Source organism: Gopherus evgoodei, chromosome 18 (genome assembly GCF_007399415.2).
Source record: "Gopherus evgoodei ecotype Sinaloan lineage chromosome 18, rGopEvg1_v1.p, whole genome shotgun sequence".
NCBI lineage: Eukaryota > Metazoa > Chordata > Testudines > Testudinidae > Gopherus > Gopherus evgoodei.
This window is the reverse complement of record NC_044339.1, coordinates 68,851-213,029: the sequence shown is the minus strand read 5'-3', so window position 1 is coordinate 213,029 and position 144,179 is coordinate 68,851. Positions and strand designations below refer to the sequence as shown.

Genomic DNA, 144,179 nt, shown 5'->3' with positions numbered 1-144,179 from the left:
TGCCTAAAAATAAGGATGGAAAGAAATAGGATCTGTTTGGAAGAAAAGTTTATTTGACAGCCAGTCTCCCACTGCAGGTGTCAAACCACCAGGCACTCTTGGGTAGATATAATTTTAGTTTGTGGGACTCCCTGAATAAATTTAAGGTCTCTCCCTCAGGACCTCGGTTCTGAGTTCGTGGCTAGCTAGGAGGAGGGCAACGTGGTGGCAAGGGGCTCCCTCCAGATGGCTTGAGATGCAGTGGACTCATCAGTCAGGGTCATAGCCTCTGAGGTGGCCATGAGGCACAGTTAGTGGCTGCAGTCCTTGGAGCTCTCTCAAGAGATCATAGAATCATACATCAGAGGGGTAGCCGTGTTAGTCTGGATCTGTAAAAGCAGCAAAGAATCCTGTGGCACCTTATAGACTAACAGACGTTTTGGAGCATGAGCTTTCGTGGGTGAATACCCACTTCCTCAGATGCATAGAATCATAGACTATCAGGGTTGGAAGGGACCTCAGGAGGTCATCTAGTCCAACCCCTGCTCAAAGCAGGATCAATCCCCAACTAAATAATCTCAGCCAGGGCTTTGTCAAGCCTGATCTTAAAAACCTCTAAGGAAGGAGATTCCACCACCTCCCTAGGGAACCCATTCCAGTGCTTCACCACCCTCCTAGTTAAAAAGTTTTTCCTAATATCCAACCTAAACCTCCCCCACTGCAACTTGAGACCATTACTCCTTGTTCTGTCATCAGGTACCACTGAGAACAGTCTAGATCCATCCTCTTTGGAACCCCCTTTCAGGTAGTTGAAAGCAGCTATCAAATCCCCCCTCATTCTTCTCTTCTGCAGACTAAACAATCCCAGTTCCCTCAGCCTCTCCTCATAAATCATGTGCTTCAGCCCCCTAATCATTTTTGTTGCCCTCTGCTGGACTCTTTCCAATTTTTCCACATCCTTCTTGTAGTGTGGGGCCCAAAACTGGACACAGTAGTCCAGATGAGGCCTCACCGATGCCAAATAGAGGGGAATGATCACATCCCTCGATCTGCTGGCAATGCTCCTACTTATACAGCCCAAAATGCCGTTAACAGCGTGTCCTTGTTGCCAAGACGGCTGACTCACATCTAGCTTCGCATCCACTGTGACCCCAAGTTCTTTTCTGCAGAACTGCTGCCTAGTCACTCGGTCCATAGTCTTGTAGTGATGCATGGGGTTCTTCTGTCCTCTGGATAGAAGACTGTTCTCTCGGGATGGACTTCACCTGAGTAAGGAGGGAAATAGACTTCTAGGATGGAGGCTCGCCCAACTGATTAAGAGAGCTTTAAACTAGGAATTTGGGGGAGATGGTTGGGAGATGTCCAGGTGATCTCCATGCTGGAATTTAACCTTGAGAGGGAAGAAAACAAAGTAAGAGGGGATACAGCCGTGGACAGAAGAATTGACATAAGGAGGAAGGGTAGTGTAGATACCAGTCTAACAGGTGATGCTGGTGGTAGAATGTCTGTGCCTAACCAGGTAAAGAATGTCAGTGAAGCCAAGCAACAAAAATTAAGATGTCTGTACACTAATGCGAGGAGCCTAGGTAACAAAATGGAGGAACTAGGGCTACTGGTGCAGGAACTGAAACCGGATATTATAGGGATAACAGAAACATGGTGGAATAGTAGTCATGACTGGAGTACAGGTATTGAAGGCTATGTGCTGTTTAGGAAAGACAGAAATAAAGGCAAAGGTGGTGGAGTAGCATTGTATGTCAATGATGAGATTAACTGTAAAGAAATAAGTGATGGAATGGACAAGACAGAGTCTGTCTGGGCAAAAATCACACTGGGAAAGAAAGCTACTAGAGCCTCCCCTGAGATAGTGCTTGGGGTGTGCTACAGACTGCTGGGATCTGATTTGGATATGGATAGAGACTTCTTTAATGTTTTTAATGAAGTAAACACTAATGGGAATTGTGTGATCGTGGGAGACTTTAACTTCTCAGATATAGACTGGAGGACAAGTGCTAGTAAGAATAATAGGGCTCAGATTTTTCTGGATGTGATAACAGATGGATTTCTTCACCAAGTAGTTGAAGAACCAACAAGAGGGGATGCCATTTTAGATTTGGTTTTGGTGAGTAGTGAGGACCTCATAGAAGAAATGGTTATAGGGGACAACCTTGGTTCGAGTGATCATGAGCTAATTCAGTTCAAACTAGATGGAAGGATAAAAATAGATCTGGGACTAGAGTTTTTTACTTCAAAAGGGCTAACTTTAAAGAATTAAGGAAATTAGTTAGGGAAGTGGATTAGACTGAAGAACTTGTGGATCTAAATGCGGAGGAGACCTGGAATTACTTTAAGTCGAAGCTGCAGAAACTATCAGAAGCCTGCATCCCAAGAAAGGGGAAAAATACCATAGGCAGGAGTTGTAGACCAAGCTGGATGAACAAGCATCTCAGAGAGGTGATTAAAAAAAAGCAGAAAGCCTACAAGGAGTGGAAGAAGGGTGGGATTAGCAAGGAAAGCTACCTTAGTGAGGTCAGAACATGTAGGGATAAAGTGAGAAAGGCTAAAAGCCATGTACAGTTGGACTTTGCAAAGGGAATTAAAACCAATAGTAAAAGGTTCTATAGCCATATAAATAAGAAGAAAACAAAGAAAGAAGAAGTGGGACCGCTAAACACTGAGGATGGAATGGAGGTTAAGGATAACCTAGGCATGGCCCAATATCTAAATAAGTACTTTGCCTCTGTCTTTAATAAGGCTAATGAGGAGCTTAGGGATAATGGAAGGATGACAAAGGGGAATGAGGATATGGAGGTGGATTTTACCACATCTGAGGTAGAAGCCATACTTGAACAGCTTAATGGGACAAAATCGGAGGGCCCAGACAATCTTCATCCGAGAATATTAAAGGAACTGGCACATGAAATTGCAAGCCCATTAGCAATAATTTTTAATGAATCTGTAAACTCGGGTTGTACCGTACGACTGGAGAATTGCTAACATAGTTCCTATCTTTAAGAAAGTGAAAAAAGGTGATCTGAGTAACTATAGGCCTGTTAGTTTGACATCTGTAGTATGTAAGGTGTTGGAAAAAATTTTGAAGGAGAAAGTAGTTAAGGACATTGAGGTCAATGGTAATTGGGACAAATTACAACATGGTTTTACAAAAGGTAGATCGTGCCAAGCCAACTGGTCGCCTTCTTTGAGAAAGTGACAGATTATTTAGACAAAGGAAATGCAGTAGATCTAATTTATCTCAATTTCAGTAAGGCATTTGACACGGTTCCACATGGGGATTTATTAGTTAAATCGGAAAATATGGGGATCAATATGAAAATTGAAAGGTGGATAAGGAACTGATTAAAGGGGAGACTACAGCGGGTCGTACTGAAGGGTGAACTGTCAGGTTGGAAGGAGGTTACTAATGGAGTTCCTCAAGGATCAGTTTTGGGACCAATTTTATTTGACCTTTTTATTACTGACCATGGCACAAAAAGCGGAAATGTGTTAATAAAGTTTCCGGATGACACAAAGCTGGGAGGTATTGCTAACACAGAGAAGGACCGGGATATCATACAGGAAGATCTGGATGACCTTGTAAACTGGAGTAATAGTAATAGGATGAAATTTAATAGTGAAAAGTGCAAGGTCATGCATTTAGGGATTAATAACAAGAATTTTAGTTATAAATTGGGGACACATCAGTTGGAAGCAACAGAGGAGGAGAAGGACCTTGGAGTATTGGTTGATCACAGGATGACTATGAGCTGCAAATGTGATATGGCCGTTAAAAAAGCTAATGCAGTTTTAGGATGCATCAGGCAAGGTATTTCCAGCAAAGATAAGGAGGTGTTAGTACCATTATATAGGGCACTGGTGAGACCTCATCTGGAATACTGTGTGCAGTTCTGGTCTCCCATGTTTAAGGAAGGATGAATTCAAACTGGAAGAGGTTCAGAGATGGGCTACTAGGATGATCCGAGGAATGGAACCTGTCTTATGAAAGGAGACTCAAAGAGCTTGGCTTGTTTAGCCTAACCAAAAGAAGGTTGAGGGGGGATATGCTTGTTCTTTATAAATATATCAGAGGGATTAATATTAGGGAGGGAGAGGAATTATTTAAGCTTAGTACCAATGTCGACACAAGAACAAATGGGTATAAACTGGACACTAGGAAGTTTAGACTTGAACTTAGATGAAGGTTTCTAACCATTAGAGGAGTGAAGTTCTGGAACAGCCTTCCAAGGGGAGTAGTAGGGGCAAAAGACATATCTGGCTTTAAGACTAAGCTTGATAAGTTTATGGAAGGGATGGTATGATGAGATAGCTTAATTTTGGCAACTGACCTTTCATAGGCGTTCGACACGGTTCCACATGGGGAACTGTTAGTTAAATTGGAAAAGATGGGGATGAATATGAAAGTTGTAAGGTGGATAAGGAACTGGTTAAAGGGGAGACTCCAGCGGGTCGTATTGAAAGGTGAACTGTCAGGCTGGAAGGAGGTCACTAGTGGAGTCCCTCAAGGATCGGTTTTGGGACCGATCTTATTTAACCTTTTTATTACTGACCTTGGCACAAAGAGCGGGAATGTGCTAATAAAGTTTGCGGATGACACAAAGCTGGGGGGTATTGCTAACACGGAGAAGGACAGGGATACTATTCAGGAAAATCTGAACCACCTTGTAAACTGGAGTAATAGAAATAGGATGAAATACAATAGTGAAAAGTGCAAGGTCATGCACTTAGGAATTAATAATAAGAATTTTGGATATACATTGGGGGCGCATCAGTTGGAAGCGACGGAGGAGGAGAAGGACCTTGGGGTACTGGTTGATAGCAGGATGACTATGAGTCGCCAATGTGATACGGCTGTTAAAAAAGCAAATGCGATTTTGGGATGCATCAGGCGGGGTATTTCCTGCAAGGATAAGGAGGTGTTAGTACCGTTATATAAGGCGTTGATGAGACCCCATCTGGAATACTGTGTGCAGTTCTGGTGTCCCATGTTCAAGAAGGATGAATTCAAACTGGAACAGGTTCAGAGACGGGCTACAAGGATGATCCGAGGAATGGAAAAACTGCCTTATGAAAGGAGACTCAAAGAGCTTGGCTTGTTTCGCCTGGCCAAAAGAAGGCTGCGGGGGGATATGCTTGCTCTATATAAATATATCAGGGGGGTTAACGTTAGGGAGGGAGAGGAATTATTTAAGTTTAGTACTAATGTAGGCATGAGGACGAGTGGGTATAAATTGGATATTAGGAAGTTTAGACTTGAAATTAGACGAAGGTTTCTAACCATTAGGGGCGTGAAGTTCTGGAACAGCCTTCCGAGGGAAGTAGTAGGGGCAAAAGACTTTTCTGGCTTTAAGACAAAGCTTGATAAGTATATGGAGGGGATGTTATGATAGGATTGTTAATTTGGGCAATTGATCTTGGATTACCACCAGATAGGTCTGCTCAATGGTCTGCGGGGAGATGTTGGATGGGATGGGAACTGAGTTACTGCAGAGAATTCCTTCTTGGGTGCTGGCTGGTGAGTCTTGCCCACATGCTCAGGGTTTAGCTGACTGCCATATTTGGGGTCGGGAAGGAATTTTACTACAGGGCGGATTGTCAGGGGCACTGGAGGTTTTTTGCCTTCCCCTGCAGCGTGGGGCACGGGTCGCTTGCTGGTGGATTCTCTGCAGCTTGAGGTCTTCAAACCAATTTTGAGGATTTCAATAACTCGGTCCTGGATTAGGGGTTGTTATAAAATTGGATGGGTGGGGTTCTGTGGCCTGCCTTGTGCAGGAGGTCAGACTAGATGATCATATTGGTCCCTTCTGACCTATGAGTCTATGATTATCACCAGGTAAGTATGCCCAGTGGTCTGTGATGGGATGTTAGATGGGATGGGATCTGAGTTACTGCAGAGAATTCTTTCTTGAGTGCTGGCTGGTGAGTCTTGCCCACATGCTCAGGGTTTAGCTGATCGCCATATTTGGGGTCGGGAAGGAATTTTCCTCCGGAGCAGATTGGCAGAGGCCCTGGAGGTTTTTTCGCCTTCCTCTGCAGCGTGGGGCATGGGTCACTTGCTGGTGGATTCTCTGCAGCTTGAGGTCTTCAAACCACAATTTGAAGACTTCAGTAACTTGGGCATAGGTTAGGGGTTTGTTATAGAAGTGGATGGGTAGGGTTCTGTGGCCTGCTTTGTGCAGGAGGTCAGACTAGATGATCATATTGGTCCCTTCTGACCCTAAAGTCTATGAGTCTATAAGTGCAGGACTCTGCACTTCTCCCTTTTGAACCTCATCAGATTTCTTTTGGCCCAATCCTCTAATTTGTCTAGGTCCCTCTGTATCCTATCCCTACCCTCCAGCATATCTACCACTCCTCCCAGTTTAGTGTCATCTGCAAACTTGCTGAGGGTGCAATCCACACCATCCTCCAGATCATTAATGAAGATCTTGAACAAAACTGGCCCCAGGACCGACCCTTGGGGCACTCCGCTTGATAGAGGCTGCCAACTAGACATGTAGCCATTGATCACTACCCGTTGAGCCTGATGATCAGCAATCTTTCTATCCACCTTATAGTCCATTCATCCAGCCCATACTTCTTTAACTTGCTGGCAAGAATACTGTGGGAGACCATATCAAAAGCTTTGCTAAAGTCAAGGAATAACACGTCCATTGCTTTCCCCTCATCCACAGAGCTAGTTATCTCGTCATAGAAGGTTAGTCAGGCATGCAACTGTCCATCCAGGACCTCTTGTTTGAGAAAAAATGCTCTCTTAGAACAGACTGATGCAAGGTTGCCTGGACTAAAGGACCATTGGGCCATGCTACACTCGCTAGGCCATTACACCCTGCAAGCTGCTAGGAAGCAGATGTGGCTGTCCCTGCTGCCCATATCCTGGGGACCATCATGGCAGAGTGCCTATAGAAATAAGAATCGAGGCAGAGGTTTAAACGCCATTGCCCTGCCTCCTCTCCCTCTCCATTTCAGTCGGGCCCTGCATGACATCAAGGGGGTCCTTGGTAGCCATTTTGAGTATGCCCTTCAGGACAGCACCCCAGTCAAACTGCTGGATCCATCCCCCCATTTGTTCTCAAACCATTTGTGTCCCTTCCTAGTTGCATGGGCCCGAGTACCATCAGACCACTAGGTGCTGAACGCTGTAGCACTGGGCAATACCCTGCAGTTCTCCAGCATCTCCTCCTCCCACCCACCCTTCCCTGTCCTCTTCAGAGACCCTTCTCACGAGCAACTCCTCGTGCAGGAGATGGGAACCCTCCTATGCCTGGGGGGCAGTAGAGGAGGTCCCTCAAGACATGAGTAATGGAGTAATAGTAATAGGATGAAATTTAACAGTGAAAAGTGCAAAGTCATGCATTTAGGCATTAACAACAAGAATTTTAGATATACATTGGGGAGACATCAGTTGGAAGCAACAGAGGAGGAGAAGGACCTTGGAGTATTGGTTGATCACAGGATGACTATGAGCCACCAATGTGATATGGCCGTTAAAAAAACTAATGCAGTTTTAGGATGCATCAGGCAAGGTATTTCCAGCAAAGATAAGGAGGCCTTAGTACCATTATATAAGGCACTGGTGAGACCTCATCTGGAATACTGTGTGCAGTTCTGGTCTCCCATGTTTAAGAAGGATGAATTCAAACTGGAACAGGTTCAGAGACGGGCTACTAGGATGACCCGAGGAATGGAAAACCTGCCTTATGAAAGGAGACTCAAAGAGCTTGGCTTATTTAGCCTAGCCAAAAGAAGGCTGAGGGGGGATATGCTTTCTCTTTATAAATATATCAGAGGGGTTAATATTAGGGAGGGAGAGGAATTATTTAAGCTTAGTACCAATGTCGACACAAGAACAAATGGGTATAAACTGGACACTAGGAAGTTTAGACTTGAACTTAGATGAAGGTTTCTAACCATTAGAGTGAAGTTCTGGAACAGCCTTCCAAGGGGAGTAGTGGGGACAAAAGACATATCTGGCTTTAAGACTAAGCTTGATAAGTTTATGGAAGGGATAGTATGATGGGAGAGCTTAATTTTGGCAATTGATCTTTGATTATCTGCAGATAAGTATGCCCAGTGGTCTGTGATGGGATGTTGGATGGGATGGGATCTGAGTTACTGCAGAGAATTCTTTCCTGAGTGCTGGCTGGTGAGTTTTGCCCACATGCTCAGGGTTTAGCTGATCGCCATATTTGGGGTTGGGAAGGAATTTTCCTCCGGGGCAGATTGGCAGAGACCCTGGAGGTTTTTCGCCTTCCTCTGCAGCGTGGGACATGGGTCACTTGCTGGTGGATTCTCTGCAGCTTGAAGTCTTCAAACCACAATTTGAAGACTTCAGTAACTCGGACGTAGGTTATGGGGTTTGTTATAGAAGTGGATGGGTAGGGTTCTGTGGCCTGCTTTGTGCAGGAGGTCAGACTAGATGATCATATTGGTCCCTTCTGACCCTAAAGTCTATGAGTCTATGAGGGGAAAGGGTTCTATTCCTGCTATTTCCCAGTCCCAAAGGCAAAAGGGGGCCTAAGACCCATTTTGGACCTCTGTCACCTCAACAAATATCTTAAGAAGTTGAAGTTTTCCATGGTCTCTCTAGTCGCCATCGTTCTCTACTTAGATCAAGGACACTGATACGTTGCCCTCAACTTTCATATTTCCATTTTCCAGGGCACAGGCGTTTTCTCCGCTTCATAGTGGGCCGGTAAAATTTCCAATTCATTGCGTTACCCTTTGGCCTCTCATCTTCCCTGAGAGTATTCACAAACTGCATGGCACCCGGGGCCGCTTACCTGAGGCTTTGAGGTGTACAGGTTTATCCATATCTCGACGACTGGCTCATCAGAGGAAGGTCTCAAGCCCAGGTGCAAAGCTGCCTCAGTCTGGTGCGCTCCATCTGTCACGATCTAGGTCTATTAATAAACTAAAATAAATCAACTCTTACCCCTGTTCCACATATAGAGTTCATAGGAGTAATACTCTACTCTATGCTGGCCAGAGTTTCTCCCGAAGGCCTATTTCCAGTCTGTCCTACCTGATCTCTCACATGAGGGCCCACCTTCGTACTACCAACTGCATGTGCCTCAAATTGTTAGGCTACATAGCAGCTTGTACTTATGTGGTACAGCACATACAGCTTCATCTCAGACCCCTGCAAGCATGCTTGGCATCGGTCTACGTCCCCAACAGACATGATGTGGATCACATTCGGTCATCTCTGGAGTGGTGGTTGGAGTAATCAGAGTTCCTTTTGCAGCCCCATCACCAACAGTGAATCTGGTCTCCGATACTTTGGACCTGGGTTCAGGAGCTCACCTTGGTGATCTCAGCACACAGGGTCTCTGGTTGTAAGACAATCGCTCTCTCCACATAAACGTCAGAGACTTCAGAGCTCTTTGGTTGTGGGACTTTTGTGTGCAGCATGCCATTCATCTCGTAGCCTTGCACCTTCTGAGGGCCAGGACCGTGTTAGCAGATTGCCTCAGCAGGACCTTCGCATCTCGCCACAAGTGGTCGCTCCATCCAGAATTGGTCAGCATGATCTTCCAAAGGTGTGGGACTCCCCAAGTGGACTTATTCGCATCCAGGCGAAACAGGAAGAGCCATGTCTTCTGCTTGATTCGCTGGATTGACAGAGGCTTTCTGTTCAATGCCTTCCTGTTCCTTTCGTCAAAGGAGCTCTGCTGTACGTCTTTCTGCCAGTACCATTAATTCATAGTGCCCTCATGAAGATCAAGCAGGACAAGGTGAAGGTAATCCTGATAGCTCCGGCTTGGCCTTGCCAGCACTGCTTTGGCATGCTGTGTAGCTCTCGGTGGCAGCTCCACTACAGCTACTGCTCTGGACAGGGGCGGCTCCAGGCCCCAGCACGCCAAGCGTGTGCTTGGGGCGGCATGCCGCGGGGGGGCACTCTGCCGGTTGCCAGGAGGGCGGCAGGCAGGCAGCCTTCAGCGGCATGCCTGCGGAGGGTCCACTGGTCCCACGGCTTCAGTGGACCTCCAGGGACCAGTGGACCCTCCGCAGGCACGCCTGCAGGAGGTCCACCGGAGCCACAGGACCGGCGACCAGCAGAGCGCCTCCCGCGGCATGCCGCCGTGCTTGGAGTGGCGAAATGTCTAGAGCCGCCCTTGGCTCTAGACAGACTTGTCTTCCCAGAACCACAGCCAGCTACTGAACCTGAATCTACCAGGTCTGCACCTGATGGCTTGGCTGCTGCATGGTTGAATGTGGAAGAGCAGGCATGCTCAGCCTGCATTCAATGGGTCCTGATGGGTAGCAGAAAAGCCTCCACCAGGGTTACCTACCTGGCCAAGTGGAAGTGGTTTACATATTGGGCCTCAGACCAAAATCTTCGGCCCAAACAGGCCTCGCTCCAGTTGATTACTGCATTACCTTCTTCACCTCAAGCTCCAGGGCCTGTCTCTTTTGTCAAAGTCCACTTGGTAGCTATTTCAGCCTTCCACCCTCCAATTCAGGGCTGATCAGTCTTTGCTCATGACATGACGGTCTAGTTTCTAAAAAGTCTGGAGCGGCCCTATCCTCAAGTCCTTGACACTGGCCCACTTGCGACCTGAACCTTGTGCCGTCCAGGCTCACAGGTCCCCTCTTCGAGCCGTTAGCTTCTTGCTCCCTTCTGCTGCTCTCATGGAAGGTCTCCTTTCTGGTGGCGATAACATCAGCCCGTAGGGTGTTTGAAATTAGAGCACTAACCTGGGAGCCGCCCTACACAGTGTTGTATAAGGACAAGATTCAACTGTGGCCACATCTGGCTTTTCTGTCCAAGGTAGTTTTGCAGTTTCATACTAACCAGGATATAGTCTTACCAATCTTCTTCCCCAAACCCCGTAAGTCAGACTAGGAGCATAGACTACATCTCTGAACATCAGGAGAGCGCTAGCATTTTTATATTGAAAGGGCTAAGCTATTCCATAAGTAGATGCAGCTCTTCATCGTGGTGGTGGACAGAATGAATGGCCTACCTGTGTCTGCCCAGATAATCCATGGATCACCACCTGCATCCGATTTTGCTATGAACAGGCAAAGGTACCACCGCCGGTGACTGTAATTGCCCATTCAACCAGAGTGCAAGCCTCGTCAGCAGCCTTCCTGGCTCAGGTGCCAATTCAAGATATCTGCAGGGTTGCTACCTGGTCATCCATCCATATGTTCATGTTCATGATCATGTGTGATCACCAAGCAGGCCCAGGATGATGGTGGCTTTGGTAAAGCAATACTGCAAATTGCACAGCCGTGAACCCTGAGCCGACCTCCAGGGATACTGCTTGTGAGTCACCTAGAATGGAATCAACATGAGCGAGCACTTGAAAAATAAAAAATGTGTTGCTCATGTCCATTCCATTACGCACTCTCCTACTCCTTTGTGGGATTTACCGGCAAGAAGTAACGAAGAGGATATGGAGCCGGTTGCACTTCATATATCGGCATGTGAGCATGGGGCTCTAGAGGGTGCCAGAGCCAGCTCTATGGATACTGCTAAGGCTAAAAAAATCCAATAATGGTGCACATGGGCACATACACAGCTAGAATGGAATGGACATGAGCCACACATCTCAAAGAACAGTAGTTACAAAAGGTAGGTAAGTGTTTTGTTTTCCCCGAGCTACTTCCTATCACAGTCTGGTCGGGCTTGGTAATCAAAATTCCTCTATCTCACAGGGATACTCAGAAGCCAGCAATCCTAACAGCTCCTCAGGATACTTGTCTGATGGCAGTCCCAGCAGCACCTCAGGGTCCTCCTCTGGGGGAAGGGGTTGACATTGCTCAGTTTGTGCTGGAGGCCAGTGGCAAGGCAGAGGTGTCTGACTCCTCAGGCTCTGCCCCACCTGAGCTAGAGGCCTCTTATACTTCCTGTCTTGCCTCTCAGCTTATGGCATGAGGGGTGGGCTTGGCCTGGCTCTGCGCCCCAAGGGACAGAGAACAGTCCCTCTCTGGCTCAGAGGGAGGCCACTCCGCCTCACTACAGTCTCGCTGCCATCACAATGAATTCATGCGGTTCCACTGGACTGAGTCTAAGCCAACCACATCATTGGCTTAGATGCTGGTAGTGTGTGTGTATTTTCAACAGAGAGTACTTATGGAGTGGGCGGTTGAAGGACAAACTGCTGAATTACAGGTGTGTTATCTTATTTGGCAAAGTTTCACCTTTTGGAGATGCCTTCCTTGTTTACATTTGTTGGCACCATCACATGCCTGGCAATAATGCACTCTACAGGCTGTCATGCTGCCCAGACTCCCAGTGAGACAATCCAAGCTAATTCCAGTAGAGGTAGCCCTATGGCAGCCACCTCTGGACCAGATGTGTAACAAAACCTCCCAGGCATGATTATTCAGGGAAGAGGAAGGAAAAAACGTGGCAGCCCTGCTTTCCCTGTGTTAAACAGTTGAAAATACACAGTGGCAGCCTCCTAACGGCCATCCTGTCACTATGTGAAATACTCCCCTTGGCTTGGTCCTTTGTGTTCATGTTTCTCAGCACTGCTTCGTACTTATACAAATCAACAGCAACTGAGCACAAAGCACAGAGCTTTCAACTCCTCTTGTCCTTCATCATCTGCGATTGACACTAGTCATGTCCACATCGAATTGTGATATCACCAAGAGTTACCAGGGCAAGCTCAGAGCAAGTCACTCATGTAGTGGTTTATGTCATTGGGAGCTGCTGAAATCTCCCTTCAAACTATGCATCTGCTGAACTCATGTACTATCTGGGCTGATCCCTGGTATGCCTCCTAATCCGCAAATAATAAACTCTTCCTATTACACGTTTCCTCTGTAGATCTCAAAGCACTCTGCAAAGGAGGATCTGCTTTCTGCCCGAAGCTCCCAAACAAAGGGCTTCTGCCAGACCATATCCTTTTTCCAGGCACCTTTCTTGTAGGAAGATTTCCATGCAGGGAAGATGTCCTTCTTCTGCTCCCAGACTGACTCTACCTACTGAATTTCAGCCAACCCCACCGCCAACTGTTCTAGTGGGAAGGTCACTGAAATCAGCCATAAAGGCTGGGGCAGTTCTGGGTATTCCACATCAAATTCCTTCCTGCACCTTGGCCCTTAGGCTTCCAGCTGACAGCCTGGCTATCAGGAACAGACCAATTCCCAGAGGTAAAAATCCCAGGTTAGCTGACCACAAAGGTCATCTGTTTTGTTTTCACACACCACCACTCAGACAGCAGAGCTGGGGATTTAATTCTGGTACTTCCTGGTCCACAAATGAACATGGGGCTTTCACCTGAACCTAGACCAGGGATAAGCAACCTATAGAACATGTGCCAAAGGCAGCATGCAAGCTGATTTTCAATGACACTCACACTACCCGGGTTCTGGCCACTGGTCCAGGGGGCTCTGCATTTTAATTTAATTTTAAATTAAGCTTAAACATTTTAAAAACCTTATTTACTTTACATACAACAATAGTTTAGTTATAGACTTACAAAAAGAGACCACCTAAAAACATTAAAATATATTACTGGCGTGCTAAACCTTAAATTAGAGTGAATAAATGAAGACTTAGCACACCACTTCTGAAAGGTTGCCGACCCCTGACCTAGACCATTGCATCCTCAACATGCAGATCTGCTGCAGAAAGTTTTGCCGCACCACCCATTCATCCTTCAGGCTACCTTATGGGAAATCAGATTGCCTCTGTGGACCTGAAGAATGTGTATGATCACATCCCCATCCTCCCAGCCCACTGGTAGCAGCTCCACTTTGCTTGGGGCAACTTACACTTCTTCTGCCTCTGTTTAGGCCTACTCTTATTGTCCTCATAGATAATTTACATCAGCAGGGTATTCACATTAACCTCTCATTGATTCAAGCCTCTTCAGCCCAACCTAGATTCAGTCTAAGGACAGTAGCCTATTGTACTGTTGGTTCCACATCAACTAAGAGAAGTCATTTCCTTTCCTCCCAGATTATCATACATTTAGGCATTAGGATGGAATCTTGTCAGCCTGGTCCTTCCTCTTAGAGGACAAAAACTAGTGTCTTCCAAGATCACATCCTCTTCCATACCTTGGTCAGACACATTCTGAAGCTGCTGGGTTGCTTTGCAGCCTGTCTGGACCTGGACTCATGGGCTGGTTTTCACTGGCACATCTTACACCACTTTCTGCTTGAGAGATAGCACTCTACCCTCCATGGAGGATCTCTTCCTTATCTCCATTGTGGCAGCACTTCCCCCTCCACAATGATATAGGCCTGAGCATCTCAACACTATTAGCATGACCACAGTTGCCAAGCTTGAGTAATCTGTCAATCTAGGTAGGGGGTTGCCCTCCCACCCTTTGTCACCAAACTTGAATGTCAGTGCTCCAGAGCTCCTCCGCGTCCTTCTTCCAGTGATGGTCTCTATCTGTATTCCACCTGTGGATGTACAGATTTGTCACCTACAAAAGCCGGCTCAGATTTGGGAATCTCCCTAACATCCTCAGCCGTGAAGACTGAAGCAAAGAATCCATTTAGTTTCTCCGCAATGACTTTATCATCTGTAAGTGCTCCTTTGTTACTCGATCATCAAAGGGTGTTGTTTAGCAGGCTTTCTGCTTCTGATGTACTTAAAAAACATTTTGTTATTACCTTTGGAGTTTTTGGCTAGCCATTCTTCAAACTCCTCTTTGGCTTTTCTTATTACATTCTTATACTTAATTTGGAGGAAGGATAACTCAGTGGTTGGAGCATTGGCCTGCTAAACCTAGGGTTGTGAGTTCAATCCTTGATGGGACCACTTAGGGATCTGGGGCAAAAATCAGTACTTGGTCTTGCTAGGGAAAGCAGGGGGCTGGACTCAATGACCTTTCAAGGTCCCCTCCAGAGATAGGTATATCTCCAATTATCCTATCCTGGCAAAGTTTATGCTCCTTTCTATTTGCCTCACTAGGAGTTGACTTCCACTTTTAAAAAAAATTTCTCTCTCACTGCTTCTTTTACATGGTGGTTAAGCCACCGTGATGCTTTCTTAGTTCTTTTCCTGTGTTTCTTAATTTGGGGTATACATTGAAGTTGGGCCTCTATTATGGTGTCTTTAAAAAGTGCCCATGCAGCTTGCAGGGATTTCATTAGTCACTGTACCTTTTAACTTCTGTTTAACTAACCCCCTCATTTTTGCATAGTTCCTCCTTTTAAAATTAAATGTCACAGTGTTGGGCTGTTGAGATGTTCTTCCCACCACAGGGATGGTGAATGCTATTGTATTATGGTAACTATTTCCAAGCGGTCCTGTTATAGCTACCTCTTGGACCGGCTCCTGTGCTCCACTCAGGACTGAATCTAGAGCTGCCTCTCCCGTTGTGGGTTCCCATACCAGCTGCTCCATGATGCAGTCATTTAAAGTATTGAGAAATTTTATCTCTGCGTTTCATCCTGAAGTGAAATGTTCCCAGTCAATATGGGGATAATTGAAATCCCCCACTATTATTGGGTTCTTAATTTTGATAGCCTCTCCGATTTCCCATAGCATTTCATCATCACTATCACTGTCCTGGTCAGGTGGTCGATAATAGATCTCTAATGTTATATTCTTATTAGAGTATGAAATTTCTATCCATAGAGATTCTATGGAACATGTGGATTCAGATTTTTACATCATTTGATTGTATATTTTCTTTCACATGTAGTGCCACTCCCCCACCCTGCACAACCTGTTCTGTCCTTCCCATATATTTTGTATCCCGGAATGATTGTGTCCCATTGATTGCTCTCAGTCCACCAGGTTTCTGTGATGCCTATTATATCAATATCCTCCTTTATCACAAAGCACTCTAGTTCACTCATCTTATTATTTAGACTTCTATCATTTGTGTACAAGCACTTTAAAAACTTGTCACTGTTTATTTGTCTGCCATTTTCTGATGTGTCAGAATCTTTTTTATGTGAATGTTTATCATCTGATCTGGCCCTTACATTATCCTCTTCCATCCTCTGCTCCTGACTATAACCTGGAGATTCTCTCTAAGAGAAGTCTGTGTCCGATCCACATGCTCCTCTGCAGCAGTTGGCTTTCCTTCTCCTAGTTTAAAAACTGCTCTACAACCTTTTTAATGTTTAGTGCCAGCAGTCTGGTTCCACTTTGGTTTAGGTGGAGCCCATCTCTCCTGTATAATCATAGAATCATAGAATATCAGGGTTGGAAGGGACCTCAGGAGGTCATCTAGTCCAATTCCCTGCTCAAAGCAGGACCAATTCCCAACTAAATCATCCCAGCCAGGACTTTTTCAAGCCTGACCTTAAAAACCTCTAAGAAAGGAGATTCCACCACCTCCCTAGATAACCCATTTCAGTGTTTCACCACTCTCCGAGTGAAAAAGTTTTTTCTAATATCCAACCTAAACCTCCCCCACTGCAACTTGAGACCATTGCTCCTTGTTCTGTCGTCAGGTACCACTAAGAACAGACTAGATCCATCCTCTTTGGAACCCCCTTTCAGGTAGTTGAAAGCAGCTATCAAATCTCCCCTCATTCTTCTCTTCTGCAGACTAAACAATCCCAGTTCCCTCAGCCTCTCCGCATAAGTCATGTGCTCCAGCCCCCTAATCATTTTTGTTACCCTCCGCTGATCTCTTTCCAATTTTTCCACATCCTTCTTGTAGTGTGGGGCCCAAAACTGGACACAGTAGTCCAGATGAGGCCTCACCAATGTCAAATAGAGGGGTATGATCACGTCCCTCGATCTGCTGGCAATGCCCCTACTTATACAGCCCAAAATGCCATTAGCCTTCTCGGCAACAAGGACACACTGTTGACTCATATCCAGCTTCCCATCCACTGTAACGCCTAGGTCCTTTTCTGCAGAACTGCTTCCTAGCCATTCGGTCCCTAGTCTGTAACAGTGAATGGGATTCTTCCGTCCTAAGTGCAGGACCCTGCACTTGTCCTTGTTGAACCTCATCAAGTTTCTTTTGGCCCAGTCCTCTAATTTGTCTAGGTCCCTCTGTATCCTATCCCTACCCTCCAGCGTATCTACCACTCCTCCAAGTTTAGTGTCATCTGGAAACTTGCTGAGAGTGCAGTCCACGTCATCCTCTAGATCATTAATGAAGATCTTGAACAAAACCAGCCCCAGGACAGACCCTTGGGGTACTCCACTTGAAACCGGCTGCCAACTAGACATGGAGCCGTTGATTGCTACCCATTGAGCCCGACGATCTAGCCAGCTTTCTTATCCACCTTATAGTCCAATCATCCAGCCCATACTTCTTTAACTTGCTGGCAAGAATACTGTGGGAGACTGTGTCAAAAGCTTTGCTAAAGTCAAGAAATAACACATCCACTGCTTTCCCCTCATCCACAGACCCAGTTATCTCCTCATAGAAGGCAATTAGGTTAGTCAGGCATGACTTGCCCTTGGTGAATCCATGCTGACTGTTCCTGATCACTTTCCTCTCCTCTAAGTGCTTCAGAATTGATTCCTTGAGGACCTGCTCCATGATTTTTCCAGGGACTGAGGTGAAGCTAACTGGCCTGTAGTTCCCCAGATCCTCCTTCTTCTCTTTTTTGAGGTTGGGCACTACAGTAGCCTTTTTCCAGTCCTCCAGGAACTCCCCTATTCGCGATGAGTTTTCAAAGATAATGGCAATGGCCCTGCAATCACATCGACCAACTCCTTTAGCACCCTCGGATGCAGTGCATCCAGCCCCATGGACTTGTGCTCGTCCAACTTTTCTAAACAGTCCTGAACCACTTCTTTCTCCACAGAGGGCTGGTTACCTCCTCCCCACACTGTGCTGCCAAGTGCAGCAGTCTGGGAGCTGACCTTGTTCGTGAAGACAGAGGCAAAAAAAGCATTGAGTACATTAGCTTTTTCCACATCCTCTGTCACTAGGTTGCCTCCCTCATTCAGTAAGGGGCCCACACTTTCCTTGAATTTCTTCTTGTTGCTAACGTACCTGAAGAAACCCTTCTTGTTACTCTTAACACCTCTTGCTAGCTGCAACTCCAAGTGTGATTTGGCCTTTCTGATTTCACTCCTCCCTGGTCATTTGTCCAAACTTCCACTTCTTGTAAGCTTCTTTTTTGTTTTAAAGATCAACAAGGATTTCACTGTTAAGCTGGTCGCCTTCCATATTTACTATTCTTCCTATACATCGGGATGTTTTTTTCCTGCAACCTCAATAAGAATTCTTTAAAATACAGCCAGCTCTCCTGGACTCCTTTCCCCCTCATGTTATTTTCCCAGGGGATCCTGCCCATCATTTCCCTGAGGGAATCAACATCTGCTTTTCTGAAGTCCAGGGTCCATATTCTGCTGCTCTCCTTTCTTCCTTATGTCAGGATCCTGAATTCGACCATCTCATGGTCACTGCCTCCCAGGTTCCCGTCTACTTTTGCTTCCCCTACTAACTTTTCTCTGTTTGTGAGCAGCAGGTCAAGAAGAGCTCTGCCCCTAGTTGGTTCCTCCAGCACTTGCACCAGGAAATTGTCCCCTACACTTTCCAAACATTTCCTGGATTGTCTGTGCACCGCTGTATTACTCTCCCAGCAGATATCAGGGTGATTAAAGTCTCCCATGAGAACCAGCACCTGCAATCTAGTAACTTCTGCTAGTTGCCAGAAGAAAGTCTCATCCACCTCATCCCCCTGGTTTGGTGGTCTATAGTAGACTCCCACCACGACATCACCCTTGTTGCTCACACTTCTAAACTTAATCCAGAGACTCTCAGGTTTTTCTGCAGTTTCATAACAGAGCTCTGAGCAGTCATACTGCTCTCTTACATACAGTGCAACTCCCCCACCTTTTGTGCCCTGCCTGTCCTTCCTGAACAGTTTATATCCATCCATAACAGTACTCCAGTCATGTGAGTTATCCCACCAAGTCTCTGTTATTCCAATCACATCATACTTCCTTGACTGTGCCAGGACTTCCAGTTCTCCCTGCTTGTTTCCCAGGCTTCTTGCATTTGTGTATAGGCACTTAAGATAACTTGCTGATTGTCCCGTTTTCTCGATCTGAGACAGGATTCCTCCGCTCTTGCACTCTCCTGCTCATGCTTCCTCACGGTATCCCACTTCCACACTTACCTCAGGGCTTTGGTGTCCTTCCCCCGGTGAACCTAGTTTAAAGCCCTCCTGTCATGGTATTAAACCCCCACTCTGAACCTTAGCGTCCAAAAGATGGGGTACCAGTATGAATTCCTCTAAGCTTAATTACCAGCTTAGAACCTGTAGCGCTGCCACCAACCAGAAATTCCAGTGCCTGGTACACTCTGGTCCCCCCAAAAAACCTTGCCCGGGGACCCCCAAGACCCAGACCCTCTGGATCTTAACACAAGGAAAGTAAACCCTTTCCCTCACTGTTGCCTCTCCCAGGCTTCCCCTCCCTGGGTTACCCTGGAAGATCACTGTGATTCAAACTCCTTGAATCACAAAACAGAGAGGACAATTCACCTTCCTCCTTCCTTCTCTTTCCCCCTCCCAGACCCTTCCTGAGAGAGAAAGTAATCCTGACACAGAGAGAAATTAACCTTTCTCTCCCCCTTCCCTCCTTTCTCCCCACCAATTCCCTGGTGGATCCAGACCCAGTCCCCTGGGGTCTCACCAAAATAAAAAAAAAATCAGGTTCTTAAACAAGAAAAGCTTTTAATTAAAGAGAGAAAAACAGTAAAAATTATCTTTGTAAATTTAAAATAGAATATGTACAGGGTCTTTCAGCTACAGACACTGGGAATACCCTTCCAGCCTAAGTATATCAGTACAAATTAAAATCCTTTCAGCAAAATACCAATTTGAACTCCTTTCAGCCAAATACACATTTGCAAATAAAGAAAACAAACATAAGCCTTACTCGCTTTATCTATCTAGTACTCACTATTCTGAATCTATAAGAACCTGTATCAGAGAGATTGGAGAGAAACCTGGTTGCCCGTCTGGTCCCTCTGAGCCCCCAGAGTGAACAACAACCAAACACTAACAGCACACACAAAAACTTCCCTCCTTCAAGATTTGAAAGTATCCTGTCCCCTGATTGGTCCTCTGGTCAGGTGACAGCCAGGCTCACTGTTCTTGTTAACCCTTTCCAGGCAAAGAGATATGAAGCATTTTTGTTCTATTAACTCTTACTTATCTGTTTATGACACCTCCTCACTAGGTTTGCCAGCCTACTTGCGAAGACGCTCTTCCCTCTCTTCGTTAAGTGGAGCCCGTCTCTGCCTACCACTCCTCCTTCTTGGAACACCATCCCAAGGTCAAAGAATCCAAAGCCTTCTCTCCGACACCACTTGCGTAGCCATTCGTTGACTTCCACAATTCGATGATCCCTACCCACGCCTTTTCCCTGCACAGGGAGGATGGATGAGAACACCACTTGCTCCCTCCATCCCAAAAGTTTCCCCAGTTCCTAATGAATGTAAGCCCCTCCTCTCTACACCATCGTCTCATTCACGCATTGAGGCTCTGGAGCTCTGCCTGCCTACGTGGCCCTGCGTGTGTAACTGGGAGCATTTCTGAGAATGCCACCATAGAAGTCCTGGATTTCAGTCTCTTCCCTCTCACCTTCCCTTCCCTATGTCATTGGTACCTACATGTATCATGACCACCAGCTCCTCCGCAGCTCTACACATCAGTCTGTCTAGATGCCTCGAGAGATCCGCAACCTTCGCATCAGGCAGGCAAGTCACCATATGGTTCTCCCGGTCACCACAAACCCACTTATCTACGTTTCTAATGATCGAATCTCCCATTACTAACACCTGCCTTTTCCTAGCAACTGGAGTTCCCTCCCCTGGAGAGGTAACCTCAGTGCAAGAGGCAACCTCAGCACCATCTGGAAGGAGGGTCCCAACTATGGGAAGGTTTCCCTCTGCTCCCGTTGACTGCCCGGATTCTCTGGGCCTTTCATCCTCCTCAGCAGCGCAGGGGCTGGCTGACCGGAGGTGGGACAATTCTACAGTGTCCTGGAAAGCCTCATCAACATACCTCTCTGCCTCTCTTAACTCCTCCAGTTCTGCCACCCTGGCCTCCAAAGTCCATACATGGTCTCTGAGGGCCAAGGGCTCATTGCACCGAATGCACACATACACCACCCACCCACAGGGCAAGTAATCATACATGCTACACTCAATGCAATACACTGGATAGCCCCCACTCCGTTGCTGGGCTTCTGCCTGCATTGTCTCCTAGTTAATGAAAGGGTTGTTTAAAGCAAGAAGTTTTTGAATGTAGTTTGGTTTATAGGTTTTATGGGGACTAAAGGGAAACAGATAGAACTTGCAAGGGACCTCCGGTTCCTTCCTGCTCCCTTTCCAGACTCCCTTGCGAAACTCCCTGTTAGCAGCTCCTGTTTGCAAATCACAGAAACCCCCTTGGGAGCTGCCACCTGATGTGCCAAGACTACCTCTGCTCCTGTTTTCCCTGCCAACTCAGGACTCCAGCACCTGTCCTGCTGAGCCAGTACTCTTGTCTGCTCCAACAAAGACCCAGGGTCTGAATTACTTGCCCCAAAGCTGCAGGTTTACCTGAAAGCAGCTAACAGAAATGTTCTTGTCTTTAACACCCAGATGCTCAACTCCCAATGAGGTCTAAACTCAAATAAATCCGTTTTACCCTGTACAAAGCTTATTCAGAGTAAACTCATAAATTGTTTGCCCTCTATAACACTGATAGAGAGAGATGCACAATTGTTTGCTCCCCCAAGTATTAATACATACTCTGAGTTAATTAATAAGTAAAAAGTGATTTTATTAAATACAGAAAGTAGGATTTAAGTGATTCCAAGTAGTAACAGACAGAACAAAGTAAGTCACCAAACAAAATAAAATAAAATGCGCAAATCTATGTCTAATCAAACTGAATACAGATAATCTCATCCTCAGAGATGCTTCAGTAATTTTTTTCCTCAGACTGGACACCTTCCAGGCCTGGGCAAAATTCTTGCCCCTGGTACAGCTCTTGTCCCAGCTTAGGTGGTAGCTAGGGGATTCTTCATGAGGGCTCCTCTCCCCTTGTTCTTTCCCACCCTTTTATATATCTTTTGCATAAGGCGAGAATCCTTTTGTCCCTCTCTGAGTTCCCACCTCCTCCTTCTCAATGGAAAGACAGCAGGTTAAAGATGGATTCCAGTTCAGGTGACATGATCACATCACTGCAAGACTTCTTTACCCACTCGCCAGCAAACACGTATAGAGGAAGACTTACAGGTAAAACACAGCCATTTGCAGACAATAGTTCTAGTTAATGGGAGTCATCAAGCTCCCAAACCACCATTAATGGCCCACACTTTACCTAATTACAATAGGCCCTCAGAGTTATATTTCATATTTCTAGTTTCAGATACAAGAGTGGTACATTTATAGAAATAGGATGATTACACTTAGTAGATTATAAGCTTTGTAATGATACCTTACAAGAGTCCTTTTGCATGAAGCATATTTCAGTTACATTATATTCACTTATTATTAAATTTTTATAAAACCATATAGACTGCACAACATCACAGAGTCTAACCTTTTTCAAGAAAAGACCGATGAGTCTCTACACTCCCTTAAAGACTCTAGTCTAGGACAACTTTCTTCCCCCTGGACATTTACTCCACTGCCCTGAAGAGGTGACATAAGCAGCAAATCTATAGACCCAGACTTCCCTCTCAGGCATTCTATCATCAGCACCCTTATGAACCCCAACCCCCTCTGCAAAAGCCTAAGGGTTCAAAAACCCAGATACGTGGCTTCTTCTACCACTACAATCAATGTCTGGCCTCACTCACTGTCCAAGGCATTCTTTTGATGGTACGCTTGATGACTGCATACCGATATTGATGGCATAACTTATTGCCCGCCCAAAAAACTTTGGTGGCTGCCTTACCCACTTTGCCACAACTGGAGGGCAATAACAACAGACAAGTGAGTACTAGACATCATGCACTAAGTCTACACCATTGAGTTTCTCACCTCCTCACCCCAAACCTCCTTCCTAGGGCCTTTCCAGGGACAAATCTTGCACAAAGATTTTTCATCTAGAAGTAAGTTCTCTACTACAGAATTGGGCCAGAGAACCCTCAGCACTAAAGAAAGGGGTCCTACTCCCCATATTTCTTAGTCTCCCAAAAATCCTGTGTACAGAGACCAAGTCTCGACCTATGCCAACTAAATGTATTCACCCAAAAATTAAAATTCACCATGGTCACATTGGCATTAAAAATTCCTCCCAATCTCCGCAGAAGATGGGAATGACTTGGCTGAGTCACTCCCATGTCTGCCCCGGCGCCCCGACTGACCTCACCCAGGTCGGCTAAAAAAGCACCCAGGAGTACGATGATGATGGCTAACAGTTGTAATGCACCGTCTGCTGCTAAAAGGCAATGAGCTGCTGCTGTGTAGCAATGCAGTCCCATATCTGCCAGCACCCAGGAGACTTACGGTGACAGTCCATGCTTGCAGTGGTATGGCGTCTGCACAGGTAACCCAGGAAAAAAGGCGCAAAACAATTGTCTGCCATTGCTTTCACGGAGGGAGCGGGGGGGCTGATGACATGTACCCAGAATCACCCGCGACACTGTTTTTGCCTCATCAGGCATTGGGATCTCAACCCAGAATTCCAATGGGCGGCAGAGACTGCAGGAACTGTGGGATAGCTACCCACAGCACAATGCTCCGGAAGTCAATGCTAGCCTCAGTACTGTGGATGCAGTCTTAATGCACTTAGAGCATTTTTTGGGGGGACACACACAATTGACTGTGTAAAAACGGATTTCTTAAAAACCGACTTCTATAAATTCGACCTAATTTCGTAGTGTAGACATTAAGTGAGCTATTATCAGCAGGAGAAAAAAAATTTGTAGTGATAATCAGGAAGGGTTTTTTTTAAATTACTTCAACAAAGAACTTCAAAAATAGACTCCGAGAAACTGCAGAATTGGGGAATTAATTTGCAAACTAGACACCATTAAATTAGGCTTGAATAAAGACTGGGAGTGGATGGGTCATTATACAAAATAAAAACTCTTTCCCCATGCTATTTTCCCCCTACTGTTACTCACTCCTTCTTGTCAACTGTTGGAAATGGGCCATCCTGATTATCACTGCAGTAGTTTTTTTTCTCCTGCTGATAATAGCTCTCCTTAATTAATTACTCCTGTTACAATTGGTATGGCAACACCCATTTTTTCATGTTCTCTGTCTACATAGATCTTCCTACTGTATTTTCCACTGCATGCATCCAATGAAGTGGGTTTTAGCCCACAAAAGCTTATGCTCAAATAAATTCGTTAGTCTCTGAGGTGCCACAAGTACTCTTTAAAAGCAGCAAAGAATCCTGTGGCACCTTGCAGACTAACAGACATTTTGGAGCATGAGCTTTCGTGGGTGAATACCCACTTCGTCAGATGCATGTAGTGGAAATTTCCAGGGGCAGGTATATATATATGCAAGCAAGCTAGAGATAATGAGGTTAGTTCAATCAGGGAGGATGAGCCCTTGTTCTAGTAGCTGAGGTGTGAAAATCAAGGGAGGAGAAACTGGTTTTGTTGTTGGCAAGCCATTCACAGTCTTTGTTTAATCCTGAGCTGATGGTGTCAAATTTGCAGATGAACTGCAAACCTCCCTTGGTTTTCACACCTCAACTGCTAGAATAGGGCCTCATCCTCCCTGATTGAACTAACCTTGTTATCTCTAGCTTGCTTGCATATATATACACCTGCCCCTGGAAATTTCCACTACATGCATCTGACCAAGTGGGTATTCACCCAAGGAAGCTCATGCTCCAAAACGTCTGTTAGTCTATAAGGTGCCATAGGATTTTTGCTGCTTTTACAGATCCAGACTAACACTGGTACCCCTCTGATACTTGACAAGTACTCCTTGTTCTTTTTGCTGATACAGACTAACACAGCTACCACTCTGAAAACTGTAGGCTGTAGGGCAGCTATCCCACAGCGGAGCTCTCTCAACAGATCTGGGGGGAGGGTGAGCTGAAGACATCCTGGGTCCCTGATCAGCACCTTGTGCTGCCCTACTTCCTTCTTGGCATTCTGTTTTAAATGTCCTGCTGTCTGGCTGCTTTCCCTGCCACATGTGCAAAGGGAGCGTCCCACTTCCCAGGGCTTACAAGGGGCGAGGCGGCTAGGACCAGCAGAGATGCTGGCCAGCGTGCTCGCTCTTTGAACGGTGGGCTATCCTCCGGCTGCCGAAAGCTGTTTACACTGGCAGAACGTGTCTTTGCGTTCACAGCAACGCACAAAGAACAGGGGAAGAGCTGTAGGCCTTTGGCAAGGGGGTTTTCTTTGCACAAAGTCATTAACCAGTGCAGCCCCTCCCCAGCTCTCAGTGTGACAAGGGACGTTCTGTGATTTAAACACCCCTGGCCGCCAGTTAACCCCAGGCGCTGGCTGAGCCTGGCCCGGCTCCCCCGCCCGGTCCTTGGGGTCGGCTGCCCCAGCCCGAGCAGGCGCTAAGCGCTGCCTCAGTCACCGTCTCTCTCGAGACAGCTGGGGGCGCGCGTGCTGCAGGGCTCGTGTCTCCTCTCGGGAGCGCGCGCGGGCGGCTGGCGCGCGCTGTCTCAGTGTCAGGCCCCGCGGGCAGCACTGAGGGAGCCGAGGCAGGGGACGCTCCCGGCCACCACTGCAGGCCGCCCCGCTCCGCGCGTTCCCGATTTGTTTTGTTTGGGGCTGCCCTGTGCGGCGCCGATTCCCGCCTCGCTGTGCGCCTGCGCTCTGTGCCTCGGCGCTGATTGGCCGTCAGCTCAGGGTGTTTCTGAGTGAAGGGCCGGGCTGGCTTTGGAACGGTGCTCGGGGGCTTCGATTGGCTACGGTGCGACTGTGCCCGCCCCCTCCCCTGTCTGCCCCGGGTTTCCCATCGCCGCCATTAGAGGGGTCGCTTTGTGTCCGCCGAGCCTGCCGGTGAGTAGCCCCCCCGCCCCCGCGGAGGGGGGGGAGCCGGGCCGCGCCGCTGTTGCTGGGAGGGTCGGACGAGCGCTTATCGGCTGCCTGGGGGGGGGCAGGCAGCGGCCCCCTGGTGCCTCGCGCCGCTGGCCTAGTGCCCGGAGCGGCCGGGCCGGGCCGGGCGGGAAGGGACCTGGAGCTGAGCAGGCTCCAGCCTGAGGCGGCGTGGGGCGTCCTGGCGCGGGCAGCAGCGCTCAGCTGTCACCGGGGCGACCGGGCGTTGGAGGAGCTGCGGAAAGCGAATGCAGCGCCCTGTTCCCGCCCGAGCTCGTCAGAGACCGCCCGCCCCCTCCTCCAGGTACTGCGCTTTGCAGCAGAGCAGCCTGCAGTGACAGAGGGGGTAGCAGCGGTGGGGGATCCGATGTGCTCTTCTGGGCTGGCTCAGCATGGAGAGCCGCCGCTACCCGCATATCCAGCTGCGGTGGGGGATCCGATGTGCCTCCAAGGCTGGGCTGGGCTGGGGACAGGCCTGCCCTCTAGAAGTGAAAGAGCCCCATTCCACCTCTCTGGATAAACTCCCTGACCGAGCAGCATGTTTCTGGGCTTGTCCCGGTTCAGTCCCACCCAGAGACAAGCCTTACAAGCACAAAAGCGGCAGAGTTGAGTGAAACGAGATGTAGAACGAAGCGCCGCCTGAATGCCACTGACAGCGCGGTTTGTAAGCCCTCACTACCTCTCTCATCTGTAGCATTTATGTATTGGGAGGGATAAAAGACTGCACCTGATGGTATCCGGTATTTGCGAGGCCTTTGAGAGGAAGTGATACATGATACTCCCTGATTGATTGCAGTGTTGTTCATGCTAGACACTAAAAATCATGGACTCAGTAAAGACACCGGGTTTATGGCTCACTACAACAAACTGTAACCTACCAGCCCTTCTTTGTCCTGCAATTACAGAAGTGTTAACTGCCTACTTCACCTTGAGCAGCCTCTGGAAAAATGTATCAAGTCCTTAAACTGAATGCTATTCCACTTTCTATTTAGCTGACACTCTGAGTACCTTTCCCAGACCGGAAGAAGAGTTCTGTGTAAATTTGAAAGCTTGTCTCCCTCTCAATGGTAGACGTTGGTCCAATAATATTATTTCATCCACCTTATTTCCCTAAGGTTGATGCTGTTCGATGTTGCTGACAGATTTAACAAAATCAGCATGGGCCCTGTGAAAGTGTAGTCGCTTGGGGTAGCACAACCACCAAAAATATCAGTAGCCTCTCTGTCATAAATCCTAAATAAAACTGATGAGGACTTAAGGAATTTCTTAACACCAGCTGCTTTAACACCATTTTCACCACTGTCTTTGCCAGTACAAGGAGATTTTAAATCCAGTGGTAGCTCTCTTAATTGCCACTGTTGGGATGGTTTCTTCAGCAGTGGCCCAACTCTTCACGGTGATTATGTTTCCAAAAGAAAAGCCGTCATCCATGTTGGAATGTGTTTAGAAACTGTTAGAAGCTATGGTTCAAATCCTAGAATAGAAGGCACCATTCCTTGTGCGTTCTCCATCTCATTGGAGAAAAAAACTTTTTCTTTGGTGACGTTTCAAAATCTAAACCTTTATCTTCTCTCCTCTCCCACCTAAAAAGTAGTGGAGGCTGTAAATTCTATAACCAGAGAAAATTGGACTGTTCCAAAGTGGAAGCATTCTGGATTTATTAGCCTGTCCACCCCTCTGGACTGTGTTCTTGGTTGAAACCTTATGTATGTTCTTGTAGACAAAAGAACAGAACAGTGAACACATTCTTAGCTGGTGCAAATTGGCATAGGTCCATTTAAATCAACAGAGCAGTGAGAGTTTACATCAGTTGGGAATCTACTGACTATGGCATTTTCCACATCTGCAGCTTGGGAACACAAACTCTGTCATAGTTGACCCTGCTCAGAACAAATTTCCTATGTGATAACTGCTCACTGGCAACAAATCTATAAGTCATGGAGACCTGCTTGTCATCAGGGAGGAGATGTTTAGCTAACACCCAACCACAAGCATCACATTTATTTCTGCTCTGTGACTCTCAGCTCACCTATATCAGCATTTCATGTGCAAGTTTGTGTAGTCAGGCATCTGACATAGCTGCTAACCTTCATTCTAGGTTAACAAGCATGTGAGTTGTCGCTCATAGCAGGCTTCTTAAACACACCCAATTTGCGTGTTTAAGAAGGCATGTAGTGTTTATTTTTACTAAAAATACACAATGTTTTCTTCGTTTTCCCTCTCTTCTAACAAAAAAAAATCCTTTGGCAAGCATATCTTTACTATATGGAAAAAGATACTTAAATATTGATGTTTTATAAATAGGGCCCTACCAAATTCATGGACATGAAAACATGTCATGGGCTGTGAAATCTGGTCTTGTGTGCTTTTACCATATACTATGTAGATTTCATGAAGGAGACCAATGTTTCTCAAATTGTGGGTCCTGACACAAAAGGGGGGGGCGTATCATGTCACAGTATTGCCATCCTTACTTCAGCACTGCCTTCAGAGCTGGGCAGCCAGAGAAGGCGGCTGTTGGCCAGATGCCCAGCTCTGTAGGCAATACCCAACCACCACCAGCAGTAGAGAAGTACGATACCTTGCCACCCTTACTTCTGTGCTGCTGCCTTTAGAGCTGGGTGGCTGGGGAGTGGCGACTGCTGACTGCCGGCTCAGCTCCACAGGCAGCAGTGCAGAAGTAAGGGTGGCTGGCTATTTATTTATTTACACACACTCACTCTCTCTCTCTCACTCTCACTAAGTTTTAAACAAACAATTTAATACTGTACACAGCAGTGATGATTGTGAAGCTTGGTTGAGGTGGTGAAGTTAGAGGGTGGAATAGAGTGGCATATTTCCCAGGGAATGCCTTACTGCTAAATGATGAGCTAGCATTTGGCTGAGACCTCAGGGGTTAACACGTTGTTAATGTAGCCTCATACTCTACAAGACAGCACGAATGGAGAGAGGGGAGACAGCATGGCAGACCGAGATGCACACCCTGTGTGTGGGAGAGAGAAAGAGATGTGCATTGCCCTTTTAAGTACACTGACACCACATTCTAAATACATTACCTTTAAAAGATCAGGAAGTTGAGACTGCAGCTGTCTTCTCCCTGCTCTGTATGGAGAAGGGGTAAGTGGGGGGAGGGGTACACCCTGACATTAGTTTCCCTCTCCTATGCAGGAAGCAGGAGGCTCTGGGGAACAGTTCCAAGGCAGAGGGCAGGAGATAGCTGAACTGCTGGCAGTTGGTAGCCTGCTGGGCAGCTGCTGCACAGGGAACTTAGGGGAGAAGGGAGCTGATGAGGATGCTGCCGATCTGCCCTGGTTCCAAGCCCCCACCAGCCAGCTGCAACAGGCTGCTCTTTCTGCAAGCAGTGGACAAAGCAGGCAGCTGCCAAACAATGTTATAAGGGAGCATTCTGCAACGAGCATATTCCCTAATCAGCAACGTAACAACGTTAACCAGGACGACTTTAATTGAGGCGTTACAGTACCATGCCATCCTTACTCCCTCAGCTGCCCAGCTTTAAAGCAGTGCCACCACCAGCAGCAGCGAAGAACTAAGAGAAGCAGTACCACAGTTTCCCCCCACTCCATGATAACCTTGTGATTTCCCCTCCTTCTCCCCAAACTCCTTTTTGAGTCAGGAGCCCTACAATTACAACACATGAAATTTCAGATGCCTTTTTTCTTTTTCTTTTTTTTGCTTGAGGCAGCAAAAATGGTAGAGCCAGCCCTGTGGCACAGCAGGGGGTGCATGCTCAAAATTTTTTTACTGATGGGATGCGTGATCAAAAAAGTTTGGAGACCACTGGTCTAGGGTTTAACAATCTCTTGCTCCTGAAGTTGTCATAAGTGTTATGCATCCAGGGAGCCGTGATGAGTTGGGGTTGGGTATTGCCATTACAGCACCTATTTTGATCTGTTTAACTTATCTTCACTCACTAATGAACTGTAAAGGGAGAGCCATCCAGTTCCCTTCCACCAGAAGGATGGCTGTTAGAAGATATGATCCAAGGGTATTGGAGAATAAAGTGGAAGGTCTCAGTAAATCAAGGATGCACAGGACATAAAACTCCTTTCCCACCCCACATTCTGTAGTTCCATGGAGAGAACCCAGTAAGAGTACACTGTAAATATATACTCTAGCTTTTACAATTTCTCATAATTATTCTTAAAAGTTATTCCTAAGTATATAACCACTAGTGCAATTCAGGAAAATGCAGAGTTAGTTTTTTTTTCATAATTTAGACAAATATGGGAGCTGTTTCAGTCTTTAGGGTATAATTTTTTTCACATTTTTCTTTTTGGTTGAAACTATGATGGCTGTTGCTGATGTCTTTTATTGTCTGTTTACAAGTGACCTAAGATGTCCTCTTATAACCTTTTGAGAGAGATAATATAAGTAAAAAATTTCTTTATATAAAAAAAATATATATATGAGTGTTAGTGGATTATGTCAAGAACACGCACACTTGTTAGTATTAAAAAAAAACCTGTATAAAATGTTATGCAGTTAGCATGAATTTAACAGTCCTATTTCTCACTTGTAAACATCTCTCCCTGATACATAGTATTAGTGATAAAAATCTCCCTTCAAGTGTCAGTAGTATATCAAATTTTGGGTGACGTCTGTATTCCAGTATCCATCTTTTGCCCATAACTTCAAGTGTTTCCATAACAAATTTTCCGTTATACTAGCTTTAAGCTTCTGACCCAAACATACAATAAACTTCAAGTTGAGACACTGACTTTTGAACTCAGGATATTGTGCCCTCCAAAAGTCTCCAGCCATAGCAAAGATTAGGATTCTAGTTCGTGAACTATAGCTAAAACTGTTTGAAAACAGTCCTCATATGGGTCAAGTGGTTTTGTGCTCCAATCCAGAGGACAAAAAATACCAGTGCTGTTTTTAAACAGCCATGGAAGCAGAAACTTCTGCTCTATGCTGATCCTTTAGAGTTCTAGAGCAGTTCCTCAGCATGGTTATAATATTACCTGTAACTTCCTGATGCAAGTGCTGGAGGAACCGACTAGGGGCCGTGCTCCTCTTGATCTGCTGCTTACAAACAGGGAAGAATTGTTAGAAGAAGTAAAAGTGGGTGACAACCTAGTCAGCAATGACCATGAGATGGTTGAGTTCAGGATCCTGAACAAAGGAGAGTAGCAAAATACAGACCTTGAACTTCAGAAAAGCAAACTTAGACTCCCTTGGGGAACTGATGGGCAGGATCCTCTGGGAGGCTAATATGAGGGGAGGAAAGAAGTCCAGCAGAGCTGGCTGTATTTTAACGAAGCCTTATTGAGGGCACAGGAACAAACCATCCCGAAGTGCAGAAAGAATAGTAAATTTGGCAGGCGACGTGCTTGATTTGGCTTAGCTTAGCTTGAAATCTTAAACTTAAAAAGGAAGCTTACGAGAAGTGGAAATTTGAGCAGATTACTAGGGAGGAGTATAAACATATTGCTAGAGCATGCAAAAGTGTAATCAGGATGGCCAGGCACAATTGGGGTTGCAGCTAGCAAGGGATGTGAAGGGGAACAAGAAGGGTTTCTACAGGTATGTTAGCAACAAGAAGGTGATCAGGGAAAGTGTGGGCCCTTTACTGAATGGGGGAGGCAACCTAGTGACCGAGGATGTGGAAAAAGCTAATGTACACAATGCTTTTTTTGTTGGCCACTGTCTTCACTAACAAGGTCAGCTCCCAGACTACTGCACTGGGCAGCCCAGTATGGGGAGAAGGTGACCGGCTGTCTGTGGAGAAAGAAGTGGTTCAGCACTATTTAGAAAAGCTGGATGAGTACAAGTCCTTGGGCCTGGATGTGCTGCATCCGAGGGTGCTAAAGGAATTGGTGGATATGATTGCAGAGCCATTGGCTGTTATCTTTGAAAACCCAATGGCCATCGGGGCAGATCCCGGATAATTGGAAAAAGGCTAATGTCGTGCCCATCTTTAAAAAAGGGGAAGAAATAGAACCTGGGGAACTACCATTCAGTCCCTGGCAAAATCAAGGAATCCATTTTGAAGCACTTGGAGGAGAGGAAGGTGATTAGGAACAGTCTGTGTGGATTCACCAAGGGCAGGTCATGCCTGACCAACCTAATTGCCTTCTATGATGAGATAACTGGTTCTGTGGATATGGGGAAAGGGATGGATGTGATATATCTTGACTTTACCAAAGCTTTTGATACAGTCTCTCACAGTATTCTTGCCAGCAAGTTATAGTAGTATGGATTGGATGAATGGACAATAAGGTAGATAGAAAGCTGGCCAGATTGTGAGGCTCAATAGGTAGTGATCAATGGCTCGATGTCTAGTTGGCAGCTGGTATCAAGCGGAGTGCCTCAAGGGTCAGTCCTGGAGCCAGTTTTGTTCAACATCTTTATTAATGATCTGGACGATGGGATTAATTGCACCCTCAGCAAGTTCGCAGATGACAGTAAGCTGTGGGGAGAACTTTATGTGCTGGAGTGAAGGTAGAGTCCAGAGTGACCTAGACAAACTGGAGGATTGGGCCAAAAGAAATCTGATGAGGTTCAACAAGGACAAGTGCAGAGTCCTGCACTTAGGAAGAAAGAATCCCATGCACCTGTACAGGCTGGGACTAACTGGCTAAGCAGCAGTTCTGCAGAAAAGGACCTGGGGATCACAGTGGACAAGAAGCTGGTTATGAGTCAGCAGTGTGCTCTCATTGCCAAGAAGGCCAGTGACATATTGGGCTGTATAAGTAGGAGCATTGCCAGCAAATCGAGGGAAGTGATTATTCCCCTGTATTTGACATTGGCGAGGCCACATCTGGAGTATTGCGTCCAGTTTTGGTCCCCATGTTACAAGAAGGATGTGGAAAAATTGGAAAGAGTCCAGCAGAGGGCAATAAAAATGATTAGAGGGCTGGGGCACACATGACTTACGAGGAGACGCTGAGGGAACTGGGATTATTTAGTTTGCAGAAAAGACGAATGAGGGGGGTTTTAATAGCAGCCTTCAACTACCTGAAGGGGGGTTCCAAAGAGGATGGAGCTAGGCTGTTCTCAGTAATAGAACAAGAAGCTATGGTCTCAAGTTGCAGTGGGGAAGGTCTAGGTTGGATATTATTAAACACTATTTCACTAGGAGGGTGGTGAAGCACTGGAATGGGTTCCCTAAGGAGCTGATGGAATCTCCATCCTTATAAGTTTTTAAGGCTTGGCTTGACAAAGCCTTGGCTGGGATAATTTAGTTGGTGTTGGTCCTGCTTTGAGCAGGGGATTGAACTAGATGACCTCCTGAGGTCTCTTCCAACCATAATATTCTATGTAACGGAATTGTACATAATGCTATAACCATGTTTAGATATTATTTTAATCACTGGCATCCCTAGCATGGAGAGGGCCAGAAAGGTTTAATGCTGCAGTACCTGGCTCTGGTCATCAAATTAGAAATAATGGATAACACCAATTAGGTTTTGATAAGTTATCTTCTCATCCAATAGAAGTGATCTGTAGAGTCCTGCAAACCTGTGTTTATCCGCCTTATATTCACGGATATCTGCATCCGTGGATGCAGTTATCTGTGGACTATGTTTGCGGATTGGATGCGGATACAGATTTTGTATCCATGTAGTGGCTCTAGTGATCTGTTGCTGAGCTGCTTCTCTAGAATTCAGAAGATTAGAGGATGGATGGAAATAGAGAAACTGGAGTTTATGGTGTTTTTTGCGGGGGTAGAGAGTGGAGGAGACAACGCTGAGAGAACTCGCTTGGACTCGGTGATCCAGGGAGGTCCTTTCTAGTCCTAAATTAAGATGTAAAAGCCTAGTAGAGACAAGGTATGGATAGTTATTTAGCTTCATAAAGCTAGTTGAGATTATCAGTGCCTTGTAAAAGCAGCAAAGAATCCTGTGGCACCTTATAGACTAACAGACGTTTTGGAGCATGAGCTTTCGTGGGTGAATACCCACTCGGTCAGATGCATGTAGTGGAAATTTGCAGGGGCAGGTATATATATGCAAGCAAACTAGAGATAATGAGGTTAGTTCAATCAGGGAGGATGAGGCCCTGTTCTAGCAGTTGAGGTGTGAAAACCAAGGGAGGAGAAACTGGTTTTGTAGTTGGCAAGCCATTCACAGTCTTTGTTTAATCCTGAGCTGATGGTGTCTAATTTGCAGATGAACTGAAGCTCAGCAGTTTCTCTTTGAAGTCTGGTCCTGAAGTTTTTTTTGTTTCAGGATGGCCACCTTAAGGTCTGCTATAGTGTGGCCAGGGAGGTTGAAGTGTTCTCCTACAGGTTTTTGTATATTGCCATTCCTAATATCTGATCTGTGTCCACTTCTCCTTTTCCCCAGAGGCTGTCCTGTTTGGCCGATATACATAGCAGAAGGGCATTGCTGGCATATAATGGCGTATATTACATTGGTGGACGTGCAGGTGAATGAACTGGTGATGGTGTGGCTGATCTGGTTAGGTCCTGTGGTGGTGTCGCTGGTGTAGATATGTGGGCAGAGTTGGCATCGAGGTTTGTTGCATGGATTGGTTCCTGAGCTAGAGTTACTATGGTGCGGTGTGCAGTTACTGGTGCGACTGTTTCAAGTTGGCAGGTCCTCTGTGGGCGAGGACTGGCCTGCCACCCAAGGCTTGTGAAAGTGTGGGATCATTGTCCAGGATGGGTTGTAGATGGAGGGGTTTTAGCTGGGAACTGTATGTGATGGCCAGTGGAGTCCTGTTGGTTTCTTTCTTGGGTTTGTCTTGCAGTAGGGGGCTTCTGGGTAAACGTCTGGCTCTGTTGATCTGTTTCCTTATTTCCTCGTTCGGGTATTGTAGTTTTGAGAATGCTTGGTGGAGATTTTGTAGGTGTTGGTCTCTGTCTGAGGGGTTAGAGCAGATGCAGTTGTAACTCAGTGCTTGGCTGTAGACAATGGATCGTGTGATGTGCCCAGGATGGAAGCTGGAGGCATGAAGGTAGGCATAGTGGTCGGTAGGTTTTCGGTACAAGATGGTGTTAATGTGACCATCATGTATTTGCACCGTGGTGTCTAGGAAGTGGACCTCCCATGTAGATTGTTCCAGGCTGAGGTTGATGGTGGGTGGAAGCTGTTGAAATCGTGGTGGAATTTTTCCAGAGTCTCCTTCCCATGGGTCCAGATGATGAAGATGTCATCAATGTAGCATAGGTAGAGAAGGGGCATGAGTGGATGAGAGCTGAGGAAGCGTTGCTCCAGGTCGGCCATAACAATATTGGCATATTGTGGGGCCATGCGGGTGCCCATAGCGGTGCCAATGATATGGAGATATATATTGTCATCAAATTTGAAGTAGTTGTGTGTGAGGATAAAGGCACAGAGCTCAGCAACCAGTTGTGCTGTGGCATCATCAGGGATACTGTTCCTGACAGCTTGTATTCCATCTGTGTGTGGGATGTTTGTCTACATCCATGGTGGCTAGGATAGTGTTTTCTGGAAGGTCACCAATGCATTGTAGTTTCCTCAGGAAATCAGTGGTGTTATGGAGATAGCTGGGAGTGCTAGTGGCATAGGCTCTGAGTAGAGAGTCCACATATCCAGACAGTCCTTCATTGAGAGTGCCAATGCCCGAGATGATGGGGCGTCCAGGATATCCAGGTTTGTGGATCTTGGGTAGTAGATAGAATAACCCTGCTCGGGGCTCTAAGGGTATGTTGATTTTTTCCGGTCTTAGTGTAGGGAGTGTCCTGAGTAGATGGTGCAGTTTCTTAGTGTATTCCTCAGTGGGATCTGAGGGAAGGGACTTGTAGAATTTGGTATTGGAGAGTTGTCTGGCGGCCTATTTTGGTAGTCAGACCTGTTCATGATGACAACAGCACCTCCTTTATCAACCTCTTTGATGGTAATGTCAGGGTGGTTTCTGAGGCTGTAGATGGCAATGCGTTCTGCACGACTTAGATTATGAGGCCTTGTGTCCAATATGAACTTACATCGAGAAAGCTTCCTTGAGTTAGCGATCTCAGTGTACACCGACAGGTTTTTTGCAGTGAAGATTAGCGTATGTGTAATCACAAATACAGCATTTAACCTGTATGTCCTGATTTTAGTTACTACTGCTGTTAATGCTATTGGGACTCAGATGTCCAAATTTTGGTTACGTTTGGTTACATTTTCATTTCAGTGCTGTATCGCTCAGATTTACAATGAAGCTCCCTCTGTAGTATTTTGTATCTTTCTTCAAGTGCTTACTCATGTCGATTCCATTCTAGGTGTGTGCACACTCACGTGTGTGGCCGCTGGAGATTTTTGCCTTAGTGGTACCTGTAGGGCCAGCTGTGGCACCCTCTAGAGTGCTGAACTCACGCCATGGTATGTCAGGCACCACTGGCCCTACGCCCCCTCAGTTCCTTCTTACTGCCCATGATGGTCAGTCGGAGCACCTCTCTTGCTTGACAAGAGCTAGCGGTTGTCTTCCATTTTGAGCGTCGGGCCTTAAGGCCATTGTGTATATAGTTCACTTGGTTGGTCTTAAGTAGACTGCTACCTCGATATAACGCCACCCGATATAACACAAATTTGGATATAACTCAGTAAAGCAGTGCTCCAGGATGGGCAGAGCTGTGCACTCCGGTGGATCAAAGCAAGTTCAATATAACATGGTTTCACTTATAACATGGTAAGATTTTTTTGGCTCCCAAGGACAGCATTCTATCAAGGTAGAGGTGTAGTTGGTAAGTAGTTAGTGTCCCAGTGGGACTTTGCCCCAGGAGGGGCATGCCCTGGTCAGAGTGCAGCAGGCTTATGCCTGTGAGTGACTGCCACAGCAGCTGCCCCAAGTGCCTGGGGAGTCACACGTTCACAAGCGGTGCCAGATCTGCAACAACTTTTGTCCCTGTGCCCAGAAGGAATGGGACATCTGCCTCAGGGCTCTCCTCATGGAGTCCACCTTCCGCCCGGCTTCTGAGCCGTCTGGGCAGGTCGCACCAAATGCCTTGGCCTCTGTGAAAAGCGCACCACCAGCACCTGACTCCTCCTGGCTCCATTCGCCATCGCTAGTGTTGAAGTAATAGTCCGGGAAGCGCTCCATGACACCGAGCAAGAAGACCCAGGGGTCATCTATCAAGGGACCTGGCCTGCCCACCAGACTGCTCCGGAGCCACGTGATTGTGCCTCCCCGGCTGGGTCACCCAGCCCCCTGAAAGGTTTGCCATAACTCTTGGGAGTGGTTTGGGACATGCATGCCTGCCTGCATCTTCAATCAGCCCAGGCTCCCATAGTACAGAGAGAGCACAGGTCTCCACCTGCTCTGACAATGACCCCAGTGCTGCAGGACCCGGCTAAGACTCCCAAAGAGGACAAGCTCGCCGTTAAGACTCTTAGGGAAGAGGGGGCCAACATCAGTCGCCAGACAGAAGGAGTCTATCTTCTCTGCTTCATCGGGTATCGTGGGGCAGATCCCCATCGTGACGTCAGTTGCCCAAGTGAGCTTCCGGTTTCCCATGGGGCTGACCCTCCCCTTACAATTCCTAGCACTGCTTACTGAATCAACTGTCGTCCTCTAGGCGTCGGTCCCGATCACCAGCATGATGAGAATGTTCCCCATCAAGTACCGTTCCCCTCGGCATCGGTACCACTCACCACACTGCAGTTACAGTTCAGTTATGCCTGGGCAATGGTCACCAGTAGACATTACCAGCAAACAAACTCAGGCATTGATGGTTCCTCCCTGGTCACCGGAAGGTGGCTCCTCCAGTATAGAGGTCCAGGTCAGCCCGTCGTTACGGTCTGATCGACCTTGTGGGGCACCAGAGCCCGCTCCCTCGTTGGCAGCACTACAATGGCAGCATGACCAGTGGCAAGTGCAGTGGCAGTATTGGAGAGCATGGGGTGTAGCAGTCGTGACGATGCCTCCATAGCACTCCTTGGTGGCCATGACAGAGCAGCAGCCCCACCGGCACCGGATCCAGTATTGGAAGTCTGTTCTGAGGATGGTGCAGAAGAACCTGTGCCCACCCCAAAGCCTCTTTCTCTGGCCATCAAGATCCCAGAACCCCCACCCGTGGTCCAGTCTTCCTCGTCGACCCCGTCGAGAACTGGTGCTCGAGGTGCAAGAGGTGTTGGAGTAGGAGGACACCCTCTTCAACGTCCTCTTGGCTTCTATGCATGGCCGAGTCACCCTGCCCATGCATGAGGGGGTCCTCACAATAGCCAAGGCTTTGTGGCCGACCTCCTCCTCCATTCGATCCACCTTTAAAAAGACCGAGAAAAAATACTTTGTGCTGGCCTTTATATGCACCAGCCGCCGGCTCACTGGTTATATCTGTAGCCAACAAAAAGAACAAGCAGGTCCCCACCTCCTTGACTCCCAAAAATAAGGACGCTGAAAAACTTGACTTATTTGGGAGAAAAATTTATTCTACTGCCAGCCTACCGTTTCGGGTGATGAATCATCAGGCCTTGCTGGGCTGCCGGCACAATTTTAATCTCTGAGATGGTCTCAGAAAGTTCCAGGAATCCCTTCCTCAGGGGTTGGCCCAAGAGTTTGGCACACTGGTGGAGGAGGGCATGGCAGCGGGCTCCCTGTAAATGGCATGGGACACGGCATATTTGGTGGCAATGGCTGTTGCATCCACAGTGGTCAAGCAACATAGTCCCTGGCTCCAGACTACAGGCGTCTCCCAAGAGATGCAGGGCTCGATCTAGGATTTCCCTTTGACGGAATTGGTCTGTTCTCAGACCAAATGGACGCCAGGCTGCATGGGTTGAAGGACACTAGAGCTACCTTTGCTTGTGGGGCATGCACACTCTTCAATCAGTCAGGAAACCCTTCAGACCTCTGCCACCGCTAACACCCTGACAGCCTTATCTGGGACCTATGAGGAGAAGGGATGGTAGTTTTGGTCATCGTTGCCCTTTGTCTTCACACTCGCCAGCCCAGCCTGGGGCAGCCAAACACTGAGGGGCTGACGGTGCCTAATATACAGCGCCATGAGTGCAGCACTTCAGAGAGCGCCACAGCCGGCCCTCCAGGTACTGCTAAGGCAAAAATCTCCTACGGCCATGCACATGAGCACGCGCACACCTAGAATGGAATCGACATGGGCAACATATCTTGAAGAACAACAGTTACTAAAGGCAGGTAAGTGGGTTTTTTTGTTTTGTTTTTGTTTTTTTCTTCATAATGTATACATCACATCCATCTATTCCAAAAAAGCCTGTGATGTATAAATTTTCTTTCTCTCTCTCCTAACTACTGATTAGAGATTAGTAATTAGGAAAATGTACTGGGACTGGAAGAATTTATATCTAGACAGACTTGTGTAGTGCTGGGGAGGAGCCGGTGGGCGTGGTACATGTAGGTTTTATAGACTCATAGACTCATAGGTCAGAAGGGACCAATCTGATCATCTAGTCTGACCTCCTGCACAAGGCAGGCCACAGAACCCCACCCATCCAATTTTATAACAACCCCTATCCCAGGACCGAGTTATTGAAATCCTCAAAAATGGTTTGAAGACCTCAAGCTGCAGGGAAACCACCAGCAAGTGACCCGTGCCCCACGCTGCAGGGGAAGGCGAAAAACCTCCAGGGCACCTGCCAATCCGCCCTGGAGGAAAATTCCTTCCCGACCCCAAATATGGCGATCAGCTAAACCCTGAGCATGTGGGCAAGAGTCACCAGCCAGCACCCAAGAAGGAATTCTCCGCAGCAACTCAGTACCCATCGCATCCAACATCTCCCCGCAGACCATTGAGCAGACCTGTCTGGTGGTAATTCAAGATCAATTGCCCAAATTAACAATCCTATCATAACATCCCCTCCATAATACTTATCAAGCTTTGTCTTAAAGCCAGGAAAGTCTTTTGCCCCTACTACTTCCCTCGGAAGGCTATTCCAGAACTTCACTCCCCTAATGGTCAGAAACCTTCGTCTGATTTCAAGTCTAAACTTCCTAATATCCAGTTTATACCCATTCGTCCTCGTGCCTACATTAGTACTAAACTTAAATAATTCCTCTCCCTCCCTAACGTTAACCCCCTTGATATATTTATATAGAGCGAGCATATCCCCCCGCAGCCTTCTTTTGGCCAGGCGAAACAAGCCAAGCTCTTTGAGTCTCCTTTCATAAGGCAGTTTTTCCATTCCTCGAATCATCCTTGTAGCCCGTCTCTGAACCTGTTCCAGTTTGAATTCATCCTTCTTGAACATGGGACACCAGAACTGCACACAGTATTCCAGATGGGGTCTCACCAACGCCTTATATAACGGTACTAACACCTCCTTATCCTTGCAGGAAATACCCCGCCTGATGCATCCCAAAATCGCATTTGCTTTTTTAACAGCTGTATCACATTGGTGACTCATAGTCATCCTTCTATCAACCAGTACCCCAAGGTCCTTCTCCTCCTCCGTCGCTTCCAACTGATGCGCCCCCAACGTATATCCAAAATTCTTATTATTAATTCCTAAATGCATGACCTTGCACTTTTCACTGTTGTATTTCATCCTATTTCTATTACTCCAGTTTACAAGGTGGTTCAGATCTTCTTGAATAGTATCCCTGTCCTTCTCCGTGTTAGCAATACCCCTCAGCTTCGTGTCATCCGCAAACTTTAGTAGCACATTCCCGCTCTTTGTGCCAAGGTCAGTAATAAAAAGGTTAAATAAGATCGGTCCCAAAACCGATCCTTGAGGGACTCCACTGGTGACCTCCTTCCAGCCCGACAGTTCACCTTTCAATACGACCCTCTGGAGTCTCCCCTTTAACCAGTTCCTTATCCACCTTACAACTTTCATATTCACTCCCATCTTTTCCAATTTAACTAACAGCTCCCTGTGCGGAACCGTGTCGAACCATGCCATTGTAGTTGGCAAGCCATTCACAGTCTTTGTTTAATCCTGAGCTGATGGTGTCAAACTTGCAGATGAACTGAAGCTCAGCAGTTTCTCTTTGAAGTCTGGTCCTGAAGTTTTTTTGCTGGAGGATGGCCACCTTAAGGTCTGCTATAGTGTGGCCAGGGAGGTTGAAGTGTTCTCCTACAGGTTTTTGTATATTGCCATTCCTAATATCTGATTTGTCTCCGTTTATCTTTTTCCGTAGTGACTGCCCAGTTTGGCCGATGTACATAGCAGAGGGGCATTGCTGCCATATGATGGCGTATATTACATTGGTCGATGTGCAGGTGAATGAACTGGTGATGGTGTGGCTGATCTGGTTAGGTCCTGTGATGGTATCGCTGATGTAGATATGTGGGCAGAGTTGGCATCGAGGTTTGTTGCATGGATTGGTTCTTGAGCTAGAGTTACTATGGTGCGGTGTGCAGTTACTGGTGAGAATATGTTTCAGGTTGGCAGGTTGCCTGTGGGCGAGGACCAGCCTGCCACGCAAGTCCCTGATGATGCGTTGGATAGGTTTTAGCTGGGGACTGTATGTGATGGCTAGTGGAGACCTGTTGGTTTCTTTCTTGGGTTTGTCTTGCAGTAGGAGGCTTCTGGGTACACGTCTGGCTCTGTTGATCTGTTTCCTTATTTCCTCGTGCAGGTATTGTAGTTTCGAGAATGCTTGGTGGAGATTTTGTAGGTGTTGGTCTCTGTCTGGGGGTTAGAGCAGATGCGGTTGTACCTCAGTGCTTGGCTGTAGACAATGGATCGTGTGATGTGTCCGGGATGGAAGCTGGAGGTACCAATGACATAGGGAAGGGTAGGAGAGTTGTCCTGGAAGCCAAATTTAGGCTGCTAGGGAGGAGAGTGAAATCCAGGACCTCTATGCTGTCGTTCTCAGAAATGCTCCCAGTTCCACGCGCAGGGCAAGGTTGGCAGGCAGAGCTTCAGAGTCTAATGTGTGGATGAGACGATGGTGTAGAGAGGAGGGGTTTACGTTCATTAGGAACTGGGGAAACTTTTGGGATCAGAGGAGCCTGTACAGGAGAGATGGGCTCCACCTAAACCAGAGTGGAACCAGACTGCTGGCACTAAACATTAAAAAGGTTGTAGAACAGTTTTTAAACTAGGAGATGGGGGAAAGCTGATTGTTGCAGAGGAGCATGTGGATCGGACACAGACTTCACTTGAGGGAGAGTCTAATGATAGAGATTCTCCAGGTTATAGTCAGGAGCAGAGGATGGAAGAGGATAATGTAAGGATAATATCAGATGATAAACAGTCACATAAAAAAGATTCTGACACATCAGAAAAGGGCACACAAATAAACAGGAACAAGTTTTTAAAGTACTTGTACACAAATGATAGAAGTCTAAATAATAAGATGGGTGAACTAGAGTGCCTTGTGATAAAGGAGGCTATTGATATAATAGGCATCACAGAAACTTGGTGGATGAGAGCAATCAATAGGACACAATCATTCCGGGGTACAAAATATATCGGAAGGACAGAACAGGTCGTGCGGGGAGGGAGTAGCACTATATGTGAATGAAAATGTAGATTCAAATGAAGTAACAATCTTAAGCGAATCCATATGTTCCATAGAATCTCTATGGATAGAAATTTCATACTCTAATAAGAATATAACGTTAGGATCTATTATCGACCACCTGACCAGGACAGTAATAGTGATGGTGAAATGCTGAGAGAAATTAGAGAGGCTATCAAAATTAAGAACCCAAGAATAGTGGGGGATTTCAGATATCCCCATATTGACTGCGAACATTTCAGGACAAAATGCAGAGATAAAATTTCTCAATACTTTAAATGACTGCTTCATGGAGCAGCTGGTATGGGACCCCACAAGGGGAGAGGCAACTCTAGATTTAATCCTGAGTGGAGCGCAGGAACTGGTCCATGATGTAACCATAGCAGGACCGCTTGGAAATAGTGACCATAATACAATAGCATTCACCATCCCTGTGGTGGGAAAAACATCTCAACAGCTCAGCACTGTGGCATTTAATTTCAAAAGGAGGAACTATGCAAAAATGAGGGGGTTAGTTAAACAGAAGTTAAAAGGTACAGTGACTAAGGTGAAGTTTCTGCAAGCTGCATGGGCGCTTTTTAAAGACATCATAATAGAGGCCCAACTTCAATGTATACCCAAAATTAAGAAACACAGTAGAAGAACTAAAAAAGCGCCACCGTGGCTTAACCACCATGTAAAAGAAGCAGTGAGAGATAAAGACTTCTTTTAAAAAGTGGAAGTCAAATCCTAGTGAGGAAATAGAAAGGAGCATAAACACTGCCAAATTAAGTGAAAGAGTATAATAAGAAAAGCCAAAGAGGAGTCTGAAGAACGGCTAGCCAATAATTCCAAAGGTGGTCATAAAATGTTTAAGTACATCAGAAGCAGAAAGCCTGCTTAACAACCATGTGGCCCTTTGATGATCAAGATACAAAAGGAGCACTTAAAGACAATAAAGTCCTTGCGGAGAAACTAAATGGATTCTTTGCTTCAGTCTTCACAGCTGAGGATGTTAGGGAGATTCCCAAACCTGAACCGGCTTTTGTAGGTGACAGATCTGAGGAACTGTCACAGATTGAAGTGTCACTAGAGGTGGTTTTGGAATTCATTGATAAACTTAACATTAACAAGTTACCGGGACCAGATGGCATTCACCCAAGAGTTCTGAAAGAACTCAAATATGAAGTTGCGAAACTATTAACTAAGATCTGTAACCTGTCCTTTAAATCGGCTTTGGTACCCAGTGACTGGAAGTTAGCTAATGTAACGCCAATATTTAAAAGGGGCTCTAGAGGTGATCCCGGCAATTACAGACCGGTAAGTCTAACGTCGGTACCGGGCAAATTAGTCGAAACAATAGTTAAGAATAAAATTGTCAGACACATAGAAAAGCATAAACTGTTGAGCAATAGTCAACATGGTTTTTGTAAAGGGAAATCGTGTCTTACTAATCTATTAGAGTTCTTTGAAGAGGTCAACGAACGTGGACAAGGGGGATCCAGTGGACATAATGTACTTAGATTTCCAGAAAGCCTTTCACAAGGTCCCTCACCAAAGGCGGTTACATAAATTAAGCTGTCATGGGTTAAAAGGGAAGGTCCTTTCATGAACTGAGAACTGATTAAAAGACATGGAACAAAGGGTAGGAATTAATGGTAAATTCTCAGAATGGAGAGCGGTAACTAGTGGCGTTCCCCAAGGGTCAGTCTAGGACCAATCCTATTCAATTTATTCATAAATGATCTGGAGAAAGGGATAAACAGTGAGGTGGCAAAGTTTGCAGATGATACTAAACTGCTCAGGATAGTTAAGACCAAAGCAGACTTTGACAAACATCAAAAAGATCTCACAAAACTAAATGGGCAACAAAATGGCAAATGAAATTTAATGTGGATAAATGTAAAGTGATGCACATTGGAAGAAAAAACCCCAACTATACATACAATAGGATGGGGGCTAATTTAGCTACAACAAGTCAGGAAAAAGATCTTGGAGTCATCGTGGATAGTTCTCTGAAAATGTCCACACAGTGCGCAGAGGCGGTCAAAAAAGCAAACAGGATGTTAGCAATCATTAAAAGGGGATAGAGAATAAGAGTGAGAATGTATTATTGCCCTTATATAAATCCATGGTATGCCCACATCTCGAATACTGTGTACGGATGTGGTCTCCTCACCTCAAAAAAGATATACTGGCACTAGAAAAGGTTCTGAAAAGGACAACTAAAATGATTAGGGGTTTGGAGAGGGTCCCATATGAGGAGAGATTAAAGAGGCTAGGACTCTTCAGCTTGGAAGAGAGGAGACTGGGGTAGAGATGATAGAGGTATATAAAATCATGAGTGATGCGGAGAAAGTAGATAGGGAAAAGTTATTTACTTATTCCCATAATACAAGAACTAGGGGTCACCAAATGAAATTAATAGGCAGAAGGTTTAAAACAAATACAAGGAAGTTCTTCTTCATGCAACGCACAGTCAACCTGTGGAACTCCTTACCTGAGGAGGTTGTGAAGGCTAGGACTATAACAGTGTTTAAAAGAGAACTGGATAAATTCATGGTGGTGAAGCCCATAAATGGCTATTAGCCAGGATGGGTAAGAAATGGTGTCCCTAGCCTCTGTTTGTCAGAGGATGGAGATGGATGGCAGGAGAGAGATCACTTGATCATTGCCTGTTAGGTCCACTCCCTTTGGGGCACATGGCATTGGCCACTGTCGGTAGACAGATACTGGGCTAGATGGACCTTTGGTCTGACCTGGTATGGCTGTTCTTATGTTCTTATGTACTCATGAGGCCAAATAACTTCTTTCTAGTCTGGCAGGTTGTGAGTTGTTAGATCTTCATATTGGACCGTTATTCTTTTTTTAATTGAAACAGGAACTGCTTATTATGCATGCATGGACTTGAATAGTCTGTAAGAGATTTCTGGGACGGGGAATCTCAAGGGAGTTACAGATATGGTCTTTGCCTCTTAATCAGGAGCTACTTAACTAGAAAGGGGATTGGTCCTGCTTGGAGCAGGGGGTTTGACTAGATGACCTGCTGAGGTCCCTTCCAACCCTGATATTCTGTGATTCTACGTCTGCTTAGGTAGGACACCTTCCAGGAAACCTGTACAGCATAAGGCTAGTCAATGGCAAAGTCTGCTGCTTAATTGGGACAAAATTAGCATAAAAGTTGCTTTATGGAGGTGACTGGTGGAGGAACCTATGGTGAAGTGGTGCTTAACCAGCTATTAAATAGAAATGAAATTCCGAGTTAGTTTTAATATAGACAGGTTTCAGAGTAGCAGCCATGCTAGTCTGTATCTGCAAAAAAGAACAGGAGTACCTGTGGCACCTTAGAGACTAACAAATTTATTTGAGCATAAACTTATGGGCCCACAAAAGCTTATGCTCAAATAAATTTGTTAGTCTCTAAAGTGCCACAAGTACTCTTGTTCGTTTTAATACAGAAACTACCAAATAAACACCTGATAGAACACAGAGAATAAGTGTGTGTTCTTCCTCTTTATTTAGTAAGGTGTTTTAGCCTCGTAATTTTTTTGGGCTGACTTGAATGGCTTTATTCTACTGGACCAGCTTCCTTATCAGGACAACAGGCTGTGCACCCTGTTCTCCAATTAAAGGTGAGCTGCAAAATAAAAATGGAAGCAGAGTGAAGATCAGTAATGATCACTGTGCCTCTCAGAATTTGGTTAGAAAGGCCTATTCAGCAAAGAAGTGAATTTTAACTGTTCCCTTTGTGAAACTTTTTTTTTTGGTACTGAAGGTATTACAGGATGCAGCATTCTGTGATGTGGCAGATATCCTGAGTTGCAGTCAGATGTCTTGTGTTTGTGAGTTGCGTTTTGTGACATCTTCAGTGAACCAGGAAATATCTAGAGGATTTCAGAGGGGCAGTAGTCTGTTGAAGACTAGTTTAAAACTTATTTCTGTGCTGGTTTTAAATTACTTAGTGGATAGCATGTAGCACATTTCTGTGCTACAATACTTAAAACTCAAATTTTCACTTTTGCTTTGCAGCGCATCTTGTTTGGAACTCTTGAGCAATATCTACCATTCAATAACCAAGTATTGGAAAATTATTTTACTAAAATAAAGTGATATCCATGGCTTGAAATCAATTCATTCTGATTATCTTGCTTTTTAATACTTTAGTTCTGATCATAGACTCTTGACTTCCTATGTACCCGGGAGGTGCTCGATGACCCCCCACACACACACACCTTTTTCCTCCCTCCCAGCACCTCCTGAATGCTGCAGAACAGCTGATCGTGGTGGCAGGGAGGGGGATGACTTGATCAGCATGGCTACCGGCAGGCAAGAGGTACCCGGGGGTGAGGAGGAAAGCTTGGCTGCAGGTGTTTTCCATGGTGCTACAGCCCTGGACCCATGTTGTTGGCACCTATGGTTCTTATATTTTTTTAAACAGTCGATACCTCTTGAACTGCTTTTTAGAGGTTGGTATTCTTTATATCCTCTAAAGCAGGACTTCTAATCCTTCAGATGTTATAAAACACTTGTGTCTAGCTTTATTGGTTTGAGTCTCAGAACGACTATGAAGATAGAATGTAAAAGTCTTCACTAACCAGTATATCTTTTAGTCACTGGTATTGTGTGTTGCATGATCGTAGTAAGTAGGTGTGCCTTCCTTGGCAGAACAAGACTGAATGCCATGCCCCCTACCTCACCCCACAGATTTTTTTTTTTCTGTTGCACATTTGGTTGCAGCAAACTTACCCTGTGTGCTTAAAGCTGCTTTAAAAAGTATTTCCTTATGTGTCAAGACATCTCTAAGTCAGCATTGTTGATAGCACAACCCTGAGAAGAGTTAACTTGTGCTGTAGAATCTGCTGAGGGAAGGTGAATGATACTTTACTCACCCATGTTGCCCTATTTAGTTGTTGTTTGCCTCAGACAAGAGTCCAAATTGCTACCCAGGGCAGTTGCAATTGCACATATCTACTAATAGTGTTTTTACTGGTAGCAGGGATTCTGTTATCCTTGTTTGAGACTGATTATTCTTTTACCCTTCTTACCTTATTTTATTATTTTTTCATGCTTTTCTTCTCTCTTCCTCCGCCTCCCTGCAAAATCCACACGTTCCTGATTCACAGCAGCTATCCTCAATGGAATTTTGTTTATGGATGTTAGGGGTAGCCCTGGCTGTGAGTTTGAACAGTTTTGGGTGTAGAGGGGAAACAAGGTGGCTCTGGACAGATTGCCTGACCAGAAATAAGGCTAATGGCAAAGTGTTAGTGATTTCCCTTTCAGAATTGTCTTGCCCGAAAAATTTATGTACAATAACTGAACTTCCTCCCTTTCTTGCCTCTTCTATCTGTCATCTTGCCAGCCTTTATTGGTTGTCAGTTTGGGGTCACTGCTTGAAACTGAAAGTCTCTTCCATGACTGATCAGTCCTTAAAGTCCTCTAATAATGCCTGCTATGTTTTCACCGGTGAAAATTACTGTTAAACCTGTTTTTTTTGTGAGCTCACTAGGGTTTGTGTAAGAAGAGCATACCTTCACTCCCTACTTTCTTTTCAAGCAGAGATGGAAATGTTTTAGTAAGGGGAGACTAGAGATATGGAAAGACTTCACTTAAGGATAGTGAAAAGACTTGCAAACACCTTTAGGTTAGAGAGGAATGGAATAAGAGGGCATGATAAATACATAAAATAAATGAAAAAGACAAATTGGGTACTATTATTTACACTTAAAAAACAAGGGGATATCAATGACATTGAAAGGCAAGATGTTTAAGATGTACAAAGAAATGCTTTTATACAGTGCATAATTAACCTATGAACTTTGGATTAAAAAACAGTTATAGGTTTGTGGATGTTCTCATCTACAACTAAGATACATATTTATTTTTGTGTGTATATAAAACACACACTCACATAGTATACAAACCCTCATGTTGCGTTCAGGACATAAGCAGACAACTAACTGACCAAAGTTAGGCAGGAACTTCTCTATAGGTAAAGTTTTCCACAACTTCACTATGGCTTCTTGTACCTTTCACTGAACAATCTGGTACTGATGTGTGAGAGAGAGAGGGGGAGAGAGAGAGAGATGAATGAATACTCGACTACATGGGCCACTGGGCTAAGCCATATATCATTTCTTATGGATAACTTAAATGAACAGTAGCTCTGTGTGTGTAAAAATTATATGCATTTCCAAAGCAATTTTTAGGACTCTCACTTAGTATCTGTTTTGTTGAATCATACTGGTATGTCTAGTAGGGATCTGAGGTTTTGATGGTAGTTGATCTGATTAACAAAAATTACCTTGTAACCATTTTGAATGGTGACCTGTGTTTCTTGTCCTAACCTACATCACTGGTTTTGTTAACATTCTCTTAAATATAAAAAAATTACTGCTTTCCAAATTACCCCTGCCATAAAAAGCAATGATAGGAATATCTTCTGTGTGTCACTGCAGCTTTTCTAAACACTCCTGACTGTTAAAGATCCCTTGGTACTCAGTGCAAGGAGTTTGGGTATCTTGGTCAAATTCAGTTTGGGTAACTTGCTTTTGCCTCTAAATCCACCTGCAATTTAATTGAAAACAGTATTCTTGTTCACTTCCAATCCTCAATTTCTGTGCAGAAGAGCTAAATTTCAGTACTGTATGAAGGTTTCTGTCTGTGGTCTGTAAAATGCTTTTGGATTAAAGGTTCTTTTAAAGTGTAAATTAATAAAAAGTTGGGGGAGTGTCTGCTTTCTTTTCAACTGGTCTGGCCTTGCATGAATTTTTGATAGAAATGTGGCTTTTGCTGAGACTTGTTACTTGCTTCAGTGCTTTTTGATAAACTGATTTTAGACAGTTTCATCAGCTGCCATCTCTCATGCTCAATCCAGAAAGTGATGTTTTGGTTGGTCCTTTCTCTCCTGGTGTAGAAATCAATCTTTAGCCTGATTCCTTGGGCAGGCAGATATATTCGTTAAGAGTGGGTTGTTTTTTCATATTTGAGTGGAAGGGGCCATCACATATAGTCTGATCTCCAGTATATCACTAGTCCATTAAATTACACCCACCCACATACCTTTTATATTAAGTCCAAAAACTTTATTTAGACCAAAGCATTTCAGTCCTTGGGAGACTAAATTGTGTGCTAGAGGGAGAGAGCAGAATAGACTAAGGTGCCACTAATGCCTAAGGCCCTACAGTAGCATGGAATTGATTAGGTAAGATATGCCCAGATGATTCCAGCTGGCAGACCTTGAACTTTGATTTGAGAGGACCAGAAGCACTTGTGACCTTGTCTCCCCTATCAGAGCTTTAAATTCAGCAGACCTCTATTCTTTCCATTCTCCCTGCATTTTGCATTTTTGTAGGAACATCTATATGAGAGGAGCAGAGTGAAATTGACATGACTGTCAGTTTCAATCTACCTTTCTTTGAACTGCCTGTTAAGTAATGAATGGTAACCAAAAGGATGTAGGAATTCTTTGATAGCCAAAGCTGATGGTAGTTTATAGTAATTAGATTAATAATTGAAAGACTCTCTGAAATAGATTCCAAAATGTCATTAGGTGTTCTCTCTCTCTCTCTTTCTCCCCCCCCCCTCTCTCCCGCCCCCCCCCTCCATTTGATGGGGCCTCCCATCCCAGACACAAATGAAATTAAAGTGCTGGACATAGGGCAAATGATTTAGTGTGTGTTGAAATTCCAGGAGAAGAGTGGAATGACACAGGAAAGTTCATTTTCCTTTGTTTGTAATGCAGCACTTTATGAACTTAGCTTTTTACCACTGCGGGGGGGCACGGGGGAACAAACCTAGTCTACTTCATTCACTTCCATTACTGTAAAGACCACAACACTTTTAAATGACACTTACATTTTTAAATAAAAATTGTCCTGAAGAGCATCAAAGGAGGTTTACATTGTAGAGGAAGTGGATAAATTGTATTTAATCATCAGAAACACCTGCCTTTTGCAGCTGCCTGCTAAAGAAATGTCTCAGGGTATGTCTCCTGTTGAAATGCTGCCTGCTTAGATTCATAGATTCTAGGGTCAGAAGGGACCAATGTGATCATCTAGTCCGACCCCATGCACAAAGCAGGCCACAGAACCCTACCCATCCACTTCTATAACAAACCCCTAACCTATGTCTGAGTTATTGGAGTCTTCAAATTGTGATTTGAAGACCTCAAGCTGCAGAGAATCCACCAGCAAGTGACCCATGCCCCACGCTGCAGGGGAAGGCGAAAAACCTCCAGGGCCTATGCTAATCTGCCCTGGAGGAAAATTCCCTCCTGACCCCAAATATGGCGATCAGCTAAACCCTGAGTATGTGGGCAAGACTCACCAGCCAGCACTCAGAAAAGAATTCGCTGCAGTAACTCAGATCCCATCCCATCCAACATCCCATCACCAACCACTGGGCATACTTATCTACAGATAATCAAAGATCAGTTGCCAAAATTAGGCTCTCCCATCATACCATCCTTTCCATAAACTTATCAAGCTTAATCTTAAAGCCAGATATGTCTTTTGACCCCACTACTCCCCTTGGAAGGCTGTTCCAGAACTTCACTCCTCTAATGGTTAGAAACCTTTGTCTAATTTCAAGTGTAAACTTCCTAGTGTCCAGTTTATACCCATTCGTTCTTGTATCTACATTGGTACTAAGCTTAAATAATTCCTCTCCCTCCCTAATATTAATCCCTCTGATATATTTATAAAGAGCAAGCATATCCCCCCTCAGCTTTCTTTTGTCTAGACTAAACAAGCCAAGCTCTTTGAGTCTCCTTTCATATGACAGGTTTTCCATTCCTCGGATCATCCTAGTAGCCCGTCTCTGAACCTGTTCCAGTCTGAATTCATCCTTCTTAAACATGGGAGACCAGAACTGCACACAGTATTCCAGATGAGGTCTCACCAGCACCTTATATAACGGTACTAACACCTCCTTATCTTTGCTGGAAATACCTCGCCTGATGCATCCTAAAACCGCATTAGCTTTTTTCACAGCCATATCACATTGGCGGCTCATAGTCATCCTGTGATCTACCAATACCCCAAGGTCCTTCTCCTCCTCTGTTGCTTCCAACTGATGCATCCCCAATCTATATCTAAAGTTCTTATTATTAATCCTTAAGTGCATGACCTTGCACTTTTCACTATTAAATTTCATCCTATTACTATTACTCCAGTTTACAAGGTCATCCAGATCTTCCTGTATGATATCCCGGTCCTTCTCCGTGTTAGCAATATCCCCCAGCTTTGTGTCATCCGCAAACTTTATTAGCACATTCCCGCTTTTTGTGCCAAGGTCGGTAATAAAAAAGTTAAATAAGATTGGTCCCAGAACCGATCCTTGAGGAACTCCACTAGTAACCTCCTTCCAGCCTGACAGTTCACCCTTCAGTACGACCCGTTGGAGTCTCCCCTTTAACCAGTTCCTTATCCACCTTTCAGTTCTCATATTGATCCCCATCTTTTCCAACTTGACTAATAATTCCGCATGTGGAACCGTGTCAAATGCCTTACTGAAATCGAGGTAAATTAGGTCTACCGCATTTCCTTCTTCTAAATAGTCTGTCACCTTCTCAAAGAAGGAGATCAGGTTGGTTTGGCACGATCTACCTTTAGTAAAACCATGTTGCACTTTGTCCCAATTACCATTGACCTCAATGTCCTTAACTACTTTCTCCTTCAAAATTTTTTCCAAGACCTTACATACTACAGATGTCAAACTAACAGGCCTATAGTTACTCGGATCACTCTTTCTCCCTTTCTTAAAGATAGGAACTACGTTAGCAATTCTCCAGTCGTACGGTACAACCCCTAAGTTTACTGATTCATTAAAAATTCTCGCTAACGGGCTTGCAATTTCATGCGCCAGTTCCTTTAATATTCTCGGATGAAGATTGTCCGGGCCCTCCGATTTTGTCCCATTAAGCTGTTCAAGTATGGCTTCTACCTCAGATGTGGTAATATCCACCTCCATATCCTCATTCCCATTTGTCATCCTTCCATTACCCCTAAGCTCCCCATTAGCCTTATTAAAGACTGAGGCAAAGTACTTATTTAGATATTGGGCCATGCCTAGGTTATCCTTAACCTCCTTTCCATCCTCAGTGTGTAGCAGTCCCACTTCTTCTTTCTTTGTTTTCTTCTCATTTATATGGCTATAGAACCTTTTACTATTGGTTTTAATTCCCTTTGCAAGGTTCAACTCTACTTGGCTTGGTTCATCTGGGAATAGTTCGTTATCTTACTACCTCCCTTTGGTTGGCCTAAGGTTGAATTGGAGATACTCTTAGCTTTGCACATTCCTAAATCAGCATTACACCCCCTTGTACTAGGGCTGAATTTGTTCCACCAAATTCTGAAGGGATGGTCATTTGTTTGTTAAACTTGAACCTAGTTGTCCGTATTTAGTCTTCAGGAATCATCATTTCCTAATATTACATGTTCCTCTCAAGTCCTCCCTCTTTCTCTCTCCTCACCCCTCAACTGTCACCAATTTTGTTTGTATGAATGTTGCTCATTTTGCTCTATGTATCTATTACTTCTGTGTGCGCAGAATTCATGTCCCCCACAGATTTCTTTGCTTCCCTGCAGAAAAATGATTTTCTGACAGGGAAGCTGCAAGAGCAGTTATGCACTACTCCCTAGCATAAGAACATAAGAATAGCCCTACTAGGTCAGACCAAAAGTCCATCTAGCCCAGTATAATGTCTTCCTACAGTGACCCATGCCAGGTGCCCCAGAGGGAATGAACAGAACGGGTAATCATCAACTGATCTATCCCCTGTCCCTCATTCCCAGCTTCTGGCAAACAGACACTAGGGACACCATTCCCGCTCATCCTGGCTAATAGTCATTGACGGACCTATCCTTCATGAACTTATCTAGTTCTCTTTTGAACCCTGTTATGATCTTGACCTTCACATTGTCCTCTGGCAAGGAATTCCAAAGGTTGACTGAATTGTGTGAAGAAATACTTCCTTTTATTTGTTTTAAACCTGCTGTCTATTAATTTAATTTGGTGACCCCTAGTTCTTGTGTTGTGTTGTGTTTACTACTTCTCATATTTACTTTCTCTATACCAGTCATGATTTTTTTTTAGACCTCAATCATATCGCCCTTTAACCGTCTTTTTTTTCCAAGCTGAAAAGTCCCAGTCTTATTAATCTCTCCTCGTACAGGAGCCATTCCATACCTTTAATAATTTTTGTTGCACTTTTCTAAACCTTTTTCAATTCCAATATGTCTTTTTTTTCTTTTTTTTGAGATGGGGCAACCACACGTGCACTTGGTATTCAAGATGTGGATGTAGCAATGCAGGTACATCATTTCAGGCAGCCGGCAGAGAGGCAAATCACTGTGGCTCCTATCCTGAGCTGGGATCAGCTGCTAGTTCTGGCTGGGCTGGAGGCAGAAGAAGATGGACTTCATCTTCTCCTGCAAGGAGTGGCTGGGGCTGTGTCAGACCCATCCCCAGAAGCCTCCCCCAGATGCAGGAAGCTTAGCATCCTCCCCTAGTTACTGCCGTTGTCACTCCTCAGCTGTGGGTGGAAGGGTCGCTGTATGGGGAGCTGCTCCCTCAGCCACTCAGCCCCTGTGCATTCGAACCTCCCGTACCCAGACACTTCTGCCAAGCCTCACCCAGTACATCCAGAACCCCACCTTATTGAACCTCAACCCCTGCATCTGGAGCTGCCCTGCATCATACCCCTTGCCTCTGAACCCCCATCCCTTCACTCCCACTGAGCTCTCAAACCCCCACCCAGGTGCCCTACCCTGAGCCCCCACATCTGGACCCCCATGCCACTGACCCTCAATTAACTGCACCCGCCTTCACCTGGAACACCCCCCCCCATATGAATCTCTGGGCATCCAGATCTCACCCACACCTAGACCCCCACTGAGCTGCCTGCACCCAGGTTGTCCCACACAGAATTCTCTCCCCTGGATCCCCCCAGACTGAGCCCCTCCACACTTGGATCCTGCCTGGTTGAGCCTGCCTGTCCCATATCTGGCACAGAGGAGCAGGGGCCCAGGATGTTTCTGAGGCAGGCCTAGGCCTTTTGCTGTGTTAGGGTTGGGTGCAGCCTCACCGATGAGTCCGTGTCATGGGCGTAGGGGGTGGGAAGCCTACAGGCTGATCTCCGATCTTCATCCAGCCAATGGCCTGTGCTTCCCACTGCCATGCTGGAGCCTCTTCATTTATTGACAAATAAAACTTGCAGAATTCTTACATTTTTTTTTTGTGCTGAATTTTTAATTTTTTGGCGTAGAATGCCCTCAGAAGTAACTTGTGTAGAAGACCCAGGTTGAGTTGCTTGGGAATGTGATGGAAACAGAACTTTGCTCTAGTGACAGAGAGAATCCTTTTAATTGTCTAGGGCAAACTACACCTGCGGGCCAGATCCGGCCTGTCAGGGCTTTCAGTCCGGCCCATGGGATAGAATATCAGGGTTGGAAGGGACCCAGAAAGTAAGCTAGTCCAACACCTTGCTCAAAACAGGACCAATCCCAAACTAACTAATCGCAGCCAAGGCTTTGTCAAGCCTGACCTTAAAAGCCTCTAAGGAAGGAGATTCCACCACCTCCCTAGGTAAGTAACCCATTCCAGTGCTTCACCACCCTCCTAGTGAAAAAGTTTTTCATAATATCCAAGCTAAACCTTCCCCTTTGCAACTTGAGACCATGGCTTCTTGTTCTGTCATCTGCTACTGTTGAGAACAGTCTCGTTCCATCCTCCCTACTCCCCAGGTAGTTGAAAGCAGCTATCAAATCCCCCCTCATTCTTCTCTTCTGCAGACTAAATAATCCCAGTTCCCCCAGCCTCTCCTCATAAATCATGTGCTCCAGCCCCCTAATCATTTTTTATTGCCCTCCTCTGGACTCTTTCCAATTTTTCCACATCCTTCTTGTAGTTTGGGGCCCAAAACTGGACACAGTACTCCAGATGAGGCCTCACCAATGCCAAATAGAGGGGAATGATCACGTCCTTCGATCTGCTGGCAATGCTTCCACTTATACAGCCCAAAATGCCGTTGGCCTTCTTGCAATAAGGGCACACTGTTGACTCATATCCAGCTTCTCGTCCACAGTGACCCCTAGGTCCTTTTCTGCAGAACTGCTGCCTAGCCACTCAGTCCGTAGTCTGTAGCAGTGCATGGGGTTCTTCCGTCCTAAGTGCAGGACTCTGCACTTGTCCTTGCTGAACCTTATCAGATTTCTTTTGGCCCAAACCTCTAATTTGTCTAGGTCCCTCTGTATCCTATCCCTACCCTCCAGGATATCTACCACTCCTCCCAGTTTAGTGTCATCTGCAAGCTTGCTGAGGGTGCAGTCCATGCCATCCTCCAGATCGGGGTGGGCATTCTTTTTGGACCAAGGGCCACATATGGGTGGGGAAATTATATGCAGGGCTGGAACAGGGGGTTGGGGTGCAGGAGGGAGTGCGGACTATGGGAGGGAGTGTGGTGTGCAACTCAGGGCAAGAGGGTTAGGGTGCAGGAGGGGTGCAGACTGCAGGAGGGGGCTCAGGGCAGGGGTTGAGGTGCAGGAGGAGTGCAGGTATATGAGGGAGCTCAGGACAGGGAGTTGGGGTGCAGGAGGGGTGCAAGATGCAGGCAGGGGGCTTAGGGCAGGGAGTTGGGGGGCGGGATGCAGGAGGAGTTCAAGCTCCAGCCTGGCGCCGCTTACCTAAAGTGGCTCTGGGGTGGCAGCGGTGTGCATCGGGGCCAGGGCCTGCTGCCTGCCTGCTCACTCGTCCTGTCCCCAGCTCTGTACCTCTCCAGGGAGCGCTGCAGCCTCTGGCCATGGAGGGCTTTGTGTATGCTGCCCTTGCCATACCTGCAGATACTTCCCCTGAAGCTCCCACTGGTCGCAGTTCCCGATTCCCGGACAATGGGAGCTGCAAGGGGGCAGTGCCTGGAGGCAACGGCAGTGCATGCAGAGTCCTCTGTGCCCCCGCCCAGGGACCGCTTCTGAGAATGGTGCCAGGCCTGCAGCGCCACAGGGGCAATCCTGTGGGCCAGATCCAAACCCCTGAGGGGCTGGATCCAGCCTGCAGGCCATAGTTTGCCCACTCCTGCTCCAGATCATTAATGAAGATATTGAACAAAACGGGCCCCAGGACTGACCCTTGGGGCACTCTGCTTGATACCGGCTGCCAACTAGACTTGGAGCCATTGATCACTATCTGTTGAGCCTCATGATCTAGCCAGCTTTCTATCCACCATTCATCCAACCCATACTTCTTTAACATGCTGGCAAGAATGCTGTGGGATTGCCAGCCCTGTGGTGCAGCGGGGCTAAGGCAGGCTTCCTGGCCCCGTGGCGCTCGCAGTGCAGAATCCCCTGAAGAATATGGGGTGCTGTGCAGGTGTGATGGTGGGACTGTGAGGAAGGTGGTGGGCAGTGGCAGAGGCACTGGGAAAGGGCATGCTGGCAGCACAGGGCTGGGCAGGGCAGTGTGTGTCTGGCAGCTGCAGGTTTGTAAACAGTGCGCTCCTGCTGGGCTGCGCAGAGGAGGACTGCTCCCGCCACGCTGTGCCTCATTGCCCCCAGCCTGCCCTTCACTCTGGAGACTGACCATCCCGCCCCCCTGCACCTTGCCCATGGGGGCTCACAAATAGTTAATCTGGTCCTGGATACCACTGGCTATTTCTCTGGACATGACGGGAGGACAGAGGCCTAAGTGTTACTGCTCCTTTAACAGTATATGAGGAAAGTGAAAGAGGTTCAGCCCTGGTTTTGTTGTTTGCTGGTTGAGTATTCTTAAAGGAGATGGTGGGGGAGGAAAGGGAATGGAGAAGTTAAAACAATTCCCTCTTAGTGGTGGGAGGGGAGTGAGGCTATCCATACCACAGAGGGAGAATGGGATCCTGTGGTGATGGGGAACTGATAATGAATGTGAGGTGTGTGAAATTAAGGAGATAATGAGTAAATACAAATGCGGAAAAGATGGAGGGTGTGGGAGAGACTATGGTCATTGGCTCTTAAACTTGGACGGATGTTCATTACACCTGCACATGGACGTTAGAGGGAATGCTGCTGCCAAGCATTAATTTATAGTGGGTGATAGCCACCAATAAATCAATGTATATTTTCTTCCCAGTAAGTTGAGTTGTTTGAAACTCTGTTTTATTCCTCCTAAATGTTAAGGAGTGTGGCTTAGGAAAGGTATAGTTTGGGTCACTGGTATATTTCTGCCTGTCTAATAGACTTCATTCTTGGGTTAGTACAGGGGTCGGCAACCTTTCAGAAGTGGTGTGCCGAGTCTTCATTTATTCACTCTGATTGAAGGTTTTGCGTGCCAGTAATACATTTTAACGTTTTTAGAAGGTCTCTTTCTATAAGTCTATAATATATATCTAAACTATTGGTGTATGTAAAGTAAATAAGGTTTTTAAAATGTTCAAGAAGCTTCATTTAAAAGTAAATTTAAAATGCAGAGCCTCCAGACTGGTGGCCAGGACCCGTGCAGTGTGAGTGCCACTGAAAATCAGCTCGTGTGCCGCCTTTGGCATGTGTGCCATAGGTTGCCTACCCCTGGGTTAGTAGGTACTGGGTAACTTTTTCAAGTCCTGCCCTAGCCCTGTTACCTTGAAGCTTTATCTTTAGCCATCTGGTGCTTTAGCAGGGTGGATTTGATTTAAATCACTAGTCAGGAAGACTCGATTGAATCATGGATTGCTACATAAAAGTGCATTCTTATTGATTGTTATAACCTTAATGCATATTCTTCACAACTCAGAGATAGATGTAGGTTTCATTTTTAAAACGTACACACAAATTTAAAAATGTGTAATTCTGAAAACTTTTCAGATTAGTTTTACAGCCATATCAGAAAATGAATGATTGTTTGGATATTTCATTTACCAAAGGTAATTGAAGCAGATATTTGTGAAGTAATTGGGAGGTGAACTATCTCCAATTCAACAGGTTAATCATTAATATTTGGAGGATTTTCTTGCCATGCGGTATTAGGAGGAGAACATCGCGAGACAGACATTTAAATTGTTTTATTTAACTTAAACAACGTTATGTATTCTGGATTTTTTTCTTCAAGAGCAAACATAAATTTTTTTAACAAAACAAACACATGGATTTTTGAATTTCATTAAACCTGAATTAAAAAACTTGGTTTGTTTTTGTTAAAATTGTTTAACTGAAATAGTTAAATGAAATATTAAAAAAAAATCAACTCTGTCAGCCAGGTCAGCACGAGAAACTTAAAATATTGGCTTCTAATATTAAAATGTTAGCTGCTAACTCAGTCGTCTTCACCTTCATTTTCCTGTTTGTTCCTAATCTGGAAAAGAAAAACAAGCTTTCTTGCTTTTTCAAGTCCCAAACCATTTTTCAGTTTGGAATGAATTAGTCCAAAGGAAAAAGATATTTTCTACACCAGCAGAAGAAGCTACTGCTGTTAAAAGTGAGATTATCACTTCAACGTTCTCTGAATCCAAGTGCTTAATTGACTTCCACCAGTTCACTGATGTGACTTTCTTTAAAACATCGTCAGCAAACATATATTTCTTGAATGGTTCTTATTCTCAAACTGGGTCTCTTTTACGGCCTGCTGCCATTACAGGTTTTCCCTTCTAGTGAGAGGATGGTATGGTAGATCTCAAATCAGTTTATTTATTTTAAAACAATTTTGCTGTTAACAAGCCTATTATCTCTGGAGACACAAATCCACAGTTTGAGAACTGCAAAATTAAGCATCTCTGATGGTATCTTCTATACTGAGCACCGAGTCCCATTGGCTAGATAGAAAGATTATTTAGGTTAATCTATTCAGCAGCCCCTGGAATCCCATAAGATTGGGTCTCTAATTCATGAACTATTGGAACTCATTTACAAAACTTTTCTTGAACATTATATGAATATATTGTCTCATACTATAGAATTAGAATTTGTAATCCTTATTCCATGATGATATATCTTTGAGCTATAATGTATCTTAATTAAAACTATATCTTTAGGTAGATTTTTTTCCTCAAAAAGCATTTTATAAAAAAAATGATTTAAACTAAATAATTGATTTTTATCTACCCTGTGCTTTAGGCATAGTGTATTGTGGTGATTCTATTTTTGAATGTTTCTTCCTTTGTGGTCTCCTTTTTCCCTCAGAAGATGCCTTTACAGAACAGACTGCTGCTATAGCTTCCGCCTTTGTCCTAGCTATGTGTAATAGTTTGTGTGTGTTGATGTTGTGGCATCTTTATCGAACATGAAGTCCGTACTGTCAGTCATGTTGATATAAACAGTAATTCATCCATTTTTTTTTAAATCTTTAGTTTAATAGAAGTAGTTTTTTTTTTTGTTTTTTGTTAATCATACCAGATCTCTTCTGTACTTTAGGTTGACTCCTCACTGCACTGTGAAAACCATTAGGAAAAAATCTTTGTGGTTAAAACCTGGGGCTCCACAGTGTTACCTGCACTTGGGGCTAGAAATTAATTTAAATGGCGACTGATCTGTCTGAAGCTGAACCCTTACATCATAAGGCGCTTCCATTGTTAACGGGAGCTCAGCTGATCCACACGGACAAGTTAAGTGAGGTAGGGTCTGACCCATTCTCCAAGCTCGCCCTTGGATCAGTCCTTGACTTCCAGCCCTGCTAAGGGTTATTTTATATTTTTCCTCCCCTGCTTGTAGGAAACTAGGTTGGGAGTCTGATTAAAACCCTGTAGGCATGCTTCCTCCCCTCCCCTGATTTCCATGAGATGTGTCTGGTTTGCCAGAATCCCCAAATGCTCTCCTCATTTAACTGAATTGAAATAAAAAGATTCTGTCTCATAAATTGTAAACTGAAATAAAAAACGTGAAACTCTTTTGTCTCCGAATGTGCTTCAGTGTAGCTGGTTTGGGTTTTACCTGTAGATTTAGAAAGCTGATTGCATCAGATCTTGCCTGGAAAATTTCTCCACACACTTCTTCCAGTAGCTTCTAATACTCTGCTTTAGGCCCATTTCAGGAACTTTCTCAGACTCTCTCATATTTGCTTGATTTTCTTATTCTGTTTCTTAAAGAAGGTTGAAGACGACACCATGCCGATCCGTCGTGCTGTGAATTCTTCTGCTCGGGAAACTCCTCCCAAAAGCAAACCTGCTGAAGGTGAGGAGGCCAAACCAGGTAAAATGAAATGATGATTGTATTCTGAGTTACCAAAAAAACCAGCAAAGAATCCTGTGGCACCTTATAGACTAACAGACGTTTTGGAGCATGAGCTTTCGTGGGTGAATATCCATTCGTCAGATGCATGTAGTGGAAATTTCCAGGGGCAGGTATATATAAGCAAGCAAGCTAGAGATAATGAGGTTAGTTCAATCAGGGAGGATGGGGTCCTGTTCTAGCAGTTGAGGTGTGAATACCAAGGGAGGAGAAACTGGTTTTGTAGTTGGCAAGCCATTCACAGTCTTTGTTTAATCCTGAGCTGATGGTGTGAAATTTGCAGATGAACTAAAGCTCAGCAGTTTCTCTTTGAAGTCTGGCCCTGAAATTTTTTTGCTGCAGGATGGCCACCTTAAAATCTGCTATTGTGTGTCCAGGGAGGTTGAAGTGTTCTCCTACAGGTTTTTGTATATTGCCATTTCTAATATCTGATTTGTGTCCATTTATCCTTTTCTGTAGAGACTGTCCAGTTTGGCTGATGTACATAGCAGAGGGGCATTCCCGGCATATGATGGCGTATATTACATTGGTAGACATGCAGGTGAATGAACCAGTGATGGTGTGGCTGATCTGGTTAGGTCCTGTGATGGTGTCGCTGGTGTAGATATGTGGGCAGAGTTGGCATCGAGGTTTGTTGCATGGATTGGTTTCTGAGCTAGAGTTACTATGGTGCGGTATGCAGTTACTGGTGAGAATGTTTCAGGTTGGCCAGTGGTCTGTGGGCGAGGACTGGCCTGCCACCCAAGGCCTGTGAAAGTGTGGGATCATTGTCCAGGATGGGTTGTAGATCCCTGATGATGTGTTTTAGGGGTTTTAGCTGGGAACTGTATGTGATGGCCAGTGGAGTCCTGTTGGTTTCTTTCTTGGTTTTGTCTTGCAGTAGGAGGCTTCTGGGTACACGTCTGGCTCTGTTGATCTGTATCCTTATAAATATAAATCCATGGTACGCCCAGATCTCGAATACTGTGTACAGATGTGGTCTCCTCACCTCAAAAAAGATATTATAGCACTAGAAAAGGTTCAGAAAAGGGCAACTAAAACGATTGGGGGTTTGGAGAGAGTCCCGTATGAGGAAAGATTAAAGAGGCTAGGCCTCTTCAGCTTGGAAAAGAGGAGACTAAGGGGGGATATGATACAGGTATATAAAATCATGAGTGATGTTGAGAAAGTGGATAAGGAAAAGTTATTTACTTATTCCCATAATACAAGAACTAGGGGTCACCAAATGAAATTAATAGGTAGCAGGTTTAAAACAAATAAAAGGAAGTACTTCTTCACACAGCGCACAGTCAACCTGTGGAACTTCTTACCTGAGGAGGTTGTGAAGGCTGGGACTATAACATTGTTTAAAAGGGAATTGGATAAATTCATGGTGGCTAAGTCCATAAATGGCTGTTAGCCAGGAAGGGTAAAGAATGGTGTCCCTAGCCTCTGTTCATCAGAGGATGGAGATGGATGGCGGGAGAGAGATCGCTTGATCATTGCCTGTTAAGTTCACTCCCTCTGGGGCACCTGGCATTGGCCACTGTCGGTAGACAGATACTGAGCTAGATGGACCTTTGGTCTGACCTAGTACGGCTGTTCTTATGTTCCTTATTTCCTCGTGCGGGTATTGTAGTTTTGAGAATGCTTGGTGGAGATTTTGTAGTAGGTGTTGGTCTCTGTCTGAGGGGTTAGAGCAGATGCGGTTGTACCTCAGTGCTTGGCTGTAGACAATGGATCGTGTGATGTGTCCAGGATGGAAGCTGGAGGCATGAAGGTAGGCATAGCGGTCGGTAGGTTTTCGGTATAGGGTGGTGTTAATGTGACCATCAAGTATTTGCACTGTGGTGTCTAGGAAGTGGACCTCCCATGTAGATTGGTCCAGGCTGAGGTTGATCGTGGGGTGGAAGCTGTTGAAATCGTGGTGGAATTTTTCCAGAGTCTCCTTCCCATGGGTCCAGATGATGAAGATGTCATCAATGTAGCATAGGTAGAGAAGGGGTGTGAGTGGAGGAGAGTTGAGGAAGCGTTGTTCCACGTCAGCCATATAAATATTGGCATATTGTGGGGCCATGCGGGTGCCCATAGCAGTGCCACTGATCTGGAGATATATATTGTCATCAGATTTGAAATAGTTGTTTGTGAGGATAAAGGCACAGAGCTCAGCAACCAATTGTGCTGTGGCATCATCAGGGATACTGTTCCTGACAGCTTGTTTTCCATCTGTGTGTGGGATGTTTGTGTAGAGAGCCCCTATGTCCATGGTGGCTAGAATGGTGTTTTCTGGAAGATCACCAATGCATTGTAGTTTCCTCAGGAAATCAGTGGTGTTATGGAGATAGCTGGGAGTGCTAGTGGCATAGGGTCTGAGTAGAGAGTCCACATAGCCAGACAGTCCTTCATTGAGAGTGCCAACGCCCGATATGATAGGGCGTCCAGGATTTCCAGGTTTGTGGATCTTAGGTAGTAGATGTGTACACCAACACAGACTTCTGTAATTCCTACATAGATATTACCGCCAAGGTTAGAGCAGTCACTGACAAAGAATTCCCATTCATATGCCTTTATTTTTTGGTAGTTTAAAAGTTTTTTGGCTTGCAGCCATCATTTGCAATCTGAAGCCATACCTCACTTACTTACATGCACCAGTACAAAACCACATAAACTAAATTTGTTTTATGATTAATATAGTTCTGAGTTTACTGCACTGCATGAACATATAACCAATAAGCATGGTCTCTTATGATTGCCTGTTGGTTGTTCAGGGTGAAAGTGGCTTTCACTGGTGGAAGGAAAGCAGTTTGAGATTGAGTAGGGGGGCTGATGAATGGAGTGTAGACAGGATGCTGAATGAGTTAGCTGCACGTTTTTCTGCTTTTTTCTGTTGTGTTGATGGGCTATTCAATTTAGCAAGGTGTAACGCGTTGTGCTCTGGGGACCCGCATCACTGCTGGACTACGGCGTCCTCTTCAGGGCATGGCCGTCCAGCTGTGCCCTAACTCCATAGTTTCCCTGGATGCAGGGAGACAGTCAGTCCTTTGCCTGGCCTCTCACCGCAGTAGCTAACTGCAGCCCATAGTCCTGCCCCTCACTCAGGGGCATACTGCAGTCCTTTAGCTGACCACTTCCCGAGGTCTGCCTGCTTCTTGGGGCCTCGATGCAGGGACCGTATAGCTGGCAGCCACTCACTCCTTCCCCTCTGCCACTACCTGCTTTCCCTCGGCCACTTCCCCATAGCCCCAGCACCTACTCGGCCCCTGTATCAAGGCTTCCGTCTGGGAGCCAGCCAGGCTGGAACTCCACTTACACCCCTGACCTTGCTCAGCACTGCTCTGTCCTAGGCACTTCTCTCTACAGGCAGCCAGTCCTTCTCCCTCAAGCTTCAGGGAGAGACTGAGCTCCTCTCTGCTCTGCAGTCCTTCTTATAGGGCCCAGCCTGGCCCTGATTGGCTGCGTCTAAGCCTTCCTCTGGTTGGCTGGGTTCTGCACAGCCATTCCAAGGTCAGCTATTAACCCTTTGCCAGCCAGTCAGGGGCAGCTGCCCCGTCATACTACCTCTTTGTAAGATTGATGTAAGTTGCATCTCTGATCATATCACTTCTGCTGAATTTCTTGGCAAAATGATTCTTGGATATCCTATTCAGTTAATCCCACTGATTCCTTTTACCCTCTTTCTTATGGGAAAAAAATGAAATTATGCAAAAATAGTTGTTAATGCATTTGAATTGATATTTTAAATTCACAAAATTTCAAAGAAAATTGTGTGCAGCCGAAAGTCACTTGAGCACACTTCTTAAAGGGAGAGAGAAGATGGCTTTCTATAGTGCACAGAGGAACTAGAGTAGATTAGGGACTCTCCATCCAAACAGGTAACGAATGGACAGTTGAAATGATGAATTTGCTAGTTTAATCATAGGACTGGAAGGGACCTCAAGAGGCCATCTAGTCCAGTCTCCTGCACTCATAGCGGACTAAATATTATCCTCTAGACCATTCCTGACAGGTGTTTGTCTAACCTGCTCTTAAAAATCTCCAATGATGGAGATTCCACCACCCTGACAGGAGGTTTTTCCTTATGTCCAACCTAAACCTCCTTTGCTGCAATTCTAAGCCCATTGCTTCTTGTCCTGTCCTAACAGCTTAAGAAGAACAATTTTTCTCCCTCTTCCTTGTAACAACTTTTTATTTACTTGAAAACTGTTATCACATCCCCTCTGTCTTCTCTTTTCCAGTCTAAACAAACTGAATTTTTTCAGTCTTCCCTCATAGGTCATACTTTCTAAACCTTGAATCATTTTTGTAGCTCTTGTCTGGAATTTCTCCAGTTTGTCCACATCTTTCCTGAAATGTGGTGCCCAGAACTGGACATGATAGTCTAGTTGAGGCCTAATCAGCACAGATTAGAGTGGAAGAATTACTTCTCGTGTCTTGCTTACAACGTTCCTGCTAATACATTCCAGAATGATGTTTGCTGTTTTTTGTAGCCATGTTACACTGAGTCATATTTAGCTTATGGTCCACTATGACCCCCAGATCTCTTTCTTCAGTACTCTTTCCTACAAAGTCATTTTCCATGTATACAACTGATTGTTTCTTCCTAAATGGAGTACTTTGCATATGTTCTTATTGAATTTCATCCTATTTATTCAGACTATTTCTCCAGTTTGTTCAGATCATTTTGAATTTTAATCCTATCCACCAAAGCACTTGCAACCCCTCACAGCTTGGTATTGTCTGCAAACTTTATAACTGTACTTTCTGCCATTATCCAAATCATTGATGAAGATGTTGAGCAGAACCGAACCCAGAAATGAAAACTCTAAGGCCCTGTCTAGAGCCATGCATGACTAGTGAACATTTAGATAACATGTTAACATATTTAAACACTACTGTTTAGTATAAACAAAGACTGTGATATTTTTAAAACAGTAGTTGGTCATGATCAAACCTGTTCTTGAAAACAAAAGAACTCATGGGTACGTTTATATTGATCACAAGTTGATCTCTAAATGTCAAATTTTAACTGGCAGTGTCTCTTCATTATTAAGGTGTGTAAGGATGCCAGAGATCATCTCAGTCTAGGCAAAAACCTTTCCACTTCATTTAGAGTTAGCACAAAACAGAGTTGATAGTGGCTTCTTCTGTGGCATCTCACTTGAGTGACCGCAGTGATAGTAAACTTCCATAATCTAGGGAAAGGGGATGTGGGACCGGGGGGCGGTGGGGAAGTGGGTGAAATAAGAAAAGTGAGTTAATTCAGTTTGAGAATTTTTATGTAATGTCTGTTTTGAAGCTTACTCAGGCATTTTACTCCTAATTACGACATACTGAAGAGATTTAATAAGTTCATAGAACTATTTAAAGTTTTCGTTTAAATGGATAATTTGCATTTTTCACAGAGATTGTCTAGGGAAATGGCTGCTTTTGGGTGTGTTTATAAACTCTCCCTGTGTCTTTTTTTGTAAAGAGTAGAGTTTTGTTTTGGATACAGACTTTTTGTATTTCCAAATCTTTCATTAGACCCAGAAGTCAGCTCTGAGGAATCTGCTTCTACTGGAGAGGAGCAAGAGAATGAAACTCCACCAGCTACATCCAGCGAGACAGAGCAGCCAAAAGAACCAGAGAGTGAGAAGGGAGAAGCAAAGTCTTCTGAAGAAACCAAAAAGGAGTAAGATATACTCCTTTCTGAGTGCCTGGAATTGGGGTGGGATTGTAGGGGAAGTTTGGAATTTTTTTGTAAAAGATTTTAGTGAAAAAAGACTACTAAAATTTTCTCAAAAACTAAGGATGGAAGCCAAAATGCAGCTGCTGTTTTTGAAGTAAATTAATACAAAGTTGAGTATTTTGTTTTGGGGTGGAACAAATACCTTTGGTTCATCCAGTAGCAGATAACTTTTCCCAGGAAATGATTTGTGTGGAATTTTTTTTCCCCTGCAAACCAGAATTGCCTGGAAAATACATATGTTTTCTGCAAACGGGTTTCTAGTCTGAATATATTGAACATATTCTCCATCTTTTGGGTTTCCATTAGTGCAAGGAGAGGGATATACTTAACGTCACTTGACTGCTGACCTGAAATGAGCAATTCTTCTTTGAGGTGGTTCTGCATATTACTGTTTGTGGGATGTACATACGCACAAACTCCTGTTTGGACCCAGAGAATCTACAGTTAGTTGTGAAAAGGAAGGCACTGAGAAGGATGGGAACTGTGTGTACTCTCAGGGCACAGAATGCTTGCTTGTGGTCCCGACAGGTTTTTCTAGAAGATTCCAAAATGCAGCTGGGCTGTGGGCAGATCCTACAAATGTAAATAAGTCAGAGTAATATTCAGGCAACCTGTCTTTCCTGTCCTAGTTACATAGATTCTGTGTAATGGGCTCCACTGTTAGCACTTGTTCTGTTACCGCATTCCCAGGGTGTGAAGTAAGTGTTTTTGTTGCACTTAATGCTGTTTCCCAAGAAGAGAAGCCTTGAGGTTGCTCCAGACTGGTGTCCCTGCCCCACTTTGTGGTTGCAAATAATTCCTTGCTGCAATTCAAAATTAGTTTTGCTAGACTGATAAGTTCGTGTTTTAAATGTGCTGTAAGGTCATATTCCTGTAACCTTCTTGTGACAGTTACTTTGTCTCTTCCCTGATAAGGCAGAGCCCTTACAGAAGTTTTATTGATCAGCCCATATGCCATGTTAGTATGCTGTAAGGGTGCTATCAAGAGTGCAAAGCTTTCTGCATTATCTTCTAACTCTGACTGTCCATCACAGGGGGCTAGGTATATACTAGGGGTCTGTCTTTACTACCGGCCGGATCGGTGGACAGCGATCGATCCAGCAGGGATCGATTTATCGTGTCTAGTCTAGACGCGATAAGTTGATCCCCGAGCGCTCTCCTGTTGACTCTTGTACTCCAGCTCAGCGAGAGGCGCAGGCAGAGTCGATGGGGGAGTGGCAGCAGTCGACTCACGGTAGTGAAGACACCACGGTAAGTAGATCTAAGTATGTCAACTTCAGCTACGTTATTCATGTAGCTGAAGTTGCGTAACTTAAATCGATTTTCCCTCTCCTTCCCCTCCAGTTTATACCAGGTCTAGGAGCCCTATGACAATGTAGGTATACTACTATGCTGTACTGGCAAAGTGCTCCCAGTGTGGACACAGCTTATTCTAATAAAACTGTACTTTTGCTCACATAGTTCCTTCTAGGTATCGTGTCTGTTCTCTCACACCCTCCCCCTCCAAAAGCTAACCAAGCATCATTGGCAGAAGTGTAATTTTGCCAATATATCTATCTACATTAGGGACTAGTACAGCTGTGCTGGTCTCACGTCACACCCCTGTCTGACACAGGTATGTCCACAAAAGTTTGTGGGGTAGACCTGGCCTGCATATGGATCTCCATTCTGTCTTGGAACCCTGTGTTATCCTAAGGAGAGTTACAAAGTTGTGTGATATACTGTGTGAATCCTTCTGGCTGAAGGGACAAGGTCAGATCTCTAGTTCCTTGTGTCTTTGTTGGTTTTGAACACGTCTGTTAGTTATGCAATAAATGAATTGGTCTTTTGAGGGGTTCTGGATTTATCCTCTGGTACTGAACTATCATGGTCTATGCTTCAAAATATATCAATTTAATATAAAGTCCTCAGTGCTTTATCTACTTAGCCTCTTCCTATATTTTTTAAAAAGCCCTTCCTTTTCAAGACAACCTTTTGAGACTTTTATTTTTTTCCGTTTTGCTTTTTTGCTCTGTGGGCTGCCTTGGTGCAATATCTGTCTTACTGTCACTATTTTTTTTTTCCTAAGTGAGAAGGATCAGTCTAAAGAAAAGGAAAAGAAAGTGAAAAAGACCATTCCCTCATGGGCAACACTTTCTGCTAGCCAACTAGCTAGAGCACAGAAGCAAACACAGATGGCTGCCTCCTCACGCCCAAAAATGGATGCTATCTTAACTGAGGCCATCAAGGCAAGTGGAAGACTTCATTCCCTTTGTTTGTATGTCAGATATCAAATATATTATGAATCTGAGGATTCTTAGGATTCACAGTTGCATCCTCACAGTTTCTTATCTTGGGACTAATATATACTTAATTCTGACTGGGGGTAAGCAAAATCACCTTTAGCATGTGTTAAGGCATGGACAAGTAGGTGCTCAGATACTACAGGGAGTATGTTAATGAGTGTGTAGATAAGGCAAGAGATTGTGTATCTGTGTTAACATAACCGTGCTGCTGTGATGGTGGGGCAGGGAAAAATAATCATAATACGAGGTCCATATTTGAGGTCTTCAAACCAATTTTGAGGATTTCAATAACTCAGTCCTGGGTTAGGGGTTGTTATAAAAGTGGATGGGTAGGGTTCTATGGCCTGCCTTGTGCAGGAGGTCAGACTAGATGATCATATTGGTCCCTTCTGACCTATGAGTCTATGAGTCCAGAAATCCTGCTGTGATGTTGTGCCCTTGTGTTCAGGTCAGCTTTCTGTATAGACATGAATAATACTGTACACTTAAAAGGAAACTTCCTTTTGTCGTGTAGTCATACTATAATATATTGTATACTGTTGGACTTTGGTGACAGAAATTCTTTGTGGTCAGATGTTGGGTGCGTGCTTGTATTTTCTCTCTCTCTGCTGTCCCAGCTCTGCGCAGATAGCAGAGATAACAGACTTTGATTGAGCTGCTCCCTAAATCCACAGACTCGGTTTTCAGCAAAGGAACTTTGGTCAGGTTTATTGCCAACAAACGGTGCTAATGCCCTGGCTCAGTGGTACTCTTAACACATGTATGCTTGTGACAATGGACTGGCTCAGTGAATGGCTGGACTTCCCATTCTCCCCTTGGCCAAACAAAGACACTCCCTCTGAGATGCATCTTTATACACAGCTACAAACAAGTTACATGTTGCCTCCTTGACGTTGCTAGTTACTGCCCTCTGACATACCTAGATACCACCCTGTGACGTAGCTAACCACCACCCATTACCATGTATCTGTTGGTTCGATCAAAACATCTCTATCCATCATGCTGTTATCCTGACCTTATCTTTGATAGGTTAGCATGTTCCTGTTATCTTTGGGGAATGTGTTGGTATCAAGGTCTTCTGGTACCACCCTTCTGGAATGGGTTTGCATGCATGGCCTGTGCCTGGCACTACTTAGGAATGTGTGTTTCTGCAATATCAGCCCTGTTCTTGCCAGATTCTGTGAGCTGGCCCTGCCTAGCTCACAACCTGACTCTGCTTTATATCAGCACAGCTTTGACCACTATTTTAGCTCAGGCCTCTGATACAAGGGCTTATGTTTCAGGTCCTCTTCCTACTACACTCTTGACTCCTGGCACTTGAGTTTTGTTTCTCAGTCAGTGTTGTAACTGAGGGGGGCTCTTGACTAACTTTTCTCTGTCTAGACTTTATACCTCTTCCTGCTTGACTCATTAGAAACTCTTGCATTGACTTTGGTTAACTGCTGGCATCAGTTAACTAATCTGCTGTGCTTCTGCTTCTGTGTTCTACCGGACTTATATTGATTGGCACAGCAATTTGCTGTGTGTCTTTCAAAGCTTTTTCAAATCTCAAAATGGATGAAATACTGCAAATTAAGTCCAAAAGTGTCAGTGGTCTTAGGTCTACTGCATCCCCACTTCTGGCTGTGGCCCAAGATCCTTTTTGTAGCAGTAACACTGCCACCTTCACCTTAGAACTCACTCAATGCACGCTCCCTTTGCAGGGAGTCTGGGCTCCACCAGCTGTGGTTGCAAAAGACTCTACTTCTCCTGCCACTGCAGTCTACCGAAGTTTTGTCCAAATCCATTGGAGGAAGAGAGAAGAAATGCTCTAAACTCTAGGTTGCTTTAAATCCTAGATTACTGGCTGTTGTTTAAAAGAGGCAGGTAACGGTGTAGATTCTAAGGCCCTTAACTGTGCTCTGTGTAGGTTAAATTCATCCCACGTTACATGACTGTACGTGTGGGTGGTAGTCCTAAATCTCCCTAGACCTGCAAATTGACTTTATACCCAGAGTTTCATCAAGTTAAACCCTTGGAACTACCAATTAATTGATTTTAAATAAGATTTTTTTTAAGTAATTGATTTAGGATAACTGGGCTACAAGACAAGCAGAATTATAGTATTGTTATAATCTCATAAGATCTTATACTTAACAAGCAGATTTAAAAGTAGCACTTGGTATCCTAAACATGAATCTCTGAAAGAAGCAACTTTAAAATGTGAATTTGTAGCTTAGTTTCTGTTTTTAGCCTACTAGTTTCACTCTCAAAATTCATGGCAAAAAATTGGGAGCAGAAATTTGGCAATTAATTCCGTAACCAATGATTAACTCGGTCTGACATGGGTGGAACACATTAACAGTTGTGCAGTTGTTGCTTTGCTGTAAGGAGTGACTAGCTCTGTTACAACAGAAATTGGTACTCCATGTCACAGGACAAGTGAGCTGTCCACCTGTTTACCACGCTACTTTTATGTTGTCTGCTGTTCAGTCAGTCTGTTAAGGGTAGAAAGATGTGATACTGTTAGTGCTATTCTTTGCCTCTGAAACCAACGTGGGACCAAGGCACCCCTGGCATGTTGGGCCACTGTGCTGTCATATATGCAACAGTTAATCTCTGCCTCTCTGGTCCCATGGAGAGATAGTTCTGTTGCATGTGGTTTGCTAACTTGTTGGTTCTGTTTCAGGCATGCTTTCAAAAGAGTGGTGCATCAGTGGTTGCCATACGTAAATACATTATCCACAAATACCCTTCCCTGGAGCTTGAGAGGAGAGGTTATCTTTTAAAGCAAGCACTGAAAAGGGAGCTCGAGAGGGGAGTCATCAGACAGGTAAGAGCCACTTTGAGCAGCCCTGCAGAGGTGAGTGAAAACACCCATATTAACCCAGTAGTGAGACACTCAACAGTCATGTCATTTGGATGATCTTATTCTCCCTCATGAACAGTTACTATATCTTTGTCTCAGCTTCTTTGGTCATTGACAGGGTGTCAGCATTGTTCTAGGAACCATATACTAAATAAGTTTCTGTACAAGATACAGTTGTTTATATCTTGATGGTGAACTGTGGTTTATGGCATTGCAACAGCTTGTGTTTTCACTGTAAGTTTAGCTGCCTCACCTTTGCATCAGCGTGTCTTATTTAAAAGTATGTTTTGTCCTGGCAACCTCAGATTTCCAGCATCGCAGGATCATCTGCTCGAGGCATATCGATTATACTATTATAATTGCCTTTTGTTACCAACTATCTCCTTAGTCTTACAGAAAGGTCAGTCCCTATTTTTTTAAATCACCATTGCCTCTGAGGTTCAGTATGCTGCTTTCTATGGCTAAGATAGAGGACTCAAATCCAAGTCTCTGGATTTGTGGCAGTCTGCTGCTAGGATGCCTTCCAATCTAAGACTGTGTCTACACTGCACTTTTGTCAGTAAAATTTTTGTCAGTTGGGGTGTGGGGGGGGGGGAAATCCCTGACTGACAAAAGTTTTACCAATGAAAAGCACCGGTGTGGACAGCACTTTGTCAGCGTGAGATGCTCTCCTACCGACAAAGCTACCATCCCTCATTGAAGATGCTTTTATTTTGTTGGCAGGAGAGCTCTCCTGTGTCACTGTAAGGTGCACAGTGTAGAGGTAGTCTAATTCTTTGGCACAATATACTACAGCCTCTCTCAACTGGCCATTATTGAAAGTTAATTTATTGCTTACTGGGGAGTGAAATGAAAATTATTCTTTTAAAATAGGTGAAAGGAAAGGGAGCCTCTGGGAGTTTTGTGGTGGTCTCTAATGCAGGGAAAACTGTTCCGAAATCCAGAGACAGAAAGGTAAGATGTATCAGTTTTAATAATATATATGGCCTCAAAGGCCTTTGAGGTGCCCAGCAAAATACGACAAAAAACATATGTACAAAATGCAGTATGGCCAAAAACCAGACCCCCCAACAGCTGCTCTTTCCCAAATATAATCCAGTAAAACATTCTCACAGTTAATTTTTTCCTCTAATAGGAATCATTTAGTTGGTCTGTCTAGTCCTTAATGAGACATGGTAGGTTACATAATATCTCTTACTGGATCAACTTCTATTGATGATGGAAGGTACAAGCTTTCAGGCTTCATAGAGCTCTTTTTCAGCTCTGGAAAAAGTAATCGGTGTCAGTTAAATACCAGGTGGGGCAGATTGTTAAGCATAAGGGGTTAACACATTGCAGGAAACCATTTAAAATGATTTTAGCAATAGTACCTCTACAGTCATAGGAAAAGAGGGTTAGTAGGTTACAAATTATAATTAGCCATAAAACCAGTGTCTTTGAGTCCATAATTTTTAGTGTCTAACAGAGTTATGAATTTATGGTCCCAGGGCCTTCTTTTGAAGATGGCGTGCAAGTTTCCTTTGAGGATGAGGACTGAAAAGTCAGATATGGATATTTGAAAAAGTGTTCACCCACAGATGTATAGTTTTTTTCTTTTCTTCCTGTGAGAGCTCATTTGAGAACATAGTGGTGGTCTCACTTCACCCACATAGTTCTTTATAGGGGCATCTGGTGCACTGGCAGAGATACATCAGACATGGTAGGTACATGTAAGACACATGGATCTTGAAAGGTATGTTCTCGGGGGTGTTGATGTCTGCAGGTTTTGCATTTGTCGTGATGGCAGAGTCTGGTGCTGCTTTGACTTGATGTGACCTGGTCTGAAGATGAGCTTGGTGAGTCTTGGAGGCTATTTAACGATCACAAAAGGGGGTTTGGGTATTTTTGGTCCATGATGAAGCAAGTTTCCTCAGTATTTGGGTACCCTGTTCCATGATGCTTTTGATGTCTCTGGTGCAGTGTTTGGTGAAGGTTTTAAATGAGTTAGAGTGTGTTTCCTGGACTTTCTCCTCAGAGTATATTCTATGGTATCTGAGTGCCTGGCTGTAGACAGCAGATTTCTTGATGTGTCTGAGGTGGTTACTGGATCTATGGAGGTAAGTGCGTGGTGATCTGTGGCTTTCTTGTGTATGGTTGGCTGTAGGGTTCCATTATTGAAGCTGATCATGGTGTCCAGGAAGTTGACACTGGTGTGGGAGTGTTCTAAAGAGAGTTTGATGTGTGAGTGGTGGCTTTGAAGTTGTGGTGGAAATCTATTCAGGGAGTTTAGAGTGTCTGTCCAGAGGATGAAAATTATAATCGATGAATCTCAGGTATATCGTAGGTTTTGTGGTGCCTTTGTTTTGAGAAATTTTTCCTCAAGGTGGCCCAGGAAGAGATTAGCATATTGAAGAGCTATCATAGTACTCATGGCTGTTCCCGTGAGTTGGATAGAGTGTTAAATGTAAAGTTGTTATGGATAAGGATGAAATAAATGAGTTCTTTTGTTTTTAAAGTTTTTGGTATGGCTATGTAAGTATTGTGTATTGTCTTATAGATATTTGAGTGAGGCAGCGATATGATGAGGGATGTTGATGTATAGTGATATGACATCTGGTGGCAAGGATGGTATTCTGAGAGAGGTTGTTAATTTTAGAGTTTCTGGAGTAAGTCAGTTATGTCCTTTAGGGAACTGGCCCTTAATGTGGTGAGTAGCTTGAGGATGGGTTTGTGAGAGTCTTCATATTCCTTCAGTAAGAGTGCTGTGGGCAAATATAATGGGTCTTTCTGAGTTCCCTTGTTTATGTATCTTGGGTTGTGTATATAAGGTCCCTGAGTTGTTTGTGGGGTATAAGGTTGTAGAGTTTCTCTTGAAGCTGTTTGCGGAAGGATTTGATGATCTCCTTTAATTTCTGTGTGAATTGTAATGCAGGGTGGTCTTTGAATTCTCTGTAGCAGGTGGTTTGGAGAGTTTTTTTTTGGCTGGTGATCTTCTTCTCATAGTCATCACAGTTGTTAGTGGACAGCTATCTACCTAAAATCACCATAGAGAGGTTGAAGAGTGAATGGCCATGAGAACTGGGCTTCTCTCCTTATTCTTAGAGGTGGATCCCTCCCAGGGCTGTGTGAGGGGAACCTTGCTTCTGTGGGATAAATAGAGGACTTTCAGTCTCCAGGGCTGACAGATTGGACCCCTTACATCAGCAGTGAGGCAGAAAGGGAATACAAATGTCTTAGTTCTCCTGAAAGGAGGCCAAAGATGCAATGTGATGTATATTGTATCATGTCCAAAAATCAGATATAGTTCTTGAGCTCAGATGCCTTTGCTAATAGTAGTTCCATCTTAGCTTTCCCTCTCTGTCCTTGCTGTGGTAATGGCTGTGCAGCATTTATGCTTTAGGTGCCAACTAAGTGATATCCAACCCACAAAAATGGGATATCCATTGATGTCCCAGACATGAGTCCAGATATTTTTAAAGATGGTATTGCACTGAGTATTTGAAGATATTGAAGCTTACTTCCTGTCTACCAAAGAAACCAAGAGACTTAGGAAAGATGATGATGATATTTATGGGTACTTAAGGTGTGAGAAGGAACCTACTGCCGAGTTGTTTCTTTTTTTAAATAAAGCTATGTTGCTGCATTAAAGGCTACTGCAGCTGGTCCATGCTATTATGTTGCTTCATGTCCTTGCAGAGCATTGAAGCAAATCAGTATTTCTCATCGCTGTCTGATTTCTTCATGTAGGATAACTTAGCCTGCTGCTGCAGCCGCAATTAATAATCTAATTAAAAACAAGTAGCTAGCAACCTGACCTGTTGTGAAAACTGTCTGGATGTGCAGTTCCTACGCGTGAATAACTATTCACAGATCTTCTGCATTTTCTTCCCTTTGATTCTTCACCAGGATATTTCTGTGTAAAGAGCAGAGCACCCCTTTCTAATCATCCATCTCCCACTACTGTGGAACTGATAGGGAAACCAACGTGTGAAGGCTTGCTTAAAAGGAACACCGACTTAAAAATTACACTCTGGTCTATTTTGCTCCTACAGATTAATAGAACTGATGCAGAATGCGTGGGGGAACCTTACCTTTTCAGTTTTGCTTTTGTGCATTTGGTGATAATGTAAAGTTAGATTCACATAAGCAGATAAAAACTTTCACACAGCAATTAGGAATGGGAGAAGAGACATTACTCGATAAAAAGGAAGATATGATTAAACCCACATGTGGTCAAGAGCATTCAGGGCAGGTGTATTAACTCCGTTATTTAAAATTGGGATTGTAAGTGCCCAGCTCCATTAGGCTCTTTTGAAAATCCCAGACAAATTGACTAAATTTCATGTAGACAATTCCCCTTTAACTTGTTGATGCATCATTAAGTTTGAAAAGCTGCCTTATTGTAACTTTGTTTTATTAAATATGTAGCCAGGTTCTTCAAGTGCTGATCCCTATTCATTGTGAGTGTGCACACTCTCTGTGTACCTGGTACTGGAAATTCTTCAGTACCAGTGTCCATTGGTCCATGCTTGCACTTCGCGCCTCTTTGTGCCCCCAACCAAGAACATAAGGAGTAGTGCGAATCGACAGCCCCTCCAGTTCCTTTTCTACAACTTGTGGTCTGTGATGGAACCCTCCTATGTCCGATTCTGCTCTTCAGTGCTCTGCTTCGTCAAACCTGTAAATATTATAAATAATTGTTCAAATTTTTTTAAATAGCTTGAGCCTATTATGCCCAAAGTTCCAGGCTTCAAGCCTTGCCTGGCTAGATCTTCCTACTGAGCAGCCCACATGAGAGCTGCCTGTATTACCTCGGGGAAACACATATCCCTTCAGAGTGTGGCATCTGCCACACTTCTCCCTGTGTACCAGGCAATCTCACTAATTCAGGCTCAGAACCTGTGGAGCACTCCATGAGGCCCTGTTCAGAACCTGGGCCCTCCTACTCCCCAACTACCTATTCAGAGCGTCCAGGCAACACCCTTCCAGTGTCTTGTCCCAACAGATGGAAGGCCTCGAGAAATGGTCTATGAAGCAGAAGCATGAGGAAGGCAAGGGCCAACAACCTCACAAGAAGAGGGACAAATCTCCCCGTAAATTCTCTAAAAATGGGTCTCCTTTGCCTCTTCCTCCTGCTAGACTCTGTGCCCCAGAATAGGTGCACCTGGACTACAGGAAGAAGATTACATTCACGGTATTGGGAGCTTCCAGGGTGCTGAAACCTTGCAGTGAAAGGACAGCAACAACTCGTGCACTGCGTAGAGACAGAAGGGATCATTCTCTCTCTGCACTGGTGGTACTGGCCCTGCATAAGTCCTCCACTTCTAAAGTGAGATGGACAGTTCAGGCCAAGCCCAAGACACCTGGCAGGCTGGACCTCGATATGCCCTCTTCTAGGATCTAGCCATCTATACAGATCTGGAATCTTCAGTCATTCTTAGATCCAATCCTGCTATAGGATGTCCTGACTCAGGCAGGCCAACATCCACCAGTAGCTTTCCCCAGCTGTGAATTGGAAGCTCCAGTGCAGTCATGTGCTCCTCATCTACTCTTGTTCCTGATAGGTCCAGGTAGGATCTCGTGGTACCTTTTGGCTCCAGTGTTGGAGCATGACGTAAGAATGGCCATACTGGGTCAGACCAGTGGTCTGTCTAGCCCAATGTCCAGTCTCCCAATAATGGTCGGTGCCAGATGATTCAGAGAGAATTAATAAAACAGGGCATTAATCAAGTGATCCATCTCTTGTCATCCAGTCCCAGCTTCTAGCAGTCAGAGGTTTAGGGACATCTAGAATATGAGGTTGTCCCTGACCATCATGGCTAATAGGAGAATATTAGGAGAATGTGAAGTAAATAGGGTAAAGACTGAACAATAATAATCTTGCTTCTGGCCTTGCTTTTAGTTTAAACAGGCAGAATAAGCAAGCAAAAGAAAGTGAAAACACAAGGCTACACTCCCCTCCTCCCCCCAGCTGGTAGCCTTACCTTTCAGTAACAAGAGAAGCTAAGGGGGCTAATCAGTTGCTATGGTAACCAAGCAGCTGGAGGAGCAGGGAAGGTGTAAGGAGGAGATGCAAAGTCTGCAAGAAAGTGATTATGGCCAAAAGTAACCTCGCTCCTTACCCCTCCCTTCAGGTACATAAGAGGTGGGCTCATCGCCCCTAGACACAAGACCCTCCCAGAACAGAACATGACCGTATATTGGAAGGGGTGGTACCGGGGAGAGGCACTACAAGTATAATTAAGTTTACCAGTGGGGCAGAAGCAAATTCCATTCCCTCTCTACACTCTCTCTTAACCCATATGACTGGAATTGGTTCTCATTCCTCTTCCCCCTTCATTAAATCACAGGTGGGTATTTGGTGAATGGTTACACCTCTGTCCTGGGTTATTAAACATCATCCCATTCGCATCCACAGGTACCATTTACCTTTCCACATTTTAGCGTTGTTGATTTCTCTCCATTCCACCATCCTTTGCATTTTGTTTCTGTAAAACAAATAACATTGTTGTTTCCTGTTTCTCATCTTTTGTGTGCTTGTACTTCTTCTTTATTTGTTTATAATGAACCCACTCCTGTTGCCAGTAATAGTAAACTAGGCCCTAAGTGGTTAAGGACCAGGTAAGGGCCCTTCCATTCATGGATGGTGGTTTCCTCGAATCATAGAAGATTAGGGTTAGAAGAGACTTTAGGAGGTCAACTAGTCCAACCCCCTGCTCAAAGCAGGACCAACCCCATCTAAATCATCCTAGCCAGGATTTTGTCAAGCTGGGAATCTGGTATCACTCACTCACTCACTCACTGCGGTATATTGTGTTCTCCAGGTAGATTATACCATGTTTTGACTTTTGCTGCTCCTTGCTCATTTTGCCAGGCCACTGCCCTCTCTGGTTAATTAGGCTTAAAACCCATTATTGTGTTAATCCATGTGTAGTAACCTCTCCAGGTACTGGAGTAAGCACAATTTCCCACTGTTCCATTGGCTTTCCCATAAGAACTTTGGGGGGAGGAGGGGGAAGAATCCTGTACTTTTTGATTCTCGGGCCCTTATTCTCATTAGAACAAAGGGTAACAATTGTGACCAATTTTTCCCTCCTTTTTCTACCCCCCTTCTCAATTCACTTTTAATAGTGCGGTTCATGCGTTCCACCTGTCCCACAGCCTGCGGGTGATAAGCAATATGGAGTAGCTGTGTGATTCCGGTGAGTGCTGTGAGCTCCCCCATCAGATCTGATTGGAAAGAGGCTCCTTGGTCAGAGTCAATTATTTTTGGAAAATGCCCCACAAGTAAATACCTTTATTGACCAGATTTTTAGCTGTCACCTTGGCAGTTTGGTATCCTGTTGGGAATGCCTCCACCCCACCTGCTAAAAGCATCTGCCACCACCAGCATAAACTGATTTTGTTTTTTGTCCCCCCCCACCACATAATTTAATGTCAGTGGTCCTACATAATCCGTCTGTATCTTTCCCAAGGTCCCCACGGGACTTGTCTCATTAAGCTCTCCCCCAACCACCATGTGAGCCTGTGACACACACCCACCAGGTATCAGAGGGGTAGCCGTGTTAGTCTGGATCTGTAAAAGCAGCATCGAGTCCTGTGGCACCTTATAGACTATGACACACACACCCCAGAAATTGTCCAGCATGGCTGGCATCCCACATTGTTGCACTCTACTGTCTTAGCTGCCTCCAGAAAGTATTTTGATGTGATACATGAGGGCATCTACCAGTCTCTGCGCTGCTCACTATCACCACTTTTGGTGGCTGGCTGGCCCATTGTCTCCCAGTTCTCTCGCATTATCACAGTGGACAAATGGGTCCTGGATGCTATCAAGCGGCTACACACTAGAGTTGCGCTCTCCCCATCCCAGTCCTTTTTCAGGGACCTGTCTCATTAGAGGATTCTCAAAATAGAGCCCATACCACCCCCTCATGTAGGGAAGGGCTTTTTGCTCAAGGTACTTCTCACGCCTAAAAAAAGGAGGGCTGAAGACCCATGCTGTACCTCATACAGCACTCAAAGTTCAGAATAATCACCCTGGCCTCTGATACTCTCCCTTAACAGAGGTGACCGGTTTATGGCCCTTGATTAGAAAGAGGCATAGTTTCATTTGGACTCTCCCCCCCCTCCCCCCCCCCCCCAAAAAAAAAAAAAAAGTTCCTCTTGGTGGCCTTGAGGGTCTTTACAAAAGTGCTTGTAGTGGTAGCCAAGGCAGACCAACATTTTCCTACCTGGATGATTGGCTGCTCATGAGTTGGTCATGTCAAGAAATGTAAGCAGCAACCCCTGCTGCACTTCAACTCCTTCATTCCTGGATTCCAGGTAAATGTAGACAAGTCAACTTTAATGCCCATGCAAATCATATAATTAGTTGGGATGGCTCTGAACTCATTCATAGCAATGGCCTACTTACCTCAAGACTGATTCCTTGCCATGAGGGATCTCATTGTCCAGCTTTATCTCAGTCCTCAGACTACAGTATGATCCTGCTTGGTCCTGTTAGGTGCACACTGCCATGTGGCTTATGTCACCCTGTTTGCACAGCTGCACCTGCCGTGCCTCCAAACATGGTTAAGGATAGTCTGTGTCCCAGTCAAAGTTTCTCTTCTATGGAATGTGCTGATGTCACTCACCTGGTGGGAGAGCAGAGACATGGTTTTACGTGGGAGTCCCCTTTGTTCCTGTGCCACTTACAGAGAGTACATCTCTATGACCAGACAGCCCACAACTCCTTGTCCCCAAAAAAATCCAGGCTGCATATCAACCTACTTGAGCTTCAGCCAATTCACAAAGCCTGTAAGATGTTTCTACCCATTATCCAGTCTCCATACATCCAAGTCAAGTCAGACAGTATGAACACAGTCTAACATATAAACAGGGAGAAGCAAGATCCACCCCATTCTGCAAAGAGGCAATCCAACTTTGGAACTGGTGCCTGAAGCCACCAGATCACCCTCTCAGCAGTACACATTCCAGCAATAATCAACTACTTCTGCAGACACTTCTAGGTGGATCATGAGTAGGAACTCCTACCTGTTGATAGTGTAGTGCCTCTCATACTGCTCCCAGCCTGCCCAGGACCTCAGCTCCAGAGGGGATGCCTTTCTGGTACAATGGTCAGACCCGTTTGATGTATGCCGTTGCTCCATCCCCCTGGTACCTCGTGTTCTTGGGGAAAATCAAGCTTGTTGGGGTGACAGTGATTCTGACTGACAGCCCCCTAGTGACTGAGGCAGTTCTGGTTCACCACCATCCTAAAGCTAGCTTCCCATCCATGTGTCCACCTACAACCATTCCTGGGCCTGCTGTCCTAGAATATGGGCAGGACAAACCACCCCAACCCAGCTTCCCTGCATCTGGCAGTGTGGTTTTTGGATGGACAACAAGCATAGAGAGGTCATACTCTCAGAATGTTCGGTCCACCCTAAACAACAGCAGGAGACCCTATCAGTGGAATAGCATTTACACTGAAGTGGATACGATTCTCCCTTTGGTTCTGGAGTACCACTTACATCCTGAGGCATCGGGAATGCCCCTCGTACTGGAATATCTTCTCTCACTGAAGAAGTCAGGCTTGTTTATCTACTCCCTATGTGTCCCCCACAATAGCTCTCAGTGTTTTCTATGCCCTGGTGGAGGGGTGCTCAGTCTTTACCCATCCTACCAGGTCCGGCTTTAGGAAGTGCAGGGCCCAATTCGAACATTTCGTCAGGGCCGCAGCAGAGATGACTTAAAAAAACAAACAAACAAAAAACATGTTTAAAAAAAAAGCCTTTCATTTCTTAGCAACTGTTTCCCTATTAAAAAGTTCTGATTTAAGGGATGTGCCACTCACTCACTCACTCATGCCCGTCACCTCAATCGGGGTATGGGCCGCCAACAACAGATCTCCAGAGCCATTTGTTCTAACTGGTTCCAGGTATAGCCCATTTTTTTGCTATCAGTCTGAAGGTCACATCACTGGGTGTTTCTTGGACGGCCTCTTTTCCGCTTGCCTTGAGGGTTCCACCGCGGTGCCTGTCTGGTGGTGATAGTTGGCTGCTTGCGTAGTGTATGTCCTATCCAGCCCCACCTTCTCCTTCTCCTTCTGATTTCTTCCTCCTCTGGGAGTTGACAGGTCCTCTCCAAGAGGTGGATGTTACTGATGGTATCTGGCCAGCAGATATGGAGAATCCTTCTGAGACAGCTATTTATGAAGGTCTGGATCTTCCTGATGGTTGTTTTGGTTGTCCTCCAGATTTCAGCTCCATACAGTAGGACTGATTTCACATTGGAGTTGAACAGTTGAATTTTTATTGCCAAAGACAGCTCTCTAGAGCTCCAGATGTTCTTGAGCTGTAAGAAGGCTACTCTTGCCTTACCAGTCCTTACTTTGATGTCTGCGTCTGTGCCACCCTGCTGGTCGATGATGCTACCTAGGTAGGTAGAGGACTGCACTTCTCCAGGGGGCTTCCATTCAGTGTGACTGGGTCATTGCTAGTGGAGTTAATCCTAAGGATCTTGGTCTTGTCCTTGTGAATGTTGAGGCCAACCTGTGATGATGTGGCTGTCGCTACGTTGGTCTTCTCTTGCATCTGCTGTTTACTGTGCAAAAGGAGTGCAAGGTCGTCAGCAAAGTCCAAGTCATCAAGCTGGGTCCACAACGTCCACTGGATTCCGTTCCTACTCTCGTAGATGGATGTCTTCATAATCCAATCGATGACAAGAAGAAAGAGAAGTGGTGACAACAAGCATCCTTGCCTGACTCCAGTTTGCACCTGGAAGCTGTTAGTAAGCTGCCCTCCATGGATCACTCTACAGTGTATACTGTCATATGAGTTCTTGATCAGGTTGACCACCTTTGCTGGGATGCCGTAGTGCCGAAGGAGCTTCCAAAGGGGGTCTCGATCCACGCTATCGACCGCTTTCTCGTAGTCAACAAAATTGATGTACAACGAGGAGTTCCGCTCTATAGACTGCTCGACTATGATGCAAAGCATTGCTATCTGGTCCGTGCATGATCTGTTCTGTCGGAAACCTGCCTGTTCATCTCATAGCTGTGGATCAATGGCATCCTTCATTCTCTCTAAGAGGACTCGGTTGAAGACCTTCCCTGGCACCGACAGGAGTGTGATTCCTCTATAATTGGCGCAGTTGCTAAGGTCTCCTTTCTTTGGGGATTTTGATGAGATATCCCTCTTTCCAGTCTACCGGAATCACTTCTTCTTCCCATATCTTCTCAAAGAGGGGGTACAGCATTTCCACTGAAGCATCCAGGTCTGCTTTCAGGGCCTCTGCTGGGATGTCATCAGGTCCAGCCGCCTTCCTATTCTTTATCATGGTGATGGCTTTTCTGATCTCATCTCTGGTTGGTTTATCTCAATTAATTGGGAGGTCCTCGTTAGCTGAGTTGATATCTGGTGGATTTGGTGGTGCTGGTCTGTTCAGGAGTTCCTCAAAGTGCTCCGCCCATCTGTTCATCTGTTGTTCTATTCCTGTTATAGACTTTCCCTGCTTGTCTTTAACAGGACGTTCTGGCTTGCTGAACTTTCCAGACAGTCACTTAGTAGTATCATACAGCTGTTTCATATTACCGCTGTATGCTGCCTGCTCCGCTTCTGCTGCCAGTTCATCCACATACTCTCTCTTGTCCTTCCTGATATTCCTCTTCACTGCTCTGTGGGCTTCAGCATACTCTTTTTGAGCTTTGGCCTTTGCTGCTCTAGCCCTGCTGTTGTTGACTGCTGCCTTCTTCTTCTTTCTGTCTTTTATCTTGATCAAGGTCTCTGCTGTGATCCACTCTTTCTGCTGGTGTTTCTTAATTCCAAGCACTTCCTGGCATACTGACCTAAGTGTCTCTCTCACTTTCTGCCATCTGTTTAGTACACTGTCTTCCTCTTCCTCAGACCGATCCTGTAATACTGAAAACTTATTCTTCAGCCTCAGTCCAAAATCTTCCTTGGTCTTATGGTCCTTCAGAAGGCTGACATTGTACTTCACTCTTCTGTCTGACGTGTCTATCCAGTTCTTTTTCAGCTTCAGCTTCAATCTGGCCACCACTAAGTGATGGTCGGACGCCACGTCTGCTCCTCTTCTAACTCTAACGTCCTGCAAGCATCTTCTAAACTTCTTGCTAATGCAGACATGATCGATCTGATTTTCTGTCATGCCTGCTGGTGATACCCAGGTACTCTTGTGGATCCGCTTGTGAGGAAAGATGCTACCTCCTATGACCAGGTTGTTAAGTGCACACAAATCCACAAATCTCTCTCCATTCTCACTCATCTCTCACAGAGCGTGGGTCCCCATGACTTGTTCGTATCCTGTGTTGTCAGGTCCAATTTTGGCATTAAAGTCTCCCATAAGGATGATGATGTCTTTATCTGGGAGAATCTCTAATATTTTCTGGAGTCTGTTGTAAAAATAATCTTTGTCCTCCTCTTCACTGTCATTAATTGGAGCATAGCACTGAACAACATTCATCTTAATCCTCTTCATTTTAGTTCTGAAGGATGCTGTGATGATCCTGGGACCATGTACCTCCCAACCAATCAGTGCTCTCTGTGCCTGCTTGGACAACATGAAGCCTATTCCCTGCGTGTGGGGTGCGTCGCTCTCTTCATGTCCTGAATACAGCAACAACTCTCCTGCCAACAGTCGTCTCTGCCCTGCTTGCATCCATCTTGTCTCGCTAATGCCTAATAGGGTCAGGTTGTTGCTCCTCATCTCTGCTGCAACCTGCGCCATCTTTCCTGACTCGTACATGGTCCTCACGTTCCATATGCCTATGGTAATCCTTCTGGTTGCAAAAAGAGTAATCGGCTTCCTCACGGCTATTACCACCCAGCGTCATGCATCTTCGAATTGAAGACCCTTCTTTTTCCAGGGTAAAAGTCTCTGTTGTCTCTATTGTTGGCGTTTCTGTAGCAGGTTGATTTTTTTACGGGGTGGAGTTGCTAGCCCCACACCCAACCCTCCTCCTTTATCCTGACTTGGGACAGGCAGATGGCCCCAAAGGACCTCTCTGGTGGAGCTGATGTGCCACAGTATGTATTATTTGTACCAATAGGGTTACCATACATCTGTATTTTCCCGGATGGCAATTTAAGAACCAAAAAGCCTGACATGTCTGGGGAAATATGGATGTATGTTAACCCAACCTAAAGTTGTTTTTTTTAAAGATGGGCCTGAACTAGAAATGAGCTCTGTTTCACATGTGTGGGTCCCCGCCACTCCCTGGGGATGTGCTCGGGTGACCAGATGTGACCAGATTTTATAGAGACAGTCCGGATTTTGGGGTCTTTTTCTTATATAAGATCCTATTACTCCACACTCCCGTCCCGATTTTTCACACTTGCTGCCTGGTCACCCTAGGGTGTGCACATGTGTGGGTCCCAGCTGCTCCCTGCCCCATTGAAGCAGATGTGCAGGTTACTGCCCTGGGAACGGCCGGGCACCAGTGGACATGGGGCTGGTTGGAGGCAGGGCCGGGGCTGACTGAAGGTAGGGGCTGGCAGCAGGCAGGGCAAGGGGGGCTGCGGCATGGGTTGGCAGGGCTGGAGACAGGAGTGCGGGACTGGCTGGCTTCAGGCAGGGGGGTGCGGCAGGGGTGGGGTGCGGGCAGGGGTTGTGAGGCTGGCTGGAGACTGGCTGGTGTGGGCAGGGCAGGGGGTGCAGGGCTAATGCGGGCAGAGGTGCAGCAGGGGCTGGCTGTGGCAGGGGGTGCGAGTACAGCCTAACCTGTAGAATAAGTGCTCCCTCCTTCTCCCTCCCCCACTGGGATAGCAGCAACAGCAGCAGTCCTGAGGCTCGGAGGCTATTTAAAGGGCCCAGGGCTCTCTTGCTTCTACCGCCCTGGTCCTTTAAATAGCCGCGGGAGCCCTGGGAAGCGGTGGGGCTCTGTGGGCTATTTAAAGGACCGGGGTGGCAGAGGCAGCTGGAGCACCACACCCCACTGCAGGGCCTGCTGGGAGCCCCAGGCTCTTTAAATTGCCCTCTGGGGAAGCCGGGTTACCCCGGTACTGTGCACCGGCCCTTGCCGGTATGCCGTACCGGGACTTGGGCACAGAGCCATCTTAGGGACAGAGCCTGATTCAAGGGAATCGGTGAAATCGGCCTAAAGCCGGCCCTGCATCCTAGTACTGTGAAATTCCTGAAGGGCAATATAAGGACAGTCCCATCCTATCCCCCACTCCCCTTCCCCCTCCAGTTTCAAAACCTGTCCCTGCCAGGGCACTGAAGCTTGTCCTTTTGGCTCTTATGAGACCACCATTTGAACCCTTGGTCTTCTGCTGTCTCTTCCAGCTTTCTTTGAAAAGTTGCCTCCTTGACAGCGATTACCTTGGCTAGAAGGGGAGAGAAGGTTGGGGTCCTTATGGCACACCTACCTCATACAGTTTTTCATAAAGACAAGGTTCTTTGAGTGCTTGCTCATGTTCATTCTGTTGTAGGCTTGTGTGCTTGCCACATGCACCAGTGCCAGAAGTTTTTTCCTCAGTAGTATCCATAGGGGACCGGCTCTGGTGTCCTGTAGTGTGGTGCCTGTATGCGCTAATATAAGGAGCACTGCTGGCTTCCCCTGCCCCCTTCAGTTCTTTTTTAACCACCAGTGATGGTGCTGGAATTTTCCCTTGCTGCAGCAAGCTTTACCTTGTTATACAGTTACAGTGTTCCTATTTGTGATTATACTGTATATAGTTGTTAGTGTTTTTCTGTTCAGTTTTTAATAGTTCCCTTAATGTTTAGTGTAGAAATAGTACCCTACAGGACTTAGCCCAGGGATGGGATATTCTCCAGTCCCCAGACTTCGAGCCTTCTGACTGCTACAAAAAGCCTATGCCTATCAATGATCCCTACCAAAGCTGTCTCAAGTGCTTGACGGAAATCCACGTAAATGACAAGTGTTGCATCTGCAAAAGTTTCATGCTGCTCACCAAAAAGGAGTGGAACATTCGGCTTCAAGCATTCCTTATGCCGTTGTCCCCTGCACTAGCCTCCGAGCTGGCCAGATTAGACTCCACCCTGAGCACTGCATGTCAGTGCAGTGTGTGCCACCAACCTCTGGGACCTCCCCATTCCCAGCGCTGGATAAGAATCAGAAAAAGCTTGGGAGAGGGCAGTATCATCTATCCCGTAAGAGGAAGAAGAGAGCTGCAGGTGAGCAAAGACTTCGGCAAGGCAGCTCACCCCCTCTGGCCTGTAGCCAGGCTCTAGTGTCCACAGAGCTATCGAGCTTCCTCTGAGACCTGTCCGCCATGCCAGGAAACGGCCCCTACGCCTTCCAGGCTGCTTCAGCCTTCTGTTACCGCTAATGCCTGCCAGTGAGGTTGCCCGTTCTAGGGGCAAACCCACCATGGGGCCCATTTAGCGATCTCTGACTCCGCAGCACCGATCCCCAACACCATCGCAGGTGGCATTCTGCCAGCAGTCTCCAGAGCAACGCCGCCGGCCCTCCAGTATGAGCGGATTACCTGCCAGAGTTCCTGGCTCCACTCCCTGGACTCTAGGCACTGCTGTCTGGGATCCCGATGTTGATCACCAGCTGTCTGGCAGAGACCAACAGAGGTGAGTTGCCAGTCCCCAGAGGCCCAGCACCGGTCCCCTGAGCATCTGCATCACTCTTCGGACTCGCAGCACCGGTCTCCGGAGTCTTGTCACTAATCTCCAGATTGTCAATACAGATCTCCAGAGGCCCATCACTGATCTCTGGAATAGAGACGAAGGTCTCCCTGCTCCTGGTCAGTAGAGAGGCACCACTCTCAGAGTGCGAGGCATTGATTGCCGTATTACCCTCACGAATCTACCATCACCGGAGACACAGCACCAAGTGTCAACATCCCAGCACTGGTGCCCAAGAGAAGAATGTGGGGACTGCCAGCATGGAAGGGGCAGACAGGCGAAAGCAGTACCTCCTTGGTCCTGGAGACAAGTTTCTTCCTCCTCAAGCTGGGAAGGCAAGGAAGGTACATTGCCTACGGGACAAATCACCCACTGGAGGCATCAGGATTCCCCTGGTACCGCCTGGCCTCTGAGCCAGTGGCCAGCTCCGTGGCAGTTCTGGAATCCTTGGGGGGTTTCCTCAGATTTTGGAGTCAGTCTCAGAGAGATCTGAGAAGCAGTTGGCGACAGTCACCCACCTGCCCACTGAGGAGGAATCAGAGCACAGTCCCCAGAGCAGCCAGCCTCAGCCGAGGCTCCCCTGGCAGGGGAAACGAAGTTGACTGACCCGCCTATACCTAACTTCTCATCCTCTTCACCTGATGAGATAATAGTGAGGCCTTCATCAAGAGCTACTTAAAAGGGTGGCAGTGAACTTGGGGCTAGGGGCCAAGGAGTTGTTGGAAACCTTCACCCTATTCAACATTTTGAGTGCAGCTGCCCCCCTCTTAAGACGGCCTTACCCGTCCATGAGGGAGTGGTAAAACTGATCAAGGCCTTGTGGCAAACCCCCTCCTCCCTGTTCTCCATCTCCAAACTGGTGGAGAAGGAATATTATGTCTCTGGCCAAGGGCTTTGAATACCTTTTTATACCCACTCCTCCCCGAGCTCGCTGGTCATATCCATGGCCAATGAGCGCGACAGACAAGGGCAACTGGATTCGACCCCTAAAAACAGAGAGACGAAGCGCAATCTCTTTGGCAGAAAAATTTTATTCAACTACCAGCTTCCAATTGAAAGTGGCCAATCACCAGGCCCTACTTGGCCACAATGACAATAACGTTTTAATGCTTTATAAACATTAATAAAATGTTTTGATTGAACCAACATGTACAAGGTAATGAGCAATAACTAGCCACGTCGAGGGAAGTAACTCTGTCAGAGGGGCTGTACGTAACTTGTTTGTATCAGGGTATAAAAATGTATCTCGGAGTGTGTCTCGCCTAGGGAGGAATGGAAAGGCCTGCTGTTTAACGAGCTAGTCCATTGTTACGGGTATACATGTATTAGTGGTCCGGTAGAGTCTATGGGATACTAGTACCGTGCTTCATCAACAATAAATCTAGCCTGGTGCTTTCGTACCTTGGTGGAGTTTGTGATCATTGGGCAGTTTGCTCAAGGTCTGCTGTGCCAGCTCTCTGCACAGAGCTGGACAACACCCAGGGAGAACACAAAGAAAACACACACATGCAGCTGAACATCTAACACTGGTGAACCATGATCACTGATTTGGTAAGTAAGCAAGCTGTCCTCTGTAGGAATTGCGATCTAACATAACAATAAAAACAAAGCTAGGAAAAATCTCTTATCCCCTCCCCGTAAATCCCCACAAAGAAATTTGGACCCGCTGGATTACCAGCAGGAGAGGCCCATATGAATTTTAAAAAGACAAGGGCACGACAGTGGCGAGGACTGCCCTCCAAGCAGCCTCGGACATGGTGGACCCTGCAGCCAGGACTGTGGCTTCAGCCATTTCCATGAGGAGTGTGTCTTGGCTGCAATCGTCTGGGGTGTTGGTGGAAGTAAAGGAGTCAATCCAGGACCTCCTCTTCAATGGCCTGGCACTGTTTTTGGAGCAGACCATGGATTATATGGCCTGAAAGATTCTAGGGCTACTTTGCACTCCACCAGCTGCGTAACAAACAGGTATTTTTGAGGGTGTGGTCGAGGGTGACCTTCCAACCAGTATCTTGGATCAAACACCTCTTTTGTTTTCTAACTGTTTATTGCCTTACCTCCCTGCTTGGACTTCTGTAACATCAGACCAGTGGGTGCTCACCGCTGTGGCAGGGGGGTATACCCTCCAATTCCTTTCTATCCCTCCCTCCCACCCCCGTCCCTATTCAGGGACCCTACTCATGAGCATCTGCTCACTCAGGAGGTGCCAGGCCTCCTGTGGGTGGGGGGCTATGAAGGAAGTTCCACAGCATTTGAGAGAGAGAGGGTTTTACTCATTCAAACTTTTTATTTTACGCCCCATCCTCAACCTGCAAAGCCTCAATGAGTATCTCAAGAAGTTGAAATTCAGCACAGTCTCCCTGGCTTCCATCATTCCCTCCCTGGATCCGGGAGATTGGTACACTGCCCTCAATCTGAAAGATGCTTACTTTCATATTTCAATATTTCACGGCCACAGAAGGTTCCTACAATTTGTCATCCGAAACATCCACTACGAGTTCGCAGTGCTCCCATTTGGTCTAGCGATGGCACCAAGGATATTTACAAAGTGCATGGCAGTAGTCTCAGCCTACCTCAGACGTCGGAGTATCCAGATCTACCTGTACCTTGATGACTGGCTCATCAAGGGCCGCTTCAGGAACCATGTCCAATGCAGTTTTATGACAATACAAGCCACCTGTCAAGCACTGGGCCTGTTGATAAACAAAATTGAACATTGGTACTGGTGCAGAGGATAGAGTTTATCAACGTGGTTTTCAACTACCTAAGCCAGAGCATTCCTGCCAAAAGCCAGATTCAGGGCAATGTAAGATCTGATCGCCCAGGTCACTGCTCACCACAGCCCGAGTCTGTCTCAGGCTATTAGGGCACGTGATTGCATGCACTTACATTGTCCAGCACATGAGACTCTGGCTCCAACCTCTCCAGATGTGGCTGGCATCTATCTGCTCCCCGGCCAGACCTTAACTGGACAAACTTCTCACGGTCCTGCAGCGGATACTCACCTCGCAGCAGTTGTGGTGCAACCCAACTCCAGTGTTGGAAGGTGTGCCATTTGTGAATCCACCACCCATGTCCCTGATTTCAGATGCATCCAACCTCGGTTGGGGAGTGCACCTCAGTACACTCATAACTCAGGGTCTATAGTCTCTGCACATAAACATCAGAGAGCTTAGGGCCATCCACCTGGCTTGCGAATTGTTCCTTCCCCATCTGTCCAGTTGTGTAGTGCAGGTGCTGACAGACAACGTGGCCTCTGTGTTCTGTCAACAGACAGGGAGGAGCTTAATCATCGGCCTTTTGTCAGGAAGCTCTTCCTCTGTGAGACTTCTGTATCCAGCATGCTACCCACTTGGAAGCCTCACACCTCTTGGGTGTCCAGAACTTGCTGGCGGATTGCCTCAACAGGTCCTTCTTCTCTCCCCTCGAGTGGTCCCTCCATTTGGAGGTTGTCAGGATGCTCTTCCAGAAGTGAGGAGCTCCCCAAGTGGACCTGTCCTCCACCAGACAAAACAGAAAATGTCACCAGTTCTGCTCTGTGCAAGGTCTTGACAATGGCTTGCTATCCAATGCCTTCCTCCTGTTGTGGTCACGTGACCTGATGTATACCTTCCCACCAGTCCCACTGATCGGCCCATGGCCCTCTTGAAGATCAAGAAGGACAAGGCATAAATCATTATGATCACCCCGGCTTGACCACGCCAGCATTGGTTCAGCAGCCTCATGGACTTAGCAGTGGCAGCCCCGTGGGCACTTCCCAGCTGCTCAGACCCACTCTCTCACAGTCACTGACCATTACTGCACCCAAACTTCACCTTTCAGCATGGTTGCTGATTGGCTGAATCCCAAGAAGCAAGTCTGCTCTAGTCAGGAGTAGAAGGTCCTCTTGGAAAGCAGAAAACCCTCTACCAGGGCGACATACCTGGCAAAGTGGAAGCGCTTTTTCTGCTGGGCGTTGGAATGGAATATCTCTCTAATCCAGTCATCTCTACAATCCATCCTAAGTTATCTGCTTCACTTAAAGCACCAGGGCCTGCCTTGTTAATCGATGATATGGCCAGTAAGTGTACCTTCAGCCTTCCACCCTCGTGTCCAGGGTAGATCGGTATTCTCACATGAGATGATGATGATCAGGTTCCTGAAAGGCTTATTCCAGACCCAATTCCCCAGTGGGATCTCAACCCAATTGTCCCTAGACTCACTGGCTCTCCCTTCGAACCTCTGGCTTCCTTCTCCTTTTCACATTTGTCATGGAAGATTGTGTTCCTTGTAACTATTACCTCAGTGAGGTGAGTCTCCAAGGTTAAAGCTCTGGTGTCTGAGCTCTCATATGCAGTGTTCTACAAGGACAAGATCCAACTGCTTCCCCATCCAGCATTCCTGTGTGTGATGTTGCAATTCCATGTGAACCAGGATATCTTCCTCCCCATGTTCTGTTCAAATCCTCATGTGTCCAAAGAGGAGAGGCCGCTGCACATCCTAGATATCAGGTGTGCCCAGGCTTTCTACCTGTAGCGCACCAAGCCCTTCCGGTGTCTTCTCAGAGGATTTCGGCCTGGATCACTACCTGCATCCATATTTGCCACCCATTATGCCCTCAGTTGGCGGCATAGGTGCAGGCATGGACCAATGGACACTGCTATTGAAGAATTTCCAGTCCCGGGTGCACATTGCATGCCCACTCTAAATACCTATAGAGCAGGGGTCAGCAACCAGTTGATCGCGATCGACTAGTCGATCCTGAAGACTCTCTCCCAGTCAATTTGCGATCTCTGGTGCTGCATCGGGTCTGCCACTAAGGTAGGCTCCCTTCCTGCCCCAGCCCCCCGCCGCTCCCAGAAGTGGCCAGCAGCCCTACAGGCCTCCGTGGCCTTGGGGGAAGTGTGGGGGCAGGAGTCTCCGCACGCTACTCCTGCCTGCAAGCACTGCCCTGCAGCTCCCATTGGGGAACTGTGGCCAATGGGAGTTGTGGGGAGCAGTCCCTGCAGAGAGAGGCAGCATGCGGAGCTACATGCCCCCTCCTGAGGGGCAGCAGGGGTGCGTTGGCCCATTCCGGTAGTGGGGAGGGGCTGGGACCACCCGAGGTAAGTACCGCCTCCTTCAGTGGGCAGGTTCTGAATGGCTCTGCACCATTAGGACCAGGAGTAGCATAAATACAGCAGGACCAGCATTTGTCTTCCACCACCCAACCTGCAGCCTCCCGGAGCCAGCAGCCCGTGTCCCCTCATGCACCCCAAGTCCCTGCCCCAGCCCTGAGCCCCCTCCCAGAGCCAGCACCTCATACCCCCTCCTGCACCCCAACACTCTTCACCAGCCCAGAGCCCCCTCCTGCACCCATACTCCCTCCCAGAGCTTGCACCCCTCACGCCCTCCTGCACCCCAGCCCTGGGCTCAGCCTGGAGCTCCCTCCCACACTGTGAACCCTTCAGCCCCAGCCCAGAGCCCGTACCCCCTCCCAAACCCCACCCTCTGCCCCAGCCTGCTGAAAGTGATTGGGGGAGAGGGGATGGAGTGAACGGGGAAGGGGCGAGGTAGATCCTGGGTTGCCCTTAAATTCAAAAAGTGATCTTGGGCGTGTAAGGTTGGAGACCACTGCCATAGAGACTACACATCTTGCAGAACTCCAGTTACTGTAAGTAACTTTTGTTTCAACAACGAGGCCATCCTACAGCCCTAGTCCTGTTCTGATTTTAGATATATTTTGAAAAATATATTTCAGAGAAGTACCTCCACATCCACTCCAGAGCAGCAAGTCAAGCTAGAAGACATCCTTCCGTTGGCATTCACCCGCCTTTGTGAACCTAAGGAAGCTTCATACAGCCTGATCAAAAAATATGTGTCTCAATATTACCCCAAACTCAAGGTGGATGTAAGGTAGGTGCAAGTGGTACATTTTGGTAACGAGTGTCTCTCTCTGTTTTTGAAACACTAATTTCCATTGGTTTTCCCTTGTCTGCTCTGTTAAAGAGACTGTAGATGGCATTTTTAGCTCAACCTTGTAATATCCTCCTAGAAGCAGAGAATAAAATGCTTTTTCCTGTGACTTTTTTTTTTCTTTGTGACCCGTATGAAACTCTTGATCCCTAAGGTAGCATTGTTCATATTGCACATCCACCAGTAACATAAATGTAATCCCTTTAGTTTTGGGGATTTGGATATTTACGAGTTCTTATTCGAGTGATTGCTCATATCCATTCCAGTTAGGTGTGTGTGCCGCACGTGCACATTCGTCAGAAAACTTTTACCCTAGCAACTCGGTGGGCCGGCAGGTTGCCCCCCTAGAGTGGCGCCATCATGGTGCTCGATATATACCCCTGCCGGCCCACCCGCTCCTCAGTTCCTTCTTACCGCCCGTGTCGGTCGTTGGAACAGTGGAGCGCGGCTTAGCTGACCTCCACTTCCCTAGCTACTCGTAGTTCTCGTATATAGTTATGCAGTTATAATCCTTTTATATATATATTTGTATAGTTATACGTTTTTTCTTTGCTAACATAGTTAGTTTAGTAATAGTTAGCGGGGTTCAGGAAGTAGCCCCTTCCCTGCACCCTGTGCCGGAGCCCATGCACGGCTCACCGGGTTTTAAAATGGGCTCAGCCTGCCAGAAGCCGATGCCGAAGGGAGATCCACACGACTCCTGTTTGAAGTGCCTCAGGGAATCACACTTGACAGCTAAGTGCCCCATTTGCAAGGCTTTTAAGCCAAGAACAAAAAGGAGCGGGACTTTCACTTACCCCTCCACCTTTGGCACCGAGCGATGATCAAGCGGCTGGCAGAAGCGCCTCCTCGGCACCGGACCCCGCCAGTACTGCCAAGGCCTTTCGACACCGGCCATTGCCGGCACCGAAGTCGACTCGGCACCGCTCCCTCCCTTTGAGATCGAGAGAGCCTGCAATTCCTGCTGGTGCCTGACGACTCCCCGGCACGCGCCGTGGTTGAGCCCCCTGCTCCTGCTGCTTCCGTGCCACCTGCATCGCAGCCAGAGAGCTCGTCTAAGTCGGATTGCCCGGCACCTGCAGAGACACTGAGGACATCGGCACCGTCGATACCAGTCCCCCAGGGCCATTGAATCCAGTGCCTGACAGCTCCCCGGCACGCGCCGTGGTAGAGCTTACTGCTCCCGCTGCTTCTGTGCCAACTGCACCGCAGCCAGAGAGCTCGTCTAAGTCGGATCGCCTGGCACCGACACCTGCTGAGGCACCGACGACGTCGGCACCGTCGATCCCGGCCCCACAAGGGCCGTCGAATCCGGTGCCTGACGGCTCCCCGGCACGCGCCGTGGTTGAGCTTACTGCTCCTGCTGCTTCCGTGCCGACTGCACCGCAGCCAGAGAGCTCGTCTAAGTCGGATCGCCCGGCACCGACACCTACCGAAGCTCTGACGACCTCAGTACCGTCGATCCCGGTCCCACAAGGGCCGTCGAATCCAGTGCCTGACAGCTCCCTAGTATGCACTGTGGTTGAGCCTGCTGTTCCCTCCACGCCGGAGACATTGCCAATGGCAAGGGATCTCATTGCCATGACAGAGTCAATGCTGCCTGACCCTAGCACCGCCGGTGCGGGTAATACAATGACCGTCCTCTGTCAGCACAGCAGAGCAGCACCGTTCATGATCACGGTCCCGCAGACGCTCCAGGTCCCGTCGGCACACCCGACACCACTTGCAGTCCCGGTGCTGTTTTCCTCATCGGTACTGGTCGCACTCGCTGCACCGGTCGGTATCCCGTTCGCCGACCCGCTACTATCGGCACCGTTCCGACTCCCGGCACCGCGCCAGGTACCGTGACACCCATAGCCTCTCCCCGAGCCTTGAGATCTCGGTTGACCTCCCGGCACCGTTCTGGTTGCAGGTCTGGATCTCGTTCCAGGTACCGGTACGCCTCCCGGTGCCGAGTTGGGCAAGGTCCGATAGAGTCAGAGACTCTGCCCATGCCTTCTTTTAGTACCTCCATGGCCATCCAGACACGCATCCGTGTCATCCCACTTATGCTCAGGACCATGATTCTGATACGCCCCCCAACAACCTGAGGTGGAGGAGGTCCCAGAGGTAGAGGACCCGGTATGCGGCCCTCTAAGGGGTACGACTACTCGTCTGTCCGCTCTCCTCTCTGCTCACTAGTCTTTCAGTCTGTTAAGGAGAGGTATTGGTATGGCCAGCGGGCGCCAGCCCCGAAACCGAAGGAGGTTTGGCGAATGAACCTACTTGGCCACCAGGTGTACTCTGCAAAGTCCCTGCAGCTCTGGGTAGCAAAGCAACAAGCCTTGCTTAGCTGCTATAATTATAGCACCTGGGTGAAGGTAGTTTAGTTTATGGAGTTTCTCCCACAAAACTCCCGCCAAGAGTTTGCTGCCGTCTTGGAGGACGGGGGAAAAAGGTACCCAGAGCGTCCCTCCAGGCCTCGTTGGACGCAGCAGACTCAGCAGCCAGGACTCTGGCCTTTGGTGTCGCCATGAGGTGCATCTCATGGCTTCAGGTTTCAAACCTCTGGCCGGAGCTGCAGTATGCCATTCAAGATTTACCCTTTGTTGGTAAAGGCCTCTTCGCGGCAAAGACAGCCCCAGGCTGCGAAGCCTGATGGACAATAGGGTCCTAATGCGCTCTCTCAGCATGCATATGCCAGCGACCAAACGCAGGCCTTTCTGTCCCCAGCCGCCATACTCTGTGCCTAGCCAGAGACAGGACTTTGGCAAACGGCGAGGCCAAGGTGGTCGCAGACGAACATCAGGACCCCTAAAGAGCCAAGGTCAAGGTCCCTCGCAATTACCACTGGGACCAAAGACGAACCTTCCAAGGTGCGCCTGAGGGCGGTGTACCAGTCACAGGCCGGGATCCCAATCCCGCTTTCTCCTGGCGTGGCCCCAGTTAATTTCAGATCGCTGGGTCCTGCGCACGGTGGAGCATAGATACCACCTCTAATTTGTTCCAGCCCTGTCCCCCTTCAGGGACCCCTCTCACGAGCAGTTCCTCGTACAAGAGGTGCAGACGCCGACTGACGAAAGGGGCAAGGGGGTTTACTCCCGTTATGCCCTAGTCCCCCACTCGAACAGAGGTCTCAGACCTTCCTAGTCCTGCGCAGACTCAACCAGTTAGGATAAGGTTGAAGTTCCGCACGGTATCCCTGGGAACCATTATTCCATCCTTGCCTCCTGGGGGCTACTATGCCGCCCTCGATATGAAGGACGCATACTTTCGCAACGCCATCTTCCCTCCGCACAGGAGATACCTCCGCTTTCTAGCCAACCATCAGTACTTCTGGTTTACGGCCATAGTCGCCGCCTACCTTCGCTGATGTCGCATATGCGTTTTTCCATATCTGGACGATTCGCTTATCCGAGGAGACTCCGAGACACAAACCACTCAGCACGTGGACATCGTCACGGTCTTATTCACAGGTCTGGGCCTGATGATTACTATAGAGAAATCCACTCTGGTTCCCACGCAGAGGTTGGACTTCCTAGGGGCTATCCTGGTCTCCGACCTAGCCGGAGCCTGCTTATCACAACTGCGGTTTTAGGCGATGGCAACAATCATCTGAGGTCTGCAGACTTTCCCAGCGACCTTGGCTCGTACTTCTCTCAGTCTCCTGGGTCCATGGCTGCCCGCAAGTTTGTAACCAAACACGCCAAGCTCCGCCTCCGTCCTCTCCAAGTCCGGCTCACCTCGGCGTACCACCCGGACAGGGAGCCAATGGTCATGGTAGTCACCGTTCCCTCGAGCACCTTAGGCTCCCTAGAGTGGTGGCTAACTCCCTCCCTGGTGTGGGCAGGGATGTGGTTCCATCTGCCCCAGCCCTCACTGCCCCTGACGACGGACGCGTCATCTCTCTGCTCGAGTGCTCATGGTCACCTCCGAGCTTAAGGCCTTTGGTCTTCTCGGGAGCTGGCATTCCACATCAATTCCCCCAAAATGAGAGTAGTCCGCGTGGCGTGCCAGGGGTTCCAGCGGCAGCTGCAAGGCCATGGTATCTCGGTGTTTACAGCCAACACAACGGCCATGTGCTTCATAAATAACCAGGGAGGGACATGGTCCTCCCCCCTTTTGTCAGGAGGCCATCCATTTCTGGGACTTTTGCATGGCCCACTCGATGGAGCTGGTGACATCCTTTCTCCCAGGCGTTCGGAACGTCTTGGCGCTTTGACTCAGCAGGTCTTTCCTGTCTTACGAGTGGTCACTCTGCCCCATGTGAGGCGTTCTGCTTTCCAGAAGTTGAGATTTTTCCTCATATAGACCTGTTCGCTCACCGCGAGAGCAGAAAATGCCAGATGTTCTGCTCCTTCCAAGGTCTCTCCTCGGGATCAATCTTGGACGCATTCCTGATGCCGTGGAAAGGCCAACTCCTTTATGCCTTCCCACTGTTCCCACTGGTTCATTAGGTCCTACTCAAACTCCGCAGGGGCAGAGCGCGCATCATCATGATCACTCCAGTGTGGTCCAGGCAGCACTGATATACCACGTTGCTCGGCCTGTCAATAACCAACCCAATTACCCTGCCACCCCACCCAGACCTCATCACTCAGGGCCACGACAGGTTTCGTCACCGGGACCTGCAGCCTCTTCTCCTCACGGTGTGGCTGCTGCGTAACTGAGCCGGGGTGACAGGAAGCCTTCCATCTGGTCAACATACCGGGCCGAGTGGAAGCGTTTCTTCTACAGGTGCAATACGCTCGATCTTGCTCGTACTGAGGTCTCGATCCCCTCTATTTGGCCTGCCTCTGGCCTTCAGCGGCAGGACCTGGCAGTATCATCGCTGAGGGTACACTCGGCAGCCATCTCTACCTTCCAGCCAGGCTAAGGTGGACATTCCGTGTTCTCACACTCTATGGGTTCGAGGTCCCTCAAGGGCTTGGAGTGCTTGCACCCTTGGGTGCGCCGCCCAGCCCCAACCTGGGACCTCAACCTAGTTTTAACCAGACTTATGTCTCCCCCATTTGAGCCGTTCGCGACTGGCCCTCTGCTATACCTGTCTTGGACGACAACTTTCCTCGTAGCTGTTACATCGGCCAGACGGGTCTCCGAGCTCAGAGCTCTTACGGTGGTTCTGCCGTACACTAGGTTTCACAAAGACAAGGTGCAGTTATGACCGCACCCGGCTTTCCTCCCTAAGGTGGTTTCGGCCTTTCATGTTACCCACAGCTCAACGCAATGGGCGCAACAATTGCACTCCCTGGACATCTGTGGAGTGCTCGCATTTATATTGCGCTGACAGAACCATTTCGTAAGGTGCCCCAGCTCTGTCACGGTAGCAGACCAAAGGGAAGGCTTGCTTGTTTTCCTCTCAGAGGATCTCATCTTGGGTGATGGCGTACATCTGCACTTGTTATGATTTGGCTCATATTTCCCCAAGCCACATCACCATGCATTCTACCAGGGCTCAGGCTTCATCTGCCGCCTTGCTGGCTCGTGTTCCTACCCACAAGATCTGTCGCGCAGCTCCATTGGTCCTCGGTCCATACCTTTGCTTCGCAGTATGCCCTGGTTCAACAGTCAAGAGATGCTGTAGCCTCTGGCTCAGCAGTTTTCATTCTGCCACATTTCACTCCGACCCCACCGCCTACGTAAGGCTTGGGTTCACCTAACTGGAATGGATATGAGCAATCACTCGAAGAAGAAAAGACGGTTACTCACCTTTGTAACTGTTGTTCTTCGAGATGTGTTGCTCATATCCATTCCACACCCGCCCTCCTTCCCCACTGTCGGAGTAGCCGGCAAGAAGGAACTGAGGAGCGGGTGGGCCGGCAGGCGTATATATCGAGCACCATGATGGCGCCACTCTAGGGGGCGACCTGCCGGCCCACCGAGTTGCTAGGGTAAAAGTTTTCCGATGAATGTGCACGCGCGGCGCGCACACCTAACTGGAATGGATATGAGCAACACATCTCGAAGAACAACAGTTACAAAGGTGAGTAACCGTCTTTTTCCTCTTGGCATCTTATTCCACTTCCTTTTTTATGCTTTAAAAGGCACACAGCCTGCCAGCTAGTTCACCTGTGTGGGTGGTTTCAAAAAATGTGATGTTATGTACAGTCTTTTAATTTGTGAACATAAAGAGCCTTCTGTCCATTGACTGATTGGTGGGTAAGTCATCCACCTTGTCCTGTCAACAAATTTGCTTTAAACTTGAGTCAAACTTTTAAATTGAAACATGAAATTTGATTTTTTTCTGGATAAATTGTAGAACCAGAAGACAACGTCAATTCACCTTTAAATAATGTCCATTACTCCTTGCTCATGTCACTTGCTGATAGTTACTCTCATGCCCTGGGTAAAGTATTAGAATTGCTAACATAGTTCCTATTTTTAAGAAAGGGAAAAAACGTGATCTGAGTAACTATAGGCCTGTTAATTTGAGATCTGTAGTATGTAAGGTCTTGGAAAAAATTTTGAAGGAGGAAGTAGTTAAGGGCATTGAGGTCAATGGTAATTGAGACAAAATACAACATGGTTTTACAAAAGATAGATCATGCCAAACCAACCTGATCTCCTTCTTTGAGAAGATAACACATTTTTTAAACAAAGGAAATGCAGTGGATCTAATTTACCTCGATTTCAGTAAGGTATTTGATACTGTTCCACATGGGGAATTATTAGTTAAATTGGAAAAGATGGGGATCAATATGAAAACTGAAAGGTGGATAAGGAACTGGTTAAAGGGGAGACTACAATGGGTCGTACTGAAAGGTGAACTGTCAGGCTTGAAGGAGGTTACTAGTGGAGTTCCTCAGGGATCAGTTTTGGGACCAATCTTTTTATTACTGTCCTTGGCACAAAAAGCGGGAATGTGCTAATAAAGTTTGCGGATGACACAAAATTGGGAGGTATTGCTAACACAGAGAAGGACCGGGATATCATACAGGAAGATCTGGATGACCTTGTAAACTGGAGTACTAGTAATAGGATGAAATTTAATAGTGAAAAGTGCAAGGTCATGCATTTAGGGATTAATAACAAGAATTTTAGTTATAAATTGGGAACACATCATTTGGAAGTAACAGAGGAGGAAAAGGACCTCGGAGTATTGGTTGATCACAGGACGACTATGAGCCGCCAATGTGATATGGCTGTTAAAAAGCTAATGCAGTTTTAGGATGCATCAGGCGAGGTATTTCCAGCAAAGATAAGGAGATGTTAGTACCGTTATATAAGACACTGGTGAGACCTCATCTGGAATACTGTGTGCAATTCTGGTCTCCCTTGTTTTAAGAAGGATGAATTCAAACTGGAACAGGTTCAGAGATGGGTTACTACGATGATCTGAGGAATGGAAAACCTGCCTTATGAAAGGAGACTCAAAGAGCTTGGCTTGTTTAGCCTAGCCAAAAGAAGGTTATGGGGGGATGTGCTTGCTCTTTATAAATATATCAGAGGGATTAATATTAGGGAGGGAGAGGAATTATTTAAGCTTAGTACCAATGTAGACACAAGAAGGAATGGGTATAAACTGGACACTAGGAAGTTTAGACTTGAAATTAGACAACTGTTTCTAATGGTTAGAGGAGTGAAGTTTTGGAACAGCCTTCCAAGTGGAGTAGTAGGGGCAAAAGACATATCTGGCTTTAAGACTAAGCTTGATAAGTTTAGGTGGGGGGGATGGTATGATGAGAGAGCCTGATTTTGGCAATTTAGCAATTGATGTTTGTTTATCGGCAGGTAAGTATACCCAGTGGTCTGTGAGGGGATGTTAGATGGGTTAGGATCTGAGTTACTACAGAGAATTCTTTCCCAGGTGCTGGCTGGTGAGTCTTGCCCACGTGCTCAGGGTTTAACTGATCGCCATATTTGGGGTCGGGAAGGAATCTTCCTCCAGGGCAGATTGGCAGAGGCCCTGGAGGTTTTTTGCCTTCCTCTGCAGCATGGGGAGAATCCTTTGCTGGAGGATTCTCTGCAGCTTGAGGTTTTCAAGCCACAATTTGAAGACTTCAGTAACTCAGACATAGGTTAGGGGTTTCTTATAGAAGTGGATGTGTGAGATTCTGTGGCCTGTATTGTGCAGGAGGTCAGACTAGATGATCATAATGGTCCCTTCTGACCTTCAAGTCTATGAGTCTGAGTCATCTCTCCACCTCCCCTTTAAAGTTATATTGCCCATTTTTTGCAGACCCCAGCTGTTGAAGAATGCCCTGCAGAGAGCAGTAGAGAAGGGCCAGTTAGAGCAGATCACAGGCAAAGGAGCTTCTGGAACATTCCAGGTAAGAGGCCAGAGTTAGTCTTACTTTACCTTCTGTTGTTGTTTATACCATACATAATCCTTCTATTTTCTCCCCCCATCTGATTTTATTGGGCTGCAACCTTGTCTAGCAGCCTATCAAATAGGATTCACATGCAGCAGTTCTCAGATGGTGGAATATTCGCATTCTTAGATTGGTCTGCTGTGTTGGAGCTGGACACCTAGCTATTCTTGCTGAGATTTATAGCCTGTTTGTTGTCAGTAGTGCTCCACATACTGCTTCAGCTCTGACTCACTAGAGTGATGAGTAAGGTGGTCGAGTAAATTTTTGGTTTGGGTTGGTTTTTATTTTTTTTAACATAAATACTTTTGCTGGGTGTGTGCATCTGTCCCATCCATGGCAGAGACATAAGGAAGACTAAAGCCAATGGCGATCTGGTCTGTGGGATGGAGGAAGGTCATAGCATGTTAATTTGCCTGTGGTGTTAGTTTCTTCAGCTCAATATAAATCGTAGGGCTGGAAGGGACCTCGAGAGGTCATCTAGTCCAGTTCCTTGCACTCAGTACAGTACTGAGTATATTAAAAAATATATCTACTTTGCATGTTGGAGATAGGACAGTGGCTCCAATAAACAGCATTTCTGGCCAATTGACTAAAAAAAAAAATCTGTCTTTTCCTTGTGGGTGGGAAGGAAGTATTCCCTGTGCAACGTTTTAATGTAAAACGTATCTGTGCTAATGCACCTGGTGCAGAGGAGTCTTATCCCGAGCTGGTTTGGGAGAATTTTGTCTTGATTGCTTTTCTCTTCCTCCTTGGAAAGTAGCTGAAGAAATCAGGGGAGAAGCCCCTACTTGGTGGGAGTCTGATGGAAGATGCCATCCTGTCTGCTATTGCTGCCATGAATGAACCGAAGACTTGCTCCACCACAGCTCTGAAGAAGTATGTCCTGGAGAACCACCCAGGGACCAACTCCAACTTCCAGGGTATGACTCCAAATCTACATAGCTGTTAGTTTCACTGAGACTAAGTGAGGAGTCCCAAAAGCCACAGAATTCTCTGTAGTCCCTGTTAAAAATGTACTGTTTTACTTACCAGAGGCCAGGCAGCTGGTGAGCACTATCCTGTGTGAAAGAAGCACACTACAGAGATTCCCAGGATTTTAAAGTCCCATTATGTCCATTGAGTTCCAAGGTTTATAGCAGCCTGGTCCATCTCTGAACCATAATGGATTCTTGGGTCATCTTGCTCTAAAGCCCATTTCTAGAGGAGGAAAATAGTTTATTAAAGCAGTCTTAATCTAGAGAGTCCATTCTTATTTGTCTTAAGCCAGTTAAATTGATCTTTTTTGACAGTCCTGTGGTACCTTATAGACTAACAGACGTATTGGAGCATAAGCTTTCGTGGGTGAATATCCACTTCGTCAGATGAATGTAGTGGAAATTTCCAGAGGCAGGTATAAATATGCAAGCAAGAATCAGTCTTGATTATACCTGCCTCTGGAAATTTCCACTACATTCATCTGACGAAGTGGGTATTCACCCATGAAAGCTTATGCTCCAGTACGTCTGTTAGTCTATAAGGTGCCACAGGACTCTGTCGCTTCTTACAGATCCAGACTAACACGGCTACCCCTCTGATACTTGATCTTTTTTGTTACTTCTGGAAAAATTCTTGGAGACTATAGCTCAACAAAATAAATTCAGTTCCAAATTTACTTCCTACCCGGAGATGTTGCACAATCCTAGCCCTTGAAGCACCCATGCCCCATCTTGAGCAGTTGGCTTGTTTGTGCTTCCCCCACTTCTCCCTATTTTATAATCTTAAGTCAGATAGATAACTGCTTGAGGAAGAGACTGTGTGTTAGTTGTATTTGAAAGAGGCATAGCATATCTTGGTTGCCAGAAACAAAATAAATATCTTTCCATGGGATATTATAATTTGATTGTGACTTGTAAACCATTCTGTATTAAGAGTAGTGGTGATGCCTTAGGGACTCAAAGGTAGATTTCTTTTCTAACCATTCACTTGCAGAGGAACTATAGTATGTGGTGTTGATCTGAGCACTTCTGGACAGTGTGATTGTTTCACCTGTGCTGGCAGTCATATGAAGCAGATGTCAACTCACTGCCAGACCCAGAAGCAAATCTCCAGGCACATTAGCATTTTTGGTTCTTTGTTTCAAAATTTTTGTGATGCTTGGTGTCTTCTTGTAATGCTTACAGGAGACAAGGCCATGGATAGCACAGCCCATCTTGTACATCTGCATCAGCATAATCAAATCTTTGATTCAGGGCTCTCTGATCCATAAGAGGGCCTAGCAATGAGGACAAAAGGGGATTGACTAAGGCGACTGTTCTTGTCATTCAGAGATCATGATGTCAGGTTCTTTTTCAAGTAGTGTCCTATGGGTGTTCCACTGTAGGTATGCTTGCGTCCCTGTGCTGCTGAGCAGCGAACAATCCACTGCCTTTTCAGTTCCTTCCTTCCTTCCATCTGTGGCAGTTGCTGGAACACTCATATCTCTTGCTCAGCAAGTGATCCCAGTAGTGGTAGTCTTCCTGTAAATAGATTGTAGATAAGTGTAAATACTTAGTTAGCATAAGTATAGTAGTAGTTTAGTTTTCTGGTAAGCACCTGCCCTTTGGGGCTTTCCCACCTGAGCCCCAGGACATGCTTCGGTTCCAGGACTTCAGATTGTGTGGTGTGCTACAAGCACATTCCAGTTAGTGACCCTCACAAGAGCTCTGTAAAGTGCCTTGGAAGGAGTCATATCCAAGATGAGTGCAGATCTATAGTAACTTCAAATTAATAGAGAGAGACAATTAAAATTCCTACTTATGGAGGCAGCACTCCATCCCACTTCAGAGTGGCAACCTGATCCAGCACTGAGTACTTCCTCTACCAGGAGCACGCCAACGGCCATTCAGAACACCCAGCATAGCATGGGCTCCCTGGTGATGGCCTCCTCCCGACACTGGCTTGCTTCTTCAGCACCCAAGAAGTCAGCAACAATTACACAATACCTTTTGGGGAAACAAAGAAGTCTGAACGAGGGCATTCCCCTGGAGAAACATTATGGAGAGAGTGCGAAATGTGGTGGTTCACTCTCAGTTGGGTGCAATTCAACTGGCTCCGTTAACTCTGGCCCTGGAAAGGGAGGCATTGAATCCAATACTCCCACGTAGGGTGAGCCAAGGAGGGGACACACCACTGACAGCAATATTGATGCAGATGTGTACGAGGCGGTGCAGAACCTCGTAACTCTCCCGGCACCACCTTCCTTCCAGGCCTCAGTTCAGGGGACAAGTCAGGCTCCGCAAGGGCCGGCACCACAGGGGCAAGCCCGCGATAATGGCAAGGCACCACCCCCCATCCCGCTCATAGTCAGGAGACTTAGCAGCAAGGCCACGCTCACGTCACTGGTGTCGCATCTCCATTGCGGCAGGATTATTTGGTTCCATGGCGTGGCACTGCCCTGGTTGCCTAGAAGCAGGTCCTCAGTTTCCGAATTGCAGGTGGAATCATATGCCTTGTGAGGGACTGGACCCCAGGCAGATCAGAGACTCTGCATTGATATGGCCTAAGTGGATGATGTGAACCCCTTGGCTGCACATGGTCCAGGGCTCCCATGGGGGACATTCATTCTCTGCACTCTCTTGAGACGAGGGCGTCCCCATTGGAAAGAGGATCTGTTCCTGGTGCAGAAATCGAGGACACTCAAGCCACACTGGCAGGAGACCCACCAAGACCAGAGGAGGTACAGGCACCAGTGGCAGTCCAGGCCACTTTCTCATCTTCTGACAAGGTATGGATGGGTGTGGCCATAGTCCCGATGCAGGATGACACCAGGAGCTCCTGTATCAGATGGCTCAGAACCTTAACTTTCACATGGAGGAGATCGCTGAGTCAGCCCTGGCTTTAGTAGACATTTTGACTTCAGGGCCAGGAAGAGTTGCCTTGCCCGTGAACAAGGCCATCCTACAGCTTATAAGAGTGTTGTGTCAGACCACAGCCTCCGTCCAGCCTATGGCCAAATGGGTGGAAAGGAAGTATTTCATCTCCCATAAGGATTATGAACATCTGTACGCTCATGCTCCACTGGGCTCCTTGTTTGTCAGTGCCAATAAGAAGGAGAGGTAACAGCAGCAGGATCCATCACGAAGGCTAAAGAGGAGGCCAAAAAGCTGGACTTCCTTGGGAGGAAAATTTACTCCACGGGGGCCTCCAGCTAAGAATTGCAAGTCACCAGGCTCTATTTAGTCATTACAATTTTAATTCCTGGTCGGTTATTGAGAAATTCAAAGAACTCCTGCCATCTGAATAGGGCAGAGTTTACGGCCATGGCAGAAGAGGACAGGGCCATAGCCCTCCAAGTGGTCCTAGACGGTGCAGATGCAGCAGCCCAGGTGATGACCACCGGAGTTGTAATGAGGAAAAGTTCCTGGCTGCAGTTGTTGGGCCTCCCCTATGAAGTCCAGCAGACAGTTCAGGACCTCCTGTTTGAAGGGTGATCCTTCCTTATTTCCCGAACAAACGGATGCCTGGCTGCATAGCCTAAAAGAAATCATTGGGCCTCCACAGTTTGACCCCATCCCAGAAATACTATAAGCTGCAGCCCATGGGCTGTTTTTTACCAGTCCCACCAGAGGCAAGACTTTTTTAGCAGAGGAGGAATAGGGTTTCAGGAAAAGACAAGCCCCTCACTTCTCTGTGGCCTCAACATCTGCACCCGCAAAACAACCACTAGGCAATAAGCAAAACTTTTGAGGGTGCACTCAAAAATGGTGCACCAGACCAGAACCTGGATCTTACCCCTATGTTTGTGGACTGTTTTTTTGTCCTACTTTTATCAGGTGTGGGGCAACATCACACAGTGCTTTGCACAGTAATAGTGTGATACACGATGCAGTTTATTTTCTCCCCTCCTTCCAACCCCGCTACCCCATCCCTCTTCAGGGACCCTTCTCATGAAAATCTCCTGGCCCAGGAGGTGCAGTCACCTCTAAGGGTGAGGAGTGAAGGAGCTAAGAGGCAAGGGGTTTACTCCTATTACTTCCTGATCCCAAAATCTAACAGGCATCTCAGGCCTATCTTAGACCTCAGAAACCTCAACAAGTTCTTAAAGAAATTGAAGTTCCTCATGGTCTCCCTGGCCTCGATTATTCCTTCCTAAGATCCGGGGGACTGGTGTGCCCCCCTCAACCTAAAAGATGTATACTTCCATATAGCTATCTTCTGAGGGCACAGAAGATACCTTCAGTTTGTGATAAACCATAACCACTATCAATCAGTTCAAGTTCTACCCTTCAGCCTATCAGCAGCTCCAAGAGTTTTCCCAAAAATGCATGGTGGTGGTGGCAGCCTTCCTCAGGAGGAGAGAGGTGCAGGTCTATCATTATCTGGATGACTGGCGGGTAAGCAGTTGGTCCAAGGTACTAGTGGAACAACATGTGGACTTCATAGTGTCTACTTTCAAGAGCCTGGGACTCCTGATCAGCAAACAGAAGTCCACCTTCACGCTGTCCAGAGGACAGAAGTCCTCGAGGTGAATTGGGCAAGGCCTCACTACCACAGTGCCACTTAAGGGCCCTCTCAGCTCTTACACAAAGCCCGAAAGCGTGCTCCACCGCCACAACAAAGAATTGTCTAAAGCTCCTGGGGAATATGGCCTTCTGCACATATATGGTGCAGCATGCATGTCTCAGACTCCACCCTCTCCAACTGTGACTGGCATCAGTATACGTACCAGGTGGTCACCAGCTAGACAGAGTAGTTACTCTTCCTCTGACTCTCGAAGCCCTTCAGTGGTGGCAGGATAAAGGCATACTGTGTGCCGACATTTCCTTTGCAAGACCCACACCTTCAGTAGAACTGGTCACAGATGCCTCGGTTATGGGCTGAGCACCCCAGCTGGGGTCTCTTAGGACACAGGGTCGCTGGACACCAGAGGAGTTGCACCAGCAGATAACAACAGGGAACTAGGGGCAGTGCACCTTGCTTGCCAAATATTCTGCCTCAAGCTCCGAGACAGATGTTTGTCCGTCCTCATAGACAACACCACAGCAATGTTCTGTGTAAACAACAATGGGAAGCCCGATCCTCTCACCTCTACCGTGAAGTGTTGAAACTCTCGGACTATTGCTTAGCCCACTCCATTCACCCAGAGGCTGCTTATCTTCCAGGCTCTCAGAATGGGCTAGCAGAGTACCTGAACCTTAAAACCTTCACCAGTCATCACAAGTGGTCTCTCTAACCTCCATCCTGGAGGCTGTTTTCTGGAAGTGGGGATTTCCCCGGGTGGACCTGTTTGCAATTGGAAGCAACAGGAAATGCCCCCAGTTCTGCTCATATCTGGGGCACAGCCTGGGCGTTCTCTCGGATTCCTTCTGTCTGCCGTGGGGTTGGGGGGAGCAGACTCCTTTACACCTTTTCCTCCCACACCCCTCATCCACAAGATGGTCCTCAGGGTCAAAAGAGGCAAATCGTACACATAATTCTCATAGGGCCGACGTGGCCACACTGGCATTGGTTCACAACGTTGCTGAACCTCTCGATAGATACCCTAATCAGTCTTCCACTGTGGCCAGATCTTATCTCCAGGACCACGGCCACCCACTCCACCCAAATCTGAAATTCCTGTATCTGACAGCTTGGCATCTTTGTGTCTGAGCGAAACAAAACTGGGATGCTTGGGCACTGGTTCACGCAGTCCTTATGGGCAGTAAACCATTCTGGTTGATTGCTTTCTATCTAGCAAAGTGTAAGAGGTTCTCACTCTGGACACTTCAGAAAGGGAGTCCCTCCCTTGGAGGCCACACTCCCCTTTATCCTGGACTACTTGCTCCACCTGAAGGGGGAAGGTCTTACAGTATCTTCCATCAGAGTCCACTTAGCTGCAGTCTCAGCATTCCCTCCTACCAGTGAACGGCAGTGTTATAAACATACAGCTAAGAGTAGCATAAAACCCCTCCTTTACCTGTAAGGGGTTAAGAAGCTCAAATAACCTAGTTGGCACCTAACCAGAAGGACCAATGGGGAAAGAAGATACTTTCAAATCAGGGTGGGTGGAGGGGGGCATTTGTGCTCTTTTTTTGTGTTCCCACTTGAGACCGAGAGAGACCAAGCAAGTAATCCTGCTCCTACTGAAATGATGCATCTAAAATTCCAGAAACTGTAAGTAACAGCAAGGAAATGTTAGATTATCTTTTGTTTTAGTTGTGAATTTTCCCTGTGCTAAGATGGAGGTTTATTCCTGTTTTATTTACTTTAAAGTTAAGCCTACAGGGGAATCCTCTGTGCTTTAAGTCTTTTTATTACCCTGTAAAATTACCTTCCATCCTGATTTTTACAGCACTGCTTCTTTTGTCCTTTATTATTAAAAAAAAAAAAAAAGTTCTTTTCAGGACCTGATTGGGTTTTAGGACACTAAAAACCAAATGGTCTGGTCTGTGCTCATCTTAAAAACCAATTTGATTGGTATTCTTCTCAAACGTCTCCAGGAAAGGGGATGAAGGTGCTTGGGCGGGACATTTTGGGGAGGATAGGGCTCCAAGTGGCCCCTCCCTGAATGTCTGTTTAAATCACTTGGTGGTGGCAGCAATACTATCCAAGAACAAGGAAAGGAATTTGTGCTTTGGGGAAGTTTTTAACCTAATCTGGTGGAATATAAGCTTAGGGGGTCTTTCATGCAGGTCCCCACATCTGTACCCCGGAGTTCAGGGTGGGGAGGGAACCCTGACAGGTGATCGGTATTCTCCAACCCAGTTAGCTCTTGGTTCCTAAAGGGCTTGGAGCGCCTGTATCTGCATGTGCAGCAGTCTCTGCCTTACTGGGTTCTCAACCTGGTACTATCTTCGTTGACTGGGCTGCTGTTCGAGCCATTAGCAACATGTCCCTCTGTTAGACCTGCAGCAGGAGTCTCCCTAAAGGATAGGGGAGCAGGCAGATACTGGACACAGTGCTGGTATATAATCCACAAATACTCTTTGTTGTCTACAAAATAAACCATTCACTCCACATTCATAACCCAAGCATACTACACCAGAGTCTGAAGATCAGAACTGAAGTCCCAGTGGCCAGTCAGCATTCAGTCCAATCACAGGATGCGGGGAGCCAGCGTTACACATCTTAATCTAAACAGGGCTATGAAGTCATGAACGACTCCAAATTGTGAGTGTATCGAAAATCCTTTATAAGCCACTCCGTCACATCATCAGTTGTCTGGGCAATTTCAAAGAGACAGTTCTGGGCAAATTGCCAAAACCCGAGCTGTTTAGAAACAGTCCCAGACCAAAGTTGTTCCTCTATCCCCAGTTCTTGTTTACAACTGCAGTAGGTACATTATTATGGCAATGCCCCAATGTTATTTCTTTTCTGGTATTTCTTCATCTTTCTCATAACAAAATTATTTTTCACAAACAGCCCCTGACCGCTTAAAACCTCAAATTCTTGCTTCGGTTTTCAACACGCAACTCACATCAAGCACACTTCATCCACACTAGGCCTGTAACATATTACATGGATATATGGATTATGTATGGAGATATATTCCTGAGATAAATGCTTTGTAGAGAATTGCAGGTGTTGAGGGGAAGAGATGTTAAAGAGTGCTGGATTTCAAGTCTTAGTGTTGGGGGAGTCCTTTATTTGTGGCATTTGTGAGGGGAAAAAATTACGCATGGGGAGGATATCACATGGAGAACTAGCATTACAGTGAGTGTGTGTGTGTGGTGTTATTGTAACAATGTTTAAAACACTGCTTAAGAAGAAAAGTAAAGGGGTGGGGGAGGCACCCCAGTGGACTAAAGTTAAAGCCCCTTCTCTGTTAAAAAAGGAGATTTGTTCCATTTGGGACATGCCCTTGGATGGACGGTGCAGTGGAGCCTGGGGAAACAATTGAGACCTTAGAAAACATGTTTGAGAAATATGTACAGCTGTACAAGTCTAATGCCAGGAAAAAGCAAATGGCCGTAGTGTGGCTGTTGTAGCAGGCTGTAAAAAGGCAATTGTATGTAAGGGGGAAATCTGTTCAAAGCTACAGATGCTACAAGAGAACTCTAATACTTGCCAGGAAAACTTGTAGTGGGAAGGAAAACAGGCACGCACAGATAATGCAAACCCAATTAGACCAAATGGGGAAACACAATAGTGAATTAGAAAAGATGATGATAGGTTGGGAAAAGATTAAGGCAAATAAGGATAAATTAGAAAATCAAGTGGTGGAAATGAAGGCGTTAATTCGAGAACTGACTAAGAAAAAGGAAGAGAAGATTGTAAGTGCTTCTCACAGTTGGGGGGTGTCAGAATACCATTGCAGCATTAAAAAGAGAATTGAAAATGAAGGGACTATAAGTGGTAGCCATGTGCCAAGGAGACAACAGAGATTGAGATTTCAGTGAAAAGTGCAATGGAGACGTGGTAGGGAGAAGATCTAGGGGGTCAAAAGGAAAAGCCTCGAGAGGGGCTTTATACTAAGCTGAGGGAAGAGATAAGAAACTGGTCAGAAGAGCCTAAACCAGAAAAGACAGCTGATCTCCTTTCTATCACTGTTATCGCTGCTACAGTTAGGGATGCAGTGGGGGATATACAGTCAGAACAGACACACATAATTCCTGTGAGTTCATCAGACTTACAGTTGATGGCAAAGTCATTAGACCCAGTGAATATGAAAAATCTAGCTATATGGCTAGTACAGTGGGCAGAGTTAAGAGGAATAGAGAATTTAAATATGAATTAATATTATAGGTTGATCAGGGCAGCTACCACTAGAGAGGCAGTAGATTGAGTGAAAAAGGCTTTGGACAGGCAGCCAGAAGCACACCGGCTGATACTGCAGTTTATTATGTTGTTAGGGAAAGAGAGAGGTCAAAGACACATGAAAGTGCTATCCAGTGCAGACTACATGAAGCCTGGGGATTCGCCTAGGGATTACCTGTTAAGTAGAATAACACTGGGGTTATTGGCTGGAGAAATACAACTGGTGACTAACCCCAGGACAGAGGTTGCCAGACACATCATAGCTGATTCTTTAATGTCAGTTTATTTGAATCAGAGGGAATTTTGGAATGATGCGTTTGAGGGATTGGAGAGGAATTTATTAGCAATGTCTACTAATTTGGTGAACCAAGCAGCCCAGGACAAGGGGTTAATTGTTATGGATGCACTGGATAATGTGCCATGGAATGATGAAAGGTAGAAGGATTGAAACCCAGAGTACCCTTTGTTGAAGCAATAACATATTCAAATAAGAGTGCTTATAGATCAGGATTCCGTGAGAGAGAGGCTGTGGTAGAGGATGCAATAATCAGAATGAGTCCCAGAAGGGAGTAGATGTGATTTGAAATATTGCTTGGAGGTATTTGAAATTGAGGGGAGTAAATATGGATCAGTGGAATGGGAGACATACTGATGAATTAATCAAAGAAATGCAAAGGATGGAAGAAGAAATGTCTAAGGAGCAGAAAAGAGTTGCAGCTGTGCAAGTTGAGGATTCAGAGAAACCTATAGGGGAAGCCCCGATGACAAGTTGCTCCCACAGCAAATGGGTCCCCAGGAGTGGGAGATAACTAGATTAAGATGGGACTCAAACGGGAGCCTAGAATAACTGTCATTGTGGGAAATAATGGACCCAAAGATGACCTATTGGATAGCAGGGCTGGTGTAAATATTGTAAATAGAAGTTGTGATTTGACTTGATATGTGTCTGAAACCATTACAACAGCATCCTTTATTGGGGAAGGAGTGACAGGAAAGATAGATCATTCAGTAGAAATACTTATACCCAAAGAGAGTGGGGGATTTTTGTTGTAAAGAACAAATGCTAGAGATAAATCAGGCAGCTGAGCCACTAATATTAGGGACTCTTTTTTTTTTTTTTTTAAAGAGGAATTGGTTGGTTTTGGATTTAACTAACTGAGTTCTGTGGCGTGTGCCTGGCTCAACAGAAGGCAGCCTGACAGCAGGGTACACTCCAAGACTATATGCTGCAGAAGCAATGGAAGAGATTACACTGAATCGACTGGTATGTGGATAAAGGAGTTTCCTGATAGATGGACTAAGAAAAAGCAGAATGTGGTAAAATTGTGGGAGAATGAGTGAAACCGCAGAGACAGTATAAATATTCTGTGCAAAGCAGAGGCAGGAATTGAAAAAATAGTTGAATCATAAGAACAACAGGGAGTGATTTGAAAAGGGGAATTCTGCATACCGTAGCCCAATTTGGCCTGTACTAAAAGCTTCAGGGGATTGGAGATTTGACGGTGGATTTTAGACAAATTAATAAAGATCCCCCGCAACATCTCTTCTCCCCCCTACCACCACCATGGCACCAATGATAGCAGATCTGCCTCAAATGATGGCATGAATACAGGGGGGCCCTAAATGGGTTTTCTTTTATAGATTTGGAAAATTGTTTTTTTGCCATTCCACTGCACCCTGATCCTTGGGCCTGCTTTGCATTTACCTTTAAGGGACAATAGTACTTATTCAGAAGAATCCCCCAAGGTGTACGTTGTGCCCTGTCTATTGCCCACCAACATGTCATGCTAATGCTGGATCAGTTATCCAAAGAGGATTGGGAAAATGTCACCTCATATGTAGATGACCTATTAGTTTGGGGGGAACACTGAGGCGGAGGTGACTAAAAGGGTGTTGAGACTCAGCCTTAAAACCTGTTTCCTAGATAATAAGAAAAAGCCCAATTAGTGCAAAGGAGGATGAATTATTTGGAGGTGATCCTAGGGGAGCAAGGAATTCAGATAGATCAATAAAAGGTGAAGTCATTGTTGAATTTATCCAGGCCAGAGGACTCTCATGCATTGAGGGTAATGTTAGGAGGGTTTAAATATTTAAGGAAACACATTTGGAATTTTGCCATTATAACTGGACCCTTGTGGCGTTATTGAAAGAAAGTAGAATGGGAGTGGGGACCCCGAACAAGAAGAAGCTTTCTGTGATTTAAAACAAGCTCTGGTACAGGCTCCAGGATTGAAATTCCCTGAGATAAACCAGTTGTTGGTGATTAAATTTGCAGCGACCCAACAAGGACTTACAGCAGTGTTGATGCAAGAAATGGACAAGGGGAAGTCAATACTGATTGCCTATGAATCTAGAAGGTTAAGCCCCACAGAGCAGCAGAACTGCTGCTTAGCCAGTCAGATAGCACTGTCATAAATTGATGAGGCGCCAGGTCGCCCTCCGTTTGTGCAGAGGTGATGAGACTACGGAACTGGTGCATCTCCCATGACATCACACTATCAGCAGCCTGCCTTCCAAGCACACATCCAGTTGCAAGTACTCCTACAACCATGAGTGGGAGCTAGATCCAGTAGTACTTCATGATCCATTCAGGTGATGGATGCTGACCACAGACCTATTTGTCATTTACGTGAACAAGAAATGTCCACTGAACAAGAAATGTCCACACTACTGCTCCAGAGCAGGGATAGAACAACACACTCTGAGTGGTGCTCTCCTCCTCCCCTGTCTGGGAATCTCCGTGCCTTTCCTTCCTTTCCTCTACTGTCAAAAGTCCTGCTGAAATAAAGAGATGGCGTGATCAATCTTGCTCCTGGCCAAGACAGACCTGGCACCCTTACCTGTCACAGCTTGTGACGTGCCTGCCGATCCCTCTCCCATTCCTCCTCTCACAGAACGGAGGACGTACCCTACATCCCAATCTTTGGATTTTCTGGCGCTGGCTCAGGGCATGGCTCCTACTTGGTTCCAACACCAAAAAAGCTCCTGTTCAAAGGAGATGCAAGAGGTATTACACAGTCCTCAACATGACGTATTTATCTGCAAAAGTAGTCCAGGTTTTGGATTTGGTGTACTTCCCAACAAATTTCCCTGATATCATCAGCTCTTCCACATATCTTAGATTATGCATTGACCCTAAAAAGATCAGAGAGCCCACCCAGTGGCTGTAGCAGCCTTCCACCAACCAGTAGAGGGATACTCACTGCTGTTGCATCCGATCACTTCCTCAATTTCTTACTCCCATGTGGGACCTAAACCTGGTATTGAAAGGATTGACTAGGCCTCCCTTCATACCCATGGCTATCTGTTTGTTTGCATGTCTCTCAGTGAAAACAGTCTTCCTGATAGTGATTACCTTGGCTAGGAGAATAGGAGAAATAGCAGCTCTGATGGCACATCCATCCTACACTGCATTGTTTTGGGACAAGGTTATGTTCAGACCACACCTGAAATTCACTGCCATAGTAGACTCCCCATTTCATGTGAATCGGTTGATTCACCTTCCAACCTTTTACCCCAAGCCTCACCAAAACAACAGAGATGCTACACAACACACTCTAGATGCCAGGAGAGCCTTAGCCTTCTACCTAGACAGGACAAAAGTTTTCAGGAAGTCCCCCTAGATTTTTTTTCTCTCCATTGCAGAAAGATCCAAAGACTCAGCAATATTAGCGCAAAGACTGTCCAAGTAGATCCTGAACTACATCAGACAATGTTATCAAGTTCACTATATAACCCCTCCAGATACTACTTGTACACACTCCATAAGGTCAATCTTCATCTCTCATTTTCTTCAAGAATGTCCCTATCTCAGAGATCTGTAGTGCGACAACATGGGCATCAGTCCACACTTTCAGAGAACATTTATGCAGTCGCTGGGAACTCCACCCCCAATGGCATCTTTGACTCCACAGTACTGTCATTTTTAACTGACCTTACTCCAAAGTCTTAGCCCTCCAATGGGGATACTGCTTGGGAGTCACCTACAGTGGAGTAGCCTTAGGGACACTACTAGAAAAAATAATACAGGGATTGGCAACTTTTGGCACGCAGCTCGACAGGGTAAGCACCTTGCCAGGCTGGGACAGTTTATTTACCTGCCGCATCCGCAGATTCGGCCAATCGCGGCTCCCACTGCCCGCGGTTCGCTGCTCCATGCTAGTGGGAGCTGCGGGAAGTGGCTTGGGCCCAGGGATGTGCTGGCCACCGCTTCCCACCACCCCCCATTGGCCTGGAATGGCAGTTGGGAGCTGCAATCGGCCCAACCTGCGGGCATGGCAGGTAAACAAATCGGTCCGGCCTGCCAGGGTACTTACCATGGCGAGCCACTTGCCAAAGGTTGCCGATCCCTGAAATAGTAGTTACTCACCTTGTGCCATAACAATGATTCATTGAGATGTGGCCCCCTATGAGTGCTCCACAACCCACCCTACTCCCCTCTACTTGGAGTTCTTGTCAGTCACTGTCGTAGAAAAGGAAATGAGGGGGTTAGACCACACATGCTGACTAACCTCATGGTAGGGCATGAGAGGAGACCAGCGTATGTGCGGGCCTAACAGACACTGCTGCCCAAGTTCTCCAACCTGCAACGCATGGACACAAGCACATTTACAGTGGAGTACCCATAGGGGGACACAAATTGAAGAACCATTGTTACTGCACACAGTGAGTAACTTCATCTTTTGACCCATGACTCGGCTTGAATTTCTGCTGTGGGAAGAATATCCAGGCTAGTCTAATATGTATTTAGCACTGGCATTATTTGCTTTTAGAGCATTGCTGTAGGAAATTTTAACTCTGGTTGATAAGGCGTACATAATCAATCTATCCCCAGTGCCTGAGAACATTTGATCATTGCTTGCAGATGTATGATATCTGTTTGCTACTGGTCATATGTGGAAACATTTCAGCATGCCATCTGTTAACTTACATCCCCTACCACTAGGTGGAAATATCTGTAATGATCTCACTCTCTTTCTGGACTATCCAGAGCGGGAGACCCGAGGAAATGTAGAAGCAGACAGGGAGTTATGTTAGGAGTTCTGTGCTCTGCCATGGTTTTCATTTTGGTCCTTGCACTCCTTTCGCTGCCCCGGTTTAAAAATAGCCTTATGAGACATATTATAAAACTAGGTGTTTTTTCTTTTAAATAATTATTTTGGACTCTTGCGCATCTAACATGGACAAAGCTAATAGTTTAATGGAAATGAGCCATTCAGTTAATAAAGCCAGCTCTTTAAGTGCTATTTTTAATTAAAACTATTCAGTGGGAATGGTCTGTAGTCTGATAAAAGGATGGCTTAGTCCCAAATGATTTTGTTACAGTGAAATGTTCTCTCTCTAAAACCCCACTTCCGCAATATTGTGGAAGCTGGATGGAGTGAATACCTTTCCATTTATTATGCTTACTAAACAGTATATTCCTTTTTATGCTATTTTTCTTTCCCTTCCCCACCTGAGTCTCTCTTCTGAATCTGCTAGATGAAAAGGCTCTTTCCTGTCTGTCAGTGGTTTGGAGGGAAGTTAACATATGGAAATGTTCCATCATAATTGAAACTGAAAACTGTCTCATGACAAACTGTTGAACCAGCTGTGCTCGTCTCCTATCTGCCAGAGAGGCAAGTTCCCTTTATATGTGCAGTAGGCTCCATCAGTGCACACAAGTGCCAAGGAAAAGACTGGAGCAAAAACATGTCTTAATTTTTTTCCTCTGGTACTTGATCCCTCAGTCTTCCCCTAGCAATTCACTGTAACAAGGTGGAGCTAAGAAGGTGCCAGATCACAACTAAGGATCTGAAAACAAAAGATAGGGAGGATGGGGAATGAAGTGTTCAAACTAAGGCAAAAATACTTCAAAGAACAATTGGAACAGAACAGAGACAAAAGGTCAGTGTACCTAAAATGAATTATGTTGTATTAGGAACATTTATAAAAGAACTGTCTCCAGTCTTAATATTTCCACCAACAAGCCTTGACAGTTAAAATCTTTCCAAAAGGAGATTAAACCAAGGCCTGGGGGGGACGTAAGATACGCAACTTCAGCTACGTAGGAATAGCGTAGCTGAAGTTGACGTATCTTATTTCGACTTACCTCCCATCCTCATGGCATGGGATTGATGGTCGCGGCTTCCCCAGTCGACTCCGCTACCACTGCTCGCACTGGTGGAGTTCCGGAGTCGACGGGAGTGCATTCGGGGATCGATATATCATGTCAAGATGAGACATGATATATTGATCCCTGATAAATCTATAGCTACCCGCCGATCCAGCAGATAGTCTGGATGTACCTAACGTTTGTTAACTGTTTATGCCCAACACTTGAAATCTACCTAATTGCCCTGTAAGTTCTACATACCGTACATATGTAGTAAACCTCTTCTAAAGCAGCTCTTTATCTGAGTCCTACACAGAAGCTGACTGCATCGAGAAGGGGACTGTATAGAATAGTGAGGTCAGGGCTTGTGGCTGGATAACGTTACTGACACACCCTTACTTAACTTCCCGCAGTGCATCTACTGAAGAGAACCCTGCAGAAATGTGAGAAGAATGGCTGGATGGAGCAGATCTCTGGGAAAGGTTTCAGTGGCACCTTCCAACTGTGCTTCCCTTATTACCCCAGGTAAAGAGCTCTCCGTTGACAGGTGGTCATGCAAAGCATTTCACAAACCGTTAGCCTAGCCATGTTGTTTAACGTTTTGATGTTCACAGGACCAATTTTTTTTTTAACCTTGGAAGATTTTGTTTGTGTGTTTTTTTGTTCTGTTTTGTGTTTTAATAGGGTTTAGCAACCTTGATTATGCCCTACATTGTATAACCCATATCATTCTAGGTTCTGATGATAACAAATCTGATTAAACATTATGATGGCTTTACCAACCAGGAGACTCTCTTAAGGAACATATAAAATATTGGGTCTAGTAGTCTCAGATATTCTGTCCTTTTATCTTCTGTAGTACCCATCCTTATTTAAGTGCTTCCAAGATAAAGCAAATCTGCATGGCCCTCAGTTTCCTTGCTTCTTAACACAAGAATGATCATAAGGTAAAATATCCTGGGTCCAGCTATCTCACTATCTGTAATACCATAAAACTAGCCTCTTCTCTTTATGGAGAGAAGAGAACAAGTCTCAGCTCCACCATCTTTAATTTCTTCACATTCCTACCTTTAAGCTGAGCCACATGGAGCATGAAAAGGGTGATTATCTTGAGAGCCTCTTCTGAGGAGACATGTGGCAGGATGACTTCTCAAAGGCTCTACTCTCAAGCTTGAATCATCCCATTAATCTTCAAGTGCATCATGGCTTCAGCACAGCTGCCTCGGATCATAGAATCATAGAAGATTAGGGTTGGACGAGATCTCAGAAGGTCATCTAGTCCAACCCCCTGCTCAAAGCAGGACGACCCCCAACTAAATCATCCTAGCCAGTGCTTTGTCAAGCCAGGCCTTAAAAACCTCTAAGGATGGAGATTTCACTGCCTCCCTATGTAATCCATTCCAGTAATTCACCACCCTCTTAGTGAAATAATTTCTCCTAATAGCCAACCCAGACCACCTCCACTGCAACTTGAAAACATTTATCCTTATTCTGACATCTGCCACCACTGAAAACAGACTAGCTCCATTCTCTTTGGAACCCTTTTCAGGTAGTTGAAGGCTGCTATCAAATCTCCGCTCACTCTTCTCTTCTGCAGACTAAATAAGCCCAGTTTCTTGAGCCTCTCCTCATAAGTCATGTGCTCCAGCCCCCTAATAATTTTTATTTCCCTCCACTGGATTCTCTTCAATTTGTCCACATCCTTTCTGTACTGGGGGGCCCCAAACTGCCCCCCCACTACAGAATAGTGGCAATACTCCAGATGTGGCCTCATCAGTGCCAAATAGAGGAGACTAATCACTTCACTCGATCTGCTGGCAATGTTCCTACTAATGCAGCCTAATATGCCATTAGCCTTCTTGGCAACAAGGGCGCACTGCTGACTCATATCCAGCTTCTCATCCACTGTAATCCGCAGGTCCTTTTCCGCAGAACTGCTACTTAGCTAGTCAGTCCCCAACCTGTAGCAGTGCATGGGATTCTTCTGTCCTAAGTGCAAGACTCTGCACTTGTCCTTGTTGAACCTCATCAGATTTCATTTGACCCAATCCTCCAATTTGTCTAGGCCCGTCTGGACCCTATCCCTACCCTCCAGCATATCTACATCTCCCCCCAGTTTAGTATCATCCGCGGACTTGCTGAGGGTGCAATTCATCTCATCATCCAAATCGTTAATGAAGATGGTGATCAAAACCGGCCCCAGGGGGAGATCATATCAAAAGCTTTGCTAAAGTCAAAGTAAATCACATCCGCCAATTTCCGCATATCCACAAAGCCAGTTATCTCATCATAGAAGGCAGTCAGCTAGGTCAGGCATGACTTGCCCTTGGTGAATCCTTATTGACTGTTCCTGATCACCTTCCTCTCCTCCAAGTGCTTCAAAATGGATTCCTTAAGGACCTGCTCCATAATCAGTGAGAACCTTGACTTAAACCGCCATCCCCCTGCTATGCCTGCAGTGGGAGGGAGCAATGTGTAAGAAAGCTTGAGGCAGGACTGCTTAGGGGAGAGGTGGGGCTGTGGCATGTCCATTAATTTGCAGCCAGCTTGACTTCATCCACCTTGGTCCTTCCCTAGCAGCACCTCACTAATTTCTACAATACTTAGCACCATGCATGGAAATCAGCATCGTGTGTAAGTCCAGTATGTGGAAGCTCAAACTAGCTAGGTTTTACTGTAACGAAATGGGCAACTAGCCCTGGCAATGTAGGGTCAATCAGTGGCTCCTTTTCAGCCATCTGACACTGAACTTTGTATCCTTTGACATGAGTTAACAAGATTACTCTTGCAGCCCAGGTGTGCTGTTCCCAGAGAAGCAGCAGGAGGAGGATTCTGAGGAATCTGAGGAGGAGGAAGAGGAGGCAGAAGAGGAATCTGAGGAGGAAGAAGAGTCAGAGGAAGAACCACCCCCTCCAAAGAAAAGGTATAGAGCTGAAAACAAATGGGCTTGTAAGCCTGCATGGCCATCCCTACTGGTCCGTCTCTCAGGGAGGCCATGCCTCCTTGCTGTCACACACCTGTAAAGGTGATCTCAAAAGGGGAAATTACCTTGCATCTAGTATTCAGGCCCTCAGGCCAGGCAGAGCGGTATGGCAGTCTGAGTCCGTATCTTACCGTAAAGACTCAGACTGCCTTAGTGTTTACTTGGCTCTCTTCTGGCTGGTGTATTTACTGTTCTAAAGCCAAATGAAACTGTTCTTGCTCCGAATGTACATTTACGTGGAGTGGCTATATTAGTAACAAACCCAACACAAAGGAAAGCTCTTTGATGCTTGGGTTGCGTGACTCATACACCTGAGCGACAGACACTATTCATAGGGTTATATGCTAACAAAGGTGATACAAACTTAGATCACCCTGGGGACTGTTAAGAGCTTTACACTGTGATCTTGCTTAAAAGATTTTCTTGCTCTTGGGGTCTGTCTACTCAAATTGAGGTGGGTCCTCCACATTAAAGATGTAGGCTGAATTCTGCTCCATTTTATATCAATTAACCCTTGTGCTTTGGTGCCTTGGTACTACATTTTCTTGTCCTTCCATACAGGATGCAGATGCGATCCCCCCCCAAATCCCGGAGCAGGGCCCCCCCTGTGAAACGAAGAGAGTCCAAACCCAAGCCAAGAAAGGCCCCTGCAGCCCGCCGGGGAAAAGCAAAGCCCCCGCCCAAGGTCAAAACCCCTGCCAAGAAAGCCAGACCAGCAGCTACATCCATCAAGAGGCCCTCTGGTAGCAGCTCTTCCAAGAAACCAGCAGCAAGCGGGAGAAAGGAAGCGAAATCCCCTGCCAAGGGCAAATCCACCATGAGGAAGTCTCTCCGGGCAAAAAAGTAAACTTTTCCAGTGTGTCAGGGAATCTCATGGTCAAATCCACAATCTTGTTTTATAACGTCAATGTGCATTTGTATTTTAGTTCTAATGCTTTAACACTTAATTTTTTTTTCTTGAATGATGGGGAAAAGCTGAAAACTAAGTCACACCAACCCGAGTTAGATCTAGATGCCCTGTGCCTGCCCTCCCCCTGAAACAAGTCATCTTTGGTTTTTGCAATAATTTTAGGGCTTTTCTAGAGTGTTGTAATCTGTACACTTTATGGTGAGTGTTTGAGGTTTTTGCTTTTAAAACTTGTTCAAAGAAGATTTTTATATCTTTACAGAGCAGGAACAGGATCATTGGGGAAATGTAACTCTGAAGTGAAAAGGCAAAACTGCAGTAGTTTTCTCCTTAGATTTGCTGCATGGTAACTAACACAAAGGGTTCCTAATGCTTCTATGGAGAAGCAAAATATATACAATGCTCACACTGAATTCTGAAGGTGCTTCTCTCTGCGTGGCCATTGTAGTGATTTGCTAAGGAGATCTTTTGTTTGGCCATTTCAGACTGGCAAGTTCCCCTTGAAAATGAATTGGATCTCGGAGTGAATGCAAAACATTCTGACCCATCTGATGTCAAAGGGGTCCCATAATGGGCAATCTCCTGATTTTCAGTTAGTCGGGTTGTCATGATTTGAGTAAGCGATTCCACACATCCTCCATCTGTTACCTGATACCAAAATATATACAAGTCGTCTTGAATTCAACTTTGAAATGTTTTTTAAAAGATGAAAAACCTGAGTTTTCACTTCTTGTTTGCGCTTTTTAAAAAAAACAACAAATGGAGAGTTCTGTAACTCCTAATGTAGAGATGTTGATAAGTGATGAACATGCAATTTGCTAAAATAAAATGAAATTAGATTCCAGCCCTGTCTTGCGTGCTGCTTCCTCTCCAAGGCTTTCTCAGGTTCTTTAGGTGACATCTAGGAGAGTGGGGTAGAGATCAATGTGGAGGCCCATTTTATTTAACATTTTGTTAAAAGGATACCATCAGCTTGAAATCTGGTCCTTGTTAATGAGTTTTGGAACCTTTCTCCTCCCTCACCCCCACACCCTTCCCAAGTCCCCTGCCAAACTCAGTAATTTTACACTCACTCTTTAAAACATTCTTCTCCCCTTCCTTTGGGAAGACCAGTGTGAACTGAGGAAATTGGTACAGTCAGTCTCCCCTGTAAAGTCAGTGTTGAGTGAAATGAACTCCTGCAGGAACTGAGGACCATCTCAGACCTCATCACCTTCCACTCCAAATGCATGGTGCATTTTCTTCCAGCTGCCTTCTCTAACAAACTCTGAACATACACAGCATGTACATTTGAAAAACTAACTCTTACAAAACACTGCACAAGCAATCGTCTCCTGGAATGAGGATGAGAGAATGAATGAAACTTACGTGACAGATAATGATTGATAGGAAGGCGCTTGAGTGCATGATGGTGTTGATGGTATAAAACCTGAAAACAATACAAAATAAACTGAAAAAAGTGATATTCTCCTCCATTCCTTTACAAGTAACCAGGGCTGCCAGGGGAGTGGGGTAATTTGCCCCGGACCCTATGGGGGTCCCCATGAGAATCTCTGAGGCTCCGCCTTCCCCCATCCACCAGTGCCTCAGCGTGGCGCGCCCTGGACAGAGCTAAAGTGGCGTGGCTCCAGCGGGGCCTGAGCTCCTGCTGCTCGGAGATGCATGGTAAGGGGGCAGGGCTGCAAGCTGAAGCCGAACTAGGCTGCTTTAGCTCTGTCCATGGGTGCTCCTGGACCCAGCTTGCTGAGGCTCCGGGAGAGAGGAGAGGCAGGGGTAAGCGGCATGGTAAGGGGGCCGGGGAGGGGGTTGGATAAGGGACAGGGAGGGGGCAGAGGTTCAGGAGGTCTGTCAGGACTCCGTTGGGGAGAGTGGACAGGGGTTGGGGCATCCAGGGGATGGGGGGGTCCTGGGGTGGTGGTTGAGAAGGGTTCGGGGGGGCAGTCGGGATAAGGAGTAGGGTAAGTCAGGGATTCTGAGGAGCAGGGGCAGGTCTAGCTTTTTTGCTAGACAGCAGGCAGGCTGACTGCCTTCAGCAGCATGCCTGCGAGAGGTACACCAGTCCCGTGTCTTCGGCGTATCCACCGCCGAATTGCTGCCAAATCAGCCGGACCGGTGGACCTCCCATAGGCAAGCCCCCATAAGCTGCCTGACTGCCGCCCTCGCAGCACGTGCTTGGTGTGCTGGTGCCTGGCTGGAGCTGCCACTACTGGGGGGGGGGGGGAGGGTGTAGGATATTGCTCTTCTGATGTGCCCCTCCACCATGGCTCTCTTGGCTGTTAATCTAAAGTTGCTAATTTTAAATTAAGCAACCCTCCCCTGACATGAATCTCCCTATGGCACTGAAATTAAATCTAGACTATAATTTGCCATTTGAGAAGTTAGGGCTACCATCCCTTTAAGAGAAAAGATAACAGCTTGGCTCTTTGTGTTAAATAACTGTCTGCAAGCCTCAAACTGCTGAATGAGCTTTAGGGTAGGGAAGGATGTGCCTCTCCAGACAGCCTGACTCTGCCCCCTATCTGACCCCACCCACCCACTTCCTGCCCCCCTGACTGCCCCTCTAAGCAGTGACGGCACCAGCGCACCAAGCAGGGTGAGGTGTAAGCTGACAGCTCACAACCTGCAGTAATAACCTTGTGACCCCCCCAGTTTGAGAACCCCTGGGTTAATTTTATTTTAGCACGCTGTGTCCATTCATAGGCATGTGCTATTTTGAGCATTTCATTTTTCACATCCTAGGCTCATCCCAGATTCTGGAACATGCTCAAATGCTCAGTTCATAGAGTATGTACATAGACTATACTAAAGACAAACCCACAGTAACCGTCTCCAGTTTGTGAGGAAACAGATAAATTCATGGAGGTTAAGTCCATTAATGGCTATTAGCCAGGATGGGTAAGAAATGGTGTCCCCACCCTCAGAAGGGGGAGATAGATGGCAGGAGAGAGATCACTTGATCATTACCTGTTAGGTTCACTCCCTCTGGGGAACTTGACATTGGCCACTGTCGGTAGACAGGATGGACCTTTGGTCTGACCCAGTATGGCTGTTCTTATGGTCTAACCTAAATGAACCCAAAGTTATGGAGACAGCTATGAGTCAAGGAAGCCAGAAGAATATCAGAAACATGGGGAAAAAATCTCTGGATGGGCTCAGGCATTTGGTCACAAGCTGAGGTGGTTCAAAAGTTTTGGATTTTTTTAAAGCAGAACTTTGTTTCTTTAAACAATCAAACACAGCAAGCAGCAAATATTTGGCCACATGCTTCTGAAACCGCAAACCATGTTCAGGTTGTGGCAGACATTGTCCTTGATTTTTTTCTGCTTTTTAAAAAAAACAGTGATACTTTGTAAAGGGTCCTTGAAAAGAAGTTCTCAAAACTGTGTTTGTGCCGAGATGCGGAAGATTTTTAAATGTTTATTTTTCCCAGGGCCGCCCAGTCCCTGCAGGAACTCCCATGAGAATATAGTATTCTATAGTATTGCAACTTTTTTTTTTTAGGGAAGGGGCCCCCAGAATTGCTTTGCCTCAGGCCCCCTGAATCCTCTGGGTGGCCCTGAAAGTTACCAAAGCAACAATAATGGGTTTAAAAAAATAGACAAAATTGACTTATGTTGTCAGTGTCCCTTTAATTGTCAGAAAGGCTGTAAACAGCAGGTTAATGAAATTCAGCTGATACTTTCAACTTCTCCCAGTTTAGTATCTGTGAGAACAAAACAGTCTACAGGTGCATAGAACAATCAAATCAAGGTTAGTAAATTACAAAGAGGGTGCAGGGGAGTAGAAACTACTGCCTCTGGGGACAAATGCCAAAAGACAGAAACTCAGTGGGAGGGAGAAGCTTAATGCTAAAACAACAGAAGTTAGAGGTGTGTGCATTGCTTGAAAGGGAACTGGAGGTTTTGAGCGAGGTGAAGGAACTCTTATTTTCCAGCAGATATTCACACTTGTGGTGGTGTTGCTTGAAGTAGTTACTCAGACTGTGTGCCTGCATTACCCTCTGATGGGGGAAAAGGTGTGTGTTTTGGGGGGGGGTAGCCGACCCATTGTCAATTCTGCTTCTGCAGGAAAGGGGGACAAAAGGAAAGTACAGTTGATCTCACTGCCTCCTCCCAAACAGTTTTGGGCTTCAGTTGACCTTGGCTTTTTCCGTGGGATGGTAAAACTTGACTACTGGCAAACTTTTTATAACCTTACTCTCGCCCATATATGTTGCAGACACTGAATTGTGCCATCACTAAGCAAATCTAGTAGAAATCTGCTGCTAATGGAGACCACCTCTGTTTACACACTGCTAGGTCTTAAGGGGTGGCGCTATCATGTCTGCAATGTAGTTCACGCTCAAGATTGGTAATGTCCATAGCTCTGAAATCTGCAGAGCGCCCACTTGGGCCTCTATTCATACGTTTGCAGAACACTATGCGATTACTGGGGACTCTACTTCCAGTGCTAGCTTTGGCTCTGCAGTATTTCAACGCCAAAGCCCCAAACTCCCACTGGAGTCAGTTACAGCGCAGCACTCAGAAGGACACTACTTGAAGAAGATGAGGAAGTCGCTCAACTTGTGCTCCGTGACCAACCCTCCTCAGCTCTAAGGAGGATGAGGACTCATCAGTAGACAAGGATGTGAGTGTGGTTTGCCCATGCAGCACTAATCAGCCTTGAGGGGGAGCACATATATGGGCTGAATGGACACTGCTACCAAAGAGCTCTGATCAGAAGTGCAGGGAAGCACGTACACTTACATGGGAGCAGCCATAGGCGGACTGTGATGGGGTGTACAAACCCCACTGGGCAACGTGGGGTTGAGGGATTATTTTGGGGTCAGCCACTCCTGACCACGTGCAGCAAACGCTCCATCTGCTGGAGGACTTAAAAGGCAGGGAATAAATTAATTTGGGTGACAGAGCTGGGAGTAAGAAGCTCTGTAGCCTACATCTCCAGCAGTACAGTGGGAAGCCTAAAAACTCTGACATAGCTGCCCAAAGGGCCCTCCCTGAGGGAAGGGAGGACCCATTGCAGGGAGAGCCAAAGAGTATCCTGTGGCCATTGGTAAGACCCTCTCAATTATTTTGGTTTCGCTTTCCCCACCAGAGAACGTCTTGGACTAAGCTGACTGGTGGGGAGGAGGGGAACGAGAGGAAGCACCTTGGAGGGGGACAGCCTTAGTTGCCAGATTACTGGTAGCCCAAAGGGTCAGAGCTCAGTGGAGTGGGAGGGCCCGGGCTCCCCTCCCACAAGCCCCTTGGCAGTCAGGGATTGTGGCCGTGAATACTAGGCCATGCTCCCCAGCAAGACCACAAGTGAGGACCATTACAGGGACACATATTGAAGAACCATCATTTCTTCTTTGAATGCTTGCTCATGTCCATTCCAATTAGGTTTTTGTGTGCCACATGCACAGTAGCCAGAAGTCCCACACACACACACCCCACAAGCAGTACCCAGTGGGTCAGCTCAGGCACCCCCTTTAGTCACGCATCCATGGCACCATATATAGGGCCCTGCCGACCCATCACCACTTCACTGCCTTCTTACCACCTGTGATGGTTAGCTGGAACACTCATTCTCTTGCTTCAGCAAGCCCTTTCCCCTTCATTTTTTCAGACTTTTTTATTGTAAATAGTTAATTCAGTAGTTATTAATAGTAGTTAGAAATCCAGTAGGTACACACACCCCCTGGACCAGGGCATGCATTGGTCCCTGGGATTTAAACCCTGAGCTTGTAGCTTGTAGCAAGGGGTGGAATGTCAGGCTCTTCGGCGGCAATTCGGTGGCGGCTCCCTCGGTCCCTCTCCGACTGGCTGTCGAAGAAAATGGCACGGTGGACTAGGCGCTGATCGCCACCTTTTTTTTCCCCGCTTGGGGCGGCACAAAACCTGGAGCCAGCCCTGCTTGTAGCAAGTCTATGCCCAGAAGTGACACCCCCCCACACACACACTCTCTCTCTCTCTCTCTCCCCCTGCTTGAAGTGTCTGGGGGAGTCGCATCAAAAAGACCATTGCAAGATCGATAGGGGATTTTGCCCCAGGCCTCAGAAAGAGAGTAATCAAAGATACTGCTGATGGAAGGTTCAGTTCATCCTCACTCAGAGCTGGGGTCAGCCGATCTGGCACCGAGCACCTGGGCACAGTGCTCTGACATTGACATGAGAAACTTCAGCACCAAGAAAGCTCCTCGGCACCAACAGAGCTCCCTGCACAGTGTCCCTGCCCATAGCAGCACCGTTCCTGGTCTCTGGTGCCCGGCAAAAAGCAGCTGGACGAGGGGGCAGGGGCTCACCCACACCAAGACCAGCATGGAATGACTTGAGTGCAGTGAGACCTGCTTTGGACTACATAAGCGTGTCACTGCCTAGCCTGGCACCATTGAGGGTGAGGCCAAGGTCGAGTCTGGTTCTCAAAACACCCTTCCCTGGGAGGGTCGTACAGAGGCAATGGCGTTTCCCTTCACGCCAGAGACCTTGAGGTAGTGAGAGAACTTAGGACACTCATAACACCACCTACTCCACCTACACAAGACAGGGCACCAAGCTCAAAAACAGTGGCAACCCAGAGACCCATCACTCACCATCCCCTAGGGAACGGCCACTAGTACCTTTTCGCAGCGAAACAGGCAAGTGTCAAAGTTAGATTCAGGACTCACAGTTTGTCAGACCACTCTGTTTTATTAGCACAGTGCTCTGCTCATAACACCCAGATAACGTGAGCCCCGTGCAATACCCAAACAGTATTATTTATACAGATAAAAGGGCGCAAACTAAACAAAGGGACAAAGAGAGAAATTGTAAAATTTACCTGGGGCACTGCATGCATATCCTACTTCCTTACTAACTCTAAGGCTAATACTTACATAAAGAACATAAGAATGGCCGGACCAGGTCAGACCAAAGGTCCATCTAGCCCAGTATCCTGTCTACTAACAGTGGCCAATGCCAGGTTCCCCAGAGGAAGTGAACCTAACAGGCAATGATCAAGTGATCTCTCTCCTGCCATCCATCTCCATCCTCTGACAAACAGAGACTAGGGACACCATTTCTTACCCATTCTGGCTAATAGCCATTTATGGACTTAACCACCATGAATTTATCCAGTTTCCTTTTAAACGCTGTTATAGTCCTAGCCTTCACAACCTCCTCAGGTAAAGAGTTCCACAAGTTGACCTTGTGTTGCGTGAAGAACTTCCTTGTATTTGTTTTAAGCCTGCTGCCTATTAATTTCATTTGGTGACCCCTAGTTCTTGTATTATGGGAATAAGTAAATAACTTTTCCTTATCCACTTTCTCCACATCAAACATGATTTCATAGACCTCTATCATATCCCCCCTTAGTATCCTCTTTTCTAAGCTGAAGAGTCCTAGCCTCTTTAATCTTTCCTCATACGGGACCCTCTCCAAACCCCTAATCATTTTAGTTGCCCTTTTCTGAACCTTTTCTAGTGCCAGTATATCTTTTTTGAGATGAGGAGACCACATCTGTATGCAGTATTCGAGAAGTGGGCATACCATCGATGTATATACGGGCAATCATATATTCTCTGTCTTATTCTCTATACTCTTTTTAATGACTTCTAACATCCTGTTTGGTTTTTTGACTGCCTCTGTACACTGCATGGACATCTTCAAAGACCTATCCACGATGACTCCAAGATCTTTTTCCTGACTCGTTGTAGCTAAATTAGCCCCCATCATATTGTATGTATAGGTGGGGATACTTTTTCCAATGTGCATCACTTTACATTTATCCACATTTAATTTCATTTGCCATTTTGTTGCCCAATCACTTAGTTTTTTGAGATCTTTTTGAAGTTCATCACAGTTTGCTTTGATCTTAACTATCTTGAGCAGTTTAGTATCAGCTGCAAACTTTGCCATCTCACTGTTTGCGCCTTTCTCCAAATCATTTATGAGTAAGTTGAATAGGATTGGTCGGAGGACTGACCCTTGGGGAACACCACTAGTTACCCCTCTCCATTCTGAGAATTTACCATTAATTCCTACCCTTTGTTCCCTGTCTTTTAACCAGTTACCAAAGGACTTTCCCTTTTATCCCATGACAGCTTAATTTACGTAAGAGCCTTTGGTGAGGGACCTTGTCAAAGGTTTTCTGGAAATCTAAGTACACCATGTCCACTGGATCCCCCTTGTCCATGTTTGTTGACCCCTTCAAAGAACTCTAATAGATTAGTAAGACACGATTTCCCTTTACAGAAACCATGTTGACTATTGCTCAACAGTTTATGTTTTTCTATGTGTCTGACAATTTTATTCTTAACTATTGTTTTGACTAATTTGCCCGGTACCGACGTTAGACTTACCAGTCTGTAATTGCTGGGATCACCTCTAGAGCCCTTTTTAAATATTGGTGTTACATTATCTAACTTCCAGTCATTGGGTACAGAAGCCGATTTAAAGGACAGGTTACAAACCTTAGTTAATAGTTCCACAACTTCACATTTGAGTTCTTTCAGAACTCTTGGGTGAATGCCATCTGGTCCTGGTGACTTGTTATGTTGAGTTTATCAATTAATTCCAAAACCTCCTCTAGTGACAGGTCAATCTGTGACAGTTCCTACAGTTCCTTTTGTCACCTACAAAAGCCGGCTCAGGTTTGGGAATCTCCCTAACATCCTCAGCCGTGAAGGCTGAAGCAAAGAATTCATTTAGTTTCTCCACAATGACTTTATCATCTTTAAGCGCTCCTTTTGTATCTCGATCATCAAGGGGCCCCACTGGTTGTTTTGCAGGCTTCCTGCTTCTGATGTACCAAAAAACATTTTGTTATTACCTTTGGAGTTTTTGGCTAGCCGTTCTTCAAACTCCTCTTTGGCTTTTCTTATTATACTGTTGCACTTAATTTGGCAGTGTTTATGCTCCTTTCTATTTGCCTCACTAGGATTTGACTTCCACTTTTTAAAGGAAGTCTTTTTCTCTCTCACTGCTTCTTTTACATGGTGGTTAACCCACGGTGGCAATTTTTTAGTTCTTTTACTGTGTTTCTTAATTTGGGGTATACATTGAAGTTAGGCCTCTATTATGGTGTCTTTAAAAGGCGCCCAGGCAGCGAGCAGGGATTTCACTTTAGTCACTGTACCTTGTTTAATTAACCCCCATCATTTTTGCATAGTTCCCTCTTTTGAAATTAAATGCCACAGCGTTGGGCTGTTGAAATGTTCTTCCCACCACAGGGATGTTGAATGCTATTGTATTATGATCACTCTTTCCAAGCAGTCCTGTTATAGTTAGGTCTTGGACCAGCTCCTGCACTCCACTCAGGATTAAATCTAGTGTTGCCTCTCCTGTTGTGGGTTCCCGTACCAGCTGCTCCATGAAGCAGTCATTTAAAGTATAAAGAAATTTTATCTCTGCGTTTCATCCTGAAGTGAAATGTTCCCAGTCAAAATGGAGATAATCGAAATCCCCCACTATTCTTGGGTTCTTAATTTTGATAGCCTCTCTAATTTCTCTCAGCATTTCATCATCACTATCACTGTCCTGGTCAGGTGGTCAGTAATAGATCCCTAATGTTATATTCTTATTAGAGCATGAAATTTCTATCCATAGAGATTCTATAGAACAGGTGGATTCACTTAAGAGTTTTACTTCATTTGATTTTATATTTTCTTTCACATATAGTGCCATTCCCCCCTTCCCCCCACATGACCCGTTCTGTCCCTCCGTTATATTTTGTACCCCGGAATGATTGTGTCCCATTGATTGCTCTCAGTCCGTCAGGTTTCTGTGATGCGTATTATATCAATAGCCTCCTTTATCACAAAGCACTCTAGTTCATCCACATTATTTAGACTTCTAGCATTTGTGTACAAGCACTTTACAAACTTGTCACTGTTTATTTGTCTGCCCTTTTCTGATGTGTCAGGCTTCTAGCTTTCAGACCTTCCATTGAATCTCACAGCCTACAAGTGCCAGCCACAGCACACGGTCCTTCAATCAACCAACCAGACAGACAGACAAACACAAGTTCAGCAAACAGCAAGTAACCCCCAAACACAGTCACTTACCCTAAGGATGCTGTATTTGCTCCTCCTTCACCTGGAGAACTCCCTTGCAACAATCCATTAGTAGCCCCTGTTCACAAAGATGCCTGATCACTTAGGGTTAGGATTAGGGTTAAGGATTAGGGTGAGGGGTTCGGGTTCGGGTTGAGGGTTAGGGTTATGGTTAGTATCAGAGGGTAGCCGTGTTAGTCTGGATCTGTAAAAGCAGCAAAGAATCCTGTGGCACCTTATAGACTAACAGACGTTTTGGAGCATGAGCTTTCGTGGGTGAATACCCACTTCCTCAGATGCATGTAATGGAAATATCCAGGGGCAGGTATATATATGTGTGCTAGCAAGCAAGCTAGAGATAACGAGGTCAGTTCAATCAGGGAGGATGAGGCCCTGTTCTAGCAGTTGAGGTGTGAAAACCAAGAGAGGAGAAACTGGTTCTGTAATTGGCAAGCCATTCACAGTCTTTGTTCAATCCTGAGCTGATGGTGTCAAATTTGCAGATGAACTGAAGCTCAGCAGTTTCTCTTTGATGTCTGCTCCTGAAGTTTTTTTGCTGCAGGATGGCCACCTTAAGGTCTGCTATAGTGTGGCCAGGGAGGTTGAAGTGCTCTCCTACAGGTTTTTGTATATTGCCATTCCTAATGTCTGATTTGTGTCCATTTATCCTTTTCCGTAGAGACTGTCCAGTTTGGCCGATGTACATAGCAGAGGGGCATTGCTGGCATATGATGGCGTATATTACATTGGTGGATGTGCAGGTGAATGAACCAGTGATGGTGTGGCTGATCTGGTTAGGTCCTGTGATGGTGTCGCTGGTGTAGATATGTGGGCAGAGTTGGCATCGAGGTTTGTTGCATGGATTGGTTCCTGAGCTAGAGTTATTATGGTGTGGTGTGCAGTTACTGGTGAGAATATGTTTCAGGTTGGCAGGTTGTCTGTGGGCAAGGATTGGCCTGCCACCCAAGGCCTGTGAAAGTGTGGGATCATTGTCCAGGATGGGTTGTAGATCCTTGATGATGCGTTGGAGGGGTTTTAGCTGGGGGCTGTATGTGATGGCCAGTGGAGTCCTGTTGGTTTCTCTCTTGGGTTTGTCTTGCAGTAGGAGGCTTCTGGGTACACGTCTGGCTCTGTTGATCTGTTTCCTTATTTCCTCATGCGCGTATTGTAGTTTTGAGAATGCTTGGTGGAGATTTTGTAGGTGTTGGTCTCTGTCTGAGGGGTTAGAGCAGATGCGGTTGTACCTCAGTGCTTGGCTGTAGACAATGGATCGTGTGATGTGCCCGGGATGGAAGCTGGAGGCATGAAGGTAGGCATAGCGGTCGGTGGGTTTTCGATATAGGGTGGTGTTAATGTGACCATCACTTATTTGCACGGTGGTGTCAAGAAAGTGGACCTCCCGTGTAGATTGGTCCAGGCTGAGGTTGATGGTGGGGTGGAAGCTGTTGAAATCATGGTGGAATTTTTCCAGAGTCTCCTTCCCATGGGTCCAGATGATGAAGATGTCATCAATGTAGCGTAGATAGAGAAGGGGTGTGAGTGGACGAGAGCTGAGGAGGCGTTGTTCCAGGTCGGCCATGAAGATATTGGCATATTGTGGGGCCATGCGGGTGCCCATAGCAGTGCCACTGATCTGGAGATATATATTGTCATCAAATTTGAAATAGTGTGTAAGTATAAAGGCACAGAGCTCAGCAGCCAGTTGTGCTGTGGCATCATCAGGGTTATGGTTAGAGTTGGGGGGGGCCTGGGTTAGGGTTTAGGGTTAAGGTTTAAGGGTTAGGGATAGGGGATAGGATTAGGATTAGAGGTAGGGGTTAGGGTCATGGTCATGGTCGGAGTTAGGGTTAGGGTTTAGGGTCAGTATCAGGGTCAGGGGTTAGGGTTAGGGTTTAGGGTCAGTATCAGGGTCAGGGGTTAGGATTTAGGGTCAGTGTCAGGGGCAGGAGTCAGGGGTCAAGGGTTAGTTTTAGGGTTAGGATTAGGGTTAGGGGTTAGGCTTTAGGGTTAGAGGGTTACGGGTTAGGGTTAGGATTAGGGTTAGGGGTTAGGCTTTAGGGTTAGAGGGTTACGGGTTAGGGTTAGGATTAGGGTTAGGGGTTAGGCTTTAGGGTTAGAGGGTTACGGGTTAGGGTTAGGATTAGGGTTGGGGTTAGGGTTTACAGTTGAGGTTGGGGTTAGGGTAGGGTTTAGGGGTTGGGTTTGGGGTTAGGGTTGGAGTCAGGGTTAGGGTTTACAGTTTAAATTTAAGGTCAAGGTCAAGGGTGGGGGTTAGGGATTGGGGTTTAGGATTAGGAGTAGGATTAGAGTTAGGGTGGGGTAGGGTTAGGGCTAGGGGTAGGGTTAGGATTAAGGTTAGGGGTAGGGTTGGGGTTAGTGTTAGTGTTGTGGTTAGGTTTAGGGTCCAGGGTTTAGGGTTAGGGTTAGGGTTAAGGTTTAGGGTTGCGGTAGAGGTTAGGGTGAGGGTGGGGGTGAGTTCAGGTTAGGGTTGCGTTTAGAGGTTAGGCTTAGGGGTGAGGGTGAGGTTAGGGGTTAGGGTCAGGTTAGGGTTTAGGGATTATGGTTATGGTGAGGGTGAGGGTTTAGGGTAGGGGTTAGGGTTAGGGTGGGGTTTGGGGTTAGGGTTTAGCGTGAGGGTGGGGGTCAGGAGTCAGGGTCGGATTAGGGGTGGGAGTTAGGTTAGGGTTAGGGGTTGGGGCTTAGGGTTGAGGGTGAGGGTGGGGTTGGGTGTAGGGGTTAGGATTAAGGGTCAGGGGTCAGGGTTAGGTTTTGGGGTTAGTGTTAGGAGTAGGGTTTAGGCTTAGGGTGAGGGGTTAGGGTGAGAGTGAGGTTAGGGGTTAGGGTTTAGGGATTATGGTTATGGTAAGGGTTTAGGATAGGGGTTAGGGTTAGGGTGGGGGTTGGGTTTAGGGGTTAGGGTTTAAGGTGAGGGTGGGGGTCAGGAGTTAGGGTTGAGGGTGAGGGTGGGGTTGGGTTTAGGGGTTAGAGGTAGGGGTTAGGGTTAAGGGTCAGGGTTAGGTTTTGGGGTTGGGCTTAGTGTTAGGGGTAGGGTTTAGGCTTAGGGTTGGGGTTAGGGGTTAGGGTTAAGGTTAGTAGGAGCTCTGGCACAGAGACCAAGTGAGGGGTGTTGCTCCCCCTCGCTGATCACATTCTGACTCTGTGTAACAGGGCTCTGAGCTTTACCATCTTGTGAGGTCTGAGTGCTGAGCCCCCTGGACTGTTCTGCTGGGCGCATGGTGAGTGCACAACAGCTGCAAGGCCTTTTCCCATCTCCTTGTCCTCCTCGGCTTCCCCAGACCTTCCCCACAAATGGTTCTATCAGGCGCTGGAGGGATCAAAGGACCTGCAGGTTTCCCTCACCCATCTCTTAAAGCAAATTGTGATTCTCTTCTCTGACACTCCCGAGTCTGGGCTTCTTTTAAGTTTTCCCCAAGGGGGGGCCTGATTCCCTGTGAAAATGTGTGTGTGGCACCAGCTTGTCTGCCCCTCTCTGGGATCTGAGAAACCTTTTTCAGACTCTCCCCCACTAGATGAGTCCAACAGCACCTCCCCTTGCTGGGAGAATCCTAAATTCCGACCTCCCGCCCTGGTTACTCTGACCAGCTGATGGCGGCAGCATGCTAAATCAACCCCAGCTCTCTGGTCTAGAAAACAGCATCTAACCAGCCTTGTGACAGCTCCGGTTTGCTCGCTGGAGACATAACAAACCAGGAAAGAAGGCGAATGTCAGGGCTGGTCCACACTAGGCGGGGGAAATCGATCTTAGATATGCAACTTCAGCTACGTGAATAATGTAGCTGAAGTTGAATATCTAAGATCGGATTACTCATCCGTCCACACCGCGCGGGATCAATGTTCGCGGCTCTCTGTGTCGATTCCGGAACTCCGTTGGGGTTGATGGAGTTCCGGAATCGATATAAGCACGCTCGGGGATTGATATATCGCGTCTAGATTAGACGCGATATATCGATCCCCGAGCAATCGATTTTAACCCGCCGATACGGCGGGTAGTTTGGACGTGGCCTCAGACAGGGAACCTCAGCTCGCAAATAAACACCCTCAGGGCTCCTTCTAGATAGAGACTGGTCAGCTGAACAGATTCAAACCTTGCTAGCTCAGCTGGTAGCACATAACACTTTAAATCCCATGGTTATGCATTAAAGCCTCACATTGGGTGGTAGTGACAGCCACTCTTCCGCTTATATTCACAGCCCAAAATGAAATAAACTCTCTGTCCTCTCTACCTTCTTAGGCAGGTGATGTGTCTTCCTCCCTGTAAGCTTCAGTAAAACATGAAGAGAGAACAAACTGACATTTGCATCCTCTGTTGAGACAGGTTTTTCTCCTCTTCCATTCTACCCCAGGCAAAAGAGGGGGGGATAATAACCATTTAATGGATAATTCCAGAGAGAAAAGTTTGGTCATTATAAATAGGATGATCCTTTGAATCATATAGTAAGGTGAGGCAGGGAGGGATCCTGAGAGTCAGGACCAAGTATCACTAGGCCATCCCTGACAGGTGTTTGTATAACCCCTTCTTAAAATCCTCCAATGACAGAGATTCTGAAAATTTCCATTGAGGCCTCTGCCATGCAACCAACAACGCCTGGCTCGTGGTTAAAGGCCAGGCTGTGATTCAGAAAATTTGGATTCAGTTCTCAGTTTGGTCCCATTATTTTCTGTGCAAACATGGACAAATTACAGCACATCTTTGGGCCTCGGTTTTCCTATATGTAAAATGGGAACCGCCCTCCCACACTTTGTCTATTTCACCTGTGAGCTGTTGGCAGTAAGGACTCTCTCTCTCTCTCACTCTGAGTTGTATAACACCTGGCAGAATCAAGGGCCCCACCCTCAGTCAGGGTCTCTGCAGTGCTTGGCACAACTGGGGCACCCACTCTTGGATGGGGTGTCTGCAGTGCCCAACACAATGAGGCCCCAATCTAGGAGCCTAATGAGGATACAAAAATTTCCCCTTTCATTTGTTTATTTTAAAAAGTCCATTTTTAGCCTTCAAGTTCAGGCAGAAAACATGGCCCAAGAGTCTCAGAAAAACCAAGAAAATAATAACATTACCCCCAAAGGGAGCATTTTTAAACAACTCATGATTTTTAAGCTGCCTTCTGGATGTTTGAGTCCAGACTCCTAGTTATTGTTCTCAGTCTAACCTTGGCTGAACTTTGGATTGTAATCATTGGCACTGAACTAGTAAGTGGAGTTCTACAAACAATTTTCCTTGGGCCATTGGTCATCATAGCTTCCTTTACTGGGGTGGAAACCAAGAACTGAGTGTGTGCTCTTTCCACCCTCGTTTTTTCCAAATCCTTGGCCTTCGTTAGGGTAAATTTACAATTCTCTGAAGTAAAAACCTTTAAAAAAACACTCAAAATTTCAGCTGTGTTAGTGAGCAATGGCTTCCCGAAACATGCCCAGCTTTTCTTTAATTTGGTGGCACAGTTCCAGGCAAGGGACTGGATACAGGGCTGGATCATAATCTTTCTTTGTTACCAGAGCTGGAGATTCTATTAAAAATAGCTATTTTTCTGCAGCTATTAGATTTCCAACACTGATTTTATACACATTTTCAAAGGATAAATTCAACAAAAAAACCCACTTCTATTTCCTCAACATCTGTGTCAAGAAGGGCAGCATTGCACATAACATAGGATTAGCTAGGAGAGATCTTTTGTAGGGCCTGGGCTACAAATCATTTGGGAACCAAATATACGGGCATTTTGCCTAGTTCAAAATCACTTAATGTGGAATTCTATCCCCAGATCAGCTGAGATAATATTGACTTCAACAACTGAACTACACTGTGATCATATGTACTTCCTTCAGTTAGTTCGGCTTCTGCTGCTGTTCACCATTTCTGAGTGGAGATTTTAAATCACTGCTGTGTCTTTGTTAGCATGCCCAGTAAATTGGAGAGTTCTCCCCTGTTAACAGAACTGCACTTGAATTTTCTCCATGTCATCATGGAGGGGTGGGGAAAAAGCAAAGCTGAAATGAGAAATGATGACTTTAGTAAATGGTCATTTGTTTTAAGTTCTCCAATAAATCTGAGCTACATCCCATCAAACTGAACTATTATCCAACTGGGTGAACAAACAGCCTTCAGGAGAGATAGAAACCCACATCACAGAGAGAGAGAATACATGACAATGGAAGTGTCAAGTGAAATTCCAGAGCAGGTTACATCTGATTATTCAGAGTCAGGACAAGAGATTCTCCCATCACATTCTCCTCTGATCCATTGAAACCTGCTTCACTCAGCACTGTCTCAATAGTCAGTTATGTTATTTTTAACATGTTAAGTATCCTAGTATCCCCATAATGAGGGACAAAACAGCTACCTTGTAAGAAGTGGCTTTACCAATAGATGGAACCTGGGATTTAAACTCCCAATGATCACACTGTGTTTGGGATCCATTTGAATTCCCCTTACAGGTCTTTGGCTCTTTCATCTCCAGTCATAGTGACTCTGATATAGGATTAAAGAAATCTAACCATCATGTCCAAGCACAGACAACGGAGAATGCTTCATCACAGGACACTTTGAGAAGTGGATGGATAGAATGTGATGACGATAAACTCTGCCTGGCTCAGACAAAAGGTAACAGTTCTGCAGTGATGGGGAAAGAGGGAATCTCTGAGTGGCCCCATCTCCTTCCCGTGTCACAGAGGCTGAAATGACACCTTTTTTCCTGCCTCTGCTTTTCTTCATTTACATATAATTTGAAAAGTTTCCAATAAAACTGCTCTTCAGCACAACTCAGAGCAATGTGAGAACAACTGGCAATGATATAATCTGTATTATTTGTGACTCTAATAATAACTTTGCAATAGGAGGAATGGTATAAACGTGATGCTCCCTGGTTCCTGATAGGAAGGGCACAGTCGAATTACTCATGGGAGAATGGAGTTCATAGAAAGGACAAATGGGCCCACCTGAAAACAGGGCAAACTGCAAAAGGCAAAAATGGGCCACTCATCTGGACAAGCTGAGGGATAACAGTGCTGCAAACAGTTCAAGCAGCTTTAAAAGTTACTATGTCCGAATCAGGAAAAAATATTAAAGAAAAAAAGTATTGATAGCCCTAGAGGTTTTTATGGTGTTGATCTCCCTTGCAGATTCTCTGATGGCTAACATGGGCTGAGTGCCAAGGGAAGCTTTTCCCACACTCACTGCATTCATAGGGCCTCTTCCCTGTGTGGATTCGTTGATGCTTTATATGGGTTGAGTAGTCGCATAAGTTTTTCCCACACTCAATGCATGTATTTTTTCTCTTGCCCCTGTAGATTTCCTGATGTTTTGTGGTTTCCTTGAGGTCCATCTGAGTTCCCCAACAGGAAATACATTTAAACACTTTCTCCCCTGGCTGGTTTCCCTGCTCTCTTTCTGGTCTGTACTAAATGTCATGGGATTTTTCCTGCTTATGACTCCTGGACACATTCCTTTTCAATCTTTGCGATAATTCTCTGTGTTTATCCACTTGCTCAACATTTCCCTGGTGAGAATTCTGCTCCTCTTTCTCACGAACCATTGCATCACCTGCTGTGATAGAGACAGAAACCTCAGACAGGGATGGAAAGGGGAAGGCCAAACCAAAACAAGTGCTGGAGAGAGGTCAAATAAAAACCAGGAACTGAACTCCCCCAAACTCTTCCCCCAAATGTTGTTGTAGGATTTTATGTTTATGTTTTATCTGATTTAGAATGAAGGATAAAGAATAATTATGTACCATGCATTAAATGTATTGGTGTATGAACTGAGCACATCCTGCTAGCCACCCTTTTTGAGTAACAGAAAGGAATGGCTAAAGGGCCAGTGGGTAGAGATACATCAGCCAGTATCTGTGTCTGGACTGATTTCAAGGCAGTAACAGACCTTTGAGGATCACCAATTTGTTGCAGGTTTAGCATTTTAAAATAAGTAAAAGAATGCCATGGCTGTTTTCTTTTGCATTGCAATTTGATGTTCCTATTCAAAATGTTGTGTGTCAATTAATTCTGGTTTGTGTGTGAATGAGGAATGTGTGTGTTAAGAGGTAAGTGTGAAGGCCATCACTGAACCAAAAGTACGAGGGAGGAAATGGCAACAGAAGCAAGGGTGCCAGGAAGTGCAACACGCCTCTGTTGAAATGCCAGAGGAGGGCTGATTGATGACTCTAAAGATGAGTCAGGCACCTATCAGTGGGACAAAATAGCTGTGATCAAAACCAACTTGGGATAACTCCCTGAGGAACTACTTGATGAAAGATCAAGATGAAGGATGAAAAGGACAATTTAAGAAAACAAGCACTTATCAAACAATTCATTACAACATGATGGTGCAAAACTCATTGGTCCCAATGAAGGAAAATCACTATACAACCAGGGTGCCTTGCCATGAAACTCTGGGTTCATTCTGCCAAGACTTCCCCAGAGGATCGTGTTGCAACTGACAGAACCTGGCTCCTCCTACCCATGATCAAACTAGCTGGCCATTAGGTTGCTCCGGCCTCTGGACTGGTAACTAAAACATCGACTTGCGGGACAGTGTGTGTGTGTTTGTAGTGTGTGATTGAATGCATATGCTAATTGTTGTAGCTCCAATGCGGCATATTGCCTTTTCCCCTGAAAAAGATCCCATGTGCTTCTTATAAGCATAACAGGGTAATGCCCACAAGGTAGCTAGCTAGCACATCTTGGAAAGACTATTCAAATTAAGCGGTTCATCAAGACACACTTGGTTGACAGTGGATCATGGGAGAAGCCCAGCTACACTGAGTGGACTGTCATGGAAATGTGCTGTCTGGAATCTAGGTAATGGCTTCCTGCAATGATTGAGGGAAATTGGGCATGAGCATGTGACTTGCCCATGTGACTCCAAACTCCATCTTGTTGCTAATTTTCCACAAGAAGAACCATGGGATGCCCTTCACATGGCAGAAGTATAAAAGGCCCTGGAAACACCTCCATTTTATCTTCTGTCCTGCTTCTTACCTCTGGAGGAACTTTGCTATAAACTGAAGCTCTGAGCAAAGAACTGAATGACCCGTCCCAGCTGTGGATGTATTCCAGAGACTTGACTTAAACCAGCAGTTTATTCCATCACTGCTACAAGCCTGAAACAAGAACTTACCCATTATTGTATGTAATTGATTCCCTTGGATAATTTTAACTCTCCCCTTTCTTTCTTTTTATGAATAAACCTTTAGATTTTAGATACTAAAGGATCAGCACCAGCATGATTTTGGGTAAGATTTAAGTTGTATATTGACCTGGGAGTGGCTGGCCCTTTGCGATCAGAAGAAACTATTATTTAATGACACTGCTTGTAAAGAACCACTCATCTCTGAATCCAGTATTTTTGGTGGTGTTAGAAGAACCGGAATGCCTGAGAAAACTGCCTTTCTGTTTTCCTGTTAGCCAGTGTGGTGAAACAAGAGTTTACTTTTGTGGCTGGTTTGGTCTGTCTGATAAAAGAACAGGAGTACTTGTGGCACCTTAGAGACTAACACATTTATCTGAGCATAAGCTTTCATGGGCTACAGCCCACTTCTTCGGATGGATGCTATGCTCAAATAAATTTGTTAGTCTCTGAGCTGCCACAAGTACTCCTGTTCTTTTTGCAGATACAGACTAAAACGGCTGCTACTCTGAAACGTATAAAATATCCACCACCAGTTTTGGGTTGTGTTTGCCCTATTTCTCAGCAGTTCGTCCTGAATTTGGCATCCTCAGTTGTGACCCACTAAAGCTGTGACAGGATGCCAAGGGAGGGGGCTGGGTCATGGATTTACAGGGAGTTAGGTGACCCAACCTTCATACAGTCTCCCTTAGGACCGCTCTCTTTAGGGTATGTCTAAGGTGCATCAGGAAGTCAGCTGCCTTTCAGGCTGGGTCTCATACTAGTGCATTAAAAATGGCTGTGGAGACATTGCTTTGATGTCAGGGCTCTGCTTGGAGTTCAGACCATCCAGCCCACTCACCCCCCTCAACCCCTGGCTTTAGAACCCAAGCTACAATCCAACCAACAGCACCTACACTGTTATTTCTAGTGAGTCAGCATGGACTCTGGCTGGGAGGCAGCTTCCAGACGCAGTGCAGACATCCCCTTAATGAGTGACATGCTCCCTTTAGCTTTTTCCAAGGGTGAACCCCAGTTCCCCTTAGAACAGGCTGCACAACTCATATAGCCGTGAGGGCCACATTACTCCAAAGAAAACAGCTGAGGGCTGAACCCCCCCGGCACCACGGAAACACCCCCCTCGCCCCGGCCTAGCGGAAACACTCTGCCCCAGCACCGCCCAGCCCTGTGGAAACAAACCCTCCTTCCCCAGCGCCGCCCCACCAAAACAGCTGTGGGCCAAACAGGAAGGTTGGGGGTGGGGAGGTGATACTTGATTTTAAATCAACCAGGGGCTCCCAGCTGAAGAGCTGGCTGGGAGCCCTCAGGGTCAAATTAAAGGGCCCGGGGCTCCGGCGGCTGCGGGAACTCGGAGCTTTGTGGGGCAGGGATGTAAAGGGCCCAGAGCTCCTGCCACTGAGGGGAGCCCGAGCCCTTTAAATCCCAGCCCCAGCGCATCTGCTGGAGCCGCTGCCAGGATTCAAAGGGCTCTGGGCTGCCCGTGGCGGCGGGGAGCCCTGAGCCCTTTAAATCTCAGGCATGGCCGAGAATCTCTGCAGGCAGCTCAGAGCCCTTTGAATCCCGGCCACGGCTGAGATTTAAAGGGCTCTGGGCTCCCCACGGCTGTGGGGAGCCCAGAGCCTTTGAATCCCATTCGCAGCTGGCAGGGCCGGCTTTAGGAAGTGCGGGGCCCAGTTCAAACATTTTTGGCGGGGGCCCAGGCAGGGATGACTGAAAAAAAACAAACAATACATGTAAAAAGAAAGCCTTTCATTTCTTAGCAACCGGTTCCCTATAAATAGTTCTGCCACAGTATGTATTTTTTGTACCAATAGGATTACCATACGTCCGTATTTTCCTCCTGGATGGCGATTTAAGATCCAAAAAACCTGACATGTCCGGGAAAGTACAGATGTATGTTAACCCTACCTAAAGTTCTTTTTAAAAAAGATGTGTCTGAACTAGAAATGAGCTCCGCCACTCCCTGAGGGTGTGCTAGGGTGCACGTGTGGGTCCAAGCTGCTCCCTGCCCACCTCATTGAAGCAGATATGCAGGGTTACTTCCCTGGGAACTACAGGGCACCAGTGCACATGGGGCTGGCTGGAGGTGGGGGGGAGGTGGCTGGACGTAGGGTCTGGCTGCAGGCTGGGCAAGGGGTGTGGGGCAGGCTGGAGACGGCATGTGGGATGGGCTGGCTGGCTTCAGGCAGAGCCACGGAGGGTTGCGGCATGGGTTGGCAGGGCTGGAGACAAAGGAGTGCTGGACTGGCTGGCTTCAGGCAGGGGGGTGCGGCAGGGGTTGGCTGGAGATGGGGGTTGGTGCAGGGCTGAAGGCAAGGCAGGGGGTGAGGGGCAGGCTGGAGATGGGCTGGCTGTGGGCAGTGGGTACAGGGCTGGCTGCAGATAGGAACTGGTGCAGGCAGGGAAGGAGGTGCGGCAGGGGTTGGCTGCAGGCAACTGGTGCAGGTACAGGGGGTACAGCTCATCCTGTATGGTGAGTGCCCCCTCCTCCTGCCTCCCCCACCAGGGTAGCAGTAGCAGCCTGTGGCTCAGGAGCTATTTAAAGGGCCTGGGGCTCCCCTGCTTCCACTGCCCCAGCCCTGTAAATAGCTCAGGAGCCCTGGGGAAGTGGTGGGGCTCCGGGGGCTATTTAAAGGACCAGGGCAGCAAAGACATCTGGAAACCCCCCCTCCGCTACCCCAGGGCTCTGGGGGCTATTTAAAGAGCCCTCGGCTCCCCTGCTTCTACCGCCCCAGCCCTATAAATAGCCGAGGGAGCCCTAGGGAAGCGGTATGGCTTCAGCAGCTATTTAAGGACCGGGGCAGCAGAGGCAGCTGGAGCCCCGGCCCTTTAAATAGCACACAAAGCCCCCCGCTACTCCAGGGCTCTGGGGGTATTTAAAGGGCCCGGGGCTCCCCTTCTTCTACCACCCCAGCCCTTTAAATAGCCGCGGTAACCCTGGGGAAGTGGTGGGGCCCCGGTGGCTATTTAAAAGGCTGGGGCGATAGAAGCGACGGGAACCCTGGACTTTTTAAATAGCCCCCAGAGCCCCACAGCCCTACCCCAGGGCTCCAGCAGTGGTGCTCTGGTGGCAATATAAAGGGCCTGGGAGCCACAGGCCTTTTAAATTGCCCCCTGGGGAAGCTGGGCCACCCTGCTACAGCGCACTGGCTTTTGCCGGTACATCGTACTGGGGTTTGGGCATGTGGCCCTCTTAGAGGCGAGCTGATTCAGGGGAATTGGATGAATTGGCCTAAAGCTGGCCCTGGCGGCTGAGATTTAAAGGGATCTGGGCTCTCTGTGGCTGCGGGCAACCCAGAGCCTTTTGAATCCCGGCTGCGGCTGAGATTTAAAGAGCTCTGAACTACCCACTGCTGCGGGCAGCCCAGAGCCCTATGAATCCCGGCTGCGGCTGAGATTTAAATGGCTCTGGGTTACCCATCACTGGGGGCAGCCCAGAGCCTTTTGAATCCCGGCCGCGGCTGAGATTTAAATGGCTCTGAGCTCCCTGCCACTGCGAGCAGCCCAGAGCCCTTTGAATCGCGGCCACAGCTGGGATTTAAAGAGGACTGAGCTCCCCGCCACTGCGGGCAGCCCAGAGCCTTTTGAATCCCGCCACGGGCCACACAGTGAGCCTCTGCGGGCTGCATGGCCCGCGGGTCATATGTTGTGCAGGCCTGTCTTAGAACCATAGAGTTAAAAGGGACCACAAAGGTCATCTAGTCTAACCCCCTGCCTTTTGAAAACCTCCAGTGAATAACCTTCCACCACCTTCCTAGGCATCTGTTCCATTGTCCTACGGTTTTTCCAGTTAAGAAGTTGTTCCTGAGATTTAATCTAAATCTGCTGTGCTGTAGTTTGAACCCACTGCCTCTTGTCCTTCCCTCTGTGACAAGAGAGAAGAACTGTTCTCCATCCTCTGTATGGCAGCCTGTAGCAGGGAAGACCAGCAGGGACCACAATCCGCCCGTTGGGCTACAGAGCCAGGAAAGCCACCTCCACTCCTCTGGAAGCTGAGGGGCGGGACAGCAAGCAGAAGTCCAAAAGAGGGGGCCCTGCAGCTCAGTTGGGCTGGAGCTGCTGAGAGAGACAGACACTTCTCACCCGCTGCCAGAGCGGGACACCGAGGACCTGCTGGGGCTGCCGCCAGAGGACTGGCCAGAGCTCCCAGGGTCACCAGCCAGTCGAGATGCCAATGAGCTGATGGGCTACCACAGACCACCAACCCTGGGGAAACGGAGGCCAGAGGTACCAAACCCTGGGGATTGTTGGAAGTTGCTCAGGAAACTAGACCATCATCTGGCTGAGTGTTGGCCTGACATTAAGTAAGGGTGTTGTGGGTGGATCCCCACTGATACAGTGGCAGATTACACTG

The 144,179-nt window shown here is 46.4% G+C and overlaps 1 protein-coding gene and 1 long non-coding RNA gene across 7 annotated transcripts; one reads left to right on the top strand and one right to left on the bottom strand.

The window, feature by feature from the left end:
- Positions 1-25,731: 25,731 nt before the first annotated feature.
- Positions 25,732-121,525, top strand: HP1BP3 (heterochromatin protein 1 binding protein 3). 6 transcript variants are annotated; one of them, XM_030537697.1, is made up of 13 exons: positions 25,745-25,828; positions 59,551-59,750; positions 60,225-60,324; positions 65,866-66,013; positions 68,139-68,298; positions 71,024-71,167; positions 72,077-72,157; positions 92,499-92,653; positions 100,872-100,962; positions 101,765-101,924; positions 117,205-117,316; positions 119,583-119,714; positions 120,336-121,525. In XM_030537697.1, the coding sequence occupies exons 2-13, from the start codon at positions 59,655-59,657 to the stop codon at positions 120,619-120,621; spliced, it is 1,665 nt and encodes a 554-aa protein (XP_030393557.1). In that variant the 5' UTR covers positions 25,745-25,828; positions 59,551-59,654; the 3' UTR covers positions 120,622-121,525. The 6 variants fall into 6 exon arrangements, with proteins under 6 accessions (XP_030393561.1, XP_030393560.1, XP_030393557.1 ...); XM_030537698.1 differs by having other exon boundaries at positions 60,222-60,306; XM_030537695.1 differs by having other exon boundaries at positions 60,222-60,324.
- On the bottom strand, positions 118,140-140,935 carry LOC115636954. Its single transcript, XR_003997116.1, has 3 exons — positions 140,854-140,935; positions 127,479-127,486; positions 118,140-118,151 (listed from the first exon to the last, which is right to left on the bottom strand). It is a non-coding gene; the product is annotated as an uncharacterized LOC115636954 (long non-coding RNA).
- Between the last annotated feature and the right edge of the window lie 3,244 nt (positions 140,936-144,179).

What these genes read in the sequence shown, in the direction of transcription:
- HP1BP3 (XM_030537695.1), top strand. Translation starts at nt 59,655, where the DNA reads ATGGCGACTGATCTGTCTGAAGCTGAACCCTTACATCATAAGGCGCTT. An exon ending in ACACGGACAAGTTAAGTGAG is followed by an intron (nt 59,751 to 60,221) that starts GTAGGGTCTGAC and finishes TGTTTCTTAAAG; the next exon opens with AAGGTTGAAGACGACACCAT. An exon ending in TCTGAAGAAACCAAAAAGGA is followed by an intron (nt 66,014 to 68,138) that starts GTAAGATATACT and finishes TTTTTTCCTAAG; the next exon opens with TGAGAAGGATCAGTCTAAAG.